At 34.7% G+C, this 144,179-nt stretch overlaps 1 protein-coding gene and 1 pseudogene across 16 annotated transcripts; both read right to left on the bottom strand.

Moving 5' to 3' along the window:
- Positions 1-38,642: 38,642 nt before the first annotated feature.
- On the bottom strand, positions 38,643-120,494 carry Cd36 (CD36 molecule (CD36 blood group)). 16 transcript variants are annotated; one of them, XM_077795973.1, is made up of 18 exons: positions 86,529-86,648; positions 79,543-79,763; positions 73,005-73,228; positions 69,932-70,019; positions 66,507-66,595; positions 65,839-66,048; positions 56,273-56,433; positions 54,588-54,735; positions 54,022-54,201; positions 52,646-52,737; positions 50,703-50,749; positions 47,599-47,668; positions 46,390-46,577; positions 45,574-45,692; positions 44,579-44,652; positions 44,013-44,067; positions 43,084-43,240; positions 38,643-39,581 (listed from the first exon to the last, which is right to left on the bottom strand). In XM_077795973.1, exons 6-18 carry the CDS (start codon positions 65,956-65,958, stop codon positions 39,571-39,573), a joined length of 1,422 nt encoding a protein of 473 aa, XP_077652099.1. In that variant the 5' UTR covers positions 65,959-66,048; positions 66,507-66,595; positions 69,932-70,019; positions 73,005-73,228; positions 79,543-79,763; positions 86,529-86,648; the 3' UTR covers positions 38,643-39,570. The 16 variants fall into 16 exon arrangements, with proteins under 16 accessions (XP_077652099.1, XP_077652100.1, XP_077652101.1 ...); XM_077795974.1 differs by lacking the exons at positions 73,005-73,228; positions 79,543-79,763; positions 86,529-86,648 and adding exons at positions 113,593-113,650; positions 120,362-120,494; XM_077795975.1 differs by lacking the exons at positions 73,005-73,228; positions 79,543-79,763; positions 86,529-86,648 and adding exons at positions 113,593-113,650; positions 120,365-120,494.
- Positions 96,255-111,327, bottom strand: LOC113180146 (ribose-phosphate pyrophosphokinase 2 pseudogene; annotated as a pseudogene).
- Positions 120,495-144,179: the final 23,685 nt, after the last annotated feature.

Genomic DNA, 144,179 nt, shown 5'->3' with positions numbered 1-144,179 from the left:
TAATTAGGGTTTGAGCAAGGGAGTCCAAAATACAGAAGGTGACTGTTATCAAAATTGACTCCTACTGGGGAGACATAGGGACAAGCACACCTGTCCACAACTGTAGAGAGGCATGACCTTTCATACTTACTGTTGTTTTTTGCCTGTGGCCAACATGGGATATCTATATAATGCACATACACAGTTTATTAAGCATATGGAGTGACATGTATATTTGGTATTCCATTTCTTCCTATTTTCAACAAATGTCCCACTTGGTATTTAACATTACCATAGCTAATTCCTGCCACACTTGGTTTCGTCCCTCCTTCATTTTCTTTATCAAGAGAACCAAAGACCACTTACTTCCAATCCTTCTCCCAGCATTGTAGGCCCATCTTTCCACAAATGCCATATTCTTTAACTGAGGAGACTGAGGATAGAATGAGGGCAGGAAAATGGCTACCAACCAGGTACATGAAGCCTCTGAATAGGGAGAGAAAACATAATGCAGCAAAGTAAAAGTTCACATTGTGGCCACAGGTTATTTGCAGGAGAGATTTCTGAATCCAAATGACACTACTGTGCATTTAGTTGTTGTTGAGGTGATGCCCCTGTGGTCTAATTGTACTGGCTAAACACATTGCTTGTGTGCTACCTATAGGGCTGAGATGGGCTGTCAAGGCAGGAAAGAGTAAAGGAGAATACATAAATTATGAGCCAGTACAGATATAATTTTACAGGCTCATAGGACTATTATTTTAAATGATTTTCCAGATATCAGTGAGGAAACATGCAACATAAACATACATAGATGTTTCAAATAGGGTCCAGAAAAGATAAAGTTTTAGTTCTGCTCCCTAGTTGATAGGAAGAGATGAAGGTATTTCATACTTTCTTAAAATGTGTACTTCCATTGCAGATGATACCTATAGAAGTCACCAATAACTAAGTTATTTTCTTTAATTCATTGGAGGTAGTATATTAAACTACCCACCACTTACTTCCAAATTTTCTCCCAGTTTTGTAGGCCTATCCTTCTACCAATGCCATAGTCCTCAACTGTGTACACTGGATTAGGGCAGGAGATCAGCTATCAACAGGCACACTGAGCCCACATAGAGTCCTCTCGGCCATGCATCTCTCTACCCTGGCCTCCTTCAGTCTTATGTGATTGTGTAGTCATTCTTCACCACAGAGAAGTCCGTTTATGTCCTTGTCTTTATCTCCTTTGTTCTCTATCCCCCAGCCTACTGCAGATACTCAGCAAGCATACAATATAGCCCAATTTTTGCCCATAGTTGAAAATAATATTATATTCAGTATAATCAATATAACATCTAAAAGAGATTCTAAAAATTCCCTTAAATCAGGTGGATAGTTTCCATTTTCAGAAAAATTCTAAGGAATATCCCACAATTTTGTATCTTTCTCGTCTCTGTCTCCTAGTTTATATGCAGCAAACATGAGTGTTTGTCATGGATATTGTCAAGCAGATCAAATAGCACGTTTCAGCAAATTCAGGGAATATAAAGTTAGAACCACTCTCTCTACTCTGCTATATAGATTAGTTTTATTACTGTCTGAAAATATCATTTTACAAGCTCAACAGGGCAAATGGCAAAACAGGGAAATATTTATAGCAATGTATTCAAGTCTGATGGATTTCCTTTCAACTCAGTATGCTTATACAGCTTTGATCTCTTATGTCCTTCTGATCATAAATCAAACTAATAGTAGCAACAGGTCAAATAAAATGCTTACAGCAAGTCCAGCTTCAACATGACTTCAGTCATGTTTTTCAGACTGTTCTGTGTATGAATCATGTGTGCATTACATTAAAATGCAAATTCTGATTTGGTCAGTGTGAGGTAAGACCCGAGATTCTTCTGCATGTTTAACAAGCTCCCAGATTATATTGGGGCTAGATCAGAATTCAGATATGTAAAGCAGCAAGATTATAAAACATTTACACTTGCCCTAGCTATGTCACAGTTCCCCTTCATAAGTATGTGAAATAGAGCATTTATGAAATGTGTAGACAAAGGGTAACAGTGTCTTCAAACAGTTAAGAGAAAATATGAGCAATATGTAAAAAACTCATTGTTATAATTCTATATTACCTTTTATTTATATTCATATAAAACATAAGTCTTAAACACATAAAAATACAAATCATTTTTACAAATGTTACTTTTTACAAATATTTTAAAATGCAGCTGCTTTTAAGCCACAAGAGGAAAAGGAGGATTCCTATAGGTATTTGATGCAAATATAAAACATAACTCATTTTTATGTTATTAGCTAACTTCACTGTAAATAACTTTGGAAAACAAAAAAACCTTAGGTATTTCTTTGGTATATATAGAATAAGTATATACATATAATAGTGGTTGTTATTAGAGTTCAAAATCCATTCAGAATGGTATTTAGGACAAAAGAGGTAGTTAAAGAAGGAATAGTCACAGTATCATGAATATGTTGGACTTTAAACAGAACAATTGAAGTATCAGTTTGAAACACACCTAAAATTCCAGCCAGAAAGATAATTGTTGTATAGTTCAGATATTGATAACTGACTTGAAAGATGTTTAAACATGTAAACATCTTAACTCACTCTGTTTAAAAGTGAAATATTTAGGTTTTCAGAAATAACCAATATGTGCAAAGCTATAATTGTTCCTGCAATGATCTCCCTATTTCCCCTTTTCATCCCTAGAGAACCAAAAGCTATATTCAGTACTCTATTTCTTTGTATACTGTAAACAGCCAAACTTAAGTTATAAACAATTGTTATAGATTTTGGAATAAACATAGTTTGAAATAAAAATGTACCTCTTTATCAAATGGTGCAATTTTTCTGTGGAATAAAGAAAGCATGTTCATTCACTGATGAACTATGACAAATCTACAAACATTTACCCTCTCTGAACATCATTTACTTTCTCCAAAGTAAAACAAAAAAGTCACACATTTAACATATCCCTAAAATTGTTTGACTCCCACCACAAGCATTTACATGTGTGCGCACACAGTTCAAACACCCACTTTTTTGTTTGTTTTAAAAATTTACAAATGAAACTATTTCTTGTATACAACATGATGCATTGAAATATATATATATATATGTTATATATGCACATATATGAATATATAAATACACACTATAAAAACTTTAACTATGGAGAAATCTAGTTAAATTATATAACTGTTACTTTGCAGATTTATATTTTGGTGAGAAAACTAGAAAAATGCTGAGTAGATTAGAATATTTTATGTAATTCTTAATTACAGTCACCATGTTGAACACCAGATTTCTAGAAATTATTCTAACTACACTTTATATTCTTTGACCAACATCTCAACACCCCAGCTCTTGGTAAACATATTCTATTCATTATTTCTTCAGCATGTGCTTTTTGACTTCACATGTCAGTGAGCTCATGCTCTATTTTTCTTTCCCTGCCTGGTTATTTTACTTAGTGTTAATGCACATGACAGATTTTCCTTAGTTTTTTTTTTATGAGTGCAATAATTCTGCTGCATATGTGTTCAACATTTTCTTTATACATTTATCAGCTGATGGACACTTAGCTTCTTTCCATTATTAGCTATTGAGAATAGTGCTGCGATGAACCGGAGAAGGCAAATATCTCTGACATACAGATTTCTTTTGTATGTACACTTTGTAGTGAGTTTGCTGAATCTAATGGTATTTCTATTTTTTAATCTTCTGAGGACCTCTAATACTATTTTTCATAATGATTGGACTAATTGACTTCCTCACTAATACTGTACAAGGGTCAGGCCAGTTTTCTTTTCTCCGCATTCTCATAAAAACTAATCTTTTTTTTTTTTTTTTTTGATAATAGCCTTTGGGGGCAGGTGTTTTTCCTTCTATAACTAATTGAAAATTTTTCATCATAAAAGATGTTGAATTTTGTCATTCTTCTATAATTATAGAAACATTGTGTTAATGCAACATATATTTACTATTTTGTGTGGTTGAAACTTCCTTGAATTTCTGATTAATCCCACTTGATCATAGTGAAAGATAGTTTCAATGTGCTCTTCAATTTATTAAGCATTTTTTGAGGATTTTTGTATCTATTTTCTTCAGTGATATTGACCTGTAGTTTACTTCATATGTCCTTTCTCATTTGGGTATCAGTATTATGCTAGTTTCATAAAATGAATTTAGAAGTATTGACTTCGATTTTTTGGAAGATTTGAATAGAATTTGTATTGGTTATTTAAATGTTTATGTGGCATTGAACAGAAAATCCTGGTCCTTGGCTTTGGAAAATTTGTAATAATTTTTATGGGAAATTTGTCTTTATATAATACATGTCAAGGATTTTATACATTCCTACTAGGTCTTCACAAATTTTTAATACAATATCTTTTTTTGTTTATTTTTATGTGGTGCTGGGGACGGAACCCAGGGCCTCACGCATATGAGGCAAGCACTCTACCACTGAGCTACAACCCCAGCTCTAGGTCTTCAAATTTGTTAGTGAAAAATTATAAGTCTCTTAATGACCCTTTGAATTTTTGTGCTATTATTTGTAAATTCTTTTCTAATTTAGACATTCTCTCTATTTTTTATACTAAATTTAAATCTGTTGATTATTCTTTACCTTTACAAAAAAGCCAACTGTTCATCTTGTTTGTTTCTATTTTCTAGTCTTTAATTTTATTTATTTATGCTCCTTTATTATATCATTCCCTTGGATTTGGGCATAGTTCTTTGTATTTCTAGTTTAAGGTACAACTTTAGGTTGTTTGAATTCTCTTTCCTTGGATATATATAAACGTCCCTCTTAGAACTGTTTTTGCTGTGTCCCATCAGTATGGATATGCTGTGTTGACACTTTGCTGCAAGAAATTTAATTTCCTTTAAAATTTTTTGACCTCTTGATTGTTCAGTAGCATGTTTAATGTCTACATATTTGTGAATTTTCTGAATTTCTTTCTGTTATTGGATTCTTATTTTATCCCACTGTGGCTACAAATAATATTAGCTATGGGTTTGCCATATATGGGTTTTATTGTATTGAAGTACAATGGTTTTCTACTTAATTTGTTGAGACTTTTAACCATCTTGGTATGATATTTCTATCTTAAATTTGTTTTAAGGCCTAAAATGATTTTAATAATTTTCCTTAAAGTGTTTTCTACAGCTTTTGGTTGGTTGGTTACATATGTGTTTGATCCATAGCATAATGTACAGTTTCTCCGTTTACTTTCTCTCTGGATGATCTGTCTATTGATGAAAGTCAGATCTTGAAGTCTCTTGCTATTGTTTTATTTTAGCCAATTTCTCCTTTCAGATCTATTAGTATTTGCTTTTTATATTTAAGTGTTTTGATGCTGGGTGCATATGTACTTACTAAGTTTTTGGGGTTTTTTTATTTTGAGAGAGAGAGAGAGAGAGAGAGAGAGAGAGAATTTTTTTTTCATATTTATTTTTTAGTTTTCGGTGGACACAACATCTTTGTTTGTATGTGGTGCTGAGGATCGAACCCGGGCCGCACGCATGCCAGGCAAGCGTGCTACCGCTTGAGCCACAATTTACTAAGTTTAATTGCTTTTGTCGATTTGATCTACTTATCATTATATGATGACCTTTTAAATTTTTTATAGCTTTGGACTTAAAGACTGTTTTGTTTTAGTGTAGCTAATCTTGCTCTCCTTTAGTTTCCCTTTGCATGGAGAATCTCTTTCCTTTTCTTCCCTTTCAGTCTATCTGTATTCTTATATGGGAAATGAGTATCTGATATGTAGCAGATAGTTGGGTCTTAGTTTTGCCTCTATTTAGGTCTTCTCTTTTAACTGGAAAAATTAATTTATTCATATTCAAGGTTGTTATTAATAGGTAAGGGCATATTATTTCCATTTATTAATTTTTGTCAATTTTTTATACATCTTTTTTTCCTCTTTTTGATTGATTTTTCTCTAGTGGTGCTGTTTTATTTTTTGTGTGTACATTTATTAGAGGTTTTTGCTTAGTGGTTACCATGAGGCTTATAGAAAAAAATCATGTGATAGGTTATTTTAAGCTGAAACCAACTTAACTTTGATTGCAAAAACAACAGCACCACTTATTTTACTCCATTACCACCTAAACACTTAAATTTTTGATCACCATTTCTTTTTTATTACATATCCTTATCAAACAAATCACTGAGTAATTTTGTCTTTTAACATTCATACTAAAGACATATGATTCACGCTTGTGTTAGAGTGTTTTGAGTTTGACTATATACTTTTTTACCAGTGAGTTTTATACTTTTAGATGTTTTTGTGTTACGATTAGCATTCCTTTTTTTTTCCTACCTTGAAGACTTTCTTTGAATATTTTTTAGAAAAAAATTATTTTGGTGATGAATTCCCTCATTTTTGTTTGTCTAGGAAAGTTTTTGTCCTTCATTTTTTAAGGAGAGCTTTGCTGGATATAGTGTTCATGTTTGGCAGATTTTTTGTTTGTTGTTTGATATTTTTTGTTTGTTTGTTTTCAGAAATTTGAATATATCATTCCACTCTCTGCTGTCAAGTAAGGTTTCTCCTAAGAGTTCTGTGGCTATATGGTTTTGGCAGTACCTTATATGTTTGATTTTTTTTTCCTTGCATCTTTCAGGTTGTATTTGTTTTTTTGACAGTTTTAAGATAATATGCCTCATATTATAATATGCTTATGTAAATTGAATCTCATCGGATGCTTATGACCTTTCTGTACTTAGATATTATGACTAGTCTTGGAAAAAATTCTTCCATTATTTCTTTAAATAATTGCTTTATTCCTTTAATTTTCTCTTCTAGTTTGACTTGAATATTTGCTCTTTGGTTGCTGTCCCGTAAATATCATATCCTTTGTTCAACCTTTTCATTCTGTTTTTCTCCTCTACTGCATAACAGTTGTCCATAGATATGTGTGGCTTGGTTCCAGGAGTCCCATAGATATCAAAATGTAAAGATATTCAGGTTCCTTTTATGAAATGGTATAGTCTTTGCATTTAACTTGCACTCATCCTCTGGTGTATTTTATAATATATCTACATTATTTATAATGCCCAATGCAATGTAAATGATATGTAAATTGGCATGTCTGTACATGTTTGAAATAGGAACATTTTTCCCAAGTACATTTTTAAAGCACTTCTTCACTCTAAAGCTGTAATTTTTTAATAAGAGTATTATATTTATACACAGCATTTGGGATCCTTTTGATATAAGTATACATACAAGGAATTTGATTTCAATCCCCATTTCCACTTTCCTTTGCACCTCCTTGCCCCCTTTTTTCTCTTCTGCAGATCTTCCTTTCAATCCTTTATTTTTCATTGGTACTTTCTACATATATGGAAATAGATATTACCCTTAGTGCATTTATTTATATATGTATATAACATAGTTCAGTTAGATTCATTCCATATTTCTTTCTCTTCCTCCTCCCTCTCATTCTCCTATTTGTAATCCACTGATCTTTCTTATATCTTTATGATATCTGATCTCCTTCCCCACTGTGCTCTTTCCCTTATTTTGCTTTAGCTACTCCATATGAGAGAAGACTCTTGATTTTTCTGAGTCTGGTTGATTGCACTTAGTATGATTTCTCTCCATTTCATCCATTGACTGGCAAATGCTATTCATTTTTTATGACTGAGTAAAACTCAATTATGTATATATACACAACATTTTCTTGATTTATTCATCTTCTGATGGGCGTCTGGGTTCATTCCATAATTTTGCTTTGGGGAATTGTGTTTATGTATACATTATAGTGACTGTATTGCTACAGCAGGCCAATTTTAGTTCTACTGGATAAATACTGAGGAATGGAATATTTGGGTCATATGATAATTCCATTTCAAAATTTTTAGTAATCTCCACACAGATTTCCAAAGTAGTTCTAATAATTTGCAGTCCCACCAACAAGGTATGAGTATACCACTTTCCCCACATCCTTGCCAGCATTTATTATTATTCATATTCTTGATAATCGCCATTCTGACTAGAGTGAGATGAAAACTTAGTGTAGTTTTGATTTGCATTTCCCTGATTGTTAGGGATGTTCAGATATTTTTTCATATATTTGTGTTTCTTTTAAGAAATTTCAGTTTTGTTGTTTTGCCCATGTATTGATTTTGGGGGGGGGCATTGAGTTTTGGGGGTTCTTTATAAATTCTGGGTATTAACCCCCTGTCAGAAGAATAACTGGCAAAAATCTCCTACTATTCTGTAGGCTCTGTCTTCATACTCTTAATCATCCCCTTTGCTGTGAAGAAGCTTTTTAATTTGTTGATATCCTACTCATTGATTCTTTGTTTTATTTTTTGAGGTTTAGGGGCCTTATTAACGAACTTGGTGCCTGCACTTACACAATGGAGTGCTGATCCTATGTTGTCTAGCAGTTGCAAGGTTTATGGTCTAATTCCTAAGTCTTTGATGAATTTTGATCTGACTTTTGTGTAAGTATCTAATTTCATTCTTCTGCATAAGGATATCCAGTTTTCCTAGCACCCTATGTTAAAAAGTCTGTATTTTCTCCAATTTATATTTTGACACCTTTTTATGAAATATAAGAGGCCTGTAATTATGTGAGTTTTCCTTTGTGTCTTCTATTGTATCCCATTGGTATTATGTCTACTTTTCCAACAATATGCTATTTTTGTTACTATAGCTCTGTATTATAATTTGAGATGGGTATTTTGATGCCTCCTGAATCACTTTTCTAATTTGAAATTGCTTTGTCTATTCTGGGTCTCTTATTCTTCCAAATGAATTTAAGAACTGTTTTTTTTTTTCCTAGTTCTATGAATGTCATTGGTATTTTGATGGGGGGTTGAATTGAATCTGTATGTTGCTTAGTATGGCCATTTTGATATTAATTTTGTCTATCCAAGAACTTAGGCATTATTTATATCTTCTGAGGTCTTCTTCAATTTCTTTCTTTGTTTTCACTGTAGGATCATTCCTTTCCTTGTTTGGATTAATTCCAAGGGTGTTTTGTGAAGGGGAATTTTTTCCTCACTGCTTTCTCAGCTGAATTGCTGCTGGAATATAAAAAAGCTATTAAGCTATCAGTATTGATCTTGTATCTTGCTACTTTCTTAAACTCGTTTATCAGCTCTAGGAGTCTTCTGATAGAATTTTTTGGATTTTCTAGATATGGCATCATGTCATTACCAAGTAGTGATAGTTTGATTTCTTTTCCTTTTTGTATCCCTTTAATTTCCTTGTCTTGCCTGATGGCTCTGGTTAGTTTCAAGAACTATATTGAATAGAAATGGTGTGGGTGAACATCCTTGTCTTATTCTTGATTTTAGGGGAAAAAAAGCTTTCAGTTTTATTCATTCAATATGATGTTGGTTTTGGGATCTTCATATACAGCATTTGAGGTAAATTCCTTCTATCCTTAGTTTCTCCAGCTTTTTAAAGCATGGATAATTGCTGTATATTACCAAAGGCCTTTTTTGCATCTATTAAGATGATCATATGGTTCTTGTTCTTAATTCTATTTATGTGGTGAATTACACTTATCGATTTGCATATGTGGCCCAATCTTGCATCCCCAGAATGAAGTCTACTTGGTCATGGTGTATTAGCTATTTATTATGTTTTGAATGCTGTTTGCTAATATTAAGAATTTTTTTTCGCATCTCTGTTCACCAGGAAATTTGTCTGTAGTTTTCTTTCCTAGATGTGTCTTTGTCTGGTTTTTATATCAGAGTTATACTGGCTTGATAGAATTTCAGTTTAATGGAATAATTTGATAAAGATTGATCTGGTAGGTCTCCAACCATGAGAAGCCAAGGATCCATCTGATCCTGGGCTTCTCTTTTTTTGGTAGACTGTTAATTGGTATTGGTATTTCATTACTTGATATTGGTCTATTTAGGGGTTTTTTGTTTGTTTGTTTTTTTTTACAAATTCCTTGTTCAATTTTGGCAGGTCATAAGTACCTAGAACTTGGTCAATGTCTTCTAGATTTTGCAATTTCTTGTAGTATAAATTTTCAAAATAGTTTCCAATGATTCTGTGTATTTCAGAAATGTCTGTAGTGTTATCTCCTTTTTCATCTCTAATTTGTTGATTTGAGTCTTCTCTATACTTAGTTTGGCAAGGAGTTTATCAATTTTATTTATCTTTTAAGAGAACCAACTTTGTGTCATTGATCTTGTTAATTTTTGATTCTCAATTAATTTCAGCTGTGATTTGTATCATTTCCTGTTTCTACTGATTTATGTTTTAGTTCCTTCTAAAGCCTTGAGGTGAGCGTAAGTTTATTTGGGATCTCTCTCTCTCTCTCTCTCTTCTCTCTTCTCCTGTTCTCTTCTCTTCTCTTCTCTTCTCTTCTCTTCTCTTCTCTTCTCTTCTCTTCTCTTCTCTTCTCTTCTCTTCTCTTCCTCTCTCTCTCTCTCTCTCTCTCTCTCTCTCTCTCTCTCTCTCTCTCTTTCTCTCTCTCTCTCTCTCAATGTAGGTACTCAATGTAATAAATTTTCCCCTTAGTACTGCTTTCATTCTGTCCCAGAGACAGTATTTTAATATGTTCTATCATTTCTAAAAATTTTCTTGATTTCTATTCTCATTTCTTCTTAAATCCATTTTTTTTCATTTAAGAGAGTGTTGTTTAATTCCCATGTGTTTATGTGGTTTATATCATTTTTCTTGCTATTAATTTCTAGTTTCATCCCATTATGTTTGAATAGGATGCATGAAATTATATCTATTTTTTTTGTATTCGCCAAGATTTGCATTGTGACACAGAATATATTGTATTTTGAAAAAGTTTCCATAAACTGTTGAAGTTCAGTTCAGCTTTTTGGAGTGAAATATTCAGTATTCTATGTATATTTATTAGGTCCATTTGATTTGTAATGTTATCCAGGTTGGATATCTCTTTATTACTTTCATGCTTTGATGTTTTGTCTATTGGTGATAGGGGTGTGTTAAAGTCACCCAGTATTATTGTATTGGTGTCTATCTGGGATTTAATGTCAAGGAGTATTTTATTTTTGTTATAATTGTGTATGCTGAAATTTGAGGCATATATGTTTACTATTATTTTATCCTCTTGTTGAATTGTTCCCTTTACCAGAATATAATGATTTCTCAGTGCCTGCCCCTCCCTCCCTCCCTCCCTGTCTGTCTCTGTCTCTCTCTCTCTCTCTCTCTCTCTCTCTCTCTCTCTCTCTTGCTTGAAATCAACTTTATCAGATGTGATGATAATTACTCTATCTTGGTTATGGATTTCATTTCCATGGGATTTTTTTTTCCGCATCTTTTTACCTTCAGTTTATGAGTGTGTTGCAGAGATTCATGTTTGGATCTTGTTTTTTTGATCCATTCTGCTAATTTGTATGTTTTAATTGGGGAGGAGTTGAGGGCATTTGTATTACATTTTCATGGATATGTATTTGTAGTTTACAGCCATTTTGATGTTATATTTAATTCTGTCTTCAGATGCTAATCCTTTAGATAATTAGTCTTCTATTGATCTTCTATTTGGAAGTTTTGAGATTTATTTTTTGTTGCTCTGTGTGCAGTTTCTTTTGAGAATTCTTTGTAGTACTGTCTCAGTTGTCATGAATTCTTTTAGTCTATACTTGTCATGGAAACTTTTTATTTCCATGTTGAATATGAAGGAGAGCTTTGCTGAGTATAGCAATATTGGTTGGCAATTGTTTTTCTTTTAGAGCTTGGAATGTTTCAATTCAGGTTCTCCTTACTTTCAGTGTCTGAGTTGAAGAGTCAGAACTGAGCTTTATTGCTTTTCCTCTACATATGACCTGTTGTTTCTCTAGCATTTTTAAATATTTTTCCTTATGTTCTATGTTAGTCATTGTGATTATGATGTGTCTTGGAGAACCTCTCTTCTGGTCAATCTTTGTGGAGTCCTGTACACCTCCTTTATGATAGGGCAAAAGTTTTGTGACTGTCTTAGTGAAAATGTCCTTAGTGCCTATAATTTGTATCTCCATGTTCTATTCTATCCCAATGATTTTTACATTTGATTTCTTGATGTTGTAACAGAGTTCTTATATATTATGGTCATGCTCTATTATTTTCTTTCCTTTACTGAATTATGTGTATCAAACTCATGTATTCTCCTTCAAGGCCTGAGGTTCTGTCTTCAAGTACTAAAGTTTTATTTTCTATGCAAGTTAATCTATTGGCAATGCTTTAAAGTGAATCTTTAACTTGATAAAATGTGCCTTTCATTTCTAAGAGTTCTGATTGGTTTCTTTTCAATATTACTTTTTTTCATGTTGGTTAATTTTATTATTTTTTTGCATTACAATTTATATTACAAACATGTAGCACAATTTTTCATATCTCTAGTTTTTGTTTTCAATATTTCTATTTATTAAAATGGCATTTCTTCTCCTGTATTTGCTCTTTTAGTTCATTGGACATTTTAATGATCTATTTTTAATAATCTTTCTCTGGAATTTCATCGTATTCCATACCCTTGGGATCCTTTTTGTGGAACTATGAATTTTGGTGGGAGATTATTTGCCTATTTATTCATATTTTATGAGGTCCTGGTTTTGTGCATCAATCAGTATGTAGTCCCCTTCCTCTTTTATTTGTGTCCTTATGTGTGTAGTTAGTTTTTATTCTTGGCCTTCTCTCTGTCTTTGGTATGAATAGATACCAAGGGTTAGGAACCGAAGTTCCCCTCTGCTTGTTCCTCCTTAGGGCCTAGTTTTTGTTTTGGATTTTTTGTCTTCCAAATATTATCTGAGTTGAAATAATGTTTAGGCTCAGTTGGGGTTACATGTTGTCTGGGGTGAGATTCACTGCTGCTTGGCTAAGTTGCAAGGATTTCTTGGCAGTAGTTACTCTCTGGTCTTGAAGTATCCCAATCACTTCCAGCCACTCTTGGGGGATGGCAGGAGTTAGAAGTAGCTTAATGTAAGTCATAGATGTATAGCTTTGGGCTAAATGTCCAGTGTCTACCAAATAATACTAATTGCCACCTATAGAAAAATGGTGGCATCAACACTTAACATCAATAACAGCAATACAAACCTGTGGACTAGATCAGATATTCAACATCAGGTGTCTACTGTGTCATCCATTGTATTAGTAATCATGACACAAATAGGGTATGAATTATATATCCTATACAATTCTATTATTCAGTGGAATTATAGTTTTTTTTTTAAGCCTGGAGAACATAGGGTGGGCATGTGAGAGAAAGCTTGAAATATTTTTAAAAAATTGATCAAAGGAGAGGCTTGTGGTAATTAGCAGATGTCAACAGTGAAGAAAGAGTAAAATGTGTACAGAAAGTAATAAAGAGAGGTAGTGGGAATGGGAAAATTTGGTTATTAGTGGAGGAAGAGGGTGATGAAGGGGAAATAAGAGGAACAAGAACTGAGGTATAGACAAACCAGAAACTCAGATCAAGACAACTCTAATCCATGAATAATTAAATCCCATGTAAGACAAATCAAGGCCAAATAATAGGTGCAGAAGGAAGCAATTAATATGAAAGTAAAATAATATGAGCCTGCATGCATTTTTCACATCTGTGTAGTGAATACATACATAGCCATATACTCAACTGCACACACACAAAATCATACATAATGAAAGTAAAAAGTAATACAATGATGAAATGTTTGAAAACTTTTTATTTTTAAAATTTTAACTATTTAAAAAGAACAGATTAAAAATTTGAGTATGAAGAACAAAAAAGGAAATGAGGAAAGAAAATAAAAAATGAAAAATCTTACTGAGAAATAAAAGGCTTATTTCTGCTGAGGTATTCAAAACGATTTGCAGGGATATATGCTCATTATTGGAATTTGTTTTTGGATTTGTAATCCTTGGGTTGAATATCAGGGGTTATTAAGCTTGACACATATGTTCCTCTCTCAGCTGCCAGCTTTTGTGGCTAGGAGGCCAATCTGGTTGTAGTACATCTCAACTTCCAGTCTCCCCTTTTACAATTGCATCGTTTCTTAGGTGGGCGTGTTGCAGATTTCTAAATTGGAGATTCCAGTAATTGGGGTCTAGTTTTCATTGAGCTTTGTAACTCTGTGGGTAGGTGTTTGAGAGTTGCTATAAAACTCCCTATTGAAAGGGGGATGCTGGTCTCTGCAGGATTTCTGGAACACTGGATCCAGGGTAAAATCAACCTTAGAATAAAGGGACAAAACCTTCACAGGATTCAGCTTCACCACTAAGAATATGAAATAGCAGGTATCTGTCCTGGAGTGCAGATGCTCTTGTGTGTCTGCTCTAGCATACTGGAGCACCAACAATAGTGGGAGCTTTCTCCCTTGGGATCCAGAGCCTAAGTGGTTCAGGCAAGTGTTTCTCTGTGCCTAAGTCAGTCTCTCTTGTTCAGGAGACTTCTGGGAATTTGAGGTTAGCTACAGGGGTTCCACATCTCCTGTCCCTAGGCTATGAGAGCTCTGATGGTGTGGGGCGGGGGGCACAGATTTTTCAGCTGGTAGGAGTATGGCGTGGATGGCAAGGGCCTGCACTTTTCCTGGCTGCTGAACTACAGAGGGCAGTAGCTCTCACTGGTGGCAGGAGCACTCATTTTTTACCAGCCACAAGAACACAGTGGGTGGTCACTTTCTCCAGGAGGTAGTGCAAGCACATGCTTTCCTTGATAGGGATGCAGCAGACAGGCTACCTCTACTGGCAATGAGGAGTGTCCCCAGGAGACTGGCAGCTGTCTGTGCCAGGCTTCCCCTTCCATGGGAGTTAATTTTGGATTTGCTTTTACTGATTGGCTTCCCCTTCTGACTCTGTCTTTCAAATTCAGCCTTTGTGATCCACAGGTTACCCCAAGTCAGTTCTTTTTTTGATTTCTCTATCCAAAGCAAGGCCATCTCCTTTGTCTGCACTGCCCCCTCCCATTAGCTGTCACTGCTGGAAGCCACATTGATGCCCAAACTGGGCTCTTCTAATGGATAATTTATAATGTTCACATTTCTGACTTCTGTGACTATGGCTTTTTTTCTTTTTTTTTTTTTATTGGTTGTTCACAACATTACAAAGCTCTTGACATATCATATTTCATACATTAGATTCAATTAGGTTATGAACTCCCATTTTTACCCCAAATACAGATTGCAGGATCACATCGGTTACACATCCACATTTTTACATAATGCCCTATTAGTAACTGTTGTATTCTGCTACCTTTCCTATCCCCTACTATCCCCCCTCCCCTTCCCTCCCATCTTCTCTCTCTACCCCATCTACTGTAATTCATTTCTCTCCTTGTTTATTTTCCCATTCCCCTCACAACCTCTTATATGTAATTTTGTATAACAATGAGGGTCTCCCTCCATTTCCATGCAATTTCCCTTTTCTCTCTCTTTCCCTCCCACCTCATGTCTCTGTTTAATGTTAATCTTCCTGCTCTTCCTCCCTGCTCTGTTCTTAGTTGCTCTCATTATATCAAAGAAGACATTTGGTATTTGTTTTTTAGGGATTGGCTAGCTTCACTAAGCATAATCTGCTCTATTGCCATCCATTTCCCTGAAAATTCCATGATTTTGCCATTTTTTAGTGCTGCATAATAATCCATGGTGTATAAATGCCACATTTTTTAATCCATTCATCTATTGAAGGGCATCTGGGTTGGTTCCACAGTCTAGCAATTGTGAATTATGCTGCTATGAACATCGATGTGGCAGTATCCCTGTAGTACACTCTTTTAAGGTCTTCAGAGAATAGTCCGAGAAGGCCAATAGCTGGGTCAAATGGTGGTTCCATTCCCAGCTTTCCCAGGAATCTCCATACTGCTTTCCAAATTGGCCGCACCAGTTTGCAGTCCCACCAGCAATGTACAAGAGTACCCTTTTCCCCACATCCTTGCCAGCACTCGTTGTTGTTTGACTTCATAATGGCTGCCAATCTTACTGGAGTGAGATGGTATCTTAGGGTGGTTTTGGTTTGCATTTCTCTGACTGCTAGAGATGGTGAGCATTTTTTCATGTACTTGTTGATTGATTGTATGTCCTCCTCTGAGAAGTGTCTGTTCAGGTCCTTGGCCCATTTGTTGATTGGGTTATTTGTTATCTTGTTGTCTAATTTTTGGAGTTCTTTGTATACTCTGGATATTAGGGCTCTATCTGAAGTGTGAGGAGTCAAAATTTGTTCCCATGATGTAGGTTCCCTATTTACCTCTCTTATTGTTTCTCTTGCTGAGAAAAAACTTTTCAGTTTAAGTAAGTCCCATTTGTTGATTCTTGTTATTAACTCTTGTGCTATGGGTGTCCTATTAAGGAATTTGGAGCCCGACCCCACAATATGTAGATCGGAGCCAACTTTTTTTTCTATCAGACGCACAGTCTCTGATTTGATATCTAGCTCCTTGATCCACTTTGAGTTAACTTTTGTGCATGGTGAGAGGAGGGGATTCAGTTTCATTTTCTTGCATATGGATTTCCAGTTTTCCCCAACACCATTTGTTGAAGATGATATCCTTCCTCCATTGCATGCTTTTAGCCCCTTAATCAAATATAAGATAGTTGTAACTTTGTGGATTAGTCTCTGTGTCCTCTATTCTGTACCATTGGTCCACCTGCCTGTTTGGTACTAGTACCATGATGTTTTTGTTACTATTGCTCTGTAATATAGTTTGAAATCTGGTATCGCTATACTGCCTGATTCACACTTCCTGCTTAGAATTGCTTTTGCTATTCTGGGTCTTTTATTTTTCCATATGAATTTCATGATTGCTTCATCTATTTCTATAAGAAATGCCATTGGGATTTTGATTGGCATTGCATTAAACCTATAGAGAGCTTTTGGTAATATCGCCATTTTGATGATGTTAGTTCTGCCTATCCATGAACAGGGTATATTTTTCCATCTTCTAAGATCTTCTTCTACTTCTCTTTTTAGGGTTCTGTAGTTTTCATTGTATAAATCTTTCACCTCTTTTGTTAGGTTGATTCCCAAGTATTTTATTTTTTATTTTTTGAGGATATTGTGAATGGAGTGTTTTTCCTCATTTCCGTTTCAGAAGTTTTGTCGCTGATATATAGAAATGCCTTTGATTTATGCATGTTGATTTTATATCCTGCCACTTGCTGAATTCATTTATTAGTTCTAGTAGTTTTTTTGTAGACCCTTTTGGGTCTTCTAGGTATAGAATCATGTCTTCTGCAAATAGTGATAATTTAAGTTCTTCTTTTCCTATTTTTATGCCTTTAATTTCTTTCATCTGTCTAATTGCTCTGGCCAGTGTTTCGAGAACTATATTGAATAGAAGTGGTGATAGAGGGCATCCCTGTCTTGTTCCAGATTTTAGAGGGAATGCCTTCAATTTTTCTCCATTCAGAATGATGCTAGCCTGAGGCTTAGCATAGATAGCTTTTACAATGTCGAGGAAAGTTCCTGTTATCCCTAGTTTTTCTAATGTTTTGAACATAAAGGGATGCTGTACTTTGTCGAATGCTTTTTCTGCATCTATTGAGATGATCATATGGTTCTTTAAGTCTATTGATGTGGTGAATAACATTTATTGATTTCTGTATATTGAAACATCCTTGAATCCCAGGGATGAATCCTACTTGATCATGGTGCACAATTTTTTTGATGTGTCTTTGTATCCAATTCGCCAGAATTTTATTGAGGATTTTTGCATCTAGGTTCATCAGAGATATTGGTCTGTAGTTTTCTTTCTTTGAGGTGCCTTTGTCTGGTTTCGGAATCAGGGTGATGTTGGCCTCATAGAATGAATTTGGCAGAGCTCCCCCTTTTTCTATTTCCTAGAATAGCTTGAAAAGTATTGGTATTAATTCTTCTTTAAAGGTTTTGTAAAACTCCGCTGTATACCCATCCGGTCTTGGGCTTTTCTTGGTTGGTAGTCTTTTGATTGCTTCTTGTATTTCATCCATTGATATTGGTCTGTTTAAATTGTGTGTATCCTCCTGACTCAGTCTGGGCAAATCATATGACTTAAGAAATTTATTGATGTCTTCACTATCTTCTATTTTATTGGAATATAGGTTTCCAAAATAATTTCTAATTGTATTCTGTATTTCTGTAGCATCTGTTGTGATATTGCCTTTTTCATCCCGTATGTTAGTAATTTGAGTTCTCTCTCTTCTTCTCTTCATTAGCATGGCTAAGGGTCTGTCGATCTTATTTTTTTTTTGAAGAACCAACTTTTAGTTTGGATAATTTTTTCAATAGTTTCTTTTGTTTCAATTTCGTTGAGTTCTGCTCTGATTTTAATTATTTCTTGCCTTCTGCTACATTTGCTGTTGTTTTTCTCTTCCTTTTCTAGGGCTTTGAGATGAAGTGTGAGCTCATTTATTTGTTGTTTTTTTCTTTTTTTGAGGAATGACCTCCAGGCAATGAATTTCCCTCTTAAAACTGCTTTCATTGTGTCCCATAGATTCTGATATGTTGTGTCTGTATTTTCATTTATCTCTTAGAATTTTTTGATTTCCTCCTTTATGTCTTCTGTAACCCATTGATCATTCAGTAACATATTGTTCATTTTCCATGTGATGGAGGATTTTTCCTTCCTTCTTTTATCATTGATTTCCAGTTTCATTCCATTATGATCAGATAAAATGCATGGTATTATCTCCACCCCTTTATACTTACTGAGGTTGCCCTATGGCATAATATATGGTCTATTTTTGAGAAGGATCCATGTGCTGCTGAGAAAAAAGTATATCCACTTGATGATGGTTGATATATTCTATTTATGTCAGTTAAGTCTCTGTTATTGATTGTGATATTGAGTTCTATAATTTCTTTATTCAACTTTTGTTTGGAGGATCTGTCCAATGGTGAGAGAGAGATGTGTTGAAGTCACCCATAATTATTGTGTTGTGGTCTATTTGCTTCTTGAACTTGAGGAGAATTTGTTTTATGAACGTAGCAACACCATTATTTGCATAAATATTGATAATTGTTATGTCTTGTTGGTGAATGGTTCCTTTTAACAGTATATAATGTCCTTCCTTATCCCTTTTGATTAACTTATTCTTGAAGTCAATTTTATTCGATATGAGGATGGCCACCCCTGCTTGCTTACGAGGACCGTGTGCGTGGTATATTTTTTCCCAACCTTTCACCTTCAGCCTATCTATGTCTTTTCCAATCAGATGTGTCTCCTGGAGGCAGCATATTGTTGGATTTGTTTTTTAATCCATGTTACCAGCCTATGTCGCTTTATTGTAGAGTTTAAGCCATTAACGTTTAGAGTTACTATTGATATATGGTTTGTACTTCCAGCCATGTTTGATTATTTATCTTTTTTTTTATTTAGTTTCTCCATGATTAGCTTTCCCCCTGCCTTCTGTCTTTACTGAGACTAATAGTTATTGTTAGTGCTGGAGCTAGGTTTTTGTTTAAAGCTATAGCTAGACTTATGGCTATATTTAGGATTAAGTTTGGGTCTAGTGTTAATATTATGGTTAGGTTTAGGTATAGGTTTACCCATAGGGCTAGTGTTAGTGTTTGGTTGAGGGTTAGGGTCAGGCTTAGACCTAGGGTTAGTGTTAGAGTCAGAATAAGGGTCAAGGATAGGCTTAGGGTTTGGGTTTGGGTTAGAGTTGAATGAGGCCTAGAGTTAGGACTAAGGATTAGGGTTAAGGATTAGGCTAAGGATTAGGGTTAGGACTAGGGTAGCATTAGGGTGAGGGTTGGCATAGGGTAAAGGATAGGGTTAGAGCTAGGTTTAGAGTAAGGGTTAGTGTTAGTGTTAGTGTTAAAGCTAGGGTTAGGGTTCACATTAAGGCTAGGTTTTGTGTTAGAGTTCGGGCTATTGCTAATGTAAGACCTGGCATTACGATTAGGGCTAGTTTTAGGATTAAGGTTATGGCTAGGTTTAGTGTTCGGGTTAGGTTTAGGGTTAGGGTGATGTTTAGAGCTAAGGTTAGTTGTAGGATCAGAGTCAGGGTCATTATTAGTTGTATGGTTAGGTTTAGGACTCAAATTAGGGCTAGGGTAAGGGCTAGGCATAGTGTTAGGGTTTGGTTTAGGTTAAGGTTAAGGATTAGAGCTGTAGCTCAGTTTTGCTTGAATGCTATGGCTACAGTGAGAGTTTTCAAATTAGCAATAGGATTAGAACTAGTGTTAGGGTGAGTTTAAGGTTTTAGTTTAGGGTTAGATTTAGAGAGAGGGTTAGATATAGGCTTACGTCTAGGTCTAACTTTGGGGCTAGGGTTAGGACTAGGCTTTGGGTCATGGTAAAGGATCATGTTAGAACTAGGGCTAGGGCTAGGGCAAGAGTTAGAGTTAGTCTTAGGACTAGGGATATGATTGGATATAGGGTTAGGGCTAAATTAGTTCTAGCATTAGAGCTTGGTTTAGTATTAGGGCTAGGCCTTGGTTTAGGGCTAGGTTTAGAATTAGGGTTAGGATACGGTATAGTATTATAGATAGGTTAAGGGCTAGGGTGAATATTCACTTTAGGGTTAGGCCTAGTGTTAGGTTTAGGGTTTGGATTAAGGTTAGGTTTAGGGCCAGGACTAGGGCTTCTATTTAGTATAAGGGCTAACATTAGGGCTAGGGCTGATGTTAGGTCTAGGGTTATGGTTAGGGATAGATTAAGGGTTAGGTTTATGGCTATGTATAGTATAAGGTGAGACTGAGGTTTAGGGTTACTTTTGGAGATAGGGTTATTATTAGGGTCAGGGTAATGGTTAGGGGTTTTTTAGGTTAAGGTTTAGGGTTAGGGCTCAAATTAGGTTAGGATTATGCTTAGGGTTAGGATAATGGATATGGTTAGTTTTAGGGTTCAGGTTTGGTTCATGGTAATGAATAGGGTTAGGGTTATGGATAGAGTTTGGTTTATCCTAGGATTAGTATTAGGGTTAGGGTTAGGGTTAAGGTAATAGATAGGATTAGGATTAGAGTTAGGTCTAGGGTTATGGTTAGGATTAAGGCTACGGTTAGGATTAGGATTAGAGTTAGGTTAGGGTTAAAGCTAGTGATAGGGTTAGGGTTAGGGCTAGGTTTTAGATTAGGTTAGGGTTAGGGTAGGGCTATGGCTAATATAAGAACTAGGGTTACGATTAGGGCTAATTTTAGGGTTAGGGTTAGGGCTAGGTCTAGTGTTAGTGTTAGGTTATGATTAGAGTGGTGATTTGAAATGGGGTTAGTGGTAGGGTCAGAGTCAAGGTCGGTGTTAGTTTTAGGGTTAGGGATAACACTAGAAATAAGGCTAGAGTTATGGATAGGTGTAGGGTTAGGTTTTGTGTTAGGTTTAGGGCAAGAATTAGGGCTAGGTCTAATGTCAGGTCTGAGGTTACAGTTAGGTTAGTGTTAGGGTTAGGGCTAGGGCTCAGTTTTGTTTTAGAGCTACAGCTAGGTTTAGAACTAGTTTTAGGATTAGCGATAGTGTTAGGGCTAGTGGTAGGGTGAGGTTCAGGCTTAGGGTTAGGGTTATATTTAGAGTTATGTTTAGATCTATGGTTAGGACTTGGGCTAGGTTTAGGGTTAGGTTAGGGCTAGTGTTAGGGTTATGGTAACAAAGTTAGTACTAGAAATATGTCTAATGCAAGAGTTAGACTTAGTCCTAGGGGTGGGGTTAGAGTTAGGGTTATGATTAGCACTAAATTAGGGCTAGGATTAAAGCTAGGGTTAGTGTTAGGGTTAGGGTAAGGGTTAGGGTTAGCGTTAGTGTTAGTGTTGGATTAGGGTTAGGGTTAGGGGAAGGGATGTGGTTAAACCTAGGTTCAGAACTAGGACGAGGGTTGAAATTAGGGATTGGGCTAGATTTGGGTTTAGGTTAGGATTAAGGTTAGGTTTAGGGCTAGGATGAGGACTTGGGTTTGTGTTAGGTTTAGGCGAGAATTAGGTCTATGGCTAATGTCAGTTAGGGTTACACTTAGGGATAGTGTTAAGGTTAGGTTTATGGCTAGGTTTACTGTAAGGGTTAGGTTTCCGGAAAGGGTCCGGTTTAAAGCTAGGTGTATTCTTAGAATAAGTGTCTTGTTTACAGTTTGGTTTAGGTTATGGTTTAGGTTTAGTGCTTGATTTAGCATTAGGGTTAGGGATTGGGTTAAAGTATTTAATAAGGTTAAGTTTAGTGTTCAGGTTAGTTTTAGGAAATGGATACGGTTAGTGTTAGAGATAGGTTTAGAGTTATTCCTAGGGTTAGCATTTGGATGAGGCTTATGTTTAGGGTAATGGATAGGTTTAGGGCTAGGGTTATGGTTAGGATTAGGGCTAGGGTTAGGGTTAGGGTTAAGCCTAGGGTTCATGTTAGGGTTAAGTTTAGGGTAAGTGTTAGGGTTAAGTTTAGGGTAAGTGTTAGGGTTTGAGCTATGGTTAGGGCTAGGGCAATGGTTAGGTTTAGTGTGTCATCTAGGTTTATGGTTAGGGTTAAGGTTAGAGCTAGGTTTAGCATTAAGGTTAGGGTTATGTTTAGGGTAATGGATAGTGTTAGAAGAAGGGTTTGGGCTTGGTTATGTTTAGTATTGGGACTACGCTTAGGGTTAGGTTTAGGGTTAGGTCCATATTTATATTTGGGCAAGGGTTAGTTTTTGATCTAGTATTATGGTTAAGACAAGGGTTAGGGTTAGGATTAGGTCTAGGGTTAGTGTTAGGGTATCACTTAGAGCTAGGTTTTTGGTGTGAGGTTTGGGACTGACATTAGGGCTATATGTAATGTAAGACCTAAAGTTAGGGTTATGGCTAGGTCTATTGTTAGGGTTATCGCTAGATTTGGGGTTATTATAAAATGTAGAGCTAGGATTTTTGTTACAGAAAGGGACAGTGTTTTGTTTAGGGTCATGGCCAGAATTAGGAAAAGGTTTAGGTCGAGAGGTAGAGGTAGTGTTTGGGTTAGGTTAAGGGTTATTGTGAGGGCTAAGGCTAGGTTTTTGTTTAGGTTTACAGCTAGAGTTATGGCTAGATTTAGGATTAGGTTTCTGTCTAGGTCGAATGTTAGAGTTAGGTTTAGTTATACGGTTACCCATAGGGGTAGTGTTAGGGTTCAGTTCAGTGTTAGGGTCAGTTTTAATCCTAGGGTTAGGTTAGGATCAGATTAAGGGTCAGGGTTAGGGTTAGGAGTTGGGTTAAGGTTCGAGATAGAATGAGGGCTAGAGTTAGGCCTAGATATAGTGTTATGGTTTGGGGTAGTCTAAGGATTAGGGTTAGGACTAGGGTAGCATTAGGGTGAAGGTTTGGCTTAGGGTAAGGGAGAGGGTTAGAGCTAGGTTTAGGTATAGATCAAGGTTTTGTTTAGGGTTATGTTTAGAGCTAGGTTTAGGTCTCAGATTAGAGCTAGCTTTTCTGTTAGCACAGGGCTATGGCTAATGTAAGAACTGGTGTTATGATTAGAGCTAGTTTTAGGTTTATGTGTAGGGCTAGGTCTAGTGTTCGGGTTAAGTTTAGTGTTAGTGTGATGTTTAGAGCTAGGGTTATTGTTAGGATCTGAGCAGGGTCAGAGTAAGTTCTAGAGTTAGGGTTAGGACTCAAATTAGTGCAAAGGTTAGGGCTAGGTATAAGCTTAGGTTTTAGTTTAGGTTAAGAATTAGCGTTAAGCCTATGACTCCTTTTTTTTTTTTGCGTGCTAGTGCTAGGGTTAGGGCTAGTTATCCAATTAGCATTAGGGTTAGGGCTAGTGTTAGGGTGAGGTTTAGACTTAGGATTAGGGTTTGATTGAGGTTAGGGTTAGGTCTAGGTATAGGGCTAGTTCAAAATGGGTTTGGGGCTAGGTTTAGGTCTAGGGTTTGTGTTAAGGGATAGATTTAGAACTAGGATTAGTGCTAGGGTGAGAATTAGGGTTAGGGTTAAAGTTTGGGTTAGGTTTAGGACTAAATTTGTGCTAGGATTAGCGCTAGGGTTAGGGTTAGGTCTAGGCCTACGTTTAGGGCTAGGGTTAGGGTAGTGTAAGATATGATGTTATAGCTAGGTTTAGGGCAAGATACAAAATAGGGTTAGGGCTAGGTTTAGGGCTAGGATTAGAGTTCGGATTTGTGTTAGGGTTAGGGTTAGAATTAGTGCTATGGCTAATATCAGGTCTAGGTTTATGGTTAGGGTTAGTTTTAGGGTTAGGTTTATGGCTAGTTCTAGTGTAAGGTTTAGGTTGAGGGTTAGGGTTAGGTTTAGAGATAGGGTTTTATTAGGGTCACTGTCATGATTAAGGTTTGACTTAGGTTAAGGTTTAGGAATAGGGCTTTCATTAGCATTAGGGTTAGTATTAAGGTTAGGTTAAGGTTTATGGTTAGGTTTAGGTTTCAGGTTAGGTTTAGGGTAATGGACAAAGTTAGGGTTAGAGATAGGTTTAGGGTTATCCTAAAATTAGCATTAGGGTTAGTGTTATGGTTAGGGTAATGGATAGGGTTAGAGCTAGGGTTAGGGCTAGGATTAATTAGGATTAAGGCTAGGGTTAGGTTTAGAGTTAGGGAAGTTTTAGTTTTAGGATTAGGTTTAGGGAAATGGATAGGGCTCTGGTTAGGGTTAGGATTAAAACAGTTGTAGGGCTCAGATTAGTGCTAGGTTTTGGATTAGGTTAGGTCTACTATTAGGGCTATGACTAACATAAGAACTAGGGTTGTGATTAGGGCTACTTCTAGGGTTAGGGTTAGGGATAGGTGTAGTTTTAATGTTAGATATATTTTTAGGGTGATCTGAGAGCTATAGTTAGTGTTAGGGTCAGAATCGGTGTCAAGGTTAGTTTTAGGGTTAGGGTAGGACTTGAATTAGGGCTAGGGCTAGGGTTAAGTGTGGGTTAGGTTTTGGTTTAGGGTAAGGGTTAGAGTTAGGACTATAGCTCGATTTGAGCTATAGGGTGAGGGATAAAATTAGGGATAGGGCTAGAGTTAGGGTTCGGGTTACGATCAAGACTAGGTTTAGGGCTAGAAGGATAGGTGTAGTTTTAATGTTAGATATATTTTTAGGGTGATCTGAGAGCTATAGTTAGTGTTAGGGTCAGAATCAGTGTCAAGGTTAGTTTTAGGGTTAGGGTAGGACTTGAATTAGGGCTAGGGCTAGGGTTAAGTGTGGGTTAGGTTTTGGTTTAGGGTAAGGGTTAGAGTTAGGACTATAGCTCGATTTGAGCTATAGGGTGAGGGATAAAATTAGGGATAGGGCTAGAGTTAGGGTTCGGGTTACGATCAAGACTAGGTTTAGGGCTAGAATGAGAGCTAGAATTTGTGTTAGGTTTATGGCAAGAATTAGGGATAGGGCTAATATCAGGTCTAGGGTTACGGTTAGGTATAGTTTTAGGGTAAGGTTTATGGCTATGTCTATATTCAGAGTTAGGTTTAGGGTAAGGTTCAGGTTTAGACCCAGTGGTATTATAATGGTCAGGTCAGGTATGGGTTTGTATTAGGTTGAGGTGAGCACTCAAATTAGCATTAGGGTTAGAGTTAGGGTTAGTGTAAGGGATAGGTTTAGGTTTTGGCTTCAGGTTAGGTTTAGGGTTCATGTTAGGTTTAGGTTAATGGATAGGGTTAGGGTTAGGCCTAGAGTTAGCATTAGGTTTATGGATATTTTTTGGGGGGTGGAGTAATTCATTGATTTAGACCTATGCTTAGGGCTAGGATAATGTTTAGGATTAGGGCTAGAGTTAGGGTTAGGATTATGGTTAAGGCTAGGGTTAGGGTTATGGTTAAGATTAGGATACGGGTTAGGGTTTAAGCTAGGGTTAGTGCTAAGGCTAGGGTTAGGTTTAGGGTTAGGTCAAGGGTGAGGGTTAGTATTAGGGTTAGGGCTAGGGTTAGGGTTAGTGTTAGGCTTAGTTTATTCTTACCGTTAGGTTAAGGGTAAGGCTCATGGATTTAGTAAGTGTTAGGGCTAGGTTGAGGGTTCAGGTTAGAATCAGAGCTAGGGATAAAGGCAGATTTAAAGTTATTATAGCTAGGGTTAGCATTAGGTTTAGGGTAATGGTTAGGGTAATGGATAAGTTAGCTAGGGTTTGGGCTATGGTTACAGTTAGGATTAGGGCTAGGATTAGGGTTAGGGTTTGGGGTAGGGTTTGTTTACCGTAAGGATTAGGGTTTGAGCTAGAGTTAGGGCAAGGGCTATGTCGGGCTATGTTTTGGGTTAGGTTCAGCATTAGGTCTAGGGATAAGATTACAGTAGGTTTAGGGTTAGGTTTAGGGTTAGGGCTACGTTTATCATTAGGGTTAGGATAAGGGTTAGGGTAATGGATATGGTTAGATGTAAGTTTAGGTTTAGGTTTAGGGTTAAATTTAGTTTTAGGGTTAAGGTTAAGGCATGGTTTGGTTTAGGTTTCTAGTACAGGTTAGAGTTTGAGCAAGAGTTAGGGCTATGGCAAGTGTTAGGTTTAGTGTTAGGTCTAGGGTTAGTTTTCCAGTTAGCGTTAGGGTTAGAGTTAGGGTTATGGCTAGGGTTATCAATAGGGTTAGGGTTAGGGTAATGTGTATGTTCAGAGCTAGGTTTAGGGATAGGGTTAAGTTTAGGGTTGGGGATAGGGTTAGGGTTAGTGTTAGGTAGAAGTCTAAGTTTATATTTATGACAAGAGTTAGGCATTGAGTAAATTTAGGACTAAGGCTACAGTTAGGATTAGGATTAGGGCTAGGATTAGGGTTAGTGTTACACCAAGGGCTAGGTTTAGGCCTAGGATTCACTCTAGGTTTTGTGTTAGGTTAGGGGTAGGGTTAGGGCTATGGGTAATGTAAGAGCTAGAATTATGATTAGGGCTAGTTGTAGGGTTAGGGTTATGGCTAGTTCTAGTGTTAGGTTTAGATTTTCAGTTTGGGTCAGGTTTAGAGTTAGTTTAGTGTTAAATGCAGGGTCCGTGTTCAGGTTAGTGTTAGGGTTAAGGTTAAAGCCAGAATTTGGACTATGTTTATGTCTAGGGTAGGGTTAGACTTTGCATTAGGTTAAGGGTTATTGTTAAAGTTAGAGCTAGGTTTTTGTTTAAGTCTAGGGCTAGAGTAAAGGCTACATTTAGAATTAGGTTTAGGTCTAGGGCTACTGAGTCAGGTTTAGTATAAGTTTACTGGTAGGGCTAGTGTTAAGGTTGGTCTAGGGTTAGAATCCGGTTTATACCTAGGGTTAGTGTTATGGTCAGAATAAGGGTCAGGGTTAGGGTTAGGGTTTGGTATAGGTTAGAGCTGGAAAGAGGGCTAGGTTTAGGACTACTAATAGGATTAGTGTTTTGATTAGCCTAAGGATTAGGGATACGTCTAGGGTTACCATTAGGGTTAGGGTTTTGCTTAGGTTTAGGGATAGAGTTAGAGCTAGTGTTAGGGGTAGGGTTAGGATTAGTGTTAGTGTTAAAGCTAGGTTTAGGGCTCAGGTTATGGCTAGATTTGGGGTTAGCATTAGGGCTAGGGTTAGGGCAATGAATACTATAAGAATCAGGTTTACAATTTAGTTAGATTTAGGGTTATTGATTAAGATTAGTGTTTATGGTTAGGTTTAAGGTTAGAATGAATTTAGAGTTAGGGTTATTGTTAGGTAGCAGTCAGGGACAGGGTTAGTTTTAGGATTTGCACTCAAATTGGGGCTAGGTTTACTGTTAGGGTTTGGTTTAAAGTAAGAGCGGTTTTTAGAGCTAGGGTGAGTGTTAGGGTATACGACAGGGTCAGGGTTAGTTTTAAGATTAGGGTTAGGACTCAAATTAGGGCTAGGATTTGTTCTAGGTATAATTTAGTGTTTTTTTTTTTTAAAGAGGGAGAGAGAGAGGGAGAGAGAGAGAGAATTTCTTTAATATTTATTTTTTAGTTATCGGCGGACACAACATCCTTGTCTGCATGTGGTGCTGAGGATCGAACCCGGGCCGCACGCATGCCAGGCGAGCGCGCCACCGCTGAGCCACATCCCCAGCCCTAGTGTTTGTTTTAAGTTAAGGTTTAGGGTTAGGTCTATTGCTCGGTTTTGTTTTAGTTCCAGGGTTAGGGTTAGCACTAGTTTTATGATGAGTATTAGGGTTAGGTCTACTGTTAGGCTTAGGCTTATGGTTATGGTTCTATTTAGAGTTAGGCTTAGATCTAGGGTTAGGCTAGGACTAAGGATAGGGCAAGGATTAGGGCTAGCTTTTGGGCTAGGTTTAGAGTTACGGTAAGGGATAGGGTTAGAACTAGGTATAGGGCTAGTGTGAGATTTAGAGTTTGTCTTAGGGCTAGGATTAAGGTTAGGGTTTGGATAAGGGTTAAGTTAAGGCCAGGATTAGGGCTAGAGTTAGTGTTCAGTTTAGGCAGAGCAATAGGGTTATGGTTAGGTTTAGGTTTAGGATAAGGGATGGCGTTATAGCAAGGTTTAGAGGTAGGGTTAGGTTTAGAGTAGGGATACGGCTAGGCATAGAGTTAGGGTTATGATTAAGGCTAGCTTTAGGGCTAGGATGAGGGCTAGTGGGTTTTTTTTAGGTTTATAGCTAGGATTAGGGCTATGGCTAATATCAGGTCTAGGGATATGGTTAAAAATAATTTTAGGTTTAAGTTTAGGTCTACATCTAGTGTAAGGGTTAGGCTTAGGGTAAGGATCAGGTTTAGAGCTAGGGGAAATTTTAAGGTTAGAGTCATGATTAAGGTTTTGTTTATTTTAGGATTTAGGTTTAGGGCTCGATTTAGCATCAGTGTTAGAGTTAGGGTAATGATAGAGTTTAGTTTAGGGTTCAGGTTAGGTTTAGGGTAATTGATAGGGTTAGCATTAGCAATAGGGTTAGGGTTAGGTTTAGGATTAGCATTAGGGTAAGGGTTATGGTTACGGTAGTGGGTCAGATTAGAGCTTAGGTTAGAACTAGGGTTAAGTTTAGAAATAGGTCTTGAGTTATGGTTAGGGTTAGTTTTAGAACTAGGGCTAGGTTTAGGTTCTGGTTAGTATAAGGGTTCAGTTTTGAGCTAGGGTTATGGCTAGGGAGAGGTTTAGTTTTAGGGTGAGATCTAGAGATAGGATTATGGTAGAGTTAGTGTTAGGGTTAGGGCTAGAGTTATCATTAAAGTTAGGTTTAGGGTTAGGGTAATGGATAGGGTTAGATTTAGGTTTAGGGTTAGGGTTAGATTTTGGTTTAGGGTTAGGATTAGGGCTATGGTTATGTTTCGGTTTATGGTTAGGTTTAGGGTTTGAATTAGGGTTAGGGCTATGCCGAGTGTTAAATTTAGGATTATGTCTAGGGCCAGTTTTCTGGTTAGTTTACCCTAACACTAGACCTAGTCCTAACCCTTACACTAATTCTAACACTAGCCCTAACTCTAACCCTAAACATAGCCCTAACCCTAGCTCTAACCCTATCCCTTACCCTAAGTTAACCCTATCCCTAATGCTAACACTAGTCTTAAACCTAATCCTTACTTTAACCCAAACCCTAACTCTATTAGTAATCCTAACCTTAGCCCTCATTCTAGCTCTAACCATAACCGAAACCTGACACTTATTCTGACCCTAACAGTAACCGTAGTTTTAAATCTGACCCTAACTTAAACCTAACCCTAACACTAGCCCTAACCCTATCCCTAGCACTAATCCTATCCCTTACCCTAAGCCAAACCCTAAACTTAATGCTAACCCTAGTCCTAACCCTAATCCTTACCCTAACACAAATCCTAACTTTATTACTAGTCCAAATCCTAGCCATCATTCTAGTTATAACCATAACCCAAACACTAACCCTAACCCTGACCCTAACCATAAACCAAACTCTAACATTAGCCCTACCTGTAAACCTATGCCTAAACCTAACACTAACACTACCCATAGACAAAAACCTAATCCTAAATCTAGCCATATCTCTCACACACGACCAAAAAAACCCCTAGCCCTAGCCCTAATAATAACCCTTAACCTAACCCAAACACTAACCCTACATCTAGACCTAACCAATCCTAATTTAGGCTCTATCCGTAACCCTAATCCTAATCCAAATACAGACCTTGACACTAACACTAACATAGCTTTAAAACTGACCCTAACCAAAACATAAACCTAACACACTAGACCTAGCCATAACCCTAACCATAACCCTAGTCCTTATATACCCATATCCCTAACACTAGCTCTAAACCTAACACAAAATCTAGCCCTAATCCTAGGCCTAAACCTAGCCCTAAGCATAACGCTAACCCTAATTGTATCCCTCATGCTAATCCTAACCCTCAACTTAGTCCTCAACCTAGCTAAAACCCTAACCCTAACTCTAAACATAACCCTAGCCCTAGCCCTAAGCCTAATCCTAACCCTAGCCCTAATCATTCTGTTAATACTAGCCCTAATACTATCTCTATAATTATCCATTACAGTAAACATAACCCTAAACCTAATGATAACCCTAACTCTAACTCTAACTGTAAACCTAACCCTAGACCTAACCCTCATCATAGCCCTAATCCTAGATCAAATTCTAAACTATACTCCAAATAACCCTAGCCCAAACCCTAACACTAACCCTAACCTAAAACTACCCCTAACCCTAACTTGACATCTAATCCTATCCATTAACCTAACTCTAAAGGTAACCTTAGCCCTAACCCTAACTCTAACCCTAACCTTAACTGTATATCTAACCCTAGACATAACACTAAACGTAACTCTCACCCTAGCACTAACTCTAGTTCAAAATATAACCTATATCCTAATCCTAACCCAAACACTAACCCTAGCCCTAACCCTAACTCTAACCCTAACTCTAGCCCTAATCCTAACCATAACACTAGCCCTAACCCTAGCTCTAATGCTATCCATTACCCTAACAATAACCATAACATAAATGCTAACCCTAGGCCTAACCCTAACCCTATAACTAACCCTAATCATACCCATTATCCTAATCTTAACCAGAATTTTAAACTTAAACCTATCCATTACCCTAAACCTAACTCTAACCCAAACCCTAATATGAGCCCTAACCCTAAAACTTAACCCTTAACCGAAACCTGAAGCTGACCTTAAAAACACATAATTCTAATCTTGATCCTTACCCTAATCCTAACCTTTATACAAGACCTCGCCATGAAACTAACCCTATAACTAACCCTAGCCATAACCCTAAACCTGACATTTTCTCTATCCCTAAAATTTGCCCTAAACCTAACAAAAGCCCTAGCCCTCATCCTAACACCAAATCTACCCTTAATCTTAACCCAATCCTAACCCTATCCCTAAACCTAATTCTAATCATTGTCTTAGCCCTAAATCTAGCTATAACCCCATCTCTTTCCCTAAACCTAACCCTAAACCTAACCCTAAACATAGCCTATCCCTTACCATAACCTTAGGCTTAGCCCTAAAACATAACCGAGCTATAACACTAACCCTAATCCTTTACTTAAACCAAATCCTAATCCTACATCTAGCCCTAAGCCTACCCCTAATTCAAGTCCTATCCCTAACCTAAAACTAACACTGAACCTGACTCTGAACCTAACACTAATCGTAGCTCAAAACATCACCCTAAACTTAAACCTAATCCTAAATCTAGACTTAGTCCTTATTGTAACCCTAAAATTAGCCCGAATCATAACCTTAGTTCTTACATTAACCATATCACTAATGCTAGCCCTAAGAAAATCCAAAACCTAGCCCTAATCTGAGCCCAAACCCTAGATTTAATCCTATCTCTAACCCTAAATGTAGCTCTAACCATTACCCTAAAACAAACCCTAACTTTAATACTTACACTAACGCTAAACCTAACCCTAAACTTAGCCCTAACCCTAACCAAAACCCTAGCCCTAACCCTAGCTCTAACCCTATCCAATTCCCTAACCCGAACCCTAACTCTAATGCTAACCCTCAGCCTAACCCTAACACATTCCCTAACCCTAACCTATCCATTATCCTAAACATAACCCTAACCCTAAAGCTAACCTAATACTAGATCTAGACGTAACCATAACCTTAAAACTAGCCCCAATTTTAACCCCAATTCTTACATTAGCGATAGACCTAAAGCTAACACAAAACATAGCCCTAATCCGAGCCCTAACACTAGCTTTAATTCTAACCCTAGAACTAACCCTAACCCTCACCCTAAGCCTAGCCCTAACCCTAGCACTAATACTGTCCCTTACCCTAAGCCAAACTCTAACTCTAAAGCTACCTAGTTTTAACCTAATCCTTAGCATAACCCAAACCCTAACTCTATTACTAGTCCTAACACTAGTGTGGTGAGCCGTATCTGTGTACTGTGGCTGCCATTACAAGATGGCGCTGATAAGCACCGTGGCCTGTGATATACAACTCCTTATTTTGGGAGAGTTGGCACGTAGCTGTAAAACACCCTATGAGAAAGATCCACGTGGCAGTTGTGCATTGGGGCTTTATCTGCTTTATTAGGGCTGGGGCACGTAGCAGGAGGAGTAGTAGTAGGAGTAGCAGTAGAAGTAGCAGTAGGAGTAGAAGTAGAAGCTAGAAGACATGTCAAATTAAAGGCCTGAATAAATTGCTGAAGGAAGAATCCTGTGTCGTGTTTCCTTTGCTGGCGAGGGGACGCGGCACACTAGCTCTCAATCTAGCTCTACCCCGATCCAAAACCCTAAATCTAACCCTGACCCTTATTCTGACCCTAATACTCACCATAGGTCTAAACATGACCCTAACCCTAAAACAACCCCTAACATTGGTGCTGTTTGTAACCCTATACCTATACCTAACCCTAACACTAGACCTAGATCTACATCTAATCCTTCATCTAGCAATAATTCTAGCCCTAACCCTAAACAAAAACTTATCCCTAGCCCTAACAATAACCATTAACCTAACCCAAGCACTAACTCTACCCCTAGACCTAACCCTATTCCTAATTCTGGACCTAATCATAAACCTAACCCTAACCCAAACACTGACCCTTACCCTAACAAAAACCCTAGCTCAAAACCTTTTTCTAACCAAAAACCTAACCCTAAACTAGACCTAGCCATATCACTAATGCTAAAACTAGCCATAACCATAAGCCAAAGCCTACCTCTAACTCGATCCATTACCCTAACCCAAACCCTAACCCTAATGCTAACCTGAGCCCTAACCCTACCCCTGAATCTAAACCTAAACCTCATTCTAGTGCAAATATTAGCTCAATCCCTAACCCTTAAGTATAACCTAACGCTAAAACTAACCCTTGGCCTAAACCTAACTGTAACCTGAACCCTAGCCCTAATCCTAACCTTAAACTTGCTCAAGACGTTTTGCAATGCTGGTTTTCTGCCTGCAAATTCTTTTAGCTTTTGTTTATCATGAAAGATTTTTATTTTGTTGTCGTACCTGGAGCTTAATTTTTCTGGATACAGAATTCTTGGTTGGCATCCATTGTCTTTCAGTGTTTGAAATACGTTGTTCCAGGATCTTCTCGCTTTCAGCGTCTGTGATGAAAAATCCTTTGTTAACCTTATTGGTTTACCCCTGAATGTAATCTGCCTCCTTTCTCTTGTAGCTTTTTTTTTTTTAAGAGAGAGTGAGAGAGAGAGAGAGAGAGAGAGAGAGAGAGAGAGAGAATTTTTAATATTTATTATTTTTTTTAGTTCTCGGCGGACACAACATCTTTGTTGGTATGTGGTGCTGAGGATCGAACCCGGGCCGCACGCATGCCAGGCGAGCGCGCTACCACTTGAGCCACATCCCCAGCCCCCTCTTGTAGCTTTTAATATTTTCTCTTTGTTCTGTATATTAGCTATCTTTATAACAATGTGTCTTGGAGTTGGTCTACTGTGTTTTTGTGTGCTCGGTGTCCTGTATGCATCTACAATTTGTATATCCGTTTCCTTTTTTATTTCTGGAAAGTTTTCTGTAATTATTTTATTCAGCAGGTTACTCATTCCCTTGGTTTGAATCTCTGTACCTTCCTCTATCCCGATGACTTGTAAGTTTGGTGTTTTTATGTTATCCCATATCTCTTAGATGTTTTTCTCATGATTTTTTACCAGCCTTTCTGAGTTGGCTAGACTCTTTTCAAGATGATATATTTTGTCTTCATTATCTGACATTCTGGCTTCTACTTGCTCCACTCTGTTAGTGATACTCTCAATTGAGTTTTTAATTTGGTTTATCGTTTCCTTTATTTCTAGAATTATTGTTTGATTTTTTATAATCTCGATCTCCTGATAAAGATGCTTAACTTCTTCTTTTATCTGTTTATGTAATTCATTTTCAATGTGTTCTTTCACTGTTTGGATTTGCTGTCTCGTATCCTCTTTAAGGTTCCATTCCATCTGTCTAAGGTATTCCTTGAGTTCTTTATATGACCATTTTTTCTGATGACTTTAGGTCCTCCTGAATATTTAGGCTGTCCTTCATTGTTTGTACTCCTTTTCTTCCTTGCTTTTTTATGCTGCTCATGTTACTTCTTATTCTGTTTGACTGATGAGTTACTGTTTACTCTTATAAATTTATTTGATGCTTGGGAGGAAAGATATTAGAAGGGAAGGGAAGAAGTCCCTAAAGAGAATGAGAGTAGGCAGGTAGAATTCAAGGAAGGGGGAATAAGAAAATTGAAAAGAAATGAAAAGACAAAAGAGAAAAAAATAGAAAATAAATGAAGAAAAATTTTTTAAAAAAATAATAATGATAATAAAAAAATTAAAATTAAAATTAAAAAAATAATAATAAAATAAATTTTTTTTTGGTTTTCTTACACAATTTATTTTGGGGAATTTGACAAAAATGATCCTAAAGTCCATTGCAATAATAGACATATCATAATACCAAAGAAAGAAATGAAAATGTTCAATAACAATGAATAATTTATCCTACTGTGCCAGAAATTAAAATAGAATAAAATACAAAAATATATAGCAGTAAGAATAAAACAACATGGGCCTTGGAGCCAATAGATTTAGGTCTTGAATTTCAGGATCTTGGACAATTAACTTAATATCTTTAGATAAAGTGTGTATTATAGACCCTAATTGTTCTACTCCCCATCCACACCCCCAAGTTCACATCCTGGCCATGGTCTCCTGAATAGAATATACTTCCCCGTCTTTGGCCCTTGGGCTTGGTGGTGTGCATTGGTTTGGTCAGCAGCTGCAGGCAGAAGTAACAGTGTTTCAGTTCCAACAGTGTTTCAGTGCTCTGGCTTCAGAAAGTTTGGCCTTCAGAAACTTCCACAGTTCTGTTTGTCCTCCTGGCCCTCTGCTGTCACCATTAAAGATTCCCAGAGAGCAGTAGCTGCCCGGTCAGCCTAGGCTTCAGGGTGAACACACAGAACACAGCTGCCCCAGCTGCCCCACAGATCCATGAAATAAACAATTGCTGTTTTAAACTACTGAGAATCAGCCAACAAAACGTACCAGCTGTTTCTTACAGAAGATTCCCAGGAATTGCCCCCAACACTTTGGCTTGTACTTTATTGGCCAAAATTCAGTCACATGGCCAATTCTAGCTGAAAGGGAGGCTGGGAAATGTGGCTAGCTAAAACTTAGAAGGAAAAAATAATATAAAAAATAAATATAAAAAAATAAAAACATTTTTTAAAAAGTTAAAGAATAACAACAAAAAAAAGAAAGAAAAAAACCCAAATTAAAAATAATAATAATAATAATAAATGCAGTCATAGAGTTCGATTAACTTCTCTTCTCGTAGGTGGAGCTGTGCCCACTGGGCCAAGCTTCTCCTCTCAATATGTGGGAACCAATCACTGTGCAGCAGCTCTTCCTCCCAGACTGGGTGGGTCTCCAATCCTGAGTGTCTGGGGCCTTCTCTTGTGTTTCCTCAAGCCAGGCCCTGCTCACCTGTGACACTCACCATAATACTGGCTACACGCCAGGTCTGCTGCTCCTGGGAGCCCTGTTTTCATGAACGCCTGGGCACACTCTCCCTGTTTGCCTCCCTCAGACCCTAAGTTTGTAGAGTTTAGGGCTGAGAACCCCTAGTGAATTTGCTTGCCCTTCGGTAGCCACGCCCCCATAGCTGGTGCAAGAGACCTCAGTTGTCAGCACTGGTGGGAGCAGTAGCCAGGAGTCCCGCGCCACTCCTGATTCCCTGGGTCTGGCTATTGCGCTCACAGGAGAGCTGGGAGGGGCCCTTAAGGTTTCCCCGCTGTGTGGAGAGGGATGGCTAGGGGATTACACACCTGTCACCGCTGGTTTCAATGAATTTATCTCCTCTGCCCGTGACGTCAGTTCTCTGCCATGGTGGTATCCCATGCAAATGGTGACCGTTCGTTCCCTTTGCCAGGTGACCAATCCAACGGGTGGGACCTGACTGTCTCTCCCAAGCCCCGTTTCAATCCTGTGGCCACTGCCTATGAAGGCTCGGTTGGCTTTTACCTCTGTAAGTTCAGAAGGGCCTACCAGTTATTTCAGCGGGATCCTTAGTGCTGAGTCACGAGAAGCAGGCGAACCGGAGCTTGAATGCAGCTGATCCGGGCTCGGTGTGTGTTCTGAGAGGCCCAAACTGTTCGCCCCAGATCCACGTCAGCTCAGCATTGCCTAGTGATCCTGAGCAAACAGCATTTAGACAGTTTACAAGTCCCTATGCCCTCGCAGCTGAAGAGGTCAGAGACTTGATCTCTCCGCGCCTGCCGCCATGTTGGATCTCCGGGAATACTTAACTCATTTTATAAGGCCAGGATTACCCTGAAAACAAAGTCAGCAAGTGTGGGACCACGTCCCGGGGCGAGGCGCAAAGGGAAAGCGGCTCCGCCGAAGCCCGTGGCTACTGGATGCAGGTCCGGGTCCCATTGGTCGGCAGCCCCGAGGCGCCTCTGCCTTGGTTTTGTTTTGATAGTTAAGTTTCAGTGCATTCCTCCTGGTACCTACTTCACTGAGAAGCTTCTTCCTGTTTTTAAATCTGGTGTTGAGGAACTCTTGGGATAGCCATCCTTTCACTAGTCTACCATCTTCCCCTCTTCCCAAATACTTTCTCTTTATTGAATACATGGATGTGGGACCCACAGATATAGAGGCAATACTGTATTTTCAAATAACTTGTCATCAAGTTTATATATATTTTTGTTTGATCAAATCTGCTCTTGATGCTTGAGGTTGGCATTTTTCATTACATTGATTGTATTTCTCAGCTCCAAGATTTCTGAGTTTTTGCTCTTGTATTCAGTCTGTCAAATTTCTGTCTGATCACTTATTGTCTATATTTTCTTAAAGCTGTGAGCTTCCATAAAGCAGTTATTTTACATTTTTAGACAGTCCATATATCTCTGTCTCTTTCATTCAATGACATTTCATTCCTCTGTGGATGTTTCCCTGATTGTTTTTGATCTGTGTGGCCACGTGTCAATGTCTGCAAATTTGAAGAAGCAAGGTACTCTTTGTACTTTTTGCAGACTAGTTTTGTCTGGGAGAGCACTTTAACTGTTAGCCCATCCAGAGAATATGAGCAGAGCATCTGGTGAGGGCCCTGTATATGAAATCACTGTGTCTGTTGCCGAGCTAGGGAGTGTCCTATGTCCAGGACTGCCAGTAGCACCTGGCCTCCTGTGCTACTGGGGCAAATGCAGTTCCTAAGCACATGTGGAGATTATTGCTGTTGGAGACTCCCTGTCATTGAATTTTGTCTAGAACCCAAGTTCATAGTAGTTTGCTAAAAGTGATGTACACTTATGGACTGAATCTACCCTTGAGGAACCTACAGTTTCTTCCTGGTTCCAGGTCACTTCTAAAGGCTATTTGTATCAACCTAGAGTTTTAATAGGTGTCTTCCCAGTGCTGGGTTTTACTGTGGTACAAATGGGGTTGGGGTGTAAGACAAAGTCCCATGTTTGCTTTTCTCTTTCTAATAAGTGAATAGTATTTCTCTTCATCTGATGTTGTCTGTGGAAGAGGTAAAATGCATAATATAAAACTGTTCTTCCAACTCTGTCTAGTGCATCTATTATGCTATAACCAGGTACTGTGTGATCTCTCATCTGGTTTCTGGATTTCTCAGCACTTGTGTGGAGGTCCCCCCCCCCAGGTATGGACAGTTATATCTTTGCTTCTGAAGGGGGACAATTACTTTCATCAATCTGCTTCACCCTCTTCCTCATATATATTAAAAAATTCATTTACAGAATCATTTTTTCTACTGAATATTTTAATATAATCTTACTGTTATATAGACTTCCTTTTTTTACACATTTTAGATTTATGAGAAAATAGAAATTATAAGTTTTACATAGTTCACCCCTCCATATTCAAGAATTAAATTTATATTTCTGAGATCAATATACCCTAGTGCAAAGAGAATTGATTTTTAATTATCAAGGAAAGATGTTTAGAGTTTAATTTTATGTCAATATCTTGGAGAGATACCTATTTTAATTTCAATTTAAAGGAAAAGCTCTAATTTAGTATGTTTCATAGATTCAAAAGATTCCTCCAAAGGTGTAATGTCTTAGTTTGAGGTTTTCAAGATAAATTTTCAATATTTACATAAAGCATAAAGAGACCTCGATAGTCTTAATTTTGGTATCCTAACAGGTCAGTTACTGATCATTTATTCTATAGCCCTCTGTGTTAAACACAAGATAGAAAGGAAATACAGGTAAATCCTATTTTGGAAATTTGTAAGACTAGTGCTTTCTGTAACAGATAAATCCCTCCCTCCTGAAGAAAGCAGCAAAACCTACTAATATGTCTTCACATAAAAATAAACTTTGCACTCAAGTCCTGCTATTGTGAAAGATAAAAGTGTGTGTGTGTGTGTATGTGTGTGTATATTTGCTCTTGCACTTGGCATAAAAAAAGATGCAGAAGCAAATGGTTAAATTAAGAAAGAATATTTCATAAAAAAGTGTGGATTCACCTAGCATAATTCAAGTGGAAATAAGGGCAAACATTTTGTAGCACAACATGTTACACAAAGCACAGGAATTTACGGAAGAATATCTTTTAATGCTCGAAACCAGTATTTCTGAGGCAACTATGAAAGCAAGAACTATTACAACAAATAACATTTAATGCTTATATTCTCTCTGTAACATTCCATACATTAATTAGTTTATATCATATACATCTCTTAATACTAGAACAGCATTCTGAGGTTGCCAGGCATATGTTGCAGCTAAATGGAAAGACAAAATCTATTCACTTCCAGAAGAGCTATACAACATGAAAACATAACGAAGTACTTAAAATACAAAGAGCTACAGTGTGTGAAAAATTATGACCATCTGCAGGATCAGTGACAAACAATATAAGCCCATTGTTATAAAGTACAAAAGTGGCTTTGATGTCTGCTGTACAAAGGATTACATAGAGAAAGGAATTTAAGCTGTAATAAATGGCTCATAAGCCAATCACTCATTTTCCATTTTTAAATGTCTTTCAAAACATTTGATGCTCATGAAATGCAATGTACTGACATTCCTGAGGTCTGTCTGTTGCCAGTTATCAGGGACACTCCTCTGAGTGTGAATGGGTTTTTCACCGTTCATGAGAAAGATGGGAGTTGGGAGCCCAGGATTTGTTTATAATGTCCACTTCGTCTCCTTTACCACCAGAACCAAGTAAAAACAATCATTTCATGCTAGAGCCAGGTCTGAAGAAACTGAAAACAACTCTGTTGTATAAATGATGAATTTTAAAAGATGCCTTTTTCTGTTCAAAGTATAGATTTTAATGACATCCTAATCTTTTTGAAATGTGATGCAGCTTAGTGCAAAAAAATATATAGAGAGAAAGTGCCACCATTTCTTCAACTAAAGGATAATGTGTGTTTTGTAAAAATAAAGCATTAAATATCCATTTTGTAGACTGGTATCACCAAAGGTCTTGATGTAGCTGGTATTTAAGTGCAGACTCATTTACCACCTGAAAAGTAGAGAACGTAATACTTTTTATTAGAAAGCAGCAGAATAATAACAGTACTGCATTCCTATATATCCAAGATCTGATGCTTTCTGTTAGGCAGTCTAATATCTCAAGCAGAACAGTGGGGTTCTCTGTTGTAGCTCACCATTCAGCCAATGCATGTCCCCATCCACGGATTCAAGCAGTTGCTTCCCAACTTTCAAGATGAGCACATAACAAGCCAAGGGACTGGTAGCTAACTAAACTGCTCTGGACAAACATCTCTACCCTCTTGAGACCATTGTTTTCTTGCAGAGTTGGATGTATTACTACTCTCAAAAGGACCACTGACATAGTCTCCTTGTGATCCAATAGTAAAACTAAAGTGTGTTTTTCTTATCATAAACTTTCTTCTCTTCTATACATCTGTCTCCTTCCTTTTAATAAATTTCCCCACTGAGCTTAAGGAATACTATATCTCCTATAATTCCTTCAATTCTAGTAAATCAAGTAATGAAGAAAAAAATTTTGTAGGGGGAAAAGCCTTATAAAGGCAATATTTTTTTCTTATAATCATTAAATGTATGAGCAAAACAAATATCTGTTGACCAGCACTGACCATTTTCAGTTCTGTAACTTGGCTCTATGTAGACCCAAGGAAGCTGATATTCAGAAATCTTTCTGTGCTGAAATCCATCACATAAGTTTAACACAGAAGTATTTTTAAAATCATTTCTTTATAAAAGCATGTTTTACCACTTGAATAAATTTGTTTTTAGATTTTCAGTGAATGAATATTTTTATTACATAAATGGTCCCATGAATAGCCTTCCAACTTGTTATTTCATTAGTGGCAAATATTAATATGCCACGCTAACATTTTGAATACATTCTGTTCAAATAGATTTTAGGCAGGGTTTTTCAAGTCTTGTGTGTGTGCGTAAACAATTGCAGAAATGATCCAGAGCAAAAATATTGAGTTGCCTCCCAAGACACAGCTCTCATTATCTTAATAAAGTATAAAATGACAGTGGAATGAATCTAATGTTCCAGTGTACATATATGAAAACATTGGTAAATCCCGTAATCATGAACATCTACAAGAATGGTGTCCTAACTAGAATAAGATATATTCTTTGCATGTATGATTATATCAAAATGGATTCTATTGTTGTGTATGTCTACAAATTCTACTTTAAAAATCATTATTTAGACTGAATTATACTTTAGTAATAGTCACAAAATATTAAATTTTGATTTTCTGTATTGTCTCTAGAAGATAGAACTAAAGTTGATTATTTCAGATAATTGGAAATTCATTAAATTGTATTAAGGAATAGATGTGATAACACATAAAATGTAAAGCTCAAATAGTTACAAGTAAAAAATTCAGGATTTCATTCTTGTATTGCTAAGTAATATTCCATTGTGTTTATATGCCACCTTTTTTTTTTTAATCCATTCATCTAATGAAGGGTATCTAGGTTGGTTCCACAGTTTAGCTATTGTGAATTGTGGTGCTATAAACATTGATGTGGCTGTGTTCCTATAGTATGCTTTTTTTTAAAGACCTTTGGGTATAGACTGAGGAGAGGGATAGCTGGGTCAAATGGTGGTTCTATTCACAGTTTTCCAATCTCCATACTGCTTTCCATATTGGCTGAACCAATTTGCAGTCCTACCAGCAACCTATGAATGTACCCTTTTCCCCACATCCTCGCCAACACTTATTGTTGTCTGTCTTCATAATAGCTGCCATTCTGACTGAAGGGAGATAATATCAGAGTAGTTTTGATTTGCATTTCTCTAATTGCTAGAGATAATGAACATTTTTGGCACTGGAGAAGATAATGCTAAGTGAATTTAGCCAATCCCAAAAAGCCAAATGTTTTCTCTGATATAAGGAGGCTGATTCATAGTGAGGTAGGGAGGGGAGCATGGGAGGAATACACAAAATCTAGATAGGACAGAAGGGTTAGCAAGGATGGTGGAATGTGAGGGACATCATTATCCAAAGTACATACATAAAGACATTAATTGGTGTGAACATGCTTTATACACAACCAGAGGTATGAAAAATTGTGCTATAAATGTGTAATAAGAATTGTAATGCATTCCACTGTCATTTATTTTTAAAAAAATCAATTAAAAAAAAAGAAAATTCATTCAAAGCCTAAGACACACAACCAACCAAAATGGAGTTGCTATTGCTAAAGGGAAGAAGAGTTCACAGCCAGCCCCTAGTGCCTGAAGAGACTCTGAGGATTCTTAAACTTCCTTGGAACCTTGTTAGCAAACTGGGGATCTAATGCAAGACACTTATTTTACCAAAGAGATCTGAGGCCATGAAAGAATGCAACCAAACTAGTCACTGTATTAGTTTGTGGCTGGATGTGGATCTGAAACCAGTCCAGTTTTTTTGAGAGTCGGGAAAGTTGGCTTAATGTTCAGGTAGTATCTGGCCTGCAGTTGTTCTCATGACCATCCAAAGCTCCTTCTTCTATGTTTGTTGGTTAGACAAAATAAAACTAAACTAGGGAAACTGTGTATCCTTTCTGCCAAATTGTCATCTCCCTCCCAAATTTATATTAAAATAGACTTGTGGCAGAGATTGCTAGTCATCACTCGGAAAAAGAAAGAAAAAGAAAATTGAGAATTTCTATATAAGATAGTTTATGTTCATTTGTTTGATTAGAAAGATTCTTCTTAAAAACATTTTGATGTTGTGACTTTCATAGAAAACTTATCCTATTTATACTGCATGCACTTTTGACATGGAAATACCTCCCAAAAAGGCTATTTAAAGAAAGGCTTTTACTTAGGGACAGTAGGGCAAGATTAATTTCTGTTACTTTATAGGGAACGTGGTCACTAATATCTACATCAGTGACCTGAACCCCTTTTGCAATTTGTCCATAACTCTCTTCCAGCCTGTGAATAACTTGGTTGACTAATTCTTAATACTGTTACACGCAAATTTTTATATCATGATTTTTAATTGTTCATCAGTATTTCATATGAAATAGAGAGTACACACCCAGGATTTGGACATATAGACATCCTGTTCTCCTTAATATGTTTTGTTTTATAATTCATTTTGCTTCTATGATGAAAAAACAGCATATCTTTTTTCCTTTACAGTTTTTAAGTAGGCCAAAACTTAAGAGATTTAACATTGCATAAGTTTCTTAGTATGTAGTAAAATTATTTATTTGTAGTTTTTTTCATAATTAAATATAAGAAATGAAGATTTGGGGCAAAACCTATCCATACTAACTTTATAATGACCACAATTGTATTTTTCCATTCCTTCCAGAATTAAGGCTGTAACTTAGTGATCTGCTTGACTGTTTTTGCCTTATTTACTCAGTCTGGATTTGTGTCTTAATACAACCTCCAATTTTTGAAGCGCTAAATATCTCTGTAAAATCTGTCACCCAATATGCCACCCCTCTTCGACAACATGTAAAGAATAACTATATAAACTAATGCTACTTAAGGAATATATATTGAATGTACTTACTCCTCTTTGATCTGCATGCACAATATGAAATCATAAATGCAACAAACATCACCACCCCAACACCGAGTAAGATATTTTCTACCAGGCCAAGGAGTTTTATTTTTCCAGTCACTTTACTTTTGAACATTTCTGCCTTCTCATCGCCAATAGTACCAGTCTGCAATCAAATGAATATTTAGCATTATTGGGGAATTTTAGTGAAACAAAATGTTTAAACCCTCCAATTATGTACCATCCTTTTTTTCAAATCCTTGTAGAGGTATTAATGATCTGCATCTATAGGACAAGTCAGTGGGATTCCCTTCGGCATGTCAACATAGAGTAATAATACCCTTCCCTTTAAGTGTGCTGGATAGTATTCTTCAATGTATTAGAATTGATCTTCAGAAGTATGTGAAATACTTAATGATTTTCCAAGTGTTTCCCACAGGCAGAGGAAAACTACAAAGGTCAACATTTCTTGTTGACCTTTTGTTTTGAAGGCTTCTGCAAGGCATTTTTTAATTCTGAAAATAATCAATTCAGTGGTTTACACCATATTTGGCTAGTCAGGAAGTAGGACAGAGTGCCTTCACCTACTCTAAAAACAAAATAATAAAAGCCAACTATGCTTTTATTTTCACTAGCATGTTCAGTGAATCTTCTGTAGGACTCTTCCTAAAGAAGAGATGAAGCATGAAGAAAAATATGTAATAAGCACTTTAAATTTAGATTCAAAATACACTTAATTTTCATTTTTGTTCAGAATACTTAACAAGTTTCTATGCAATTTGGTTCTCTCAAACATACATCATCAGTTAAGTGCAAATTCATCCATATGGGCAATAGGAATACAACTTCAAACACTATGTAGACATAATTTTGAAACATCAAAAGCTTTTTTTACATTATAAATTAACTGCTAATGACTAATAAATGAACATACTAACCTCATTAAGCCAAAGTATAGGCACAATATAATTTTTCTTCAGGTTCTTTAATGCTCTGTAATAAACATTGGAAATAATTATTAAAATATGTCAATCTATTTGATAATAACTACTAGCATAAATTTTCAGAAATAACCAGTATGCCATGGAAGCTTAAGTTTCTTGATTTTGGTCTCTACAATGAATCATTTAAATTTTAACACAGTTGTTCCTCAGACTTTTCATTAATAATTAAAAATTTCCCAAGCACTCATTTTTCTTTTAAACGACATTTTGCTTCCCTGAGTAGAACTTGTTGAAAAGTTATTGTCATAGGAATAATTGTGAAATGAAAGGACCCAAAAATCCAATCAGAAGTATTCCAAAATATGTAAATACCATCTCAATAAACTCTAGGTATTAGTCTGAATTATAAGATTATATATTAACTATTTAAATACTTAGGATATATTATGACATTAAGCTAAAGAGAAGTCAATATTTGATATTCTTTCTACTTTTATAAATTTACTTATATTCTTTCAAGACAATGGTCCAAAGTATAATTAATCTTATCAAAGACTCACTCAATTTTTTTTGCTGGCTTGACCAATATGTTGACTTGTAGCCGTTTTGCAAATTGTAAAGTGAATCCAGTTATCTAAAAAGAGAACAAATAATTACCAAATTGTTTTAAAGACATTCTTATAATATCCAAAATCCACTTTTGGTATGATAGCAGAAAAGTTTTTAAAAGAAAAAAATTTTTGAAGCTTATAAAAAAAATTAATTGGACCTAATTATTATTCCATATATAAATACACATAGAATGTGTTTATGTAGTTATGGGTCTACATAACTTTCATATACATGTGTTCATATACACATTTTTGTTGTCTAACCTAATATCAAGGTTTTAGTTTTATGTTATTTACCTAAAATGGTTTTGAAAAAAATAATAGCAGCGTTAACAAAGTGCAAAAGACCTTATATAATTTTTAATTCCTGAACTATGTGTGGTCAAATATATTTGGTCAGAATCCATGTATCTGTTTGGGGAGGGTGCTGAAGAGCAAACCCAAGCCCTCTCACATGCTAGGCAATTGCTCTGACATAGCTATATTCCCAGCCCTCCTTTAACATTTGGAAGAAAAAAAAGACTAAAATAATTCAAATATTAAAACTGTGTGCTACATGAATTGTTGGATTTTTATTGACAGGAAATACACTCATAACACATTGATCCCTCATGGAATACACTGACTCCTTATAGAAGGCCTGTAGAAAGACACAGTATTAGAATAAAATAGTTAAATGTATCTGTATATTTAATTTTTATCAGGCAATTAGTCTTATTTTCATTATTAGATTCCTGACCTATGAAACATTCAAAAGACTTAGGAAGTTCCATATGCTGAAACTCAAATTGAATTTTCTTGACATTTATGTATGTGCAATAGGAAGAAGTTAATGTAACTTTCACTGAAATTAGGTTTCAGTAATTAAGAATGATTCAAAAAGTATGCTCAATGTGTGACTAATGAGATAATTTTCATTTTTTAAGAATAATATATATACTTACAGGTTCAACATCCAAGAATGTACTATGTTCTTCTTCATTTGGATTTAAGCCTTCTATAGGTTCTGAAACATCATGACTTGCGTGTAGAAAATGAGGAAGCGAGATGTATACAGGTTTACCTGAAAACAAGTTTTTAGAATCAATTGGAAATTTCTTATCACTCAGAAAATATTTCCTTAAAAATATTTATTATATTAAAAACTACATAATTGGTTTTGAACTTGGATTACAGCTAAGGGTAAAGGAAAAGTATATCAGGTTACTATTCTACAAAAATAAAACCATCCTACTATTCAGTTCTTCTTTGGATGTCAATTTTCAATATGAAAAGTTCAGCAGTTAATCACAAAGTTTCAACTTATAATTTTTTCATCTTTTGAGCAGTAATAGGTCAATGGACCTAGGATTTAGGAATAATTTTTCTTTCTTCCTTTGTAGTCGCGATAGTATGAAGAATATGATCCAGAAGTTTTGTCAATTCTTGCTTTAGAGACATACTGAAAACACATTTACCTTTCTTTACCATTTTCTAGGAGAAAAAGCGCTAGAACAATGGCACATGGTAACTTAAAAGCAGCACAGGTTATGAACACCCCCCCCCCAATAACTAAGTTTTACAACACTGAAATAAAATTGAGGCCTCAAAAAAATCACATGAAACTAAGACCAACATTTCCTGTCACCAACACTTACATTCTGCCATCATCACTGTCTTTAATGTTAAATTGGGGATAGAAAGGGAGTTTAGGCAAAATTTCTACTTAAGGAATATTGGCAGTTACATCATGAAGCCTGACACTGAGCACGTTTACATACCTTCTTTGCATTTGCCAATGTCTAGAACACCATAGGATGTACAATTTTTTGAGATAATTTTTTCTGTGCAGAAACAATGGTTGTCTGGATTATCAACTGGAGATGCAAAGGCCTTTGCTGGAAGAACAAATCTATACACAGGGATTCCTTTCAGGTCAATTTCAGATCCAAATACAGCATAGATGGACCTAAACAGTGATAAAAATAGCTTTATTCAAGAACCAGAGGCACATTCTAAAGATCTATTATTTCTTTATTTTAGTTTATATTCATGCTTTAATTTAGAAATATCAGATACTTGCTAGAATTTAAAATTATTAGAAGAAAGTTTTCTTGAAGTTTTAAGACATATAAGAATTCATTACCTGAGTGTGAAATATTCTTTTGTTCTCAAAAGCTTTAGACATTTAGGGCAAGTTTTGCTTATGAACTATCATAGAATATTTATATCAAATATATTTATCATAGTAAATTTCTCCAAGAAAGTAAATATTTATAACTTACTTCAGAATTCATTATTTGTACCCAGTGTAAATTAAGTGAAATTTCTATCTTTCAAAACTAAATCTTGAGAAAAGCCATTCATTTAGTGAGTCATGTGCATGCACACATAGACCTCTAGCATTTGACAAGCATCCACCAGCACCCTAGGAAATGTAGAAGATCTCCATAAATATTCCTTCTAATCCTCAATAACCCTGTGTGAAGAAACACTGCTCTCATTGTTCTGAGAGAGAGGGCTGTTTTAGAGATATTAAATATCTGCCCACAGTCTCAGTCCTTAGGGATAGGACTGAGATTCAAAGGTAGTGACATGCATGGGCTCCAGTGGTTGTGGGGTATGAATTGAGCCCCCACCAATTTGAAAAGATGCTGTAGTGGCAGAGGATAGCCATTAACAAATAAATTTATGATAGCTGCATCATCTTTAGAAATACTGGACATATCCTTTTAGACATGTTATTAAAAATAAATGCGTATTAGGTCTTAGAAATGGCAAAGAAAATTATTATAAGTGGAAGTGTATAGAAGGATATTTGCATAGTTAAACATCATGAATGCATATGCTGCATTTATTAAATCAAGAAAAAATTCCTTAACTACATTTTTCCAAATGACAATTATTAGGTAAGGGTTTCCTGACCTTAATTTTTATCATTTGTGAAACTATGTCTGACTTTCAGACATACATTGATGTCTTTCTCTTACCTGCAAATATCAGAGGAAAAGAACTGCAATAATCGAGTCTTCTCAACAAAAGGTGGAAACGAAGCTGCATCTATTTAAAAATAAATCCAGTGGCAAGTGATTAGATTAACATGCATTCTAGAAAAATCTAGAAACTTCTATTCTAGCATAGTCAATGGAAATGATATAAATCACCTATATAAAAATTATCTAATACCACAGTAACTTTAAAAAAAGTAACATGTACTTTTGTTTTGAATCAGTATGTCAAAAAATATTTTCATTTAAGTTCCAGTGTGCATTTTTACTAACATTTCAATAATACTAGCTATAGTTTGAGTGCTTGAAAACAGCATGTGGCTAAAAGCTATCCTTTTTCAACAAATTTGCATATCATGTGCATTCATAGGTGTAAAATCAGATGTAAAAGTTGTGATTTTTATGTGGTTTTTGAAATGCCCTTCATCATCACCTGAGTGGTTTTTTTTTTGGATAAAGTTTATTTAGAACTCTAGCTATATTGTCATTGTTCTTGTTTTTACTTGTGATTCATTCATTTGTACTAATGGCTGATTAATATTTTTAAGACCATGAAGTTCTCTAACTAGTGTTTCTTGCAAATGCTTTCAAAACATATCCAAATTTAAAGAGGCATTTTTTGAGTTTATTGAATTCCATAACTGTGATTATAATCCATAGCACTCACTGACTAAATGAAGAAATAACTAGGTAACTCCTCCAGTTACTTCCAAAATATTACCAAATTGAGCACCAGTGAATGCATGCATTCTAAAATGTTTAAACTCATCCTTCAATTATGCATTCCAAGTTCTTTTTCTGGCAAAATTTTAAACCCTATGACCTTGTTATCCTTCACTGATGCTCTTGTTATATGTGACTTTTTTTTTTTATTAGCTACACACGACATTACAATGATAGTGGCAATTCATACATTTGAATCAATTGGGGTATAACTTCTCATTTTTCTGATTGTACAGATTTCAGAATCACACTAGTCATAGAGTCACCTATATACATACAGCAATCATAATGTCTATTCTATTCTAACAAAATTACAATGATACTATGGTCACTGCTTGATCCTGGCATTCAGAGGACAGGATATTAGAGTTTACAATCCCCATATTGGTCCTTAGAGGGCATAGCCTACAGCTGTCTTTCAGGTCATCCAAAATTGAAAGAAAATACATGGAAAAACTTTAAAAATCAGTGTCTGAAATATCATTGAAAATATGCCATAACTATACTCAATAATCACCTTGTACGATGATGATCATAAGGTGGCTTAGCATTCTTCCCCAAAAGAAATGTTCTAAATGTGGATCTTATTTTCATTTTGTATTTTCAAATTTACTGAAGGTAGGAGATGCACTACTTAAGCATGATGAAAACACATGGGCATCCTTATTTCATTCAGTATGTCCCCTGCCTCTGCCAAACTACCTCTGCTCTTGGTTTATTTTCTGCTTCCATATCTTTACCTTCATGCCCAATGTTCACAATTGTCATTGTCACTAACAAGTCATCTGACCTCTGCCTCCTTTTGTTACACTTATCTTCTGCTTGCTTTGGACAGAATTGTTTAATGATTTTTTTTCCCATTAAACCCATACAGGATTCTTTCTTCTTTAGGAGCAGTTTAGTTCATTTCTCTCAGTCCTAAATGACTAAGTATTCTGTTGGTAACTCTTAGAGTTAATAGTGTAAAGGCACTCGTCTGTTTATTTGTAGAAATACTCTTAGAATTGTTTCCAAGACCTAAAATACTACAAAGAGAATACAATAGTGCTTTTGCTGATCTTTTCCCTTATAAGATTTTAATAAACAGGCAAAATTCAGTCATACCTTTGGAAAAGTAAACAGCTCTGGTGCTTCCTTTTTACATAATTTCCTTTGTCTTTATCATTTTCCTATAGTGCATTCCCTTGCCTGCTTTGTAAACATTTTGCATGTATTTCTAAGCAGATAAACTCACCTGATTTTAATCACCTCATAGTATTTCATTCCCATTGTTTAAAAATTTTCTTTTCTATTATACATAACAGTAGAATCTGTTTTGATAAAATTGTACATGCATATTTATCTTATTCTAAATTAGAACCTCATTCTTGTGGATGTACATGATGGTGGGATTTGCTTAGGTTATTTCACATATGTACATGGGGAAATTATGTCATATTAATTCCAATGACATTCCTATTCCTATCCTCCTTTCCTTCCCTTCATTCCTCTTTATCTAATGTACTGAACTTCTGTTCTTTCCCTATCCTCTTATTGTGTTTTAGCTTCCGCATACTAATGAACACATGCGACCTTTGATTTGGGGGGGGGGTTGGCTTATTTCACTTAACATAATCTTCCATGCATTTACTGGTAAATGTCATGAAGTCATTCTTTATGGCCAAGCACCATTCCATTGTGCATTTAAACCACATTTCTTAATTCAATCATCTGTTGAAGGGCACTTAGACTGAGTCAAATGTGTACTTTTCTTTTCTTCAGGAAAATAATTATCCAAATCTAACAAAACCTCAAGGTTCTTAATGTTTTCTCCCATTCTAATTCTGAACTTATTTTTAACATATTTAAGGTTAATAACTAATCTTGTTATTTTTTTCTTTGCTCTCTTATTCTGACATCCAAAATAGATGGTTCAGTTCTGCAGCTTCTCTCATTCAGCTCTGAATCTCAGAGAAGAGTGTTTTCCCATGTGTAATTATGTTAATTTCTTTTCAATTCTGTTATCTTTATGGTATTTGGAAAAGGTCTCAAAGGTAACTATGTCTATAAGCCTGTTTTTTTTTTTTTCCTTTTAAGCAACTTATTTCCATTGCCAGGATAAGAGTTCAGTAAGTACAGGTTTTACAAAGCAAACATTTCCTAGTAATGCAGTAAGAACTAATCATCTGCAGTTAATATTCAGAAATACCATAATGTTAAACACACATTTACTAAACCCACATAAAAATAGAGACTTAATTAGTTTGTGGGGACTAGAAGACAAGTAAACACACCCTTAACCTTCAGAATAGTATAGGTTTGGGGCTGTATTTTGCGAGCAGGTGAGTTGGGTTCATGGTGATTATTATCATAAGTGTTCTTACCTGTACCATTAATCATGTCGCAATAACTTGGCCAGTAGGAGAGATTCCTTAAGAATAAGAGAGAAATTGAACAAATATTTAAAGAACACCTTACTTGCATTACTTTTTCTACTAGGATTCAATACCTCTGCTAACATAATGAAAATTAAGATGTGACAAATGAAAAGTTTAAGAAATGTTCTAATTCATTTGATTCACATTTTGTTCAAATCTTTCAAGCTTATTGCAATAAAATACCATCAGTAGCCAGGTTATAAATAAAAATTGAGATGCCGAGTTAATCAGAAACTATTTGGAATAGATATAGTTCTAAAAGAAAACATTGAAAAACATTTAGCAGAAATATAGATCTCTACTTAGGGAATTTTCCTTCCAGTAAAATAAATAAATATTTGGTTGCGTATTGGGTATTCATACTGAAGAGGAGGAAAACATTAAAGGGGTACTAATGAAAGCTCGTTATGAGGCAGAAGAGGGAAAAGAAAAGAAGCAGATGTTTGGATACATAGAATTCAAAACATGTAAATATTCAGTTTTTATGTTTTCCTCATTATAACACTTGCATAGATTGGCATTAAAGTAGGATAGTGTTTACTAGTTTATGTATTAAAGTCTATGTAAGAGCTAGAGAAAGCTCTGGATGTGATAGAAAAATAGGAATAATAATTTCCCTCCATCTGTAGGCATACTTTTGGTGATGGAAAAAATCAGTTTTTTCCCACTCATTATCTACTGAGATGTCAACACAAGCCGTTTTTTTTTTTTTATTTTAAACATAATATGCTGTTAATAATGTTTGGTCTTGTCATGAGGAGTTAGGTCAACCCTATAGTCTTAAATTAATGGGTAATTCTTAATCTAATTAGTAGTACTAATTAACTGTCAATAGTGAAATGCTCATTGTTCAAAATGTAAACATCAGTTGGTGATTTCCCCTAGAATAAATACTTAGAAGTGTTTATTTTCTTCCACTGGACTTTGGTATGAAAGGATGTAAATATGAACTCTTTAGAAGAAAGAGGTACTACACTAGTAAATATTTAACTATTGCGTGCAGTATTAGATAACAATCCAGTTTGAGGCAATAATTAATAAAAACATAATATCTTTCAGTTTTGCTTATTTTTTCAGGAAATAATTGGTCTAAAGTACAGTTATAAACTTTAAGAAAATTCTTGCTCACCTGATATTTTTAGGGTTCTATTTCACACATATGAAAACATATGACTCCTTTGAATGAGGTTGCAGGAGACCGGAGAAGGGAAATAATGCACTTAAGAAGCTGTGCATTATTATAAGAAGTTGTTCTCTTACTACTTCAAAGATATTTCTGCATTTAATATGCAAATTCTAGCACTGTACGTAAATTCATTCTTGCATTCAGATAGGTAAAATGAGGTAAGCCATTCTTATAGAAATCATTTCAAGATTGTTAGCAGGAGAAAAAAGCTTTTGCATACATTCATCAAGTTTCTGTCTATATAGACACATTTAGGATATGTCACTAAAATGCACAATTTTTATTTGACACACTTAGAATATATTTTAATGTTTTTATAACTATTTCACTAGACTACCAATTAATGTATTGATTTTTCTTTTCAGAAAAATCTTTATCTCATTGTACGGTTACACAAAAATGCTGGTTATGCAGCAGAGATGATAATAGTCCCTGTGCATTTCTTTTATATAAGAGAACCTGTGCATAAAGGCAAACCAAACTAAGCAGTGCACATGTTCAACAGCACAAGCTTTGCTTTGCTGTGAACCTGCCAGTTCTCATATTTGATGGGCTAATGCCTGGCAGAACGGTAATTTCTAGGGCTGATATACAGCTGCCACTGGGGTCACAAGTTGAGTCCTCTGCCTTAAATACCACTCCTGCCTTAGAGTACTACCCTAGTAACTACACACACACACACACAATTTACCCAGAAACTTACCTTTTACCTTTATAAGTGTCTATTATGGCAACATTGTTTATGTTATCTCTTCCACTGAAGACTTTATAAACTCCATCAGCAGTATCATTGTACTGAAAAAAAAAATGTCCAAGAAAAAATTACTTGCAGAACAAGTCATATTTCCAAGTTATATGTAAGTGACTTACTTGCACATTTCTTAAATACTGGTAATTTACAATATTATTGCTTATATCATGCAATAAAGTTTTTAAATTATAAGAATTATTATTTTAAAGGGTAGAATACAAAAACTACCTAGAAATAAGTTCAAAATGCTGAGACAAAGAAAATAAATATCAGAAGCTTATGTGACACAAACTCAAGCCCTCTGTGTCATAATTTAGCCAATGAGACCATTTTTATCACCATTCCTATTATGTTGAAGTGAGGGCTCATTAAATAAAAATTCCAAGAACAAAGATAGATTTTCTAGAGTTTTTAAAAAATTTTTGATTTTTAGAAAAAGGGTATATTAATTATACAAAATATTGTGTTTCATTGTGGCATATTTGTACAAACATAGTATAATTTGATTAATTTCAAGCCCCTATAATCTCCCCCTCCTCCCTCTTAATGGTCTACCTTTTATCTTCATGAAATCTCTTTAATAAATGGTGACTAAAATGATAATGATCAGACTACAAATTTTAAAAAATAGCCAAGAGTTCTGAGTCTTTTGAATTTGAATAATAATTGAATGCCTGATTCCTTAAGGCTTTCTACATTGATATTTATTTGACATATAACTTTGAAATCCTAAACACTGTGCAAAAGTAAAACAACACTAAAGAACTGAAAAATGTAATGTTCACATAGTGCTAAATAAAGACAAAAATGTCAATTCAAGACAGTTTATTCTTTCAGCAATTTAAACCATCATCCTATAACTAAACAAACCATTGAGTCCAAATGTTTTTCTTAATTTCCAGACTGCCACTTCATGATATTTGTGAATCACTAAAATAAGGCATACTGACCTAGCCTGAATTTGCACATTTCAATAAGACAAGTTTTTAATTAAGTTTTAAGAGTAACAGGATAAATCATTAAATGCAAGAATACAGCATGCAACTTGACTTTGTGAAAAGAGTTGCAATAAAAATTTAAATAAAATTGTATATTTATAAAAATAGAAACTCTTAAAGTTAATTTAATTAAGTAAATTTTCCAACTAGAAAACTGAAGCCATCTGAAAGGGATACTTTTTTGAAAAACTTAGGATTTATATTCCCAGGTCAGGAAGAGGGCTAATACACTAAACTATACTTTGCCAATGACATATATATATATACACACACACACACACATTTATATAATTAAAATATAACAACATGCCATTCATATTGAATACTTACAGGAAAGAACACACCAACTGTGGTAGTAATAGGGTATGGAACCAAACTCAAGAATGGATCCTTGTAGCCCCACAACAGTTCTCTCAAAGTTCTGGTTTGGAACATAGAAGATTTTGACTTTTTGATAAGTGAATTGAGCACCACTTGAACAAATGCATTTTGATAGATATGGGGTGCAGCCTAAAAAAATAACAAACACCATTTAAGGCACATAATTCTAACAAATAAATGAATTCGTTATTAGAAAAAAACTTCTTAAACTATGTCTAAAATTATGCTAAATCCTGCCTGGCCTAAAAGTGTAATTTCTCTAGCTCATTGCCATCCATAAGATAACATTCCAAGTTAAGCCCTTTTTTGATGTTTGATTTATGATATGCTTAAGCAGTCTTCTATTTCCACTTTTTATGATTTTTTCATCTTTACAAATGACCATAAGTCCATTCTAAATAACAGAAGACTATGTTTTCATAAAAATGACTAAAATCTAATGATAATTTCAAAGATGTGATTGTTTTAAAGACTCCAGGACCCAGCATAACCAGAGTTGTTGTCTGTCTACTCACTGCTACAGCTAGATTGAGAACTGTGAATGTGTCATTCTCGGTTCCAACTGACAGTGAAGGTTCAAAGATTGCAGCATTGGGCTGAACGAAAGAGACTGTGTTGTCCTCATAATCATGAGTTATATTCTCCTTGGCTAGAAAACGAACTCTGAAACAAGCAGACATAAGCAAGATTTAAAGAAACTATCTTATGTGATCATTAGATGTCAAATGCTACTCATTCAACAAACACTATTTGAATCCATAGAATATGTCAGAAATTATGCTGAACAATGCTGTTTAAAAGATAAATTAACCAGAGTAGAGTCTCCAGCCAACTAATCAGAAGTATTTTGTTATTTCCTCATGAATAAATCAATGGCTCACATTATTTCAGGAGGGCTCAAAATAAGATACTAAGATATCTTTAATATATATGTACAGAGATTTTAATATATGTGTTCAGAGCTCTATTCTCCTTTGAGAATAGTTTTTATAGTTAAAAAATATAAAAATACCAAACAGTACCCAAGTCAAAATTACAAGTAATGTATTTTCTCCCAAATAATTGTTAAAACTTGAGTATAAATTATTTCTAAAGAACAAGCTACTGTTAAAACTTGAGTATAAATTATTACTTAAGAACAAGCTACTGTAATTTTAGGAGCATTTGTGGATATATAGTAATTGAAAAAATACCAAAATAATTGTGATCCCAATTGAAGGGTCTTGTCCAAATTGAAGTGTACTTATAAGATTATACCAGTAGATGGCAGTCATTAAGAGGAAAATCCTTAAAACTGAGCCCTGCCTTCAGAATGTACTTTCAATAAGAACATTACTCTATTATTTTACTTAAAAAAAAAAAAAAAATCCTAAGTTTTGGAAAGTGTTAGTTAATAAGGTCAAGGGAAAGAATCTGTTATGGATTTTTCCCAAGACTTCTTCCTTCGTATTCCTGCCAAAGGTAACTTTAAAAATGATCTATGTTGAATCTCAAAATAGTCTGAAGGAATTACAGTATTCATTGAGATGGTGTTTGTTGAACTAGAATTAAGTCTTGATCCAGGCAATTTCATGCTTTGACCGATGTCATATTATGTCAATGTTTTATCAAGTTCACTTTAGAAGCCATTAGACAAGTAAGTCTTTGGTTCTGTTTAGGAGAAACATCTTCTGATAGTTCCGATTTCAACTACATTCAGGGTATAATTGATACAGAAGCACATTTAGCTCAACATAGAAGACTTGCAAAGTAGTAACTTTAAAAAAAAAAGAAGTCAATATTTTTCGGATTAAGTCATTCAGGCAAGCAAAAAAAAGACTCCATTTTGGTGGTATGAGAAAAGATAACCTGTAGTTGATCAGGAATCCTTTTAAAATTGTTATACAAGGAGGAGTTTATTGTTCATAAAATTTAACTTTAAACTCAACTCTTCCTCTCCATATCTCCCTTGTTGCTTCCCCTAGCAAAGCAAGTCTATCTAACACATCCCCTGGTTGTCCATTAAAGAGGTTAAAGGCTCTTTATGCCACCTTTTCAAAATATAGCCATTAAATTCCTAGATTAGTATTTTATGCAGGTAGCAATAATATACTTTGAAAGTAAGTCAACCTCAATACAATGGAATACATCAGGTGGGAACCTTCTCAGCAGCATTCATGCTAAAGGTAAGAGTGCCCCTCCTGTGCAGGGACTCACTCACCTGTATGTGTAAGGACCTCTTTGTTTAACCTTAATGTTGCTGCTGTTCACTACCACTTCCTGTGGATTTTGCACATCAAAGATCCAAAACTGTCTGTAAACTTCTGTGCCTGTTTTAACCCAGTTTTGATAAGCCGTTGTACCCTCTTCAAGGACAACTTCCTAAGAAAAGAAAACAAGTTTGAGTTATTTCACTGTAGTAAATAAATAGCACTTCTGGAAGTTCCTTTATAACATTTAGGCAGCAAGAATAAAAGGACCACTCCCAACCATCTTACTCCCCAGGACCTTTGCAACTTTATCACATGCTTGCAGCCAGATATTTTTGTATTTTTTTTCAGCTAGAATATTTTCAACATACTACAGTAACCTTATTTAGTTAACCTTTTAGGAAGAGAATCAGAGTGATACAGAAGCCATGGCTGTTGATTTTAAGGTAAGTTTTATAGCGACACTGTACAATATTGTAACACTAGGTACCACATTTTATTAAGCATGTTTCATTAAAGTTGTCCCAAAAAATTCTTAATTAGGTTGAATACTCTGCCCCTAAGTAGCTATACCAAGGAGGCAAAAAGCAAAATTAAGAAAATCTAGTAGTATTGAAAGCTTTTTGCCCTTTAAATGTTAGATGACTAATGGGATGGTGACTTAAGTACTTATTTATTTAATAAATGTTATGGATGAAAAACACAAATATGAATTTTTCCTCTTCAGAGATTTGCTCAATATGACCTCCCCAACTCTTAAATATTTATAGTAATGCATTAATTCATGTATCAAAAAATTATGGCTGAATAATACTTCTTTATTAGATTACTAGTTTTTGAAGTACAAGACAAGGAAGATGCCCTGTTTTGTGTATGAAATTTGTTAATAATTGATGTCCCTAATTTTGAAGAGAGACAAGTAGAAAATATGCCAAGGACAGAATTTTGAAAGCCTATAATAAAATCATGGCATTTGCAGGTAAATGAATGGAGTTAGAGAAGATAATGCCAAGTGAAGTTAGCCATTCCCCCCAAGAACAAATGCCAAATGTTTTCTTTCATATAAGGAGGCTGATTCACAGTGGGATTGGGAGCAGCAGAAGGATGGGAGGAATAGAGATAGGGCAGAGGGGTTGGAGGAAAAGGGAGGGGAACATGGGGTTATTAATGATGGTGGAATGTGATGATCATTATTATCCAAAGAACAGGTATGAAGAAAGGAATTGGTGTAAATATACTATGTATACAACCAGAGATATGAAAAAATGTGCTGTATATGAGTATTAAGAATTGTAATGCATTCAGCTGTAATATATAAATAAAAAATAATGATAAATAATAAAAAAAAGAAACCTAGTTCCTCACTTTCAGAGCTTTGGGACTAAGTGAAAAGTCATCAAATGCTTGAGTGTCCTTTTCTTTGTCTGTAAGATGAAGAGGCTTTACCAAGATGTTCTCCCAGTTTCCTTCCTCATCTTTCCTTCCCAGAGCTGGAAGTCTATGAAACTGCAGCAACCAGTGTGAACAAAGTCATTTATAGCTGGTAGCATTTCCAAGGAAGTGCCTGGGGAAGAATGCACCTGGTTCAAGAACTCCAGTTTACCTTAGTGTGCAAGAGGAAGAGGAAGAAAAAGACTTCATAGAAAATGAACCTAGGGACTCAGGAACGATCAGACCTATTTTGTTTTTTCCTTCACCTGGAAGCATCTTTCATAGAATAACAGGAAAGAACACTAGATATTATCACATTTTCCAGTAAAGTGCACTTAGGCTCTGAAAAGCCATGGAGCTGGCTGGAGAGGTAACCTAGGCAAACTGTGGCATAATCCTATGAATATACTGATCTTTGACCTTTATACTAGTCTTATTGTACATCATGCTAGTACTGGCTTTTTATTTTTTCTTTCTGTCACTATCCGTACTTAATTGGTAGAAGTTAAGTTAGCTTCTACATCTACATGATATTATGGTGTTTAATGCAGGGAAAAAGGGAATTCTTTAGAGAAAACTGGGTATCCAGTTAAAATGCAATTACGAAATCTGTGCTTTTGCAATCCACATACTCTTGGAACAAGAGTTGCTAAAGTGACTCTAAAATCTTTATTGCTTTTACAACAAAATGTCCTTGAAGAACTTTTTGTTTGTTCTCCAAAAGGCTTATTTCCACACCATGCTCAAATATTAAGGAAAAAAATTGCATTAATTATGACTGTTCTTTTAAATGTAAAGATGTTTGTCAATGTTGAAACTAAAAACTATGTGGAAACTGAAAACTGCTCATTTTCCTGTTTTAAAAGATTATATGAAAGGAGAAAACACACAAGATTATTCACACACTATATGAAACTTAAGGCCAAAGGCAATATCATCATGTGACTCTCAAGGTGTGCATTTTAGTCCTTAATGATAAGAACTCAGTTTTTATGGAATTGAGAAGGACTTATGACAGAATGTGCCTGGCAGGAAAGAATGACTCCCTATCTTTAATCTATGTGCCTCTAAGTCCCAAAACACACTGGAAGTGTATTATGCCTTTTTCTTAAAGGCTATAAGTCGTTTTGACTTGTTTCTGGAGATGTTTTTTTTTAATAATGGAAAAGTTGAAACACAAAAAGTGGAAATGAAAACATTGAATTATCAGTTAAGTGTAAAACCATCTAATTTTCAAAGATAGAAAATGGATCCAAGCAAAATAGATGCATAGTTCAATGTCACATGCCACCTTTGTAGCGGATAATGAAGAAATCAAATGTTTTCATCCCAATCTTTGGACAAGTCACGGCATAATGGAAACCTCAAAGACAAGTATTGGAGTAGGCAAAATAGGAATGCAGTTCCTCTGATGCTAATACTATTATATGTATTATAAAACTGTATAGCTGCTTATTGAATGCCAAGAATGCTACATATTCCTCTAATTTCAAAAGAAGATATTTTATGACCTTTGTGAATTAAAAAGTATGGTTTTAAACTGGACTGGACTATCTAGCCTATTTGGAAATATCTCACTAAATTTGAAGTACAACATTGTTAACCATGTACACAGGAAAAGAAATATAATTTAAGATCCCCTCACTTAGTTAAGTCAGTATTTGCTGCTGTGGTTAAATATGCAGGGACTAGATTCTAACCTGGACATTCTCACATTGCATGATCTCCAGTTGTGTTGGAAGCCATTGACCTTGAAACTTCTATTCTTCTGTGCTAATTTGAAAGCAGATGTTTTGGATAGTAGTATCTCCTATATACCCACTTGATTGTTGCTGTTGCATGAAAACTCCTTGACATAACTGGCAGGTTTAACATAATTATTAAAATATCCTTGCTGTATTCCTATGTGGAGTACATACAGCATAAAGGCAGAAAACATGTTGTCTCATTTCTCAAGGATGTTACAAAGTACATATAGCAGATTTGAATCTGAGTTAAACTCTTGCTGTATCTATCTTGCTCTAACATTGTAGTGACTTTTTTAAAAGCATAGAGTGAAATGGTTAAACTGTAGAACTAGATGCTAGAAGTCTGGCCCAGTTTGGACACTTAACCATTCAAATTGGGGCACTTATTTGTTTGTAACACAGCTTCCTTATTTATAAAGTGAGGATGATATTAGTTTGAACCATATTTCACATTTTATTCTTGAAAATGAAAATAAGATGACCACTTTTTCATATGATTTAAACATTTATCCTTACCAGTTGATTAATAAATGTAGGCATTTAGGATAGTGTCAGGCCCTAGCAGACATTCAATAAGTGCTAGCTATTAGTATTATGCAAATCCAGTTTACTCTCTAGAGGGACAACTCTATCATTTAGTTTCCACAATGCATTAACCACTTGGTTAGTAGTATTTTTTGCCTAATCCATTGCCAGTAAGTCATGCAATGTCTTGGGACACTTCTTTCTTCTAATAATTATTTTATATCTATTCCCTCTTCATTAAAATAAACACTTCCTGGACGAGCAGATACATACTGAAAATAGCCTCCATCCTCCTACCCACTACTGCAATTTACTCATTAACTGCCAAAACAGCAAAGTTTTCTCATTTAAAAAATGTTTCACATTTATTCATTATGAGTGCAACCTAAAAGACTATGAATTATAATATTAGCAATATTTGTGCTGAGAGTTGAGTTTTAGAAATCACCAATTAAAATCCAGAATAAAATTTGGTAAAATATAGTAGAGTATATTATTATACATATATACTGTTTAATCTTTTTTCTATGCTATTGTATGAATTTAAAAATTTTTGGATATTTGTTTCCTCTAGTTATGAAATATAATACAAAATCATCATCTTCAATAACTAATACTTCAGACATTTGAGCTTTATGATACTGTGAAAATTCACACTATCATGTCTAGAAATACTATTATATTTTATTAAAGTAACAGAAAAATTATATATTGATTTAAAAGTTTAGTCCTTCTAATAAATAAATAACCAATTTGTTTTATCCTAAGGAATTTTTAAACAAGCTATTGGAGGGTTACTTTCAAGAATGGGGAAGTAAATGATTGCAAAATTGAATTAAGTAATAATTGAACATTAGTCTTTTAATAGAAGTCTTTAATCTTTCTTAATGTTTTATAGTTTATATCAGAAAATTAATTTAAATTATCTGTTATAAAGTAATGATAAAATGTTTAGTGAATAACAATATCAAGTATTAAATTTTGCAAATGGGTTGCATAACTTTGAACTTTTTAAAGTGCTTTGATAGTCTGTACATTCATGGAAGCTCCTGCTATTGACTTTTAGTCTGTCTAAAAAGATTGCATAAACCTACTAGCTCCGCACAAATATATTAGGGATTATACTAAATAACATTGGTTGAAAAAATTATAGCTATAAAATTCATGAAATCTCCAGAAAGTATCCTTTGGGAATAAAGAGCAAAAATAAAATAGAAATAATATTTCTGGACTATTTAGGCTACTTCAAATAGCAGTGTCAGAGTGTCATCTTTTAAATAAGGGAACTATCATAGAACTCCAACTCTATGTTTACAAAACAATGGGAGATGATTTTCTGATCTTTTTCAAAATGATACTTGTGCATTAGTAGCTTTCTCAATATGCTATTAACTAAATGAATAGTATTCAATGAGTTTTGATGATAAATAAGAAGTCACCAGTACTAAAATTTTTTAAATAATTGTGAAATAACAAAACTCTGAATGTTCCTAAGGCAGGGATTCAGAGATTTGGCCCGTACTATATGACAAAGACATACATAGCTCCAGTATAATTTTAAAATTAGCTTTGTAAACTAAAAAGAAAATAAATGAAACAATCTTATGTTAACAAATTAAAAATCCTAGCTTCTTTTTTGGAGGGCTGTGGATTGAACCCAGGAGTTCATACATGCTAAGCTCAGGCCCTCCCACTAGCAGCTTCCTGAGCTGCACAGCTTATTTAAACAACTAACATTGGTAAAGTCAGTGTGGTCACATAGGAACCTGAGAACAAATCTATCTTATCCTTAAATGTGCCACAGACCTTGATCACTGTGGGGAAACTGATGATGGGTCTTAGTCTATGGATGTGGAGTGAGCATACAAGGTAAACAAGCCTTCAATCATTCTTTGAAACTTAAGTTTTCCATCCAGTTTCAGTTCAGTACCTCCTCCTCAAGTTTACATTCATATTTCTCCATTTTGACTTGTAAAAGATTGCCAGATAACATTCATTTAAAAAATAAGAAGGAAAAGTACTCTATTTCTTAATTTCATCCCTTTGTGATTTCAAAATCATTGCTGACCATGTTCCAACCATTATTTTCTTAACTTCCATCATCCAGAAAACATTTTATTCTGTCTTTCCTTGAGTTCTGGTTTCCATTTCTTTATATAAAAATCACTTCTTTTTTTCTGCTTTTGTCTTCCTGCCTCTATGTAAAAACATCTTTACAGTAATTCTGCTTTTTTATGTTCAAACTCTCTAGAAAATAAATCTAGTTTTTAGTCTTCTGTGATTGCAGTAGCAAAGATCAAGAGATCTGACCTTTGAAATATAGACTGATCCTATCACACCACTTGTTGAATCTTTCTTCTGAGGTACATTTTTCTATTATTATTAACTCAACTGGACTCTGGTTTCTTATTTTTGTTCTACTCTCTCTTGATTTAGTGTTTCTATCCAAACTTCTATTGCATCCCATCATACACAAGTTTCAATTATGTACTTCATTACAGTAGACCAGAGTACCTTTGGTTTTGTATTAGACCTTTTATTCAAATATCTTTATAAAAAAAAAAAAGAATCTTAAATTCTCCTTAAAAAATGGCCATGTCATAATTTTTTCTTATTTCCTCTCTTTGGTCTTCTCATGTTACAACCCTTTTTATTGTATAAGCATAGCATAAATGGCTATGTATTAACTAGGCTTAGATTGCTGATGTTTGGAAACCAACTCTACCAACTCAGCTACCCAACTGATGTAAGGATTTTTACTTATAAAATGGGTAATATTACCTCAAATGTGTCAAGATTCATTTAACACTAAGTACAAAAAAAAAGTTCAACATTTGACAATATCAATCCCTAAATAACACAGGTTTTGTTACATCTTACTTTTAAAAAAATACATCAACTACCATTTTATAGTATATCATCAACTAAATATTCTTATGTTCAAAGATAAATCGAATCCCAAACTGCTTTTCCAATCACCTCTCTAATCCTGTCACATCTGCTACCTCCTTCCCTCGTCACTGTATCTAGTTGCATTTCCACACATTTTTTTTCCATACTGTTAATTAGCCTTTTGACACCTTTGCTACAATCCTCTTTGGACATTCAAAATTTGGTACTTCTTCAAAATCCAACTCAGTTCCACTTTCTTCCTGACATTTGTTGAATACTTAGATTTCTCTTTCTAAATAATATTTATTTTCCATATTATAATTTAATACTAGAATACCACAGGTTCCTCTTATCTGTTTTCCTGTAAGTTCTTTTTAAAAAATGTTTCATTTGATTTATTTTTCCTTTCATTTCCAAGATTTTTTTTAACATTTGCAATACACATAAAAAATGTTGACAAACAATAAAATAAATCTGTGGCTGTGTGCCATATGATAATTGAGAGAATAAATAATTGCAACAAAAGCATTCCAATAATCGAAGCCTGAATGCAGGAATATTCAACCTGTTTTCCAAAATAATACAACATCAAAACTATCATTTACTCAATTTTCCACTGACCTTTATGTCAGGTGTTGTTTTTTTTGTTTCCAACAGTATCAGTAGTTTAAATATAAATGAACTTGATATTACAATTAAAAGGTATAAATATTCAGGTGGAAAAAGCAAACTCTAGTTATATCTTAAACTTGAGATAAAATTTATTTTACTCTTTCAATCATACAAAAGCACATTTTGATGCCACAGAATTCTCATGATTAATCCTTATGAGCTTAGAGATAAATTCTAAATAATTAACCTAAAATAGATGCTAGCACTCACATGTCATTCAAGAGTATATGCACTCATTTTGTCTCACAAAGAAAAAAAAACATTAGTTGATCCATACTCAGCTATTTATCAATATATAAGGAAAACAGTCTTAGTCTAAAATACCTTACATTGGAGACAGACTTTTTTATTCCAAAAATTTTCCAAAAGATAAATCATAATCCAACATAGATACTAATTCCATTTTAGCAGAAGATCCAGGTGAAAAGCTCAGATTATGGAGCAGACTGTGTATTGGAGTGATGCTAATTCCGTGTCACTGTTAGACAACAGTGACACGGAATTAGCACCACCAACACCTGTCAGTCTTATTGGCCTATATCAAAAGTACTATCAACATTGCGAGTTCGAAGTCAGCCTGAGCAACTTAGTGAGGCCCTAAGCAACTTAGTAAGACCCTGTCTCAAAAAAAAAAAAAATAATAAAAAAAAATCAAAACTCTGGGGATATAGCTCAGTGGTTAAGTGACCCTGGGTTCAATTCCTGATCAAAAAAGAAAAAAATACTACCAAGAAAACTAGGAATTCCAAGGCTCAGGATATGGTTCAATTTATAATAATATGTTTATATACAATATAATATATATATATATTATATATTCATATAATGTTTAAACTCATGAGGCTAAAGATCTGCAGTTTGTTTACAATACAAGAGATACTAATGACCAAATTATCATTAAACAAATATAGAATGCAAATATAGGAATTATCTTAAAAAATACCCTATTTTTATAGTAAGACAACATTGATAACAGAACAGAGATTTCATTTAACTTTAAAGCAGTTAACATTTTTTGCTAAAGAAAATTCAAAGTAACTTCTTGTCATGAGTAAACTATATTTGAAATCAGTTTCCAGGTTGTCAATTAAGTCAATGCATCAGGGAAACAATGATATTTGTTTATATTCCTGGTATTTCAGGATGCTAAACATGAATGCATGTATGAGAGAGATGAAGGTCTGGGCAATATCACACATTTCAGAATAAATTAATATCTAACCTATTCCAACTCCCATTTCTCTACACTGTGCACCACACTTACTAACCCTCTGTCTAGGTCACCAGGATACTAGCCAGGAAGAAAGCTGAAGCCAGTGCTCTGAGTTGGCCAGCATTATGCCCCACAGGCTCACCTCCAGTAAACATTCATGCCTTCAAGCAGCACAGAAGTCCTGAGTTCACAAAGGTCCCTTCTTTTTACCTTGTTCTTGACAGCTTAATGTCTTTTTAACCCCCATCTCCAAACTCCTTAAGCCATTTACCTTTGCCATACCTGGTTAAGGATTTATGCAGATCTGCTTTCTCTTATTCTGATTTCCATCAATTACAATTTCTGGTAAGTCTGAGGCTACTTGGAATGAATTAGGGTAGCAGATGATATTTGTGCAAATCCTGTTGACCAAATCCCTCTAATTTTAGTTAAAACTACAGTTTGTTGATATATCTGAGATTTTCCTACATATATAACATGTTCCAGAAATGTTTTCCTGAATTACTTTTTAAGTCAAATGTAAACATTTGTAAATAGGAAATACTTGAGATAATCAGTATTATACTTTGAGTCAAATATAAACTTTTGTAAATAGGAAATACTTGAGATAATACTACTACTATAAAAAGCTGTACTTCACCAGTTTACCAAAAAATTTCTGCTTCAATCGTAAACATAATGCTTACAAATACAATATATAATTCACTTCTCAGATTTAATCAAAATTCAGTATTAATCTTGATAAATATCCGCCTACAACATTTTTTTCTCATTCAAAAGCATGTAAACATGACTTTGAACATAATTAAAAACAATTATTTTTACTAACCTATGTACCTATAGTTTTATCAGAAATAATACTTAAATTTAAGATAGAAATGTATTCATGTTGAATACTTGTCACATTTTACTCATGGTCACATTATTATCATGTAGAGTTGCAGAAATTGGCAATTACTTTCATGTTGAAGGCACAATATTACCAGTTACCATGAAACATAAAACAAGGGCCCAAAGCCAAAAACAGAGAGAGAGAGAATGATTCGGAATGGCAAAAAAATAAATAAATAAGTAAATAAAATTAGACTACTTATACCTTTTTAATCGTCTTCTCAATAAGCATATCCCCAACTGGCATTAGAATACCTCCAAACACAGCCAGGACTGCACCAATGACAGCCCCAGTGATGAGGCCACAGTTCCGGTCACAGCCCATTTTTCTTGTGCAGGAGAAGAATTGATGTTAAGCACCTGTTTTCTTTTAAACTCTCAGGTATGATTAAGGTGTTTTCTACAAGGTGTGGTTCTATCATTAGAAAGAGATCATAAAACAGAAGCTTAAATATCAGCACAAGAAGATCAAAGTACAAAGAAAACACACAATTTAAACGTGACTTTGCTATCTATAAACAAAATAAATTGTTTTCTTTTAGTTTTACCAAACTGAATTTCTAAGACTTCTCTCTTTTCTGCCTTCTACCTCTCTATCGATGATCGTAATAATGTTAGAACATTTCTTCAAAATTCTTTAGTTTTCTTCCTATGGCTGATTACTAAAGTCTAGGAGAACTGTGTTTATGCACTCCTATCCTCACTACTTTCCCTCAGTCTGAGATGCTTCCTGATAACCTCACCCCTTATATCTTCTGCACCCAAACACAGCTCTCTCCACCCTACTAGAAATTCTCCTGTACTCAATTTGCTTGAACTGAGGTCTTCTCTATCTGAATGTTAACCCACACATGGTAACAGATGTGAATATACCTTATTCACAAACAGCAAGATATGGGTTTTACAGGAAATCACCTGGTGATTAGCAGAAAGAATCGATACTTCTAATCATTATAAAATACCTGTTAAAACAAGAAAGTATGGGTAAATATGGGAAATTATATTATCAAATAATTAATACTAGTAAGCTCTCTAATATCACCATAATTATAACTGTTAAAGTCATATTTACATGTACATTGAGTTTATTCTTGAAATGTTTATCTTATAAACAGTGTGGAAAACATTGAATTATTTAAAATGCATTTTGTTTTTAATTTCATGGTGAATGACTTTTGAATAGACCAAAGAAAGGAACAATTTAAAATACACAAAATGTAGAAGATGTCTTATTTTAATGACAGGCATTTTACTAGTCTTAAAGGTTTTTTAATATATTCAAATACAATGTTGTTTGTCATATGTGGTGTTTCACACAAATTCTATTAAAATCAACTATTTTTATGGATTTCATCTTGCCAGTCTTGTTCATGTTATCATTACACAGTATCTGGTTATTATATAAAAATGAGAAGGAAACAATTTATGGATGAGTGGATGCTGTTGTAAAAATTAATAATAATGTCATTGATGATTAAGAATTTTATTTGAGCTATATTGATTATAATTGCATTTTTTATGATGGACTTGAACTGTCACTGTACAGTCAGAATGTGCCTTGTGGCTTATAAACAAATACACTTAACTTCCAAATGCAGGTGGCCAAGGCAAGCATAGATGCCAATAGAACAAAGGCTATAGACAAAGAGGCACACAGTACTTTTGCCAGCATCATATTAACAATAACAAGTATGTTTTGTCATGGTCTCAGGTTTTCCCTTTACATATTTGTTGCAACAGAAGAATCACTTATGATTTCATTGGTGTTCATTTCCACTTGAGGACCATTTAGTTTTAAAAAATAATATTCCTTATGCAGCTAAGAACATAATGGAAAGAGATAAGATTTTTCCCTCAAATGGAGAAATGGTATTTTTTGTTGTTGTTGTTGGCATTTTAATTACTTTTTTACCTCTTGGGAATTCCCTTTACCTACTCCTCATACCTTGGATACTCACATTGTAAACCATAGGAATCATGTACCTCATTCACCCTGAGGCCCTTGTGGCTAAGACACTTGAATAATTCATTAGTGAATTCATTAATTCACAAGTTTATTCCAAAGCAAATGGGAAGCACATTCCTAAACAAGTGATTTGTTTTTATGGTGGCATTTTATGTTTCACGGAACAAGTGAAGCTGGATTTTTAGTAACTGTTTGGGAGAGGGAATGGGAAGAATAGCTTTCCTTATTCTTTCAATTCATACAGTAAGCTACCTCCTATGGCTTTAATCAAGGTTGTAATAATGCAATGAAATAAGTTACTCAAGGACTGAATGTTATCAAAATAGAATATCCTTTGCAAAGTATAATGATGAAGCACTTAAAGTTTTCTTGAAACAATGTTTTAAGCAACTGAATTTTTTTTGCTAAATTGAAAATATCATTCTGGTAGTTTATTAGCTGTAAATCAATAATTATATTTGCAGATTATATGTAAGCAGCAATCAAAATACAGGAATCCAATCTGGTGCAATTGCATTAGGAGACTGGAGAATCAAAGAAAGACTGACTCTCCTCTCTTGCTAGGTGACCACGGGCAAGCCACTTAATTTCTTGACACTTTGGTTTCATCATTTCTAGATCTAAGAGATCTAAGGCACCATCAGCAGCCTTCAACCTCAGTAGCTGAAATGGTTCTTCGCTCCGTCCTTACAGAAGACCAAAAAGCCTAGTGACTATGTTCACATAGCAGTGGTAATAACCCAGAGGCCCTCATTCCTCACTTGGTTTCCATTCCTGCAACTGTCCTTTCTCACCCTTAAAAAGCTTCAGGAGAAGCTCTGTAAGAACCTGTGGGTATTTGAGGCCATTAAAATCAATGAGGCCCCAAATCTTAAATCCAATTCCAATTTTGTGAACTTAATATGAATTTATGTAAAAACAATATAACTCAAAGATTTAGTAATCTCTTTTGGAAAGTTATGTCTGATATAAAATTCACTAATGTAATTCCTTTAGTAGTAATGTAATTTCCAAATCTGTAGGTGAAATACAGAATGATTTAAAATTTACAGTTCTTTAAAAAAATCACATTTTACTTTAATCAGATATGTACATAGATTTACCCATTTTTTGAGTTCTACATCATGACCTGTGAATATTTTTTCAAACCATTCTTTATTCATCACACGCTACATGAAAGGTTCTGTGCAAGGGGTAGAGAATTCCAAGAGCTGTACCTGGAGGATAATTCTTATGACTGTGTGGACTTTGAGCCCAGATGTGTCAAGCAGTGGGCAGGCCTAGCTATTCCCGGGATTCTGTCTGCTTTAAACTTAAAACTGAAGTGAGTATATACCTCCCAGTTCGACTGACTAAAGTTCATTAGAAAACAGAAGTATCAAGTAATGCATTCAGTTGAATCACATAGCTGGACAACTTTCAGTTATCTGTACCACACATAAAAGTACTAATCTCACATTATTTCAATCACTTACTGATATTTGACAGACTAAGTTTTTCTACTTGTTTAAATTCTTGATTGATTTACTTTTACTACCTTGACATAAGGTTGTTTTATTTCCCTATAAGAATAGGAAACACACATGACATATTTAGGTCCATTTATTATCCTTCAGTGCCCTGACACAGTGAGTAATGATGCTTTGCTAGCATAATCAGACTTTGTCCTGATGCTGTGGTACTATATAGTTGGTGACTTTTTCCTCCCCAGTAACAGATGATTGAATCCAGGTCTTCCACAAGAAGTGGAAGGGCTAGTGTTCTGCCACTGAGTTATATCCCCAGATATCCCATACCCTTTTTAATTTTGAGACATTGTCTCATGAAGTTGCCCCAGGGACTTCGAATTTGTGTTTCTCCTGCCACAATTCCCCAAGTAGCTGGGATAACATGTATGCACCACCATGCCCAGCTCAAAATAGTTTTATTCACTTGAGGCAGGAGGAGGACTGTACAGCGTATGTGAGACATGTACCAAGTATATGAAAGTTGACGGCGGCATATTCTAGCCAGGAGCTTTTTTTAAAAAAATACATAATTAACTTCAAAGAAAAATTCTTTATTTCTTCCTTTACACCAGAGTTAGCTATTCAGGCACACAAAATTTGGATCTACCACACTAAGTTTTCTTAATAACACAGCTCCTTACATATTAAAATGTCATTAATTTCATTTTTACTATTTGCCCTTTATAAGAAATGGACACAGTATTGATGTCTTATTTCTTACTTCAGGGCACAAATTGAGAAGGCAGAGAATGAGCACAGGCACAGAAAACTTATGCTAAGAGGGAAGAGAGAATGGAAGGGTATCTTTGTCATTAATTACATACCTTTCTTGATTCTATAGGTACATCAGTTGCTGCCTATTCAGTTTATAGGTTATAAATAGATTCCTTTTGTAGATTTTATTCCCTTGGGCTGTATTTGAAAGAAAGAGGAAAAATATTTTTTTTTTCTGTCAGATTGAGTGTTGTTATAATGAAGTTTTTTTTAAATACCTTTCCTCTATATTGGGAACATGATAGAAATGAAGAGGCAGAGATTTCACAAAGCCTGTGGTAGGCTGTTATAAGAAGGCTCTCTAGCAAATAGGCCAGAACATTAGATCAAATCCTCAGAGAACCTATAGTCATTCCTATGTGTGGTTAAAACTGTGCTCCCTGGGACACTCCACCCAGAAGCGGTGTGACCCAGAGGTAACATTCACTGGGTCACATTCTGAAAAAGCTTCACATTTCTAGGGTACTTGTACCAGAAATAAGTGATGAGACCTGAATGTCATTTTTGTTTTAATTGATTGGAGGATATCTAAAATTTCCTATTCTTTCCTTCAAACTTCTTCAATTTTTCTGAAGGTATAAAGCAAGGCCATGTACCTCTACTTTCCCCTATTAATCTTTAGTATAGTCTTCCCACCATAAAAAAAGCCCATATAACCCAATATATGGAGTTACTGGGGATAATCAAATTGGATATAAGTATAGATGTTAGGTTTTAAGATTAAATTCCTTTCCATACTCTTATCCTACACCATATTTATGTGTGTTTACAAATCCATGGTTCCTTAGACATGGGTACTATACACTCAACTCCAATGTATTTGAAATGGGTGCAAATCCATCATTTACATCTGACTATATTTCATCTTGTGGAAATGAGATGATTGATTAGGTCAGTTTTTATAGAGACAGCTCTAGTTAAAGCATATACATAATCTTCAGCTATAAAGACGATTCAAAGAGCTACAACTGTTGTTCCCTCATTTAGGCTCAAGTCATCCCCACAAAATTAAAGGACTCTACAGAAAATTTAAATTGGATCAGGAAGCTTCCAACACCTATCCTTTGACATACATGCTCATTTGAATCCCAACAGAATATATTAAGGTTAAAAATAGCAGGAAAAAAAGTGTATAGGTATAATTTAAAACAGTAATGTATCTAACTAAATTATGCTTATTAAATATCACAATGTGAAACTTGTTTTGATAATAATCTTGAAAAAATACAATGCATGCATTAGCTTCACATATGCTTATAATCCTTCAAGAACTAAATCTGTCTTATAGAGACTTATGAACTAGGAATTACTATAAGTTTTAAATGACTCTTTTAGTCATGTTGACTTTAAATACAATTATCTATGCCCATTTTTAATGATTGAGCCCTATATACAAATGTGACTTTTTTAATGCTATTATTTCTACACCTAAAATTCACTGTAAATGGAAAGAAACTAAAAGATTTATAGTGGTTAAAACTCCATACTTGGAGTTTGGAAATAGAGATTTAATTCTGGGTCTTCATGTGGAAGCTTGTGATTCAATTTCTCTAATAAGTCTATTATATATCAAGTAAGTCTGCAAGTATTAAATGAGAAAATGTTTAAAAATTCTCATAGAAAATAAAATGCATATTTTACGTAAATAGAAATGACTATTGGCAAGACAATAAAATCTGATATATCGATAGACATATGAAATTAAACTATCATACAAATGAAAAAAAGAAGCTTCTACCTTAGAACATGCTACTTGAAAGTTTTAGCCATATCTTGGGACAGTGAACTAAAACATCTTGTGATTAAATTAGACAATAGTTACAGAATTAGTTCCTTCTGGAAATAGAAAACAACACACAAATAATTTGGGAGTGAACATTGCCAGTATTTCATAAAAATAAGGATAGCAAATGTAATCCTCAAGGTCAATTCCTACATTTTCAGTACATTCTGTACCTCTCCCATTGTTAATTTAAGATTTCTTCCAGGTTAACATGTTATCTGATGGTTCTGAATTTAGTTTATTGTTCTGGTTCAATAATGACTTGAAGAGATTACAAGGTTTCTACATTTTTTTCTTATTAACTCCAAGGATCCACAGTAATATCTACATGACAAATTTTTAAAGATTTCATTCTGGTTTCCTTGCAAGTCAATATTTAAAGTAAGTTTTTCTTTTAATATAAAAAGATGTTATAGATTAGAACAATATAGAAAAGGATGAAAAAGTCTGAAAAATCTTTAAAATCATCTTTCAATGTGTGACTTAATTTACTAAAAGGAATTTGTGCCATTTATATTTATAAAGTTACTCATTATAATTAATTGAGCCTTTTAATTAATTTATCCAGAATGACTTGTCCACTATATACAGTATAATTATTTAAGACAATTCATTAATGTTTACAATTATCTTCCTGAATTGTAAAAGTATAAATTTTGCCTTATTTTTGTTACCAAATTATAATATGCACTATTAAATTTCAGATTATTGTCGAAAATGGATATTTTTTACCATTCCTAGCAGCAATTACAGCATCAGGGTTCATTAAAAAAAAGGCTTAATAAACATATCCGATATATACCTTGCATTTAACCATGTACACAAAGTTAGGTTCATCAAAATTTATACAATTCAGCTTGAAAATGAGAAAAGCTAATGACTGTAAAGTAATCAACAATTGCACAGTATAAAGGCTGTTGACAGAGTTGAAAGTCATTTATAAAAACTAACGTCATTTTAATGTTCATCCTAATCGAATATTATGTATAAATAGCCTAAGTATAAAATGAATTCTGCTTTCATTTGGATTATAAATCATTTTAAATACTAACAAATGTTTAAGGATAGACATGATATTAAACATTCAGAAATGAAAATGTCATTGGTCATTGGTCACTGTTAATATTTAAGCATAAAATGGAACAAGATTCACAATTGAGAAAAACAACATAAACCTGATTTTAAAATTAAACCTAGATACATTAAGAAAAAAGTAACTACTTTTTGTTTTTCCTGCTCTGTGACTTGTCTGGAATACTTATTTAGTATCATCTTCTCCCATCATTTAGAAAATGGAAAATTTCTTGATCTTTTCTATTTAAAGAAAAATCATGACTTACCTTTAAAAGAGTTATTAAGGAATTTTCAGTCAAATACTCCAACATCTGAACAGACAATTCTTCATAGGACCAAATGACCTACTGCAGAAAAATCCTATCCTGAAACCCTTACCAGCATGTGTGTGTTAGAGTTTAAATATGCTTTAAAAAAAAAAAAAAGAAAAAAGAAAAAAAAAAAAAAACTACAACGTCAGATTCCAGTGTGTGGTTTGCTGCCAGAGGAACTGAAAAAAAGAAAAGAAAGAAACCCCACAGATATCATGCTACTGGGATTGGTCTATTTTTATGGTCTGCTAAAGACCCATTACCTATATCTGAGATATTCAGTATTGCCCCCCCACCCCCAATTTGGCCATCTTCCCATCCAAGTAAGTCAGAGGCCAGAGAAACAAAAGGAACTGATTTGTTGAGCCACCCCTAATGTATTTTACTACACAATCATTTTTCCAGATGCCAAACTGGGGGTAGAAAAGGGAAAGTGGGGAACATGATCACGTTCTCACTTGCCGGACAAGATTGACCTTGCAAGCTCATCTGATAAAGCTGAAAGAAAATGTACTTTTCCATAGAACACACCATAAATCTGAAGTACTTTGAAACTAATAATTTTGAAAACAGTTGGAAACTGTCAATTAACAGGGATGACAAACAGACTTTAAAAAGGGAAATAGCCTATTGTTCTAGCTTGACCTTCTTAACTGTTTATCACTCAGTTTTAGAGAAGTTTCAGGAGCACAGCAAGATCCTTCTGCAGGGGAAAAAAAAATCCCTTAATAGTCTGAAGCCAGACTATAAAATAACATTTAAATTAAGATACTATTGAAGATGATCTTTTACTGTAAAAAAAAAATAGACCCTTTACTTTCAAAGAAAGGAATTATGTTCATATCTAAAATAAATAGTTATTACATTTGGCGGTAAGCGGACCCTCAACGTTAGGACCCTTAATCTTACAAAGTAATTCTTAGTATCAAGTTGGTTAAATCTTCAGAAAGTTAAACTGGCATATATTGGATAGGTCAACTGGATAAATGCCTACAAGTCACTCTTGAAATAAAGTAACCTAAGAATAATGAGCAGAAATATATTTAGTTCATTAGATTATATTAAAAAAAACCCTATCCTTATGTTACTCTTGCTGTTTCTGTTGTTCATATTAGATATGTTTCTTCTCATTTGCAAGCAGCACAATACAACTGGAAAGGAACCCCAAACTCCTCTGCCAAGCATTGCTTTTGTTTTTCCAGTGTTTTTACTGAGTATTTATTTTAAAATAACTATGAAGCCCTAAAAATAGATAAGTGATATGATATTTGAAAAAGCATTCTCATTACGATTTATACTTTTCATTAAAAAAAAAAAGTGTACAGAGATTCCAGAAACATAAGGCAATTCCCTTGTGACTACCACCATTTATCTTGGTTGTATGATGTTAAAAGTGTAGTATAAAGGGCAATCTTAACTATTTTGAAGGTATATGTAAGTACTCTGCTGTAAGTATTTTCTTCTCAAACATAAATCATATGCTTTATATATACATACATACCAGTATGACAATTTTAAAACAGCTTTCAAACACAAGAGTTAAGATCTATTTTAGAGTATATTTAAAATGCTTGACGGGATAGTTAAATTATAATAAATGTGAACACAGAAAGGTATTTCAGAAAAAAAATACATGCAAAATAGATGTAAAAGGATACTGACCTTACTTGAATAATTATTTAATCAGTAGCCTAATGCCATCCAAATCCGACTATGCTTGGAGAAGAAAATGTCACACGTTCCCATGAGCAGTCCAAGGAATCAAATTTACATCCCCAGAGACAACTGTGAAGTGTCCAGTCCCATGGACAACATCCCCCGAGTAGCTTGGCATTCCAGAATGGAAAAGCACATAGCTGAACCAAATCTATAACCATGGATTTTGAGGAAAATATAGACCTTGAACAATAAAATAGGCATAGCCTTTTGCTGCCTTAAAAATGAAAATGCAGCATTTTTAAAGAGTGCACACCCACCATATTTTGAGAGAATCTATTTTATGTGAGGGTACACTTATCCTTATGTACATCCAAACAACCATAGACAAACTTATTAGAATGACAATTTAAAAACTTCAGTACTATTGTTCACTTAGCCACAATAGTTTGGAAAATCAACTTTAAAACATGATTTTTTTTAAAAAACCACATAGGGTTAAAAGACATAATTTTTTTGTGTGTGTGTGTGGTGCTCGGTTTGAACGAAGGACCTTGTGCATGCAAGGCAAGCACTTTACCAACTGAGCTATATCCCCAGCCCAATAGAAGAAAAAGTAGGCCCTAATCTTCATCATGTAAGGTTAGGCCCCAACTCCCTTAATAAGATGCCTATAGCACAAGAATTAAAACCAAGAATCAACAAACGGGATGGATTCAAACTACAAAGTTTTTTTCTCAGCAAAAGAAATAATCTATGAGGTGAACATGGAGCCTACATCCTGAGAGAAAATGTTTACTCCTCACACATTAGTTAGAGCACTAATCTCTAGGGTATATAAAAAACTGAACAAGCTAAGCACCACACACACACACACAAATAATCCAATCAATATATGGGCCAAGGACCTGAACAGACACTTCTCAGAAGAGGATATACAATCAACAAATATATTTAAAAATGCTCATCATCTCTAGCAATCAGAGAAATGCAAATCAAAACTACTCTAAGATACCATCTCCAGTAAGAATGGCAGCCATTATGAAGATAAACAATAAGTGTTGGCGAGGACGTGGGGAAAAAGGTACACTCATTCACTGCTGGTGGGACTGAAAATTGATGCAGCCAATTTGGAAAGCAGTATGGAGATTCCTTGGAAATCTGGGAATGGAACCACCATTTGACCCAGCTATTCCTCTTCTCGGACTATACCCAAAGAACCTGAAAACAGCGTACTACAGGGACACAGCCACATCAATGTTTATAGCACCACAATTCATAATAGCTAAACTGTGGAGCCAACCTAGATGTCCTTCAGTGGATGAATGGAGAAAAATATGTGGCATTTATACACAATGGAATATTACTCGGCACTAAAAAAGAACAAAATCATGGCATTTGCAGGTAAATGGATGGCGTTAGAGAATATTATGCTAAGTGAAGTTAGCCAATCCCCCAAAACAAATGCTGAATGTTTTCTCTGGTATAAGGGGGTTGACTCAAAGTGGGTTAGGGAGGTAGAGCATGGGAGGAAGATTATTTCTAGATAGGGAAGAGCCATGGGAGGGAAAAAAGGGGGGGGAAGGGAAATAGCAAGGATGAGGGAATGTGATGGTAATCATTATACAAAATATATTTATGAAGATTTGAATTTGGTGTCAACATACCTTATATACAAACAGATATGAAAAATTGTGGTATATAGATGTATTAAGAATTGTAATGCAAAAAAAAAAGAGTACATGTCTAATGGCATAATTTGGTGTGAAAATACCAAACAGAGTTACAAAAACTGTGCTGTAAATGGGTAATAATGCATGTAAAGCATTCCACTATTGTCATGTATGTAAAAAATAAATTTTTAAAAAAGACATAAGTTTGAATCATGCTACCAGGCACTATTAGGTAGAAGTTAAATAGGAGTTGTTTTCTTTTTAGCTCTATCAAGTTGAATGTGATGTTTTGATATGCATTGTGAAATGATTACCATCATCTATCTAACTGGTGAGAACTGAGGTGAGGAATACACAATACTTGACAGGGCCCTACCACCTACTGGTCCCCCAAACTAGAATGCTTCCCTTATAATCACTTCCTTTTCTAAAGTCCTCTTCCTCCTTTCTTCTTTCTCTGTTTTGCTTTCCACAGGTCACTTTTCAGTGTTGGGCACACTCCACAATTGACTTTCTAACTTTTTTCCCCCTATCTCTGTACCTACTAGAATATAGAGTCCATGAGGAGGGGAAAAAGTCTAACTTCCAAGAGCATGGAACAGGGTCAGAGTTGCTAATCAGTTGAAAGAATGGACCTATACAATGATTATTATAATAGAAAAAGGAATGAGAATTTATGAAAATGAGAGCTATATGCTGCTTTTTTATAGCATGTATATGTAATGGTTGGAACTGGAAATTAAGAGTATCTGCTATGAAGATGAAAGAATCCATGTTTGAATTCATTACTTCCTAAGTGTATGACTTGTGGCTAACTTCTTTACTTCTGGTAGCCTTCACATAATTGTTGTAAAGATTGAGAGTGATAATATAAAGGACTTCACACAGAGCCTAACATAGTTTTTGCTTAATAAATAATAGCTGCAGTTATCATTGCTAATAAGCAAAATTTCATTTCAGGAAATCTATTAAAGAAGGCAAGTAAGATGGTAAATTATAGAAAGGTATAAAATGAGAAATTTCCAATTTGAGAAGCAATGTTAGCTATATTAACTACTATAGGTAGTTTAATAATGTCAAAATTATATATTCATGTATGTGGCATAATATATATACTGAATCATTTTCTGAAACTTTCCTCTTATATTATGTTCCTTGCAGGTATTCCTACATCATGAATAGTCCATTATTGTTCTATTGCAAGATATTTCATAATAAGTGCTGTACTCCTTTTAAATAGTAAAACCTGTATGAATGAACATCATTGTTTCTAGTTTGCTGTTCTTATAAAGATAAGGCACAAAATTCTCATAGCTTTATGTACATGTACCCTGGACACCAGTGTATGCTGTTTTTCAAAAATTCCAAGGATTTTGTCAAATTTTTATTTGTACACAGCCATGTGTGAGAATGCCTGTCTTTATAAATATTCACACTGGTTTATACTGAAATTTAAGATTTTAACAAGTACGTTGGTGGTTTTTAAAAGAATATTTAGTTCAATGAAATATAACATTTTCTAAAGTATACTAGCCATTTATTTTAAAATACGTATAATATCTTCATTTTTTTCAGTGTTGATTTGTCTTATCCTCAGTTTTTTCCAATAACCAATGTTATGATATTTGTCATTTTAAAATTTTTTCATGTTTTACTTTATGTGTACTGATGAATAAAATTTTCAAATTTCGGTTATTTATACAAGTTTTAGTCATTTCCTTTTAAAACTCGTGTCATTCTTCAAACTGCTTTCTTTACTTTGAGAATATGAAAATTAACAGGATTGCTTCTAGAGAGTTCATGGTTCATACAAATTCTTTGCAGCAGTATGTTGGACAAGCTGACTCATGGAATTTAACTCTTGAGAAATAAAAGAGGAACAGGATAAATTGAGTAGCACAAATATTGCAACATATTTGAGAAGCAGATGACAGATGCATTTAAAAAAAGTTGAAGAGAGATCACATGGCCCCAATTCTTAGCTCAGCTTTATTCACAATGGAATTGGTGAAGTGGACATGACACAGTCATATTCCTGATGTCTTTCTTATCAAAGAGGAAAACCATAGAGTCTATACCCTCAAGCTGAAAATCAAATTAGATGATAGATTATATTTGTGTATGACTGTACATTTAAAATTTGTCATTCATAGTAATAGGTTAGCATATTTTAAATTTAAGTGATATTTTTCTCTTGACAGTAAATGAAATATCCTACAGCAAATGAAACATTTCATTATTACTTGCATTGTAAAGCTAGGTTGTACAGGTAAGCAAAACACTCATAAGTTATAAAGATGATGATAAAATAACAAAGGCAACAAACAGTGGGAGCATACTAACTGCCAGATGTTGAGCTAAGTGTTTCACATGTTTTACCTATTGACCACTCATACCACTTATTAGGCTCTTTATATAACCAGCTGAGGTACAGAAGGATGTGTCAAAACAAGGGTTAAAATCCAGACTAACTGAAGAGCTTATATTCCTTTCTAAAATGAAATATCAAGTGTGTTCTTGATCAATACTAATTTTACATATTCTTTAAAATTTTTGTAGAAATTCAATAGTGATTCTAAATAACCTAATATTACACTGAGAGAAAATTTTCTACATATAACAAATGAATGATGAACATGTTCTGTAGTTGGCAATCAACAATCATTTTCAAATTTATTAAATAAAATGGATTCTAATGATCTGGAAATTGTCTCAAAACATTTAGCAATGTAAAATAGGAAAAAATGTATCCCATTAATCCTTAGGGAATAACAATATAGATTTATACATACAAACCTTTATGTACATATGTGAACACATGCTTATATATGTATAGTCATGCATTTTTCAATTGCTAGCTTGTGTATTTATTAGAAGTATTAAACTAATGGTTTTTTTTAACTTGTTTAAAATGGTAAGGAAGGACATAACATGTAAGAATAAAAATAATTATGTAGGTATAGATTTTAAGAATTTTAAGTTGCAAAAGTCAACAGTATAATGTAATGTCAGATTTCTAGTACCTCTTTTAAGAGAAAACTTCCAAAACATTCTTAAAAGATAAAATGCAGAATGTCAAGGTAATATCTAGATTTAAACCACATGGCTCAATGAATCAAGACAATGTGACAAACATACTCATTAAAAATATAAAGTAATCTTACCTAAATGCTTCCCAGAAGTCGTAGAAGTTGTGTGTAAAAGAGATTAAACAGAGAACACCTCTGTGTAAACAGACAGACCTTATGTGGGCATGGCCAGATCAATATGTAAATCTCTCAGGCCATCTAGAAATGTTGGCAGACATCATTCTTACTTGAACAGTTGCAAACATGACTTAACTCTTTAAATGTTGACTTCCTTTCTTTTCTCTCCTTAAATTATGCTAAGAAACAAGAAATATTATGTTCAGCATAATTTATCAGGTAAGTTGTGCTCATAGAGTAGATGGAAATTTTTAGGGGAAAAGAATAATTAGGTCTCAAAGCATGAAGTGGTGGAATAGCTGGTAAAAAGATCAATAATTGGTAGTTAAAATCAGAATTTAATTGACAAATACCAAATATAAAATTAAATTAAGAGAGTCAATTAATTTGAAATTTCACAGGGCAGAAAGACAAAATTTGTCATAATTCAGGGTACAACAATTTTAATGCTGAGAAATATTATACCCCTGAACTAGAGAGAGAATCTCTCAAGTGGGGGATAAAATAACCATAAGAAATATTTTTTAAAAAATTATATTAGCATCTGTACCTTCTACCATCTTATGTTTAAAACACACAACTCTTGAGCATTAGCTTCCTTGGAACAGTTAAATGCATATACAGACTCACAAGCAAACATACTCACACAGTTTCCAGGCATATGGAAGCGCACCTAATTAGACCTATTTGTAAATTTTCTAAGAATGATGTTATGTAACAACAACTTATTAAAAAAAAAACAGAAAATATAGCTCTGAGACTTTCTTCAGTTTTGTGTATTTTTGTTATTGTTGTTTGAGTAGAGAAGTGTGATCCCTCTGCCATGACAGTTCAAAGAACCACTTGGCACAAATCCTATGTTTGAGTGACATAGAAGCTTCTGCTAAGAGTTTTTAAAGAACTTCAAACAATCAAACCATACAGTGAAATCAAAACCTCACTTTGCAGGTTGAGTCTCATGTTCTTAAAGGAAGGACCTATTCTTGGAGAAGCCTGAATTTTCTTTCGTGGTATCAGTAGGTTTGACTTGGAATATTAATTCTCGAAGGTATTCTTGGAATACCTTAAAATATGCTCTTAATATTGTCAAGAGTTTATAGAATTAAAAGTGGCAAAATCTTACTCTAAATGTACTTTTCTTTTTGACCAGGCACCATACAATATTCCTTGCAAAAATATGTAAATATGTTTTACATATCGTTCCTATATAGACATAACTAAAATAATGTGTTATATATAATATTTGTAATATATAACATATATAATGCAATATATATCTTTAAACTTCCAGAAACAAATGTGTTTCTCGAAATTTTATGAATCATTTGCATTGCTTTATTTATACCATATTTCCATAAACATTCTAAGTAACATTAGAATCCGGAAAAAATAAAAAATCCAGGTTACTAATCTGTAATATATAACAGAGATGTCTTATAAATTCAGAATCATTCTAAATTATTAAAATTGTTGACTATTGTATGTGTTTGTGATTTCTGGTTAACTGCTTGTATGAAGAAGTGAAAACTTGTCAGGCAGGGATAGACTGAAATCTTCACTTTGGAAACTCCTAATTCAAATTTTCCATAATAGAGAAGCTTGACTTACCATCTTAACACTTACCTATTAGCCCTGACACTTTATTAGGGCTATCAAAGTTTATCTCGAATTATGGAACAATGACCATGAACTAAAGCATTTTACCTAGTGGGTCACATAGAAAAAAATTCCTTCTTCTTCCTAGCTCTTCTTGGTAGGTTTTGGTTTCATGAACCCTATCTATGCAAGTGTCTTCAGTAAACAACCAAGGACTTGACATGTTTATTGTCACTATTCCTTTTCAGTTTTATGAGTGTAACTTTCCTGTTTGGAGATGAGATTTAAGCAAACAATAGTGGGTTACAGAATCTTACTTGCTGTGGAATGTCATCCTTAAAATGACTACTTGCCCTGCTACTTTTGCACTGCTGAATTAGGACGTAGATCCTCAGAGATTTCTAGAACACAGCTCAGTTTGACTTTGGAGCCCGCAATTTCAAGTTTGGTTAGCATGCTCTCCTGCTCCAAAATGCCTCCTGTTCATGGATCCAGATACAAATGTGAGGCAAGATGCTTGTTTTGTCTATGTTTCATTGTACTTGGATGTTCCTTTGTTAACATGGTGCTCTGGTGCTCAGTATGAATATGCTAAGGATACCATTTTACCAAGCTGCATTTATAAGTCTTGTAGCAGCATCTTCCATGCAACCTAAAGACTAAAAATATTTTCTGGCCATGATCCAGGATTATTGCTCAGCCTGTTTTTCCTCTCATTTTCAATAACTCCTCAGGGAAAAATCAGGTAATCACAGTAGGTTGGAGGAAAGCAGATGAAAGTGCGCAAAAATCTGAGGTGAAATAAATCCATTAAAATATGAAAACGACATTCATGCAACCCCAAGTACAAACATTAAATGCTGCCTATGTCATAAACATGCATATTTTCAAAAACGTTTTATAATTAGTTTTCATGTGGACTTAAAAAATGGTGAAAGAGAATTTCATATTTTTCCTTCTTTTCTTCCTCATTTACCCTATATTCACTGATTCTTGAGTTTTGACTAATTGATGTTTTCTATCTTAATTTTCTCTCAGTGATATCCAGTTTTAGGTGTATAAATTTGTGATTGCATCTAAATTAACTTAATGCAATTTGCACACACAAAATTACAAATAACCCTACATTAGAAGAAACCATGAGTTTAGGGGTTCTTGAATCCTTGCATGGATATGCTTATTTTATACACTTTAGTGGTGTTTCCATTTTAAGAGGAGACATCCTCCAATGGCAGTTCAATACACAAAAATGAACCTTCAAATATTATGATAAGAATTTTAGTCAATATTGAACCTTATTCTGGCATTTATTATTTTAACCCTTGTTTCTACCACATAAAATACCATGTGGCATTATTTTCTTCTATATACCTTCAGAGCACTTTAGTGTCCTGCCATAGAAGGTATTCCAGAAAAGTTCAAGTTATCATGCATTTGTTCTTTCATGAGTAGCAAAGGAGCAGGTCACAGTGAAATTTCCTACAATGTATTCACTGGGAACCATGTTGTAGTGTTTACTATTATATTCCAGAGTTTAAAGGTGTCTGACACATAATAACGCATGCCCAAATATTCCATGAATAGATGCTGAATAAACTATTATGAGTATCACAGCATAGGTTAAAAATAGACATGAGCATATTAAATACTTTTGTAGGAGATATGGTATCTTTGCTTTTTCAAGTTATCAGATGTTAAATTTAAAATAACTGATTTTCCAGATATGCGTTTTAGGTGTGTGTGTGTTCAATAGATACCACGCATATATAGTTTGCTTTAAGCAAAAATCTGAATATTGAACAGATAAAGCAATTTCACAGTAGAATATTTTTATGAAGGACTTTAATTCTATCATTCCATAGACATTTATTGAATAGTTATAAAATGGATTACTTGGTTCTATGAAATATTTACCCAAATATTTTAAATGATGCTATGTGTCGATTGAGTATTTATATTCATTGCCAGGAGTAGACATTTTGATTAAAATGAATTTTTTTAAAATTTATTAGAATAATTCAATCACATTAACAAGCATGATTAAACATGAAATGTAGATCAGTAAGTAGTACTATGTGTTTTTGTTCTCTCTTCTGAGTCTGTTTCATGTCTCCAGAATATTTATATTCTGCTAATTTGTACATGCCAATCTACTGCCTCCTAATAGACTATAATACACATATGTGATTACATGATAAGAGTTTGACTCCTTTGCATTGTTCAATATTTTGGACTGCTCACTTATTTTTTCAAATCAGTGGAACTTAATCAAATGCTCCCTGTCAAGGGAGGTATCAATATAGCCTAGTCATGAATCTTTAAATAAGGACTTTGGTTATTGAGTTTTTCAGGGAAGTTAATTCCAGCGAAATGGCCCAAGTTCTATCTCTTGCACTTCTTTCCATCTGTGAGATGAGGCATATGATTACTCACAGAGGCAATGCATAGATGAACTGAAAAAACAGATGATTCAAAATAGTAAAGCAGATTGATTATCTTCAGAATTATGTGGAGGTGAATATAGCGTAAAGAAAAATTGAAACCATCAAATGTAGCACTGTCCTGTGAAAACCTAAGTCAGACTGCTTCATTCACTCTCAAGAGAACTTTTAATATGGTGAACCTTAAATATCAAAACAAAATGCATAAATGCCAAAACCCAGGAGAAAAGGACAATAAAAAAAGCCTGCTAGTAGTCCTGTCTCAGGAGAGCCTGCTAACTCTACCTTGCTATTGACTGTGATAAACACAGCAGAGGCAATCAATAGGGAGATAAAGTAAACGCAACACTTACATTTGAAGAAGTGCAGAGAGGATTACAGTACACAAATAGCATAAATATATGAAACAATGAAAGCTATTAGATTCTAAAAGCATGCCTAAAAACAACGGGTAAAATCATCTCATCGTACATTTATTGCAGTAAGCAACTGCTCAAACTAAGGGTAAAAGCACGTTCCCCAATCCCTTTCCACATCACCCAAACTTGCTTTTCCAGTAAATACATTTGTGTAGCAGATTATGTGGTATATTACTTAAAACATAAGATTCAAGATAGAACTAATACAGTTTCATATTTATATGATCTGTGAAGGAGTTACTGATATAAAAATGACATTATACTAGATAGACTTTTAGGTTAACAGAAATAATATCTGAGAGATTTAGATAAATATTTATTTGCATATGTATAATATGCTGTACTAGTTTTTTCTACATACATTTAATAAAAATCATGTTTCTGTATATATCAAAACTCAGACAATAGAACTAGTAGACATCATAAATTTGAATTAAAAATATAGAATTTATGCTTTACTTTCTTGAAATATTAATAAACTGTTTTCAACATTTAGTAAATTACAATATTTAGCTTGATTGTATAAATAACAAAAATACTGATAAAAGGGATAATCTGAATATTCTTACCAGCAAAATATGGAGATTTAGCACAAAGCCAGCTTAGTTTTTCATTCACTGATAAATTGGGTTGCCATAGCAAGCCCATAGTCACTGAGTTTCTAAGCAACCTACAACTCCACAGACCGCAGATACTTATTAGTCCACTGATCTTTCATCATCTTTAAAGAACAAATATGAACACTATAGCAAAATCAGTGGAGGATCCTTTGATTGTCCAGTCAAGAAGTGACTTTCATCCAATGTCCCCTGCACTGATAGGCATTCAGTTTTTTTTTTTTTTTTTTAGAAGAATAGAACTTGTATTAGGGGATTATTTGAATATTCAGTGCTAGGTAGAACAAGTTAAGTGCAGAAAATAGTACCTCAGTACTAGATGGAATAAGTATAAAAAAAATGGTCAGTACCTATATATTATGTGTTGAGCAAACAAATATTTATTGAATGAATGAACAAAGATGAAACATACAATCTAACTTCTAGAGAGTCATTTATATAATGCTAGTTTCAGGATTTATTTTCTATTCATATATATTTAGTAGTCTTAATATGTCCCTTCAATTTGTACATAATTATTGTACATTACAATAACCTTGATAATAGTAAAGCAGCAATTTTGCCTGAGATCTTGTATTAAAAGTTTGTAATTATGGCTTCTCTAGAATATTTGAGTAACAATATTAACTACCCAAGAGACACACAAATTACATAAATGTGGATGAAAAGTTATGTTTTCAATGAGTTTATATTAGCATTTCCTGTTCCTGTCTATAAACAGCTCTTCAGTCTCCTGTTTCACAGTGCCCACTGAGATAAACCATTGCCTCTGCACTGTTTTAATTCACTAGGCTGCATTTCTAACTATTTAATTGCAATAAATAAAATTAAGACATACAAATATGGTCTATTCCTACAGATCATAGTATTACAATGCTAGTCCAAATAAAAGGTCACAAAGGGGAATGATTGTATGTGACCAGCAAAGTGATTGTAACTAATCCGTACAATTTTGCCTAGTTCCATGCTTAATTTTCTATACTTTCCACTGTCATTCTATGTAGTAAATTCTTTCCTTGAAAAACATCTTGAGGGATGACTTGCAAATTGGAAGCCAGCTTTAATTTACTGGTTAATTATTTGTTACCTTATACATCCTATTTGCTATTGCATCAGAGATTTAGTAGCCAGAGTCAATACATTACAATAACTGAGTTCTCTAACCTAAGTAAAATTACAAAATCACCTCTTAGGCATGTCACAGAAGGCACCTGTTGACTAGTGCCATGCCAGGAATTCCAGCAGTAGTGACTGCCTGTGACCTCTACTTGTTGCACTGATCATCAGAAGCAGGGAGCGCAGATTGTTCTGTCTGAGAAGACAGCCACTCTGCCTTAAAATCTTAATACAAGGGAGACCAAAACTTCTATAACTCTGTTAATTTCCTCTTGGGTTGAAAGTAACCATCTACAATTTAAGTCTTCCTAGGACATACATATCCCTCAGAAAAAAAAGATTCCTGCACATAATGTTGTACTTTTTAGTATGTTGCTCTACTAAGGTATTTCTGTCATTGCAAAAATGGAACCATATATTGGAGGGTTTAAATAATTTCAAATACTTTTGAATGCCCTCTTTTCAATTAGTAGTGTAGACATAGGTGAGATCACAGTAAATTACTACACCTGGCCTCTCGCCACTTTCTTTAAGTATAATCCTTATTTAAAAGTTTGGGAAACAGTGTCTGAATGCCTACAATACCACACATATTCTACTCCCTGAGAGAAGAGAGAAATTCAAGTATACCCTAAACCGGGCAAGGACAAAGCAAAAATCAGAACAAAGCAAGAGAGTTTAGTACTGCAGGCACCAGTCTGGACTCTTACATCTTTAAACTAGGTAACTTTCAGTTATTATATAGATGTAATTACCGGTTAGAAGTCCGATGAGAGAGTGCAAGGCCACGAATATTAACGTATTTTGAAAATGCTGTTGGAAGACCACAGAATAACACTGATGACTCCAGTCTGTTTGTTGCAAGTGCTGGATCAAATCATTGCTGTATGCCAGACAGCCCCACCTCCAAGTATCCAAGAATGGCTGTGGAATTTTGATTGACACTCCAGTGAGGCAGTAGACTCCTAAACCAAAGTAAACCCTGCACCCAGTGTTTGCTAACCTGTCCAGCTTGAAAATGAGCTCTCTTTATCCTGGTCCTTTTCTTTTTTTGAAAAAAAGAAACAATTACTCTGTGACATTTAAAAGAACACTGTAGCAGTTCCCTCTCCAGGGATGGCCCTACTTATTTTCCCCTAGCAATTCCCTGGACTCCTTCCATTCTGTGTCTTAGTTGAAGGACTTTATGGTCTTCCTTGGAAGCACTTAAGAACATGTATGCTGGACTTTGGGAGGAGAAACAAAGCACCAGTGAATACTCTGGGTTTTGGAAAGCTGAAGATAGCATTGAACAGAGCCATGGAAAACTGTCACTATCAAGTTCAGGCTCACCATAGTGGTGATGCTCCTTTGCCCTATAAGAGAACCAAGATGGTACTATTTGATGAGCATACCATTAAATATGTAATACATAATTATAGTTTAAAACAAACATACTCTAAAAATTAAGGGCATTTTAATATATGCTAAATGAAACCAAAAATATGATTGTTTCCCAAATCATTTAAGAAACAATTGCAGATTTCAAGCCTAATGACATTTATCCTCATGTACTCACACATCCCTCATGAATATTTATCATGTAGCCACTACATGCTGAGAACTCTGCCACAAAGAAGAAAGCACGATTCCTACCATGACATTTTCTGCAATATACTTCAAATACTTCAACATAAATTACAGCGTGTTTCCAAGTGTTCCATACTTTGAACCTACCCTAGTTGAGAACATTCATTCTAGAGATAGTTACCTAGCATTTAATACAAATCCAAAATTTAGTTATCTTTATTCCCTCAGGAGGTTGGCATAATAAATATTGAGGTTTTAATGGTGAAATAAATGATTTCAAAGATTTATGGATTGGCTATAAATAGTACAGGGTAACTATCTACTCTTATATAACAGTTTTAAAAAATCTATCAAGTAGAGTTGTCTGAAGCTAGCTCAGAAATGGCTTGTTGTCTAAGCATTGATTTAAAGCAGTCTTGGCTGCATCCAATTGAACAGAGGGTTTTAGATACACATTAAATGTATTTCCTCAGATGAACTGTTATTGAGGTTACTAATACTTCCGGAGACAACCCAATAGTAGTGCCTGTCCAAACTGGCACTTAGTATAGAGGAGCTTATATTGTACATACACAGAAGACAATTTCACAAAGATTCAAGTGGGCGGGGTGGGAGGGAAGACCACAAAGTCCTTTGACTCATAGGACATGCACATTTGCTCAGATATAAATAGCTGTGACTCACAGTCCAGGGACCCTTTTGCCCACATCTACATGTGATACAGTTCTTCTCTTTCCTTCATGACCTTCATATTGCATAAGTTGAAAAATATCTTATTGATCATTGATTCTCCATCATTTAAAAAAATAAGGATTTAGAGAGCTAGGGAGTCAGGAAAATCTTGTTTTAAATCATCCTAATGGTTATTTTTAAAGCCCTCAAGTCAAATATTGCTTCATTTTTATCATTGTGTTCCTACTTTCTCTACTTGTTGCCTTTTTTTCACATCTCTTATCCCTGGCTATGCCATGTGATTGGACAAGGTACTGCTTCCATGTTTTGTGTATGTCATTATTCTTTGTTCTTCAGTGATGTTACTCAACCTAATAATAACCTCCTGGGTCATTTTAATACTTTGCTTCTTTTTGATTTCCATACATTGTTAATATTACTGCTACTAGTATGAAGTTAATTTTTTTAAAACTTTAATTCCAGTGTTCTTGCGTGCTTTAATTTTAAATTAAATCATTAAATAGAATTAAAATAGGCTACATTAATCAAATAGAATTTTTTAATTAAATTATTAATAGAATGATGTAAATTAAAAATATATCCCATTACTTTCTTCTTATTTGGGACAACTTGACAAATTCTAGGAAAGAATAAGAAAAGGACAAATATTTATGTACACATTACCATGGGTCAGGTGTCATGTTAAATATTCATGTCCAGAAAATTTCTATGAATTAAGTACTTTTAGCCATTTTTTTTTACAAAGAAAATAACTGACCTGAGGAAATTAAGAAAATTAGATAAATGCAGACATGTCCACAATTGGGATGAAATAGGTAACCTTGATTTTATGCATCTAGTTCACAAGTATTACTAAAGATTGGTAGGAAAACATGAGGATGCTTAGTAAACTATAAGCATTTTCTTGTTCATATTTAAATTTTGCCTTTTGTCAATATAAATCTCTCAGCAGAAGCATTTCTCTGTTACTTTGATGTTTCAGGATTATCTTATTTTCACATAGATTATAATTAAAACACTTATTGATAGTCATTTAACTTTAATGAACTAATCTTTAACAATAGCTATTTCTGAGTCCAGAGGATCTGAAAATAGATAAAACCTTTAATGGAAACAAGCTTAGTTACACATACAGAAAAATTATTATCAAATAGCACAATGGAGACCATAGCAGAGGGTCTGTGGTTCAACCTACACAGAGGTGGCAATCCTAAAGGGGGTTTTAGGAGGATAAATGGCAGGCTCCATAGAGAAAACAATAGACCATCTCTATGCTCAAGCTGGAGTTAGAGATCCAGCACCAAGCCTTGGCCAAGGCAGAGGACATTACCCCATCCAGAGGAAGATTTAGCAATTTCCACCAGTAGCCAAGGACTCTGAGAAGGAAAATGGAGTTGTGGTAGCTTCAAAATAAAAGAGAAAAGTCATTTCAAATTGAGTACCTAAATTCAGGCTTCACTAGAAGAAAACGCAGGTTTCCAAAGCAGCCAGACTGCTAAAAGTTCTCACTTTACTTGCATTAGGAAGCACAAATAAAAACTAAACACTATTTCAAGTCACACAAATCTCAATGCTAAAAAGTTACAAAATACTTGATGCATTTTATAATCATTTTCGTTTTGTTATTTGGCAACTTTCAACCCATTTAAATCTAGAAAATGAGGGCAAATCTGTTGACTTGTTATAAAATGCAGAAACTATTATTCAAAAATAATAAATACAAAAGCTAAGAGATTTGTTTATAACTTTGGAAGCATTATCATGATTTCTAAGCCTTACACTATTCAGAATAAAAATATCAAAAGGTGAGTGTTTCTGTCAGTACAGATCTCTTTGCTTTCTGAAGTAATATATGTTTTAGAAAGATCTTAGTATGTTTCTTTGTATCTATGGATAAAAGCACATCATCAGACTATGAATGTTGGGGGCAGAAAAAGCCAGTGCTCAGACCTATGGAAGTAAGAAAACTGAGATGGATAAATAATCATCCACACCAATATAGAAGCCTAATTGATATGTTCATAAAGAAATTAAACACAAGGAAACTTGAAAATAATATTTAAAAATGTTTGTTTGTTCTATTTTCACACTTTGATATGGAAAGAGTCTACATTGTAGAACTGTGTTACTGAAGTGAGCTTTTGAAAAGTACAGATTTTGTAGTAATCTCCCTTATTCCCCCACTTAAAAATCTCCTAGCAATCCCCAGTAACTCTTGTAAAATCCACTCTCCTGGTGCCACTACAGTCACATTTATTTCCAAGTTCTGCTACCCTTCCCAGAAGCTGGGGTTAAGCTAAGGACAGCACACTCATGCTGCATGAAGCTCACTCCCTGGCCTCTGTCCAACAGTTTTTTTCTGGAGTCTCTCTCTCTGTTGCTCAACTGGATTAGTCAATAGCAGCTCAATCTTCCTGTCCCCCCATCCAGACAGCAACCCTCAAAGTCTCTGGGACAAGCACTGGCCTCCTTTTGCCTTGAACTTAACTGAGCTTCGATGTAAACAACTGGATACATAGTCAGACCTAGGAGCAACTTCCTAGAATAAGACAACTGGGGGAAATAGGTATTTATATCTTATTAAATTCCAACCTTTAGTATCTCATACCCCTTCCTCCTTGGGGCTAAGTAGAACCAAAACTATTTATAGTGACTGTTTTAAAAGTCATTATGCTTATCTCTTTAATCTGATTGGAATTGAGGAGGAGTTTACATATTCTTGTGGAGTGTTGTCTGTTTCAAAAAATCCCATCACCTATTTTAGTCCTTGAAATATGACTTCATATTTTAACCTATGAAATTATATTTCCATAAGTTCATGTATTGAAAAACCATTTAAACTGTATTACATTATATTAACTAACATCCACAGTGCTTAACACAGACCAAAGAGCATCCTGATAATATTACATGGGCTTTCATGTCATCTATATTAATCTTCACAACATCCTTCGAGAAATTACTGTTTTTCCAAATATTATAAACTGCAAAAGAAGTTAGGTAACTTGCTCAAGGTTAGTCAGTACTGAGCTAAGAGTTCAATATCACCATTTCCCTCAGATGCTCCATCCTTTAATATTACTATCTCACATGATCACCTATTGCTATCTGTATAAAATAACATTAAAAAGGAAATTTTTTTTAAAATTATATATTTTCTCTTAACTTTTTTCATTAGTATTTTCTTTTACATATAACATGTATCTAATTTACATAAAGAAAATGAAATCCTGTTCAAATCTGATTTGGGCAACTTAGGCCTCACCACATTTTTGCAAGTCTACTCTATCTTGTCTTTCTTTACTCCAGCATATAGAGTATAGGTTTCTTTGCAAAAAGTACCATAATGATGTCAGAAAAGAAAAAAATCTTCAAGTATGAAGTTACCTTCCACACAGCAATTTAACTTTTTGAAACTTGTTTTCAGGACACTTTAATATTCAAATAGTGAAGTTACATAAACCAGAATAGAACCCATTGTGACAGATGTCACTGACCCTCCATATTCATATTTTCTAAACAAACTCTGATATTATATTTCAGATATTTTATGTCCATGTAATTCTAAGACCCCCTTTCAAGATACTGAGGCTGAATATTGATCAATTTAATAATTCTCTTTGACAATAAGAGATGCACACTCAAGGTAGAACACAATACTAACAATTAAGGCATAAAGAAAATACAGCTATAGAGCTATAGTGATGGCTTCACTGTGTTTTAAAAACTTGACACAAGACAAATACGTTTTATCCTACAATATAAAGACATGATGCTTGGCATTCCTACAGCTACTTTGCACCCATGAGATAAACATTAATGAAATTATAGAAAAATCCACCGAGAACCCTATCATTGTTGACCCTGTGAATCAGCCAGCTTAGACTCATCCTGCATATTGAATCCTTGTTATATGAAACAAATTATTGTGCCCCATGTTTTAAGTTGCTTTTATTGGACTATTTTATTACTTCAGATAAATTTATCCCAACTCATAGAACTATAGATCTTTCACTGAAACTTATTTCCATAATGCTTGTAAAAAAAAAAAAAAAAAAAAAAACTCTAAAGATAAGAGACCCAGAATAGCTAAAGCAATCCTTAGCAGGAAGAGTGAAGCAGGTGGCATCACTATACCAGACCTTAATCTATACTACAGAGCAATAGTAAAAAAACAGTATAGTATTGGCACCAAAACAGACTGGTAGAACAATGGTACAGAATACAGGACACATAGACTAACCCACAAAATTACAATTATCTTATAATAGATAAAGGTGCCAAAAACATGCATTGGAGGAATGATAGCCTCTTCAACAAATGGTGCTTGGAAAACTGGAAATCCATATACAACAAAATGAAATTAAACCACTATCTCTCACCATGCACAAAACTCAACTCAAAATGAATCAAGGACTTAGGAATACAACCAGAGACCCTACATTTAATAGAAGAAAAAGTAGACCCTAATCTCCATCATGTGGGATTAGGCCCCAAGTTCCTTAATAAGACTCCTTTGGTGCAAGAATTAAAATCAAGAATAACAAATGGGATGGAATCAAACTAAAAAGTTTCTTCTCAGCCAAAGAAACAATCCTGGAGCCAATCTTTCCCCCTCACAATCAGATACAGCACTCATCTCTAGAATATATAAAGAACACAAAAAGATAAACATCAAAAAAACAAATAACCCAATCAATAAATGAGCCAAGAGCCTGAACAGACACTTCTCAGAAGATGATATACAATCAATCAACAAATATATGAAAAAATGCTTATCATCTCTAGCAATTAGAGAAATGCAAAAATCAAAACCACTCTAAGATTTCATCTCACTCCTGTCAGAATGGTAGCTATTATGAAGACAAACAGCAATAAGTGTTGGCAAGGATGTGGGGAAAAAGGTATACTCATATGGATGGTTTGACTGCAAGTTGGTGCAGCCAATATGGAAAGCAATATGGAGAGTTCTTGGAAAATTGGCAATGGAACCACCATTGACCCAGATGTCAATTTGGCCCAGATTGTAATGCATCCCACTGTCACATATATATTTTAAAAAATTAAGAAAAAAAAACTTCTGGCTTTTCTCTAGAGTAACCATTATAAAATATTACACTGTCATGACACTTTGATACTATAATTACTTGTTCAATTTATTTATATATATATATATATATATATATATATATACATACACACACACACGCATGTACATGTAATCAATAGAAATTAAAGATTGACATATTGTAGGATCTCCTGAACCTATGGGAAATATGAGTCTCTTTCTTTAAAGGGAAGAACTGTTATACATTAAGAAGTCAAAATAAAGTCAAAATTCAAAATAAAAATTAAGTCCATGATTCTATCACTCAGGGAAATTAAACTGGATTCTCTGACATATGGAATATGAAATATCAAATTCAGCTGAACCAAAGTAAAGCTATCACAGACTTGGAAAGATCTTTCATTTGTTTTCATAAGCAAATGATCACAAGAAACCATGAGAATGGTTGTATATTACTGAAATAGAAATGAAGGTCACTGTCATAAACTCTGGCGTGCAAAATGGAATTTTTATTATTATTTTTTTTAGTCATCAGAATTTTATTGAAATGCTTTAGTACACTGTAGGATCTTAAAATCCTAGATTCTAACCAATGCAAGCACTGCAAATGATACATTCATGAATCTAGTTGGCAGCATATCTACTAAAGGGCAGTTATCATCTGAACATCTATAAGTTGACTAGTATAATTTAAGTTGGAGGCTAAACAGTTTGGTATAGTCATATTTTGGTGAATCCCTTTTTTGGCTAGATATATGCAAAGTTTGCCCCCATTCAGGGGAGTTGGACAGGATTGATACATTTGGTGGTCTCAAGTTTTCACACAAAAAACATCAAGGAAGGAGTGTGTTTTGGGATTAGGCTGTTCACAAGGCATTCTTCATCATCTCTGTCCACTGGAAACCACTGAATAGTTAAAGCCTGTATCTCCGTGGTGTAAGGCTAAGTCCAATCTAATTAATTCATAACTGTATTCAGGAGTATTTTAAAATGCAAAAGTAGGGCTAAATAATGATAGTAGCAATATTTTTAAATCTGGAAATCATTATTATAAAACTAGTTCTATAAATTCTTACACTTTAATTATCTTAGATAAAACGGTTACCTTTAAATCAACTGGTTTTAGTCAACACACCTGAACTTGCATACTTGTATGTCAAGCTGTCTACATAAGCGTTTACATTTGTTTTCATTTCATACAAGCATAGCAATTCAATGAAATACATATGTCAGACATTTATGGAAAAGGAAAATTTCAAAGCACCCATATAGGTTCTTTACCCATCTCCAGTCGACTCTTTCTACACAGAGTCAATCTGCACTGCAGAGCCAACTTTTTACAAGGCTTCATCACTCTTTCTCAAAAAACAAATTTAAAGTACAACAAAATGATAGTTTTGGTAACAACTTAAATGATATTTTCTTATATATTTTTAGTTTTCGGCCGACACAACATCTTTGTTTGTATGTGGTGCTGAGGATCGAACCCGGGCCGCAAGCATGCCAGGAGAGAGCGCTACCGCTTGAGCCACACCCCCAGACCCTTAAATGATATTTTCTAACTTCAACTTCTGCTGTCTTAAATTTTTAAATTCTAAAGACTGCTGTTCAAGTTCGTTAATGACTTAGATTTGATTTTTCTACCTGAAGAATTTTTATCAGAGCATTTATTCACTCTCAGTGTTAAGACTCAGCAGAGATTTTAATCCCCAATTCCAATAAAACAGTGGATGGAAGATTCAGCAGAGGGTACCGTTTTTTCTCATTTCTAGGCTTTATCTATGCAGAAGAATCCTGTTCTTTGGGGGATGACAAGTTCAGTTGGTTGTCCACCAACATGCATATAATAAATTCAGAGAGTCAATGCTTGACTTCTGCCACAGAGACAGCAAGGCACTTCACTTAAGAGAATGTTATCAAGGGCCATTTATGGAGAAGGCATTCCTCAGTGAATTTTCCCTTCACAATCTTTAAATGACTTTTGAGCCACTGTTTGAACATTATCCTAATGAAGCAATTGATGTTCACTTTCCATAGGCCTCTCCTGCACACATTTTTTTGGGGGGGGGTGGTATACCAGATTTAGTTAAGATATTTGTTTGCCAGATACCTACTACTTCCAAGGGCAAAAGAACATTTGGTGCTACTCATTTAAAAAAAATCACATTTATGTAAGTCAAAAGCAAAATAATGATCAGCTCAGTAAATTTGAGGGGATTTAAGAGAGTCATTGTTTGGTAGAAATCCTTAAGCGAAATTACTGGAAAAAATGCAAGGTGAAACCTGTGGATAAAAATATGGCGCAAAGAAACATGATGACAAGAACACTAAGTACATCCCAAATAATTATCTATCTGGGGTGAACAGAGGAGAGTATAAATATGATCCTCAGCTCAGCAACCACAACTCAAAATGGTTTATAAATTAGAATGATTGTAGAACATAATTTTGGAGTTTGGGGACATGGTATTTTAAGTGATAGTTACAACTTAAAAGTGGCAATAAAAAAATCATACATAACTATGTTGCCTTTGAAATATCTAATATTTACAAAAAATAATGTGTCAGTGGCTATCTTTAGCTAAATAAAATTTGGGACAAATTAGGCACAGTTAAGGTGGCTTATTTAAAACCCAGATACAATTTTTAAACAAGGAAAAAAATTCAAAATTCTTGATATTAATAAATTTTCTAAGATTCACACCAAAGTAAAAGACTATACAGGGTATTACCCAAATGTCCATAGGCATTATCATTATATATTTACACAGAAGGTTTTAATGTGAAGTCACCTTTGGCAACCTCAAAATGTATAAAAGATGAATTTCCACAATGGAATTTTATACTTGAAAGTTGTCACCTCAAAATACTAAAAAAAAAACAAACAAAAGATCACCTATCAGAACAATTAAGATAATAAAAACATGATTCATTTAAGATGGTTCACTTAAATAACAAATAACCACCACCTTTCCCCCAATAAACCAGAAAGAAATAGTCTTGGGCTTCAGAAGGGGAAATAATGTATCTCAGACTATACGAATATCTGATGCCTTTGCCAGTGATTAGCCTACCATTGCCTAGTCCTAAACCTAAAAAAGCAAATAAATCAAGTGATAAGTCTGAGGAGGCGACACTTCTCACTTTGCATTTACAGTGGAACATGGCTGAACAAATAAAACATGGATTCTCCATTGTCCTTCAGATATTCTTATCCTTCAGATCATCTAAGCCAGGATCATTGAAATGTCAATCACCTGAATCTTGGAGCAGTGTTTCATCTTGTCCTCTGGCAGAATTGTGTTTGCAACAACAGCCTCAAAGGAAACATTATTGATCCTGGATATAGATGGCCCAGAGAAGATACCATGAGTGAGGATAGCATAAACTTTGGTGGCTCTAGCTGAGAGTAGTTTATCAACAGCATGGCAGATGATACCACGTGTCAGCCCTGTCACCCATGAGGATGGCCACATAGTCCTTCACATCCCCCAGCAGAATCAAAGCAAATTCCACATTTAACCTACCTGCAATTGATGTGACCCTCTTGGCTCTCCGTGGATTCAGTGAAACCATGATATAGTCCTTCTACTCAGTGATGTTCTCCAAATCCACTGCAGAACTGCAGGCTCCATGTATAAGTTATCCACAGGAATATATAGGAATCCCTGTATCTGAGAGGCATGCAGATCCATGGTGATGATGTGATCAGCCCCAGCAACCGAGAGCATGTTAGCCACAAGTTTTGCAGAAGTTGGAGCATGACTCTTGTCCTTTTTATCTTGTCAGGCATATGGAAAACACGGGATCACTGCGGTCACCTGGATGATGAGGCAATCTTGCAGGTATTGATCATGATGAGCAGGTTCCATCAGGTTGTCATTGATTTCTCCACAGCCACTCTGGATGACATAGACATCTTCCCCTCTCACATTTCACCAAGCTCAATGATGGTCTCCTGGCTACTAAACTTCTTGGTGACCACCATGCCTAGCTACAGGCCAAGGAGGTCAGCCATGCTGGGACAGGACCTGGTGTGAGCTGCTGCTGAAGAGCATGATGTTGGGCAAGGTGAGGTGCTGGTTCCGAGGGGCGCACTGCAAGGGTGACTGGGACAACTATAGCAACACAGATGGCTGCTGCTGCAGGAGCGGGCAAAGTGTAGCAGCTGGGCCCAAAAGCAATTTATACATTTTATTTTTAACCTTGATCCTCCATTCTGTCTGATCCAGGATATTCCATATATTCGTTGTTAAGAAACTTTCAACTTTTGATATTGCTTGGTCATTTCATATTTAGATCTCAGTTATATTTTTCTCAACTGATTATGTTCAGAGGACATAATGTGTGCCTTCTCTAAATTCACGGCTGTGGATTTCCCTTGTTCTGGCCATGAGCACTTTGAGATGATAGTTCCTTGACTTTATAACACCATCTTCCAGGCCCTGAACACAATTTTATGATCCAAATATTTCCATTAATCTACTTTTAAATATAGCTGCCTGCAGTCCACACAAAGAGCCAATCATAACCTACTGCTTTGGGGCCAGAATGCACACAGCATTGGGCTTATCACATCCTCCCTGAGAAGCTCACACTCATCTGCTAGGTGAAAGGGAGAGAGAGCTCATCCTCAGGAACTAGTCTGCAGCAAGGCAGATCACAGAACTTTCAGACTTAAGCTCTGATGACCCCACTTTCATCCAAGTTTCTGGTCCTTTTGTCTGTTTTGGGATGATGTTAAGAACAACTCTATCAGGTTGAGTAATAATCACTTTCCAAGGTCCATTCCTTGGAACCATTAAAATCCTTTCCCCAATTTATGGATTCATATCATTCAGTCCAAAAAGAGAATGAAGAGATTAGAAGGAACAAAGCCATGTGGATAATACCTCACAGTATCATCTTATATTTTAAAACTTATAAATTGCAGGAAACAATGAGAGAAACTTAACTGAGAGAGTGAGATTGATAGTCAAGTCCCCTAAAAGTGTGTTCACAGAATTATTAGATCCTTAATCTATCCCAGATGATTAACTGAATCTAAGTAAAAGGAAGTGAAATTCTAAGCAAATAAAATTAGGTAATTACATAAAGCCCTTGGATAATTATACTGCTGTAGTTGGCATGGTTTGAAAAAGGACATGTGAACCAACTAAGCCTATTGATCAGCTATCAGAGGGAAAAACAGAGACCCCATCATAGGACAGACACTTAAATGCCCCAACACAACCCAACAGGCACAAGTTACTGTAGAAGGGGATGATGAGATGATTTAAAAATTTTAAAACATGACCGAAACTTCTAGTTAACATGGCAAATTGAATACCTATGTTTATTTTCATGTGCACCTGAACTCTCATAAAAATACAATGAACAAAATTTACAAAAATATGAATATAGATGTTAATGATATAGGACAGAAAACAAGTGAATATCAAAAATACTAACATTTCAACATACAATTTTAAAATTAATCAAAATCATAATTTATATGTATTCTACAAAGTTTGGAAAATCTGATATTTATTTAAACTCATGGCACATCTGAGTTTTGACTAGCTACATTTCAAGTTCTCAGTAGTTACATATGGTTAGTGGCTACTGTCTTGGATGGGACATTAGATGTCAAGAAACATCCATATTTATTGCCCACAATTAAAGAATAAATGGAAAATTGTCCATTTGAGGAAAACCTCTCAAATATAAGACAAAATTTTATGACAAATAAGCAGCTAATAAGATTGAATGTAAAAAGGATGTTTAAATAAACAAAGTTTTTATGACTAATATCTTCAGGCAACTAAGGGAAGATATTGCATTAATGAAGATGGTAAAATAGAAAACCAAGGCACTATAAGAATCAAAAAATGAAATATAGCACACTAGAAAATTTAAATAGTGATTGAAGAAATAATCCAGCATAATGATTGGGACGTTAGAACAACATTAGAGTCATAGAATAAATTCAACTGCCATACAGTGAGATTTCCATAGAAACTGAAGTAAAACCAGAAACAAAATGGACAAATTAAGAGAGAATGCAATAATATTTTCAGTAATTGATAGACATTACTCTCTGTTGTGCAAGAGCCCATCTGTCTACAACTTAAAAGACCACATGCCATGACCAACCTACTCATCTTCAAAGCATTACAGAAGATCAAACTAATAAGCACAAGATCTTAAAAGACTAATAGATGGGAGTGTAATATTACTTGAATCAGAAAGAAAATGCTTTCATAGCAATACTTGGAATTTAAAAATAAATCAATAAATCTCTTTAAAACTGAGAGAAAATAATTCCCTCCTGCTATTCATTGTGCAATCAAACCTTCATGAATTCAACCCAATTTACAAGAATATTAACCAAGTAAATTGTTTAAGCTCCCAGAATATAAACTTCAAAACAAGGATGTAAACCAAAAAAATAAGACAGAATTGAGGAAATAGTTATCTGACAACTAAGATACAAAGGGATTTTCCAGAGAGAGGTTGAGAGTCTTGACCCATGAGTTAGGAAGAGGCCGATTATTTTTATCAACTTTGAGATGATAGCTCCTTGACTTTATAACACCATCTTCCAGGCCCTGGACACAATTTATCTAGAAGAGCAAAGAATTTAAGGTGGGAATTATTATCACCAAAATAAGTGAATTGTACCAGAAAGAAATTATTATACACCTTTTTGTTCTATTAAAAAATATTTATAATAATGATGATGTAGATATCAACAGTATTAAAAAAGCAACGACATTAATTAGTTGAAATGAGAAGTACTTATGTGGAGATAGTCGTAGGGTATGGAATGGTAATACAAAAGCTAAATCCTTTTTTACATGAGGCATAAGGACTAATGGTTAAAACATTCAAAAAAATCAAGTAATACCACTATATCTAGAAATAGTTTCAAGTGTTCCTTCCTAGAAAACAGCATAAAGATTTACAGTTTACAAAAATAAGGCAATTGTTTTTTGTAACACTATTTCTTTTTTCAATGACAAACATTCAGTTGATATACATGGCAGTGCTAGGAATTAAATCTAGGGATATGTTACCAGCTCTTTTTAAAACTTGAAATGGGGTCTTACTAAGGTGTTGAAACTGACCTTGAACTTACAACCCTGCCTCAGCTTCCTGAGTAACTGGAATTCCGGCATGTGCTACCACACCTGGCTCAAATACATTTTTATCCAAGATTATATTTCAGTTGAGTGTGGTCAATTCTGCTTCCCAATCCTTTACCCCTGCCTCCATCTTGTGATTCTTACCTTCCTTGTAGTGATTTTTTTCTTGCCTCCTTTACTTTAAGAATATCTCTGGAAATCTGACTTCTTAGGTTATACCTTTATCTTCTACTATAGAGAAGACTGAATCCATCTACTTTATAGTCTTGACCTCTCTGCAAAACTGTCCCTGTAAGTCAGTGATCCCTTTCTCTGAAATCACATTCATAAAGAAAGAAGATCTGTCTTTTGGACACATCCTTTTCAATTATAGTTTTAACTTCTCTGGGCTAGGGATTGGCTTAGATTTGGGCTGCGACCAAAGGTAGACCCATGCAATACTGCCTAGACTTGGTCATATTTTACTATCCCAGGATGAGTGCCTGGAGCAAATAGGGCCAATCAGGACCCATGCCAGGTTTGTGAGGTTGGGATGAATACACATTAGTCTCTTCTCTGATAGAAATACAAAAATTTATTACATACAAGAATTGTTGTTGTTGTTGGTAACCAGGATCCTGGAGAATGCACAATGCAGTCTGCAGAAGAGATTGACTTTTCTTGTTTAATAAAATATAGTTTAATAATATCCCCAAATAGGGAAATTGAATATATTAGTTACAAACATTGAAAACTAACTCTTTAGAATGCTAAAATATGTCTAGTAATACATTTTAGAATGATAATTAACATCCAAATAGCAGATTAATTATGTGATGAAGTTTTCTAAGTAACATCTGTTAACATGGAGAACAGTCTCTCTCTCTCTCTCTCTCTCTCTCTCTCTCTCTCTCATACACACACACACACACACACACACAGCGTTTTCTCTGTAATAAAAATTATAGACATATTATTCTTGCCTGAACATTAATAAAGAAGTGTTATTCTTGCCTGAACATTCAATTCAATGGAATTATGCTATATTTTCCTTGTGAGTATTATGTCCAATACTCCTTTATAGCACCAGTATAAAACTCATTTCCACTACTTAATTTTATCCAATAATATAATTCAATGTGTGATTAGAATTATATACCAGAAACTAAGATTTCCTTAATCACAAAATGCATAAAATATCTAAACTAAGCACTCCTTAAAAGGGTAATAATTTTAAAGGGAATCATTTAGAAAACTAAAATATAAAAACAACTTGAGAATCATAGATCTCAGAAGGATTAGTATGTAAATAAATTTACATGGAGCAAATATACAAGGCAGGGAGAGATGAGGGTACCTTGGAATTGTTAGTGCTTCTGTGCTCTTTACAAGGTAGGTCTAGATTCTAGATATGCAGAAAAACAAAACAATGTGCTAAATGGCTTTGGCATTCCTAATCACAAATTTCTGAAACTAAACAATGAACAAGACTGAAGTTTGCCTTGGGGTCAGATTTTTCTCTTGTGAACTTATTACTTACACACTAACGCTACAGTAAACTTCAGGATTATTTGTGACCTCAAAGATTTTATCATTTCTTCAACACTTCTAATGGCCCTTAAACAAACCATCAGTACTTTTTAGAAATATTTACACATTTTAAAAATATCCCAAGGTTTTTCTTGTAAAATAATTTTTTGGATATTATTTGCAAATTGGGTATTATAGTTGGATATTATACATAAAATGGCATGCATACTTTTATAAACTATTGCTATCTCATCCTGTATATCAGAAAATCAACTAATTAGAAAGCATAAATTTATTTGCTTAGAACAGACCAAGACATTACAGCCAATTGCTTACCAGTTCCCAATCATCTGCCCTGTAATTCTAGAAGTTTCTATTGTTGTAATCATTTTTCTTTGTCAAAAAATTTAAAAACACATTTGGGACACTTTGATACACTACTATACAAAATGGGAAAGAAAAAAATATATTCATGAATTCAGATCATAGATAATAAAAAAAGAACTACAGCATTGGAATATTCTTTATACAGTAACTGGTACAACTTTCTCATTCTAAGAAGCAGAAATATACCATTAGAAATTACTTTTTCAATGTCACAGACAGTAAAAAGATGGGAACCAAGCTCAAGTCTCAATTCTGCAATCTAAAAGAGATATTAAAGATCAACATGTCAGGAAAAAAAAAAAACAAATTACCTACTTTTTTTCTGCTCTCACACCACAGTGAACACTGACAACAGATGCATGGAGAATTCCCCCACACACCCAGCAAGCAATGGACTGCTGCAGACAAGAAATGGATAGCCTCTAACCCAATTCAATTCCAACATCATGGAAACCAAGGGAAAATCAGAATAAATCCTCTAGACTCAACTAGCTGCACTTCTTTTTATTTTAAAATCACAAATTGTGGAGGTCACATAACTAAGCAACTAGCTTTGCTATAGATAATCCCTAAAATCCTCCCCCCCACCCCAGGAACTTGGAGGTTGCTTTGGTCTATCTCCAAAAAGTTGAAACCACCATCCCTGCATTTGGGCCTGAGCAAGTGTCTAAGATGTGACCTTTTGACACCAGAAGTCCAGATGTCCACCTTCAGACCCATGCTAATGCAGACACTTCTAAATATGGACCCTATGAAGAACCATGAAGTTTGATTATGCATGCACAAACACCAAATTACTTCACTTTTCTTCACCTCCAATCACCTTCTCCCACACCTTACACCACCCTGTTTCTTTATCCCATAAATATCCCAAAACATTCTCTGGGAGGCTGATTTGAGGTTTCTCTCTGGTCTTCACAACTGGCTATCTTGTAACTTTTTTTCAAAACCTGATCATTTCAGTGATTGGCATACTAGGCAAAGTGGGCCTCATTCAATACTGCTAATATATATCTGCAGGTAATATCAGATCCCTCAGGTTGAGGATTCATTCCCCAATACTGTGCCCCACTGAAGATCCCAGCTGCTAGCCCTAGGTTATGTAACCTGTGCTCTGACTGGCTAAAAATCTTGGTTCCCAAAGTACCCTCATAGTCTTTAACTTGCTAGAGCAGCTCAGAGAACTCAAGAACATTTTTTTTAATTTTTTACATTTACCTGCTTATTATGAAGGGTATTAAAAGATACAAGTGAAGAGATGCATACATTGAGGTACAGAAAGAAAAACCACAGAGCTTCCTTGCCCTCTCCAGGTATACCACCATCCAGGTGCGTTCAGCTATCTGGAAGCTTTCCAAACCCTACTGTTTTAGATTTTCATGGAGATTTTTTTCTGGGCATGATTGAAGCATGGACAACTATGCTGAAATATGATTGGACACAAAGGGTATGATCTAAAGTAAGACTGAGTGGGGAAACGCAGTAAGGCCAGTCTGTTCAGATTCTTCTTGGTCTGTGTGCTAACATTCCTTCCTCCAGGGGATGGGGCAGGACCTCTCTGGAATGAGGAGGGTCTTATGACCTACTATTAGACAAAAGGTAGGTCAGATAATTTCTTTATGACCAGTTCCAGGACAGAAAGCAGGATGTTGTGTGTGTGTGTGTGTGTGTGTGTGTGTGGTGTGTGTGTGTGTGTGTGTGTGTGTGTGTGTGTGTGTGTGTGTGTTGTGGGGGGAGGGAAGATGGATATTGGAGTTTCTACAGTCTGCCTGTGGAAAGAAGAATTGCAGTTTCTACAGCCTTCCTGGGGATAAAGTTATGAGTCAGGAACCATTGACAAATATATATTATATATATATATATATATATATATATATATATATATATATATATATATACACACAAACAAATAAATACACACACACATATTCATATTTATTTTTTCCCCTAAATGAAACAACAGTTCAGATTGTTCATATGTGGTTTGTCTTCTCAAATCTTAACCATAAGATGATTATGTACCCACTTTCCAAGCGAATAAACTGAGGCAATTAGAAGTTATATCATTTACTCAAGGTCTCAAAATCAGGGAAATTTTTAAGAGTTTTCATGAAGCATTCTTCTAAAACTTTTTTTTTTTGGAAAGAACTAATTATAAAGAGCAAAGAGAACACCCAAGCCAAATTTAGGATGTAGAGGGAGGAAGGGGTTAAGGATTTAATCTAGTCAAACACTTCCTGACCATTGACTATATTCCAAACTTTAAGCTTGGCACTGGAATACAAAGACAAATGAAACATGATCTTTAAAATATTGTTTTGTTGAAAGGAAAGAGATTAAAAATAATAAAAGGGCTTCAGTAGATGGATAGACATTTCTAATAACACAAGAGGAAGAAGCAGCAGTAGAAATAGAAGAGCTTGCATAAATTCAGTTTCAGGAAGGGAATGAAATAGTGTTTGTAGTGAAATGAGACAGCAACAGGGTTGTGTAGGGAAGACCTTTAGTTTCCTTGCTTAATATTCTAAGGAGCTTGAACTTTAATCTCTAAACAAAATAGAACTATTAATTATGAAACTAGGTATTGTCAGGATAAGCCTTTCCATCTCTAAAGGTCACATGAAAAGCAGTAAATCAGGATAAATCTGACTGGAGGACTAATGACACTAAAAAGACAAAGTCCTGAACTAAAACTTGCATTCAGCCTTTTGAAGTGAGCTGGGCCCATTCTATCTAAACAGGGTTTGGATAAGTGAAGAATGTGCTTGCATTGGATGGCAGCAGTACAGAGGGCTGTAATCTTGGAAAGCAGACTGTGAGAGTACTCGTCATGAGTGAGAGAAATACTCTTGTAAGTTGTTTTGATGGCACTCTGGGACATAAGCTTTGGGGATAGAAAGAGAAAAGAATTGGATAAGAACTAAAGTGATAGTCTGTAAAAGCAGATAAATTACTAAAGGTTGAAGGAATAGAAGGACCTCATTTATATTGGCTCTGGGTGAAATGATAAATACATGTATACATCTAAGAAATAGCTGAGCAGACAACAGAGCTCATTTGATACTATGGAACCATTAATTTCCCATTTTGCTCCACCCGAGGTAACAGGCTGGTATCTTGGTGTTGGAGTTGGTCTCCAAGGTGTGTCTTCCAAGGTAGCACAGAATCCGGCAGCACCTCAGTGGCATGGGACATGGGGTGAGGTGGGAAGTTGGCTGTAAGAGGAAGATGGAAGTGTTAAGAGAGTGAAGGTCAAGAGACAGAGGCCTTCCCTGAAAATGCCACAAACCAATAGGCAAGAGAGATGATCAGTTCATTTTACAGAGTGTGGAGTTAGGAACTGGAATCAGGTAAAGAAGAAAATCAGGAAGAAGCAATGAATGAAATGATTACCTTAATCTGCTCTCTGGTAAGCATATATGTAGATTATCTCAATGGCCACTGGGTATATAATATGTAAGTGCATTATGACATTTAAAGAAGTAGGATAAAAAAAAAGAGAACGAGAACTTATGCCTAAACCCAAATAAAACTAAGAAGACTCTAAGAAATGATATGGGGAGTTTCTGCAGTTAAAAACAATCACTACTATTTGCCCAAAAGGCTACGTTTTTCTTGGGAAATGAAGATTAAACATAAAGAAACACAAGATGCCCATTTTATTCTTGTATAATTTATACAATTGCTTTAAAAATATTTGTAATCTATAAAAGTTTCCACAACCAAGTACAGGAATATTTCCTGTAAGAAAACTGATTACAGTTACGTTTTATTTGTTTTATTTCCATTTCAAATTGATATTTGCTACAAAGCTGGGCATACAAAATATCCCATTAATCAACAGGAAAACCAGTAATAAATTTTCATCTGTAATAGCCTTCCAGACAGTAATATTAAAACTTATATTAAAACTTAATATATTCCAAAAAGTATGTTATCTAATTATATGCAAATTTGATTATATATATATATATATATATATATATATATTGTGTGTGTGTATAATGGGTTCCAAGATTACTATTTTAATTTCCTAAATAACCAGTTCTTATTGGTTGTATGATAAATACTTGTATAAAGCTATTCACATTATTTACCTTTTATTACTACTAACAAAAAGTCAACTCAATTATCAGGATCCCACTCATTTATCTATTAGACCATTTAGATTAAAGGGTCAAAAGTACTACCATGAACTCTGTAAAACTTGAGTAAACTCCCTGTCCTAAACATATGATGGGCATCCTTAATCTTAAAATATATATATATACACACACACACACACACACACACACACACACACACACACATATATGTATATATACATACACACACACACACACACACAAAGAAACCTCATTGCTCCATTAAAAGATAAAGTTTAATTAGAATTTTAACTTCTCAACTTTAGTTTCTTCTTAAGTAAATTTTTATTTTTGTCTCACATAAAACCAAGCTATATATTTAACTTAAAAATAGGAAAGATGAAATGGAATCCTCTGGAAGAATATAAACCATAAAGGGAAAGTAAAGAATGTACACCATTCTTTGACTAAATGATATCATTAAGTTAAAGGGCAAACTATAAATTTCAATTAAAATAGCTTATTAGCAAAATAATATAAATAGAGCAGAAGTAGAAAGCAAAACATTTTTGCTTTGACTATCATATTTAAGTCCAAAAAAAAGATCAGAAAGACACTGAAGGCACAAATGGAAAGATACCCTACTTTTTCAACAATTGCAACAATTAACATTGTTAAAAATGTCTATACTACTCAGATCAATGTAGAAGCTCCATTAAATCTATCAAAATACTAAGGAAAATATTCAGAAATAAAATAAACAAGTAAATAAACAAATAAAACATAATTTGTATGCAGTTTCAGAAGGCCCCAAAGAGCAAAGCCAATCTTGAGCAAAAGGAATAAAGTTGGAAAACCACATTACTTTACTACAAAATACACTACAGTTACAATAGCCTAACAACATGGAACTGATGTAAAAACAGACACAAAGACAAATGGGACAGAATGAAAGGAGTACCCAGAAACATACCCATGAATTTTATTGCCAATTGATTTTTTAAAAAGGTGTCAAGAACAAACAATAGGGAAACAATAGTCTTTTCACTAAATGGGAATATATATATTACATAGAGAGAGAGAGAGAGAGAGAGAGAGAGAGAGAGAGAGAGAGAGAGAGGGAGGGGGGGATAAAATAAAAACCTTCTCCCCATATAAAAAAATCAAATTAAAATTAAGATCTTAAATTTAAATTAATAGGAAAAAACCTAGAGAGAAATCTCCATAACATTGGTCTTGGTGATGATCTTTTTTTCCCCTTTTAAAAAAATGTATGACTCAAAAGCACATTTGAAAAAAAAAAAAGAGCAGAGGAATATTAAATCAAACTAAAATCCTTTTGCATAGCCAAGGGAATAAAGCCCATAGAATGGAAGAAAGTATTTGCTAACTACACCTTGGATTGGAAATTAATCCCTATAAGGGGTTAATATACAAAATACATAAGGAATCCAAAGAAGTTAATAGCAAGAAAGAACCCAATTTAGATAGGCAAATGACCTAAATAAACATTTCTTAAAAATCATAAAATTGATGAGCAGGTATATAAAAAAAGTCTTAACATTATAGATCATCAGGGAGGAGCAAATCAAAATTACAATGATGTCACTTTACTCCTATAAAGAGATGTCTCCTTTAAGTCAGTTGGGTATAAAACAAGGAGTGTAATAGCTGGGTCAAATGGTGTTTCCATTGCCAATTTTCCAAGGAATCTCCATACTGCTTTCCAGAGTGGTTGCACCAATTTGCAGTCCCACCAGCAATGTAAGAGTGTGCCCTTTCTCCCACATGCTCACCAACACTTATTGTTGTTTGTATTCTTAATAGCTGCCATTCTGAATGGAGTGAGATGAAATTTTACAGTGGTTTTTGATTTGCATTTTTCTAATTGCTAGAGATGTTGAGCATTTTTTTTCATAAAATTGTTGATTTATATCATCTTCTGAGAAGTGTCTGTTCAGGTCCTTGGTAATTTATTGATTGGGTTGTTTGTTTTTTGATGTTAAGATTTTTTAGTTCTGTATATATTTTAGAGATTAGTGCTCTATCTGATGTGCCTGTGGTAAAAATTTGCTCCCATTCTGTAGGCTCTCTATTCACTTCACTGTTTCTTTTGCTGAGAAGAAGATTTTTAGTTTGAATCCATCCCATTTATTGATTCTTGATTTTAATTCTTGTGCTCTAGGAGTATTATTAAGGAAGTTGGGGCCATTCTGACATGATGGAGATTTGGGCCTACTTTTTCTTCTATTAGGTATACAGTCTTTGGATTAATTCCTAGGTCCTTGATCCACTTTGAGTTGAATTTTGTGCATGGTGAGAGGTGCTTAAACATCATATTACAGGGACACAGCCACATCAATGTTTATGGCAGCACAATTCACAATAGCTAAATTGTGGAACCAACCTAGATGCCCTTCAGTAGATGAATGGATAAAGAAAATGTTGTATATATTCACAATGAAATATTACTCAGCATTTAAAGAGAATAAAATCATGGCATTTTCAGGGAAATGGATGTAGTTTAAGAATATAATGCTAAGTGAAGTAAGCCAATCTCAAAAAAACAAATGATGAATGTTTCCTATGATATTAGGATGCTGATTCATAATGGCGATGGGGGGCATGGGAGGAATAGATAAACTTTAGATAGAGCAACTCGAGGAAGGAGGGGAAGGGAGGGAGACTGGAGTAGGAAAGATGGTGGAAAGAGAGACATCACTACCCTAAGTGCATGTATGAACTAACACATGAATGGTGTGACTACTTTGTGTACAATCAGAGACATGAAAATTGTGCTCTATTTGTATAATATGAATTGAATTGCATTTGCTGTCATATATAACAAAATAGAATAAATAAAATAAATAAAAACAAAGAGATGTCTCTTTTTCCTATAATCCCAGTGGTTCAGGAGGCTGAGGCAGGATTGAGGAATTCAAAGGATTGATATTTCAAAGCCAGCCTTCACAAAAGCAAGATGCTAAGCAACTCAGTGAGACACTGTCTGTAAATAAAATACAAAATAAGGCTGGGGATATGGCTTAGTGGTCAAGTGCCTGAGTTCAATCCCCAGTACCCACCCTACCTACCAAGAGAGAGAGAGAGAGAGAGAGAGAGAGAGAGAGAGAGAGAGAGAGAGAGAGAGAGAGAGATATTATTTTTCTCTTTGAAAAAGAGATATCTAAGTGTTAGAGAGGTCTCATAGAAAGGAGAATATCATTAGCATGGTAAATTTGTGCTGCCTCCAAGTGAAACAATATATAGGGTTTCCACACACAAAAAAATTAAAAAATAGAACTACCATGTGATCCCACAATACCACAATTGGGTATATATCCAAAGGAAATAAAACATTATGTTTTATGAAAAATTCAATGGCCCAAATATGGAATTAACCTATGTATCCATCAACAGGTTAGTAGATAAAGAAACTGTGGTACATATACACAGTGGAATACTATTATGCATAATAGAAAAATTCTATTATTTTTAACAATTCTTATGAAACTAAATTACATTATGCTAAGTCAAGCACTAAAATACATATACTTCATGATCTCATTTCTATGTGGAATTGAAAGACATTGATCTCATAGAATGGTAGTTACCAGAAACTGGGAAGTTGGGGGATGGGGTTGAGGAGCTAGCTGTTTGTCAAAGATACAGAATTGCAGTTAGATGATAATAAGTTCCAGAGATGTATTGTACTGCATGGTGGCTATAGCTAATGCCCAATACATTAGCCAATATGTTAGCTATAGCTAGTATCTAATATATTGTATCCTGAAAAATGTTAAGAAAATGGATGTTTTCATCACAAAAATATCAATTAGTTGATATTTAATGTATAATAACTAGGTGAGATATGTTCTCTCACATATGTTGCATTTATTGTACAGCTCATATTTTAAAAGCATGTATGTTTAAATCAAAGTATTTCAAATATCTTACATGTTATATTTCTATAGAGGAAATATGCCTTTTTCATGTAGAATCAAGCTTAATTATAGACTTCTCTCATTTCCTTCTTCCTCCCACTCCTCAACACTTCCACTATAGACATGAGAAGTTAGAAAGTAGATGACTAGATTGGGAAATTTGTTAATGTTTCTACTCATTTGTCTCCATAAATTAAAATATACTGAGTATTATTCAATCATTAACTTGAATCATTTGCTAAATGTTCTTTCTTTAATCAAAGCTTCTGATGGAAGTCTACATATTTATATAAGTGTTCATAGAATGAATATAAAGAGTTTTCACTTTGGAAATAACTATGTGAGGTGATATTTTAATTAGCTAGTTATATAGTCATTCCAATGCATATTGCAATAATATATTCTAATATATATTATAATATATATTCCTATATATATATTCCAATATGTATACGTAACGAATATGTAGAGACTATGTATATGAATGTACATATATTCATATACATACATATGTACATTCATACATACATTCATATACAGCATGTTTTATATGGTAAATACGTATAATTTATCTGTCAGTTTAAAAAATTAAAAATGTCTTTGTAAACCAAAGTCATGTTATCCCATTGATTTCAGGAGATAAAGAATATCTTTAAAAGTTTAACAATATATATATATATATAACCACATTTATATCAGTTATACTGAAATGCATGTTTTTGAAAGTATACCAATTTCAGGTAATTCAAGTCTAACATTCTACAATCTGATTATCAAGCTAGTTTTCTGTGTAATGAGGGTGAAGACACCTTATTTCACAAGAAACTTTCACTAAATAAAATTAAATTTCATACATTTTATATCTGCCAACGGTATATGTATTTTTTCGTTTAAATGACAAATTAGATTTTATAGTATAAGTACAGAAGAAGAATTGATTACCTAAACGATCTGTGCATGTTGTAGGTATTGTGCAGAGATTTTTCTCTACTTGTGTCCCTTAGTGGTCAAACTACTAGCAGAACAGAAATGAAATTCTGTGTTTAATTACCAATGTGTTGATCATTTCATAGGAGCTAGGGAGGAAACTATAAAGGAACTTCTCCCAAATCCTTTGTAGTTCACCAGAATCTTACCTCAATAGTCCTCTGAGTTGTGGAAATCGCATTCACCATGAATAGATTTCATGAAGTAGCAAAGAACTTGGTGATGGAGAGAAAAGAGCCCACCCTCCAGGGGTTGTGCTGGGACTAGCAGTTAAGTCTTGCTACTTCTAGATACTGCCTGGCATTCATAGCCAGGCCTGAGTGTCCTAGTGAACCTAAGCAATTTCATAGAACAATAACTTTAGACTGGACACTCTAAGATCAGAACAGATCAAGACAATACGGTCTTATTCTTCCATAATCATATGTGAACACAGCCCAATTATGAACCCCATCTAAGCCACAGACTGCAGGCTTTCCCTTTCCCACCTAATGTAACTTCTGCTTCTTTATCAATTACAGTTTTAACATCAGTCTGTTTTTCTTTCCCCTCAGATAAAATTAAAGCAGTCATCAAATTATCTTTCCTTGCCTCCTGGAGAAGTTCAGAGAAAACCACTATTTCCTTTACTTCACTCCTACCCCAAATCAACCAACCAAAGACCATATCTTATAATAGATTGTACACCTACTTCCTGGCCTGTGGTATGCTTGTCCTTCTTTAGATAAGTAATGAACTCCACTGGTCCACAGATATGTTCCTGGTGGTCTCTGGTTGAAGGACATTGGCATTGTGGGTGGGATCTAAAGAGCTCCATGCCAAATACCAGTGTTATCAGGGGACTCTCATGTACTTGATATCATAATCTCTTGGAAGTTTCGGGAAGATGAGATACAACTTCAAAATACAAATTACAAAATGCCATAATGATGATAAACCGGGGAAAGTATTATGAATGTGTAAAATGGGTGGACAGACCTTTTGCTGTTAGAGGAAGAGACCATCTGCTGAAAGGCCATACAATGCCCAACAGCTGTATTACAAGTCTTTTCCAAAAGATAGTGAAGAATTTTAAGTCAGTGTCACAAAGTTTCACTCGAAGGAAGAAGTCTCAGCCACTACATATATTGTTCTTATATTTACAAAAGAAAAGTATAATGTAATTAAGGAATTAATGTTCCTCCCAGTTAACAACTAAGTCTATAGTAGGAGAATTTTGAATAACTTCTTAGGAAGGATTAAGACAAACTCTGTATTTAGAAAGAGTTAAAATCTTAATCAGTGAATTGAGAATTACAGGGTACAAATGTAGATTAGAAAAATGAGTAATGATGGTGATTATTACAAAAGCATAGCAATAACAAATTTCTTAAAGCAGAAATGTGCAGAAAGTTATTCTCATGACAAAATTTTGAGAACTACTATATTAAGGTTGGTCTCATTTAATCACTTTTTAAAACTGAGCTATATACTTCAAGACAATACTTCCCTTTCTAGTTTTTAGCATTTTCTTGTTAATCTTTTGTTTTCCAAGAGAAGGAAGCATTTAAAACTGTCTGATTCTGAGCTTGGCTCACCCTCCACAGTGCATGTCCTTCCCTAATCTTATCTTGCCCTCAACCCTTTGCCTACATAGCAAGCACCTGCTGGGCAGTCATGCTTGCAACCTGAACCAAGTTCTGCTCTCTCTCTCTCTCCACTAGCAGAGTAACATCAGAACATAGTAAATTCTGGCTCATTTTTTTTGCTCTTATTTTTGTTTTCTGATCCTTAAGACTATTGTCTCCCTTTCAAATTCTTTCTTCTTAGTGAAATGTGCAGATTATACCTGAAATTATTTTCTTATCATAACTTTGTAATCAGAGTTTTCATTTATGCTTTTATACCCCCAATGACATTGGCACCTATTTCATTAATCCATAGCCCTTTTAACAAGTTTCCTAAGTATTCCGGAACCTTTAATTGGGATAAAATGTGAGGATTAACAAAACAAAAATCTGATATCTGCATGACAGAAGGTCAAACTCATAAATAGACAATATGATAATATGACAGTGAGACATCTACCCCCAGGTGTTAAGAGGGGATTCTGGGTTGGAGAAGGGTGCTAAGAGACAGTTGGTGCAGGAAGTGATGGCTTATTTGAGGACCACAGAACACAGGTCGAGGTTTGGAGCATGAGAGAGTATATAAGGGCTTATGGGCATTTCACCAAATAGAGACCCATAAGAAAGCTTAAGAACATGTACTTGGGCAAGACTTTGGTATAATATACAAGGTCACGAAAAATAAGACAAATCATTGGAAAGAGGAGCACAAATGACTTCAGAAGCCAAATGTAACACAGAATATGCCAAATTGCCTTGAGTAACTAGAAACTTATTCTCAGGAATTCATCAAAAGCAATGTAGGACCACACAAGAATTTTAAAGAGGGAGTGTGATAAAACTTGCATTTAGGAGGTGACTCTGGTGTCATGGACATTTGATTGAAGAAAAGGCCAGGAGAAACCTAATGAAGTAACAGACAGGAAATTTGATTATTTGAATTAATAAGTGGCTATTGGAGGAAGGCATCAGAAAATATTTTGGAAATATTTAGTGGGGAAAGGGAGACATTTAAAAAGTGTATGAATAGCCAAAGCCTGCTTAGTAATTAGCTAGGTGGGGGAGCAGGGAATGTCAAGGGTGAGTCCAAGGTTTCAGGCTTGAGTGACAAGATGAAGAGAGATATAATTAACCTGGAGGGGGAAAGTAGGGCCAAATTTGGAGGAGAAGTGAGGTTAGTACTATTTGGTTTTAATATTGACATGTTAACTAAACAATAATGGACCAGTCTGTTAATCTCTCTTAATTACTCAAATGAGGGAAATATCACTGACTTTAAAATCATTGTAAAAATTAGTTAAGTCTTTTATGTTGCTAAATACATGAAAGGCATTGTATTTTACTTGCATTAAATTGCTCATTTTGAACAATTATCTTATGAGGTAGATACTATTATCTATCCCTATTTTACAGAAAGGGAAGCAGAGGCAAAGAGGTTTACTAATTTGCCCAATGTCACAGAGCTGGGATGTGGTAGATCATAATTTCAAACTTAAAGAAATCTGGCCACAGAAAGGATGCTGGACCTTAACCTATAGTTTATGTTGCTTCTCTCTAAATACTAAACATTTTGCATAATCATTATCTATAGGATTTGCAGGCACCCAGTAGAGATAAATAGGCATATATCACCCATTCATTCATTTAAAAAGAATACAGAGAAAACATACTTACACATTTTACTGAACACTAGCTATACGCATAGTAAAACCATCTACCATGGAGTCATTTATAATTTAATTTTGAAGATTAAAACGTACATCATGAAATAACAACAAAATGGCTAGTTTATGTGCCCAAAGGGTTTAAACAGTCAAGATATGAAGTGTCAACATCTGGAACTTGAACAATAGGCACAGAGGTACACATGGCTAAACTCAGGAGAGTGATTTGGAGCCATGAGATGTAGATTTGATTCTCTTCAAAGTAGTTTATAAGTGAAACTTTGAAAATAGACAAGATCATTTAGGAGGTGGGAAGATGGAAGGAGAGGGAGAGCCTAGAAAACCTGTAGAAAGGAAAATTGGGGAAATAACAATTTAATCTAGCTAAGAGTTTAAAAGCTCACTTAAATTTTGTGAGCTTCAGAGTTCTTCTTTGTGAAAAGAGTCAGTGGATCTTTAAAGGTATGCTAAGAATTATCCACACTTCTAATGGTTTTAGCTTTTGCTATTTTTTAAAAAATGCAACTATTAGGAAAGTAGCTAAGAGTAATCTTCTCCTCTAACTCAGAAAACAAGCCCAGCTTCATAGCCGTTTGCCATGGTAAATAATTAAGCACTTTTTTTTTTCCTTCAGAAAGACCGGATCATTGCTTTTATTTATTCTACAGGATTTCAGCTTCAGAAATGCTCTCCTGTTACTATGTACAGAAGTCCTGCATGGGAGATTTAAGAGAACAAAATGGCATCATGGATACTCAAGAGGAATATTAATGGGATAGAGAAGACAATGGGAATAATTGTACTAAGCTTCCTTTCTGTTTGCCTTTTAATACCAGGAATTGCTTTTCTCCCTTTCTTAATCCTGTCTTTCCTGACTTCATCTAGGAAGGCATGAATTTTTTAAAATATTTATTTATTTGGTTTTAGTTATAGGCGGACACAATGCCTTTTTTTATTTTTATATGGTGCTGATGATCAAACCCAGTGCTTCAGCATGCTAGATGAGTGCTCTACCTCTGAGCCACAATCCCAGCCCCTGACTTTTTTTTAAACTATTTTGGTAAGACTGCAGTACAAGGATGCCAATGAATGAGCTTCTCAAACTGACTCACTGAGAAATTCTCAGTGTCTAAGTCTACGTAATTAGCACGATGTAAATTATAGACAATTTATCCATTAAATTTCCACAATTAGTTCTATGAGGATCTGTTATTTATTTTAAAAACAACAAACAAAAGCAAAAACAGAACACCAAATAAAAATCCCAGCCAGACTTGCTGGGAAGAACAGTATTAATAATGTTCCATTAAACTATCACAGAATTGCACGCAAAAATGCTTCACAGCTGTATTTTATGGTAGAGATTTATGTCAACCTGAATATTTTTAAAAAGAATCAAATATAAGAGATGAAAAATAGATTTTTAAATTGTTTAAATGATTAAAACTTCTTCAAAGTTTAGTCATAGTCCCAGTAATTGGGAGGCTGAGGCAGGGGGATCACAAGTTCAAGGACAGTCTCAGCAATTTAGCAAGGTCCTAAGCAACTCAGTGAGACCCCAAGGGTTAGGGATGTGGCTCAGAGGTTAAGTGTCCCTGGATTCAATCCCTGGTACCAAAGAATAAATAAATAAAAGATAATTTAGTAATAGTGATTAATAGAAAGTAAACATTTTAGTTAGATTTTGTTTTAAAAATATTATGTCTTTTCCATTTGTCAAATACTTATTATATGGCAGGCACTGGGAAAATGCTGCTACTGACATGAGAAGTTGTAAATGACTATTGCCTTCCTGGAGTTTCTCTTTTCACTGGAAGCCAACTCTAAGCAATAGTGTTGATCTATAAGCATGACCTGATCACCATATACTACTTGCACCAGAGCTTGTACCTTATTGCATTGTAAATGCCCATTTTATGCCTACTTTGATATAAGTAGGCTCTTAAAAGGATGTGGTTCATAGAAACTACACATTTCCCCCAAGAGACTAGGCTAAAATTTAGACAACTCTTTGTTCGCATTTCAGACAATTAGTTCAACAAGAAATAAATTGAGAGATTAAATAACCAAAAAGCCTAAGGTCCATACTGTAGTTATTTGATTCTGGAGGAGTTCTATGGACTATATGAAATTAGTATTTTAAGAATAAATTATGCATTTGAAAAGGCATTGATAAGAAGCTTACAGAAGGCAAGAGAAACGGTTCTGCCTATTATCTTCCTTCAAATTCTATAAGTTTTTCACCCATTTGATCCATTTTTTTTCTTCAAAAGATTGGCCCACCAAATGGGTCTGTTGATGTTGGACATGGTGGCACCCTCCTGTAATCCCAAGGGCTGAAGCACAACATTCAGATCACAAGTTTGAGACTGACCTCAGCAATTTAACAAGGCCCTGTCTCCAAAAATAAATAAAAATAAAAAAGACTGAAAGGACTGGAGGTGTAGCTCAGTGGTAAAACACCCGTAGGTTTAATCAGGGGTGAATCTGTTTGTGGTCCCTGGGAAACTGCTTTATGAATTTGACTGTGTTCATCATTTACTAATAGTTTTTTTGTTGTTGTTGTTTTGTTTTGTTTTTTTAGTTTTCAAAGGGTTTTATTCCATGCGAACAAAATTCAGAACTGTCACCTATAAAAAGATGTCGAATCTGTATAAATGTTTAGCATAGCATTGTTTCAAATAGTGCTCTCTAGAGCCTATTGGCACACAGTAGGTGCTCATTCAATATTTTTGTATAATGTGTCCATGAATAAATGACTCTGGATGACAGCAAACCCATCAATTAAGGATTTTTTTAAGGTTCAGGAATTTTTTAAGGAAGAATAATTTTGCAAAGATCCAGTTTACTTACTTGGACTTTATATGTGCTCTATAAAGATACTATGCTCAGGGTTTTATGGTCATTAACCACTGTCCTGAATATTACTTCATTTCTAAATTTCCCAGAATGAGATTCAAGAAGTACACCTTTTAATGCATCTGACACATTTCAAATAGAATAATTCAAGTTCCAGACTAGGACATAAATGAACCTGTAAATGAATTTCAGCTAGACTGAGGTGTTCTTAATTAAATCATGTCTTAAAAAATGATAGGACGGGCTGGGGATGTGGCTCAAGCTGTAGAGCGCTCGCCTGGCATGCATGCGGCCCGGGTTCGATCCTCAGCACCACATACCAACAAAGATGTTGTGTCCGCTGAGAACTAAAAAAAATAAATATTAAAAAAAAATTCTCTCTCTCTCTCTCTCTCTCCTCTCTCACTCTCTCTATAAAAAAATATGATAGGACAATAACGACTAATATATTTTTTGATTTCCTAAAATTACATTAGAAGAAGTGTAAGATTTATATTGAGAACATTTAATGACAGCACAGGTTAATTTAGAGATGAAACTGATGATATGTTAGAAATATTGACCTTGTTCTACTTTTAAACTTCACAAGTCCTGAAGGGCAAGCACACAATTCTTTCCTAGCTTAGTACACTCTGGAGTCCTTGGAGAATGCAGCCAAGCTGTCTCCCACATCCCCTCTACAAGGCTTGCCAATTGTCTGTCATTTCCTCCCATATGACAGTGTTTGTGTGACAAAGGTCTCCGAGAATGTTGCAAAACATCTTCAACTATTTAGTAGAGTACTACCAAGCACATAATTAAAAGTGGTACTGGTTCTCGACATGGCCTAATTTATGAGAAGATACCAAATAGAATTCACCTAACCCTTCTCCACAAATAAATTGGAAAATCTTCTGTGGAACCTCATCATACTAACGTCCCCTTGTAAAAGAAAAGTGTCCAGAGGTTTAGGCAATTTCTGCATTTGTACTTAGAATAAACAAAACAGTAAAACTAATTATTATCAGACTAGTTTTTTTGTATATTTTCCTGGGTAAGTCTTTCCTTTTCCTGACACATAGTTCATTGTTTGAGTTTCAGAGAGTCATGTTGAATGAGACAGTATTTAGAATTCTAGTCATCCAATATGAAAACTGTTTCTCTATGTCCCCATGGTTCTTAGTCAACATCCCTCCTTTTGGTGACACACCCTACAATTTTCATTCAAAAAGCTATCCTTAAGAAAAATCACAAACAACTAACTGATACATTTTTCCTTTTCATTCATTTTAAATAATTTTGTAATTTCAAAATTTTATGACTTTTTGGTGGGGGAAAAAAATCACTGAGAGGCTGAGGTTGTGGCTCAGTGGTAGAGTGCTTGCCTAGCATGTGTGGAGCCCTGGGTTCGATCCTCAGCACCACATAAAAATAAATAAATGTATTTGTCCATCTACAGCTAAAAAAAAAATATTTAAAAATATATTTTTTTAAAAAGTCACTGCAAAGTTTAGTTCATAAATACTAAGAATATCAATATCAAATGAAATTCCTCAAGTAGCAACCCCAATGAACAATTTGTACCAAAAGCAAAATGAGTCATCTTCACATCAGGAGCATTATATTATGTATTTCTTTGCTGTAAGAGAAATCTGCTCTCATTTAAGGTCCTACCCCTCAGTCTTAAATTCTTTGCTAGAGATTTGTCCACACTTTGAATGCTTTTCTTTTTTACTTTTTCCGGACAGCAATTTTTCTGAGTTCAGCAGCTTATCTGTTTTCCCAGGTGAGTTTTATTATCCTCAGGTGTTTGTTTTCTTAAACTATTAGAACAGTTCATTATGAAGTTGTCATTGTCTTTTACAAAAGGATCTGATTTCAAATAATTGTTGTTTGTGTAGTACATCATTTGAAAACATTTCAGACATTTCTCCTTGCCTCTGTCAGGGTTACAGGAGTCTCATGTATTGCTCCACACCTCCACTTTTATTAAGAGTATACCTGAGAACAAGGCAGGTATATTCATTATTTGATCCAAACCTCACCTGAGTTGTCTCAGAGAAAGGGAACAAGGAGTTTGCACATTTATAAGAATCAGCCAGAATGCTTTCCCCAGAATTCCAAGCACCAAGCAACTATTCTGCAAAAACTAAAAGCTACTGACTCAAAAAGTAAAACAGCCTAATTCATGCTCAGGCTTTGAAAAGTAGCATGGAGAGACACAGAGAATTGCTGTTTTGTGTCAGCAACTGATTCCTCTCTAAATAAGCATATCCTTATTAAGTTCCCTTTCTGGATAAGTCATTACTCTAGAATTACTCTATTCTTTGCAGCTTCCTAGTCTTATACAGCATTTGTGAGCACACCCTTAAAAAAAATTCTGCTACATAACAAAATCTCCCACGATCCCATAAACAACATAACTGTTGCCTAAAGTCAGTAAAATTTTCATGGTCACAAATGATGACTACATTTCATGGTGTGGAAAAACTTTTTTTTTCCTTTCTAGGAATTAAGAAGATGGCCTCTTTAAGATTATTTTAGTATATTTGCCAATTGTGACAAGCAGCCAAAACATAAACTTTCAAAGTTTTATAAATAAAGGACATGCAACCTCTACTCTGATTTTAAAAAAAAGTTTTTCCAACTTGGAAGAGAAAAATCTAATCGGTTGGGACTTAGAGATCCTTTTTATGGAATTAATATTATAAAAGGCCTATAAACAAGTAAATAGGAATTAACATAAAATATGAAATTAGATAAGGACTCATCAGCTAAATTTAGAGAATATGTAGGAATAAAAATTTTAACTAAATTTACATGAGAAGTTATGTTTTTTATACTCTCTAAACAAAAGACATGAAGTGTGCAAATGGAAATTTCATAGGATGAATTTAGAAACTTATGAAAATGTAAAATTTAAGGGTTAACATCAACTTTGGTTGCAAGCTCATAAATACATTTAAAAAAAGCATTATACACTAAATTATTATAGCAGATAGCATTTATTTTCCTAAAGGCCTTAAACTAATGACTGTTATTTAGTAGATGAAAGTGTATCAATTACAATGATATTTATAGCCATGCTCCCAAACAAGAAGAATTTTGCTCACCACCTTCTAGAAGAGCGTGCTTGCCCAGTCGTAGGACCTCAAGACCAGCTTCAGAGAGACTGTGGGAGGAGAGGCAGAAAGTAAACACATGATCTCTACAGCACAGCAGCTGAGAGCTCAGAGAGGAGGCCCAGGCTCTCCAGCATTCATTTATCTACAAGGTTGTCCTAACATCTGAAAGCCATTGATATCCAGAGCATTCTAACACTTCAGACACATGCCAAACACAAGATAAATATAGATCCCTGACACCTGAGACAAATGAAATGGAAGTTAACTTGAAAAATCTCACTTATTTTGTGCCTCACTTGAGGAAAATAAAACCCTTAATCCTTTTCCTGCTGAAACCTGTTATGCCCCTAACAAAGAATTGCAGTGCTTATGAAACATGAAAATTCAAATTATTACTTGTTAATAATCAATTTGCTCTTCTTCATGATTACCGGTTGCTCTGATGGTAGAGGCAGGCTCAAGTTTCCCTTTCCTGATGGAATAAAAAAGCAATATGCACTATTATAGTGAATATTGAGAATTATTTAGTCAACAAACAGGTTTCTGCTTCAGTCACTGTTACAGGTGAAGTGAGTGAAATATAAAGTCTATCTGGTAAACTTTCTTAGTATTCATTTTCCTATGTATTTTTAGGAGTAATTCAGTAGTAATTGTTTACCTCAATTAATGAAGTGGAATGTAGCATGTGTTGCCAGGGTGCTTAGGCTTAAATTATTTACTTATTTTTTGTTATTTATTTATTTTTATATGTTGTTTTTAGATATATCTTTAATCTTTTGAAACAATTGTATAATGTATTTGATTCCAAATGGAAGTTGCACCTATGAGTAAGGCTCTTACTCAGCCTGAAATAGTCCTGTGTTTACAAAGTTTTACTCTGAAGAAATAATGACATTTCTAATAACAAATACCCTGATAGGGTTAATACATTATGAATCTCTATTTTAAAGCAAAGTAAGCAGAGAAACTAGAAGGGTCATACTGCTCTCTCGATATGCTGAGGTATTAAATATTTCCAATTTAATGTATCTTTTACAGAATAGTATCAAGGGAAAATGATAAACTTCTGAGTTACCATTCTTTAAGTGGAAGTGTGCTATAACCAATAGTACCCACCACCACAGGAAGAAAAATGGTTATTAAATAGCCAAGCCTTTGTTTTCATAATTTTTATTAATGCATCTCATGCATTGAGCACTGTCTATGCATATCATATCATTTCACTCTAGTTTCCTAATCTCAAAAGAACTTTTCAAATCAATTTAATATTTTAAGCACATCTTCCAGAAAAGAAAACTGAAAGTAAAGGATAAATACTGACAGCTGGACATATGGCTAATAAGTAGTTCATTTGTGAGCCTAATCCACACAATTTTGACTTAAGAGCAAGTTTTCTTTTTCATCCTACATTATAGTTACAAGTTAAAAATGAGTTTCATCTGCCCTTTATATGTATCAGATTAGCCATCCTATGAGCAATTGCAAGGCTTCTTTTATTTTTCTGTTTAAGCAAAGTTAGGGAGAGCATAGAAATTGTCCCTATGGAGTATTGCTATGACACCAGGAAATCCCCAGAAGCATTTTATATCTCTAACACAAAAAAAAAGATACAAGATCTGTAAGCCACAATCTGTAGGCCAGGTTAGCTCTCATCTTTATGTTTGTCAAGTTCTTATTGCCAGTTTGTAAAGCAGAGTTTGATTTAGGAAAGCCTGGAGAGGGCTAATCCTCTCTGTAATCTAGAGTTCATCTAATCCTCCTACGCCCCTGCCCCAACCCCATTATGTATCAGAATCCTTATATCAGAAAAAACATGCAGCATTTGTTTTTTTGGAGATTGGCTAACTTCACTTAGCATTATAGCCTAAACAACAACTTTTAACAAATTGCTTTATTAACGAAGTGAGAAGACAAATGTTAACCCAGCTACACATGAAATATGGTGTAATAGAATGCCTCTGACATTCTAAACACCATCATTTCTGAATATGAATTCTATCCTATACGTAAGATGAAAATATCTTAAATTTTTTTTCCATGCATTATATATGCATCATCCTTAAAGTTTTCATTCTTTGCTGGTCATCATGTTATGAAGGGTGTGTATTGAGGCCCAAGGAAGGGTAGTGATGGACTGAACTAAGTAAATGGTAAGTAATTGGATGAGATTACTGACCCTCTCCACCCAGGGAATCCATCAGAAACTCTCTTCATCAACTGTCTTCAAAACTGAACATTGTATCACAATGTCAGTTGAACCCAGGAGTCCCCACTATACCCCACTGGTTGTCTCTCTAGTGTTTATGAACCAAACTTTTGAATGAGGCAACACAAAGACCTTTTCTGAGGAAAAGTGAGCAATATAACTTTGAGCCATTAAAATTGGACTAACAACTGTGCTGCTGCTACCAGCTGTTGCTAGAATGTTTTTCTTAGACATTATTGTGGAACTTCCCAAATCTTTGTGAAATTCTTTTCTCAGAACAAGCAACTAAATTCATCTGTCCACATGTAAGGTCACATTGACACAGGAGTCCCAGTAATGTTCATATTTTCTCTCCTTCCCAATAGTTCCCAAGTCCTGTTTCTTCCCTGCCTTCTGTTATCCCTTCTTCAGATTTTGTTCTTTATCTGGCCAGCATCAGTCAGTGTGACATTTGATTTATCCTTCAGTATGTCATACTCACTGTGTTTAGAACTTTTAAATTAATAGTGTGATGCTTTTCAAAATCCTCTCAGATACACTGAAATTTTATATAAGAGATCAGTCCCTCAATTGTATGTTTCTGCCCATTGTGTAAGAGTTAGCAGCAAACTGTTCTTGAACATCTGGCTCTGAACCTAACAGGGAAGGAACAGTTTGTGGCCTTCCAGGGAAAATTGGCATAAACTGAACTACCTAATTAAAAACAATGAGTAATATTCACTGAAATGTTTGCACATTAACCTTGCTAACTTGTGTCTAGGAAAAAACCCATTTGAGAAACACCATTGAATAATTAGCTTTTTAAAAATTTGTATTTAGGACCTGAAAAGCTATTGGGGCACTCATTTGGAACTGCTTCTCTTAGCATACTCTTCTTTCCAGGGTTCACTGTTTGTTTTTCATGTTAGCATGGAATAAACAAGTTCACCTAAAGATATCCTTCCTAAGGAACACTTTCAGGATAGCTATGGTAAAGGTTTAATATTAAACTTCTCTGCTTAAATCATTTTCCTCAACTCTATCACATCTGAAATGTCCTTATTGTAAACATCAGTTTAAGGTAAAGCTTTTATTGTTACTTTCTCTAAAAATTGACTTTAAAATATTCCTTTCTTAAAAATGTTAGTGGTAAGGTTTTTTCACCACACAAGTGATAACTCTGTGTATTTACGCAGATGTTAATTAGCTAGAAAACTAGTGATTCATAATATGAATATAATTTAAAACATCATCTCCTATATAATGCATTGCAATTTTATCTGACAACTTTAAAAAAATAAAATGACATTTTATGTGTTTGGAAAAAGCATACTTTAGAGAAGAGTGCTATGTGCTTGCTATTAAAAGTTAATAAAGATTTAGGGAATCACTACCATCAAAAATAATTTAATAAGTCTTTGAAGCCTAAAATTATTGCTGAACTTTATATCCTTTTCTCCCCTCTCTTCTAATGTCACTTTTATTAATTATAAAATCCTTACAATTTGCATGGAACAATATAGACCAAAAGCTACGTTCTTAATTTTTAAGATGGATGGGTGATAATTTAATCATTTATTTATTCAATAGCAAGATATATTAAGATTGCTCATGTGAAAATATTACAATAATCCTTTAGGGGAAAAATGATAAATTAAGAGCCAAAGATTGTTCTCTTAATCATCTTATTGTTTAGCAAAAAGAGACAAAGTTGAAAATCCACTGACTATATACACGTGTGTGTTTAAACTTGTATATGTATACATGTGTATAGATATCTTTTGTATACATGTAAATATGCCTGGATACATAAGGGTAGTGTTTGTGTTCATGTGTGCATAGGAGCTAAATGAGCTAATATCTAAAAATCAGTAGGTTTTCGTAGGCAACAAATTAGAGAAGCATTCAAAGACAAGGAATCAGCAACTGCAGTGAGCCTGCCATGGATAGAAAAGAGCGTGGTAGATTTAGGTAACTGAAAGTAGAAAGCAGAAGGCTGCCAATGTGGTGGGATGATAGAGGATTGGGATGAGTAATGAGATATGATACAGGACAGTGTAGTCCAGATGTCACTGGGATTTGTAGGGATTTATCCTAAAAAACAATGAGAAGCCTTTGAAGTATTTTAATCTGCAGAGATACATGATTGAATCTAATTTACATTGATAGAACAAAGTCTCTGACAGCATTGAGAATGATGTATAGAAGAGAAGTGAGAACGGATGTGGACCAAAAGCAATAGGAACTCTTGCTAAATTGGCCTAAAATGGGGGAAACTTTAGACTAAAGAACTATTTAGGAGGTCAAATCAATAGGTTTTGGTCATGGTGGTGGTATGTGAAGAAAAGGGAATGGATTACTTGAAAAAGACTTTTAATAAAAACTATTACAGAAATTGCTCTAAACACTAACATGAAAACTCATTCTTTATATAACACATGAAAACACATCAGCATGTAGTAGGTGCTGAAAAAGTATTTCCTAAATGAAAGCATAAATAAATGGATGAGTACATGAATGGAATTTTATCCCATGTGAATTCAGGGTACTGTGATAGAGCAACATCGACACAATCAGTCCTTAGTCTCCTTGGGATCTTCAACTTGAGGTTCTGCATATGAAGATTCAACCAACCAACTATGGAAAATATTTGAAAAAAAAATATCTGTACTGAGTCTGTTAGACTTACTTCTTGTCATAATTCCCTAAATAATACAACTATTTATATAGCACTTACATTATGTTACCTATTATAAATAATCTAGGGATGATTTGAGGTATATGGGAAGATTGTGTAGGTTATATGCAAACATGAAAACTTTTTATTTAGGTTCTTGAGTATCTTTACATTTTGGAATCCTCAGGAGTCCTGAGGATTGGGGGCAAGTATACTAAGAGAAAATTGTGTACCTCTTTAGTTTGGTTTACAGGGTTGTGATGTAGAGAATAACAATATACCATATGATACTTTAGAGACCAAAATTAAGATACTTAATTTTCACAGAGCAAAGACCACAGGACACTAGAAGAAACCCAATATTGAAGGAAACAAGTTAATTATGATTCAGAGAAACTCTGTAAGAGTCTTAACACACATCTGGTTATGTGTATAGAGCTTGTAATCTAGTGGAAACTTAGGTCCCGCTGGACCAAGAGCAAATAATATCCACAGGACATACAGTCCCTTTTCCAGCACAACAAAACAACAGGCTGATAGCCAATTATGGTAGAAGCCAAGCAGATGTCCCACTGGTTTTTAAATCAGACACAGAGCCTTCATTTATGATAATTACTCCTTGCATGCTGTAGCATTTTTTGTTCATAAATTTTTTTTCTGACATTATCAGTTTATCACCAGCAATAATCAATTCTTATGTACTTTAAGAGTAACTGTATAGAGTGGCATTAGTGAGGTGTAACTCCAACCTCTTTTGTTCAAGAGAAACGTGGGGAAGATTAATCAGTACAAGGCAAAAGTTGATCAAACAGTTTTAGCAAAGTTCTGGAATTGAGACAATCAATCTTTATCATATGATTCTTTCATATATGGTCCCTCTATTTTTTTGTGTATCTTTTTCAGTTAAAGATCAGGTACTTATTGTCTTTGCTGCTTTCTGTCTACTGTTTTATTTTATTTTTTTCAGATCAGCAAGCTCTTCTTTATTTAGCAGAGGTGTCAATGGGTCAAACACCTGGCTTAGCTCATTTTCAGGGCAAAGAATGGCATCTTTGTCCACTTTTTGCATTCTTTTTTGTTCCACCTGTATTCTAAATGTAGGTATCTGTCAATGTCTAGGCTTATATTTCCCTTTTCCTTCCTGCATCTTCCCTTCTTTGACATGTGGTCTCTCTCTGTACTTAATTTTGTATCATTACCCAATAATTTAAAAATCTATTTTATGACCCATAAATTCTACCTTAATAGTAAAATTAGTTCATGATTTTGAAAATTGTCTATACCTTACTATAATATCTACTATATCATTTAATATTTTAACTCCTGAGATGATAGTAATATTTACTATTTTATAAATTCAAATGGAAATTTAGAAAAGTTAAGTGACACATGTCACTCTCATAGTGCTAAGGTGGCTGGACTTGGGATCAGATCCCCACATATCCAGGTCTTATACACCACATACACTCATATGCTCTTATACATCCTGGTGTGATTGACTTATTGATTCAACTGCATGTCAGCCTCCCATGGACACCTCCACCCAGGTACCTAGACATGTCTTCCCATCGCTTTCTCTAAGTGCATTGTCAATTTTTGTAAATTATATCACCACACTCCTGTCATCAGCTTGAAACTGATTATTTCTTCATCCTTACCAGCCTATGTTCCAATTCATACTTTCAGCCAAAATATTCTGGCTTCCTGTAATATTCAGGATTATATTCTGCCTCTGGACCATTCCTTCAGTGGCTGTTCCTACAAGATAGACTCTTGTTTCCCAGATATCTACACCCTAGTTTTATTCACTCTTTTCATTCAGTATCTCTTCTCAAATATTATATATACAGAAGCCACTTTTTATCATAATGGTCCCTCATTATATGCTGTCTTCTAGCCCCACTTTATTGCATTTATAATGATACATATTTTACCACATATTAATTTTGTATTAAAAAATCTCTAGTATTTATATTCCCTGTAAAAAATGTAAGCTACTTAAGACCAGGAGAATTTTTCTGCCCTATCCACACTGATCAGAAGAATACTAAGCACAAGAGATACATCTGGTGTGCTAAGACATATATTTTTTTTTTGGCTACTGGAAGAAACTTTTTGGTATATTTTTATTGCATTAAAAACAATTAAAACGAGAACAGGCCCAGCGGCCCACCGGCATGGTAGACACATCACCCCAATTGGAGGAAGGGCCCAGCTGCCGCCCGCAAGGTAGGCAGACTGCAGATCCTGGAGAAGGGGCCCAGCGGTCTGCCGGCCTAGTTGAAAGATCACCCCAATTGGAGGAGGGGCAGAGCCTCCGCCCATGCCTGCAAGGTAGGCAGACCTGCGACCTACCTGGAGAACAGGCCCAGCGGCCTGCCAGTGTTGTAGACAGATCACCCCTATTGGAGGAGGAGCACAGCTGCCGCCCGCCCCTGCAAGGGAGACTTTGCAACTATACAAGAGCAATATAAATATACAGGGGGAAAATTCAATAACACAACAGTCTCACCAAGCAGAAAGTAACTCAAGCAGTATGAAAAAACAAGTAAAGAAAGGACCACAAGCAATGCAGGTCAACTCAACCTTAGAAGAGGTAATAGCTGCAGCAGATGGAACGTCAGATAAAGAATTCAGGATTAACATACTTCAGATGATCTGGAGTCTCAAGGAAGACATTAGACAGCAAAATCAGACAATGAAAGATCACTTCAACAATGAATTACATAAACAAATCCAAGAAGCAAAGATCAACTATACAGGGAGATAGACGTTATAAAAAACAAACAAACAGAAATCCTAGAAATGCAGGAAGCAATAAACCAACTTAAAAACTCAAATGAGAATACTACCAGCAGAGTAGAACACTTAGAAGATAGAACATCAGACAATGAAGACAAAGTATTTCAACTTGAAAAGAACATAGACAGCTCAGCGAGACTGTTAAGAAACTATGAGCAGAACATCCAAGAAATATGGGATAACATAAAGAAACCAAACTTAAGAGTCATGGGGATACAGGAAGGTATAGAGGTCCAAACCAAAGGAATGAGCAATCTGTTCAATGAAATAATACGAGAAAACTTCCCAGACTTGAAGAATGAGACAGAATCCCAAATCCTAGAAGCCTACAGGACGCCGAACGTGCAAAATCATAAGAGATCCACACCTAGACACATTATAATGAAGATGCCCAACCTACAGAATAAGGAGAGAATTTTAAAAGCTTCAAGAGAAAGGAAGCAGATTACATTTAGGGGCAAACCAATCGGGATAACAGCTGATCTTTCAACACAGACTCTGAAAGCTAGAAGATCCTGGAACAACATATTTCAAATGCTGAAAGAAAATGTGTTCCAACCAATAATTGTGTATCCAGCGAAATTAAGCTTCAGGATGGAAGATGAAATTAAAACCTTCCACGATAAGCAAAAGCTAAAAGAATTTGCAGCTAGAAAACCATCTCTTCAAAACATCCTCAGCAAAACATTACAGGAAGAGGAAATGGAAAATAACAATGAAAACCAACAGTGGGAAGTAGTACAGTAAAGGGAAAAAATAATCAAAGAGGAAAACCAAACCATGTTAAGTAACATAAATAAACTAATATGGCTGGAAGAACAATCCATATCTCAATAATAACCCTAAATGTTAATGGCTTAAACTCACCAATTAAGCGACACAGGCTAGTAGAGTGGATCCAAAAAAAAGATCCAACAGTATGCTGCCTACAGGAGATGCATTTGATAGGAAAAGACATATACAGACTGAAGGTGAAAGGTTAGGAAAAATCATATCACTCATATGGATTTCAGAAACAAGCAGGAGTGTCCATACTCATATCAAATAAAATAGATTTCAAGCCAAAGTTAATCAACAGGGATAAAGAGGGACACTACATACTGCTCAAGGGAACCATACACCAACAAGACATAGCAATAATAAATATATATGCCCCCCCAAATGGTGTAGCTATGTTCACCAAACAAACTCTTCTCAAGTTCAAGAGTCTAATAGACCACCATACAATAATTATGGGAGACTTCAACACACCTCTTTCACCACTGGACAGATCTTCCAAACAAACCTTGAATAAAGAAACTATAGAACACAATAATACAATTAATAACCTAGACTTAATTGACATATATAGAATATACCACCCAACATCAAGCAGTTACACTTTTTTCTCAGCAGCACATGGATCATTCTCAAAAATAGATCATATATCACAGGGCAACTCTTAGACATTATAAAGGAGTAGAGATAATACCATGCATCTTATCTGATCATAATGGAATGAAACTGGAAATCAACGATAAAAGAAGGAAGGAAAAATCATGCATCACTTGGAGAATGAACAATAGATTACTGAATGATCAATGGGTTATAGAAGACATCAAGGAGGAAATTAAAAAATTCTTAGAGATAAATGAAAACACAGACACAACATATCAGAATCTATGGGACACAATGAAAGCAGTTCTAAGAGGAAAATTCATTGCCTGGAGTTCATTCCTTAAAAAAAGGAAAAACGAACAAATAAATGATCTCACACTTCATCTCAAAATCCTAGAAAAAGAAGAGCAAAATGACAGCAAAAGAAGTAGAAGGCAAGAAATAATTAAAATCAGAGCTGAAATTAATGAAATCGAAACAAAAGAAACAATTGAAAAAATTTACAAAACTAAAAGTTGGTTCTTTCAAAAAATAAATAAGATCATCAGACCCTTAGCCATGCTAATGAAGAGAAAAAGAGAGAGAACTCAAATTACTAGCATACAGGATGAAAAAGGCAATATCACAACAGACACTTCAGAAATACAGAAGATAATTAGAAATTATTTTGAATCCTTATACTCCAATAAAATAGAAGATAGTGAAGGCATCGATAAATTTCTTAAGTCATATGATCTACCCAGCTTGAGTCAGGAGGATATAGACAACCTAAACAGACCAATATCAATTGAGGAAATAGAAGATGCCATCAAAAGATTACCAACTAAGAAAGGCCCAGGACCGGATGGGTATACAGCAGAGTTTTACAAAACCTTTAAAGAATAACTAATACCAATACTTTTCAAGGTATTCTAGGAAATAGAAAAAGAGCGAGAACTTCCAAATTCATTCTATGAGGCCAACATCACGTTGATTCCTAAATCATACAAAGACACCTCAAAGAAAGAAAACTACAGACCAATATCTCTGATGAACCTAGAGGCAAAAATCCTCAATAAAATTCTGGCAAATTGGATACAAAGGCACATCAAAAAAATTGTGCACCATGATCAAGTAGGATTCATCCCTGGGATGCAAGGCTGTTTCAATATACGGAAATCAATCAATGTTATTCACCACATCAATAGACTTAAAGATAAGAACCATATGATCATCTCAATAGACGCAGAAAAAGCATTCGACAAAGTACAGAATCCCTTTATGTTCAAAACATTAGAAAAACTAGGGATAACAGGAACATACCTCAATATTGTAAAAGCTATCTATGCTAAGCCTCAGGCTACCATCATTCTGAACGGAGAAAAATTGAAGGCATTTCCTCTAATATCTGGAACAAGACAGGGATGCCCTCTCTCACCACTTCTGTTCAACATAGTTCTCTAAACACTGGCCAGAGCAATTAGACAGACAAAAGAAATTAAAGGCATAAAAATAGGAAAAGAAGAACTTAAATTATCACTATTTGCAGATGACATGATTCTATACCTAGCAGACCCAAAAGGGTCTACAAAAAAACTACTACAACTAATAAATGAATTCAGCAAAGTGGCAGGATATAAAATCAACACGCATAAATCAAAGGCATTTCAGTATATCAGCTACAAAACTTCTGAAACAGAAATGAGGAAAAACACTCCATTCACAATATCCTCAAAAAAAAAAAAAACTTGGGAATCAACCTAACAAAAGAGGTGAAAGATTTATACAATGAAAACTACAGAACCCTAAAGAGAGAAGTAGGGCACTAGAGCAGATTATGCTTAGTGAAGCTAGCCAATCCCCAAAAAACAAATACCAAATGTCTTCTTTGATATAATGAGAGCAACTATGAACAGAGCAGGGAGGAAGAGCAGGAAGAAAAGATTAACATTAAACAGAGACATGAGATGGGAGGGAAAGGGAGAGAAAAGGGAAATTGCATGGAAATGAAGGGAGACCCTCATTGTTATACAAAATTACATATAAGAGGTTGTGAGGGGGATGGGAAAATAAACAAGGAGAGAAATGAATTACAATAGATGGGGTAGAGAGAGAAGATGGGAGGGGAGGGGAGGGGGGATAGTAGGGGATAGGAAAAGTAGCAGAATACAACAATTACTAATTGGGCATTATGTAAAAATGTGGATGTGTAACCGACGTGATTCTGCAATCTGCATTTGGGGTAAAATTGGGAGTTCATAACCCACTTCAATCTAATGTATGAAATATGATATGTCAAGAGCTTTGTAATGTTGTGAACAACCAATAAAAAAAAAGAAAAAAAAAGAGAGAAGTAGAAGAAGATCTTAGAAGATGGAAAATATATCCTGTTCATGGATAGGCAGAACCAACATCATCAAAATGGCGATATTACCAAAAGTTCTCTATAGGTTTAATGCAATGCCAATCAAAATCCCAATGGCATTTCTTGTAGAAATAGATAAAGCAATCATGAAATTCATATGGAAAAATAAAAGACCCAGAATAGCAAAAGCAATACTAAGCAGGAAGTGTGAATCAGGCGGTATAGCCATACCAGATTTCAAACTATATTACAGAGCAATAGTAACAAAAACAGCATGGTACTGGTACCAAAACAGGCGGGTGGACCAATGGTACAGAATAGAGGACACAGAGACTAATCCACAAAGTTACAACTATCCTTTATTTGATAAAGGGGCTAAAAACATGCAATGGAGGAAGGATAGCATCTTCAACAAATGGTGCTGGGAAAACTGGAAATCCATATGCAACAAAATGAAACTGAATCCTCTCCTCTCACCATGCACAAAAGTTAACTCAAAATGGATCAAGGACCTTGATATCAAATCAGAGACTCTGCGTCTGATAGAAGAAAAAGTTGGCCCCAATCTACATATTGTAGGGTCGGGCTCCAAATTCCTTAATAGGACACCCATAGCACAAGAGTTAATAACAAGAATCAACAAATGGGACTTACTCAAACTAAAAAGTTTTTCACAGCAAGAGAAACAATAAGAGAGGTAAACAGGGAGCCTACATCATGGGAACAAATTTTGACTCCTCACACTTCAGATAGAGCCCTAATATCCAGAGTATACAAAGAACTCAAAAAATTAGACAACAAGATAACAAATAACCCAATCAACAAATGGGCCAAGGACCTGAACAGACACTTCTCAGAGGAGGACATACAATCAATCAACAAGTACATGAAAAAATGCTCACCATCTCTAGCAGTCAGAGAAATGCAAATCAAAACCACCCTAAGATACCATCTCACTCCAGTAAGATTGGCAGCCATTATGAAGTCAAACAACAACAAGTGCTGGCGAGGATGTGGGGAAAAGGGTACTCTTGTACATTGCTGGTGGGACTGCAAATTGGTTCGGCTACTTTGGAAAGCAGTATGGAGATTCCTGGGAAAGTTGGGAATGGAACCACCATTTGACCCAGCTATTGGCCTTCTCGGACTATTCCCTGAAGACCTTAAAAGAGCATACTACAGGGATACTGCCACATCAATGTTCATAGCAGCACAATTCACAATAGCAAGACTGTGGAACCAACCCAGATGCCCTTCAATGGATGAATGGATTAAAAAATGTGGCATCTATACACCATGGAGCATTACGCAGCACTAAAAAATGACAAAATCATGGAATTTGCAGGGAAATGGATGGCACTAGAGCAGATTATGCTTAGTGAAGCTAGCCAATCCCTAAAAAACAAATACCAAATGTCTTCTTTGATATAATGAGAGCAACTAAGAACAGAGCAGGGAGGAAGAGCAGGAAGAAAAGATTAACATTAAACAGAGACATGAAGTGGGAGGGAAAGGGAGAGAAAAGGGGCATTGCATAGAAATGGAGGGAGACCCTCATTGCTATACAAAATTACATATAAGAGGTTGTGAGGGGAATGGGAAAATAAACAAGGAGAGAAAGGAATTACAGTAGATGGGGTAGAGAGAGAAGATGGGAGGGGAGGGGAGGGGGGATAGTAAGGGATAGGAAAGGTAGCAGAATGCAACAGTTACTAGTATGGCATTATGTAAAACTGTGAATGTGTAACTGATATGATTCTGCAATCTGTGTTTGGGGTAAAAATGGGAGTTCATAACTCACTTGAAGCTTATGTATGAAATATGATATGTCAAGAGCTTTGTAATGTTTTGAACAACCAAAAAAAAAACGAGATAAAATATTAACTATTTGAACAAAGGTCAAAGGTCTTAAAATGGAATGGATCCACCCTAGCTATGCATTAATGGAAAAAACTCTTCTGACTGATCTTTCCTGTTCGTTAATGTAGGTATTTCAGAACTGCACATTCAGCAGTGCATTTTACATGAGTCACTAGGAAAGTTCTCACACTAAGTCCCTGCATGATATCCTTTGGTAGCCTTTTGTTCTGAGACACACCCTGATTGTGGAACTTGAGGACATTGTTTTCTTTAAAATTCCTTCAAATATTTTAACAGGTGACAAAAGGAATGAAAATATACTGGATGGGGGCCTACTATCCATTTTTTCAATGACAGAAGACTCAGATATTTAAATGCTATGTGACATGCCTAGTGTAAGGTGCTATTAAACTGTCAGCAGGGTGATGCCAAGAAATTATTAAATATGCAATTATATAATTTTATTCCTTTTACCTTTAGTTCAAACAGGCTTTGAGTGCGAGTGTGTATGTGTGAGCATATGCATTTCTTTGAGGCTGTGCACTATGTGCACGTGCAGAGTAGAGATGAGGGTGGGTGGCCAACATTGTGAGCACAGGTTTTTCCTGATGAAGAAAGAGTCAGCAGGAAGGAAAAAGAATATCCCTAAAACATTTTATCTAATTAGTGACAGAAGTTTCCATCAAGAACATGTGAGAAATTCGTCTGCATCCGCTGGCCTCTGAACTGTCCTGTTCAGCTGAGGCAGGTTGTGAAACTCAAATCTGCTTGCTCATTTCTAATCCATGCTCCTCACATTCTTAACTCGCTCATGTAGTTCTGGATACTTCTCTGGTTTTCATCTCTCTCCCCAAGTCAACTGGACTTGGTGCTCCTAGGTTCTGTCCTGGACTATGGATCTAAGCTTTATGCTTTGGCCTTTGCTTAGTTTCATTCCATCAGCAATTAGAGTTTCTTGAGTAGGAAATTTTCAGTGAGGTCTTGCAGCTTCAAAAATCAATCTTCTCTTACCTGTCATTCAAATGGTGCCCTAGATGACCAGCTTATGTTTACCAGTTTGGAGCTTAAAAATACAGTCTATTTAAACTTCAGGAACTCATCTATCACCTATTGAATATACAGTTTGAAAGAGACATTTGTGCATTTAAAAGTATTTGAAGAATTTATGTATATACTGTGTACTTGTAAGCTCATAATTTTTAAAAAGTTGGCTTTTATCCCTAAAATGAGCTCTCCTTCCACTTTCATTCCATGGAAATATATTAGTTCTACAACTAATGAGATTATAAAAGACTAAATATTATATAACAGGTAAATATTATATAAGGCTTGCAAAGAATTTTGTATGAAATACAGAACTCTTAGCAATAGCTCAATATGCTTGAAAATTAAATAGTGCTTTATTTGAGATTCATGTAACTCTCTAGACTTTGGAAAAACTGAAAGATATCTTTTTAAATGTTGTTCTTAGTTTACTATAGAAGTGTGCCTTGGCTGGGCATGGTGGCATATGCCTGTAATCCCAGTGGCTCCAGACTCTGAGGCAGTAAGTAGAATAGCAAGTTCAAAGCCAGCCTCAGCAACAGCGAGGCAATAAGCAACTCAGTGAAATGCTGTCTCTAAGTAAAATACAAAAAAAGGGCTAGGGATCTGGCTCAGAGGTTGAGTGCCCCTGAGTTCAATCCCTAGTACCCCTCTTCCCCCCAAAAAAGTGTGTCTCTGCTATAAATGGAAGTACTTGAAGATGATACAATTATGAATCAGAAGACCTGTGCTAACTGCTGATTCTCCCACTCTTAGGTAAGTGATCACAAACCACTTAATCTCTTTAAACTTCAATTTCATCATCTGCAAATTCAGAAGAAACTTGGTATATTAGTAGGACCTGATTATTTTATACTGCCAGTACAATTTTCAATGTCTTTGTTTGCTAAAATATTTTCTATTCAACATTATGGAGCCATCAAAAGAAGTAACATCAAAAGAAGAACAGTGAATAATATTATCAATGTTTTCATTTTCCCCTTAAATAACATATAGCCAAGTATTGTAATTATAAATGAATATTAAGCTGTATAAATAGCCAGCCCCATTCTAAAAGACAATTATTAAGTGTTTACTTAAACATTAAACTACAGTTACAATACAAATTGGAATTTCCCCATGAGTTTTTTTTACCCCTTCTACACTGAAATCATGGTTAGATTCATGAATGCTGTCTACTTTTTTCTTTGTCTCATCTGGAATAGCCATTGACAGTGTTTCTTTCTTTCTATTTTTTTCTTTTCCACATTTTTAACATAGAGCTTCCTTCCATGTTCTGAAAGCAGGGAAGTCCCAGGTTTCCAGCTCAAGGTTTCTGCACCATAATGCCCCTCAAAGAAGATATTAGTAAATACATATTATAAGAGAAATAAAGGAAGCAAATAAGAAACCCTAACCTAGTCTAAAGGAAACATCTGGTCCCCAGCACAGCATTGTGGTAAAAATAAAATGGATCTATGAAATTTGCAGTTTAAGCTAACAATGACCACAATATAGAACGGAGGAAAATTGATCAATTATTACCCAAAGGCCTAACTCATCAGTTTTTTTTTCTAACATGACTCCTTCCAGGAAACTTGGAAACCACAGGAGACTAATCGTCTTTCATATAAAAATTGAAATGTGTGTAAAATTTATAAAGCAAGATATATACGTGTTTTTCAGCAAACAGAAGAAACATGATTGCTCAGCGTAAACTTCTCTGTTGTGGCAAAGTTAAAAGATAATGTCATACTTATTTTATTCACAAAGGCAGTGCTAGTTTCCTCTGTCTTTTGACTTGTATCATGGTCATTTCTCAGAAGCAGAGATAATGCTACAATGAGTCCAGATGATCATCCTTCAGTTTCCATGTTCGTTAGCATTTTGCCACTTGGACAGAAAATCACTTAGGTAACATGAAAGACCTTAATGATTAAAAGGAAGCATGGAGTACATACAAAAAAATCCAGATATTTGAATATTGACAATTGAAAGCTAAAGTAGAATTTAGATTAGAATTTCAAAGACCAAGATCAGGAGAAGTTTGGGAAAAAAGTCATTACATTTTGTTTGTATTTTGTGCATTTCAATTCACAACTCAGAAGCAATTAATTTATTTATCTATCATATACTATTAGTCAAGATATCCATGAGACCAAAGAGATAATAGAAATATCACTAAATCCAAACCTGCCACCTGTATATTTTTTGATGATAGCTCAAATGAAAATTCTATTCTATTGCCCAAATAGCAAAAAAGGGCTTTCTCACATTTCAGTATAAAGCCTCTCCAAGAAAACATAGTAAGTAATAATACTTTTAAATACATGAATTCATCATTATGTTTACTGGAGTAATTAATTATTAATCAATAGTTCAATTGAAAATCAAGACTTTATAAACTTCATAATCATAAACAATAAGAATCTATCACCAAACACAGTGACAAAGACCTGTAATCTCAGTGACTTAGGAGGCTGAGGAAGAAGGATTTTGAGTTCAATACCAGTCTCAGAAATTTAGCAAAACCCTCCCTATCTCTAAATAAAAAATAAATTTGGGATAAATCTCAGTGGCAAAGCAACCCTGGGTTAGATTTCCTATTTCACATTTCCAGAAGTTTTTGTTTACTCTGTTCACTATATATGAACAAATATCCATACAGAGGCTTTGGATGATTGACAGACCAGTTTCTAGCACATTTGAAATGACTAAAATACAGTATCTTTTCCCTTTGATCTCAGCTTTCCCTCCAATGTCAGTCCATTCTTTGCACCTTCTTGAGTTCAGGCTCTTGAATAAGGCTACATTTTGGAAAAAAAAAATCTTCCAATGACTTCTAATTGTGAAAACAAGATTGACTGACATATATACATAAAGTAATTAATTCAAAGTAATTGAATTAATTTGAATGAAAATCAATAGAGCTAACTCAAGTTATATATATAACAAGTGAGAAAAGTTCAATGTTTTGTTCAAGGCTCTGCAGCTATTCAAGGAAAATTCCATCATAGACATCTGTTCTTTGCACTTCATTGAGTTTATATCTCCAAAGCAAATATTCCTTAACTGTGTAGTTTATACCACCTCTATACCAATACTCCAACATTCCACCTTATAGTTACTTAGTAGTCAGAGCTAAGACAGCAGCAGCCATTTCATTTAAGCATTATTACTTTTCTCAAGTGAGACTTCATAGTGCAGATTATGCTAGGATGCAGAAGCTATCTTATTTATCAACTCATCAATATTATTTATTCTTGCTGCTAGGTCAAGGGACACTAAATATCAAATTTAATTTGATAATAAGATCCTCCCTTATCTTGGTAGCCATTTGGGGTTTTTATTCCTATACAATTTCAGTTCTGAATGGGATATGACCTAATGGATCTTCCTGATTCTGGATTTTCCAAACACTGTTTCTCAGATGACTTCTCAATACTTAACTAATTCAACCAACTTTTTAAAGACAAAGAATCGCATTTTCTTATCTATGAACAAAAGGTATCAGAATCTTGAGCCCCCCAAAATTTAGATTATGGTTCTCTGGATTCTAAACTTGACCTTGTACTCATTACTATATACATTTAAAGTTATTGTATGCTTTATAGATACATATGCCAGTAGAGTGCATTTTGATATATTATACATACATGGAGTATAACTTTGTGTTCTTGTGGTTGTATATGATGTAGAGTTACACTGGCCATGTATTCATATATGAACATGGGAAAGTTATGTCAATTTCATTCTACTGTATTTACTATTCCCATCCCTCCTCCATTTTTCGTTGCCTAATTCATTGAACATTTATTCAAAAATTTAATGCATAAAGACCATCTATGTTAGAATCAAACATTTTTACTTGCTTTGTAGATATTTTCTGTTATAATATCTAGAAATAGTGGACAAAATGCAATATATAATAGGTCTTTAGAATATCAGAAAAATACTTTCCCACCCCCACCCCCCAAAATGATGTGTGAATCCAATTATAGCAAAGTCTTAGTGAATGAGAAGTTGTTCTGATGAATTTAATAAGGATGCCTATTTTATTTCTGCCATCTTTTAAAAATATTAGTAGCATTAATTTCTAAGTTTTGTGATGTTATGCAATAGTTGATCTTCATTAAGGTCCTCTCTCAAGCAAGAAGAGATATCCTTATCAATGGAAGGAATTATGAAGAAACTTGAAAATGGTCATAATTAGTGGAATAAGTAACATACACATGCTTTCAATTTTTAATTATTCCTCTGATTATATGTATGGAACATCTTCATATTCATAGTGAAAAAAACCCAGTATTAGTTATTTTTAAAATCACAAATTATGACCCAATATGAAAGGTATGATTTGAATACATTTTTCCAATGAAAAATCATTTTATATTGCCAATTATAATTATATTCTTTTTTAATGTCTTTATTTACTTATGTTGGTATGAGAAATAACATTGGCATTGTCTCACCATTAATATTCTTCATATGTTTTATAACTACATTATGAGTATTAATTCAGTTTAAATTATTATTCATTTAGTTTGGGGAATTTAATCATGTAATTAAAGATTCTTTAAGGAATTTCAAGAAATAACATATCAAATCATTGCCTTAGCAGATGTTTCCCTCTCTATTCTTCTTATATCACCATTTCCAAAATGCTCCTACCAGCTCCAAGATTTAAACAGCCTTGAAGAATACTCAGATTTCAAGCCTTAAAACTTGATTGAAAGAGTGAGTGGAATGCTTCACAATTGTCTTCCACATGGGAAATCCTGTAAATGAGAAGGGAATATATTTCCTCCCTAGAGAAATCAAGCTTAAATAAACAATTGAGCTCATATCCTAAACTCTTCAGCATTCAACTGTCTTTTATACACCTCACTTCCAGAATATTTCTTTTTGTAATACAAATGCTATTTATAAAGCCTTGGGAACAGATAACCAACACTATTAATATTTTTGACAACAGAAGTTGTCAAATGAGATGATTTTTAAAAATATAATTATAAGGCTCTTTTACAAAGGGCAGTTATAGACATTGATATCCAAGTATTCTTTACCATGGTCATTTTCTAACCATTAATACATAAAAAATAGAGTGCACTGATCACCCATATTTTTGCCAAATATGCAAAGAAAATCAAATATAAATTTGAAGGTGAAGAGAAGTCAATGGTGCCTAATGTAGGAAGAAACAATATGAAAGGGGAACCACTTTCCTTTCAAATTTTTAAAACAAGTAACATTTCAGAGATTATATAAAAAAAATTCTAAAACTTTTCCCAATTGCCTGTAATTCTTTGGAACAAATCCTGCAGCAAATATCAAAGATAAATGAAGCACACATATTTTGAGTGATTTAACAGTCCCAATATTGAAGGCTTTTTGCATCTTGGTTCCTCTAGAGAGATCCTAAGTGCAGGGTGCATGCTCTATTCTCTAAGATATGTCTGCTTCTCTCCCTTGATCAACATCAAGTGACCTTATAAAGTTTCACGTAATTAGACTCAGGGTTCCATTTAAACCTCTGTAAGTAAACTCTCTATAGCAGTAACACTGCAAAAGAACCTAGCAGCCTGTTAGTGCTTCTAGTGAAATTAGGTAGCAGTTCTGTGGCTTTCTCCTTTCCCCATTGACTCTGCCTCACTCTTTTGGCTTCCCCTGCTTACTTCTTCCTGTGCCATAGTATCCAGTTACATGACAGAGACATTTATGCAATGGGCTGGCACACCTCCTGCCATTCTGACAGGTTGGCCGACATGCTTAGAGCAGAGATTATCATGGGAATCTGACTGGATCTATTTAAAATGATGGAGCAATATATACAATGTCAAGGGCAAACTTTAAAAAGCATTTGTGAAATAGAGGGAAGGGCAGAAACATAGGAAAGAAAAACAATACAGTGCCTGAAGTGAAGAAGAAATGGGTACCAAACGGAAGAAAACATGACAAAACCCCACTAAGATTATCTGCCTGAAGTCTAAATAGTAGTTAAGGTCTGAAAAGAACAAGGGAACCTGGGTGACTGGTATTCTTTTATTTTTTTTTCCTTTTCTTTTTACAGTGTTTATTTTTTAAATGTTTTGATATATGCATACATTGTGAAATGATTAAAGCAAACTAACATTTGTTTGTGTGTGATGAGAACATTTAAAATTGCTCTTAGCAATTTTCAAATCTATATACATAGTAGTATTAACTTTAGTCATCATGATGTACAGTAGACCTCTTAAACTTATTCACCCTGAATGAAACTTTGTACTATTTGACCATTACTCCAAAGCCACTCCATGTCACCAGTCCCTGATCATTGTCATTTACTCTCTACTTCTGTGAATTCAACCCTTTTAGATTCTCTACACATAAGAGAGAGAGAGAGTGCAGTATGTGTCTTTCCGTGTCTTAGAAGATTTCTTTCTTGATGCACTTCTGCCAAGACTAACCCTAGGAACCTCAGAAACCTCAGAAAATTCACTTGAAGATACTCTTTGAGTCTCAGGGTTTTTTTGTTTTGTTTTGTTTTTTGTCTGTTAAAGAGAAATAAAAATATTTGCTCAGCCAATCTTGTAACCTTTCCATTTACTGTGGCATGCATGGCTCAGTTACTGTAACAAAGCCAGGCACCAAGCAGCTTGACATGATTGTGAACACCCCAAAACAAAACCCTCCAAAACAAAAACACTAAGACATTCTCCTAGGCAAAAATCTGCAATAAATGAAAATCTGCTTTCATTCTTTGACTCTCCATTTTTATGAAATTCCTTTATTTTAGAATTGGCCTCTTCTTTCCAATTATTTAAAGCTCTCGAATCATTTCCATTAATCCCCTCTTTTTAAAAATGTCCTGCAGCTGGGCATAGTGGTGTATGCCTATAATCCCAGTGACAGAGGGTGGGTGGGGGGAGGCAGGAGGATTACAAATTCAAGGCCAGCCCCAGCAACTTATTATCAAGACCTGAAGCAATTAGGTGAAATGCTGTCTCAAAATGAAAATAAAAAGATCTGGGGATATAGTTCAGTGGTAAAGTGCTCCTAGGTTCAATCCTCAGTATCAAAACAAACAAACAGAATACTGCTTAGTTAATATTTATGATAAGTACAACTCAGTCATGGGTCATCATAAGAATATTAGTTTAAGAGTTCGTTTTCATTGGAGAAAGTGCTCTTTTCATTTCATTGCTAAAGCCCTGTTTTAAATTAGCACCATGATGTTTAATTCCAAACATGATAAAATGGACTAAGATTGGTGTTGATGGCAAACAGAAATGGTAAAAGAGGGCTTTGAGGAGAGAGTGTGGGAAGATAAGATGTAAAACAGGAAAAACCAGGGTTGGGGTTACACATAGAGAAGGGAGATGGGCATCCACAGGACACAATTTACTCTACTCTACAGGCAGGTTTTCTTGAGTTTTCTAATATATAAAGCCTGAGGCAGTCAGCATCAAATTCAATATTTTTTTTTTAAGAATGGCATGAGAGAAACTGGGATGAAGTAGGAGTAGAAATAGAAGGGCTACCATGAATAAAAATTATATATGTGCCTCACAGTTTTTATTAACATAATTTTGTTTTTATTTATGGAATTGGTGATTAAACCCAGGGTGTTGCACATGCTAGGTAAGTGCTCTACCACTGGGCTACACCACCAGCCCTTTCTTATGTTTTATTTTATCTTATTTTGAGACAGGGCCTTGCTCAATTGACCAGTCTGGCCTGGAATATGCAATCCTCCTGCCTCAGCCTTTGTAGTGGATGGGATTACAGGGGTGTGCTGCTGTTTCTAGTTTATTACCACATTTAAAATTACATATTCTTTTTTTAAGTTTGTCCTAGTTAGTTATACATGACAGAAGAATGCACTTCGATTCATTGTACACAAATGCAGCACATAAAATTATGTATTATTGATATGAAGGGAGTAAGATATATTTATGTGATTTAAATTTAATTCTAATTATTTTCTGGCAACCAAGAAATTTAGTTGCTACTTGAGATATACATATTACTCATTTAAATTCTTATTAAAAGACCCAAACATTTTGGAGTTTTTTTTTATTTTGATGGGACTTGTTATTTTAAGGAGTCAGATACTCCTCCTGGATGGATGAAGTCTTCTGTTATTTATTTGGAAGAAATTGAAAATTATTTAACTTTATCTCTAAGCTTGTTTTGTTTTGGCTAAAACCATCATAAATAACTTTAACTATATATTGGATGTGGTTCTTTTAGTCTTTAGGTTGTGTTATATTATCATTTCGAATATTAGCTTTTAAGTGGGATCTTTTTAAATTGAAATTGTAACATTGGTTAACTGTGATAAATAAACAGAGCTGCAAATTATTAAAAAGAAATTACATTCTAAGAATTTCAAATGTTTACAAATTATGTCTCCTAACAGTTACATTGAATTAGCTTATCTTCCATAAATGTCATTTGATAGAAATGTAGTATTTTAACTGTATACATCCTTGATTGTTATTTCTTTCAGATATCATAAATAGATAGTCATGGAGAAAGATGAACAACATCCTTATTTGTTCATTTACTCTAGAAATATTGAGCACATTCTATATTTCAGGCATGAAAGACACAACAATGTTATGTTTCTGTCCCTCAAGAAGTTCACAGTGTGGCAAGAAAAGCAGACATAGAGGGAACAGCATTACCAGAATGTAGCAGGCAAGTGCAAGAACAGAAATCTGTACAGGGAGCACCCAAAACAGCACTATTACAGCTTTAGGGAATGTGCAAGAGCATCTTTTAGGAAATAACACTTGAATAAAGTCTAAAATGGTGAGTAAGACCAAAGGGAGAGAACTAAAATCTTCTTTGAACATTGAAGCATTATTTATAGGAATAACAAAATAGAAAACATTTGCATCCTGATTTTCAATATTAATATTATTAACTTCAAATCTCTTTATATAATGAAAATTCATCGTAGGTTATTATGTGCAATAAACCATGCTTGTTGATGTTTAAGTATTCCAAATGAAAACTCTTAAAGCACATAAATTACTCCCTGGAAAAAAGAGGGTCTTTAAGAGTACAATCCAGTTTTCTCAGCACCATTTGTTGAAGAGGCTATCTTTTCTCCACTGCATGTTCTTGGCACCTTTGTCTAATATAAGATAATTGTAATTTTGTGGGTTAGTCTATGTGGCCTGTATTCTGTACCATTGGTCTACCAGTCTGTTTTGGTGCCAGTACCATGCTTTTGTTACTATTGCTCGCTCTGTAGTATAGTTTAAGGTCTGGTATAATGATGCCACCTGCTTCACTCTTCCTGCTAAGGATTGCTTTAGCTATTCTTGGTCTCTTTTATTTCCAGATGAATTTCATGATTGCTTTTTCTATTTCTATGAGGAATGTCATTGGAATTTTGACCGGAATTGCATTAAATCTGTATAGTGCTTTTGGAAGTATGGTCATTTTGATAATATTAATTCTGCCTATCTAAGAGCAAGGTAGATCTTTCCATCTTCTAAGGTCTACTTTGATTTCTTTCTTTAGGGTTCTGTAATTTTCATTA

This window comes from Urocitellus parryii, chromosome 3 (genome assembly GCF_045843805.1).
Source record: "Urocitellus parryii isolate mUroPar1 chromosome 3, mUroPar1.hap1, whole genome shotgun sequence".
NCBI classification, from domain to species: domain Eukaryota; kingdom Metazoa; phylum Chordata; class Mammalia; order Rodentia; family Sciuridae; genus Urocitellus; species Urocitellus parryii.
This window is presented reverse-complemented; position numbering and strand designations above follow the sequence as displayed.

Coding starts and splice junctions, on each gene's coding strand:
- Cd36 (XM_077795974.1), bottom strand. CDS start 65,958: ATGGGCTGTGACCGGAACTGTGGCCTCATCACTGGGGCTGTCATTGGT. Junction 54,202..54,587: donor TTCTCAATCTAGCTGTAGCA/GTGAGTAGACAG, acceptor TTATTTTTTTAG/GCTGCACCCCATATCTATCA. Junction 44,068..44,578: donor AAGCCAGCAAAAAAAATTGA/GTGAGTCTTTGA, acceptor TGTTTATTACAG/AGCATTAAAGAACCTGAAGA.